At 39.4% G+C, this 144,179-nt stretch overlaps 3 protein-coding genes across 22 annotated transcripts; 2 read left to right on the top strand and 1 right to left on the bottom strand.

Moving 5' to 3' along the window:
• Window positions 1–63,264: 63,264 nt before the first annotated feature.
• Window positions 63,265–100,566, top strand: SUPT20H (SPT20 homolog, SAGA complex component). Of its 14 annotated transcripts, none has more exons than XM_037377189.1 (24): window positions 63,265–63,358; window positions 64,857–64,951; window positions 67,028–67,063; window positions 68,171–68,229; window positions 68,313–68,379; window positions 75,139–75,265; window positions 75,912–76,015; window positions 76,539–76,655; window positions 76,788–76,841; window positions 77,738–77,877; window positions 78,962–79,118; window positions 79,201–79,257; window positions 80,213–80,284; window positions 81,262–81,419; window positions 83,704–83,736; window positions 85,902–86,019; window positions 88,760–88,865; window positions 89,101–89,259; window positions 91,001–91,313; window positions 92,329–92,483; window positions 94,838–94,893; window positions 97,313–97,342; window positions 98,444–98,549; window positions 100,044–100,566. In XM_037377189.1, exons 2-24 carry the CDS (start codon window positions 64,949–64,951, stop codon window positions 100,142–100,144), a joined length of 2,328 nt encoding a protein of 775 aa, XP_037233086.1. In that variant the 5' UTR covers window positions 63,265–63,358; window positions 64,857–64,948; the 3' UTR covers window positions 100,145–100,566. The 14 variants fall into 14 exon arrangements, with proteins under 14 accessions (XP_037233086.1, XP_037233084.1, XP_037233091.1 ...); XM_037377187.1 differs by having other exon boundaries at window positions 88,757–88,865; XM_037377194.1 differs by having other exon boundaries at window positions 75,136–75,265; window positions 91,244–91,313.
• EXOSC8 (exosome component 8) lies at window positions 100,493–112,461 on the bottom strand. The gene is made up of 11 exons (XM_037377205.1): window positions 112,376–112,461; window positions 110,247–110,283; window positions 109,065–109,128; window positions 107,200–107,273; window positions 106,589–106,634; window positions 105,443–105,548; window positions 105,310–105,355; window positions 104,961–105,057; window positions 103,791–103,911; window positions 101,111–101,217; window positions 100,493–100,707 (listed from the first exon to the last, which is right to left on the bottom strand). Exons 1-11 carry the CDS (start codon window positions 112,390–112,392, stop codon window positions 100,592–100,594), a joined length of 831 nt encoding a protein of 276 aa, XP_037233102.1. The 5' UTR covers window positions 112,393–112,461; the 3' UTR covers window positions 100,493–100,591.
• Window positions 112,462–112,601: 140 nt separating this feature from the next.
• Window positions 112,602–136,996, top strand: ALG5 (ALG5 dolichyl-phosphate beta-glucosyltransferase). Of its 7 annotated transcripts, none has more exons than XR_005102616.1 (11): window positions 112,602–112,734; window positions 113,662–113,833; window positions 115,072–115,118; window positions 115,808–115,876; window positions 118,416–118,508; window positions 120,079–120,192; window positions 121,487–121,546; window positions 124,692–124,843; window positions 129,065–129,138; window positions 134,437–134,522; window positions 135,730–135,843. XR_005102616.1 is itself a non-coding variant. In XM_037377199.1 (10 exons), the coding sequence occupies exons 1-10, from the start codon at window positions 112,669–112,671 to the stop codon at window positions 135,840–135,842; spliced, it is 972 nt and encodes a 323-aa protein (XP_037233096.1). In that variant the 5' UTR covers window positions 112,602–112,668; the 3' UTR covers window positions 135,843–136,996. The 7 variants fall into 7 exon arrangements, 5 of the variants coding, with proteins under 5 accessions (XP_037233096.1, XP_037233098.1, XP_037233097.1 ...); XR_005102615.1 differs by having other exon boundaries at window positions 129,062–129,138; XM_037377199.1 differs by lacking the exon at window positions 129,065–129,138 and having other exon boundaries at window positions 135,730–136,996.
• Window positions 136,997–144,179: the final 7,183 nt, after the last annotated feature.

Here is a 144,179-nt window from a genome sequence, read left to right as displayed (position 1 = left end):
ACACAAGGAGACTAGTGAGTAAACAGATGTGGATGGTATTTTCTAGCATGGAGTTTCTGAGCAAAGACTGACAAGTTTTGCACATTAGGCACAGAGAAATGGAACATTGCAAAATTAAATTACTCGCTGTATCAGAGACTACATCCTAACATAGGAATGGTTTGTAAGAATTTATTTGTCATTATATCTTAACATAGATGTCCTTTTCCCTTTAATGGATCAGCTTATGGTACTACCCAGGTGGGTAGCAGTGAAGAGTCACCTCTGTTCCCTTGCTGCCCAAAACCTTAGACAGACCTGTGGTGTCGGTACTCTCTTTGGAGTGTCTCTTGTCTCTGTAGAGACACATTGCATAAGAGTGATGCTGAAACTGGCACTGGAAGAGTCAAAATGTCTGTGAAACACTAATAGGACATAATGGAGATGATATCCCAGATCCCAGAGCAGTACAGCAGCACTAATAGTTTTGTACACAGGCTGATGAGGGCTTTCACCAACACTTGTCATCTTAGCTGCAACATTGTGCTGACCCAGTTGACCTGCTTCTAGACTGGGAGCGAGCCCCAGCACTGTGAGCTTCAGCATCTCTGTGCAATCCTCTATTGCATGGTGTAGAGCACCCAAAGTCACATCTTTAGCACAAGGACTGAGTTCATGTTTGCCATGAGAAATTCTATTGCTGATGAATGTTGGCAAGTCAAATACTGTTAGTGAACCCAGGAAAAACTATTTCCCATAAGAAGCCAGTAACTCAATCCAGTCCAAGTATTTAGGTTATTTCCTCTGCCACACAGTGGTTAAAAGCTAAATTCATCTGCAACTCAATTTTGTCTAATTATCCATAAGGTTCACATTTGTCAGCCCTTCCAAAGAAATTCATTATTTTTATGTACAAAGTGGGTAAACAATTCCAGAGATCTAATACGCAACATCCTTCTGAGTCTCATTTGGGAGATACACTGACAGATGAGCTTGGAAATTTTATAGAGAAAAGACTTTTACTTTTTCTTTCTTGTAAAGCGATAGAAATAAAACCTTATTATAAAGCCTACCTGTTCATGAGATGGAGCAAGATTTTGTCATCTGCCACTTTACTGAGCAGGGAAGGAAGAAAAGACCCCTGAGCTGTACTCCCTTCCTCCCTCCCTCTAAAATGCATTTTGCATGAAGCATAAGAGAACTTAGAAGACCAAAACTTGAATTTGAATTACTTCCTAATTCCATTCTCCAGCCACCATACTGCAGTCCTTCCCTGTGTCATCCTCATTCCCCTCCTGCTCCAAGGAATCACAATTTTATTGCAACAGTGTTCCCATGTTGGGACATGGTAGCAACTCACCCACAAATCCATGCACTGGTATTTACCTCTGCTCACCAAGACGACTCCAGAGCTCGCTGGTCTGAATACAGTTATGGGAGGTGGAAAACACAGGTCTGAAGTGCATGAAGATGAGACCAGGTGAGCCTCTGCTTTCTGTAAGCCTCTGATCTGGCAATGCTCAGGCACTGGGATGAGCACAGAGACATGACCATGCCAGGCATGAGCAGGTGAGACATGTTAGGCAATGCCATGAGCATGACACCTTGCTCAAAGTTAGGCATGCATAGACCATCTCTAATGGGTCAGGTTTGTCATTGGGCCTCAGCAGGGAAAGATCTGAGGCAGCACTGAGCTCATCTTAGAAGCCAAGCTGAAGAGCAGCTAGGCATGGACTCTGATTCCAATGCCACAGGGACCTGATGAACAGACCTGTGATGAACAAGGCGATTAGGAAGTTTAAATATTCGCAGCGTCAGCTGGTATTCAGCAGTAACATGGTACATACATTTTGTCCAAGCTTTTTGGTACGTCCTTGCATCCACCCTGCAAACTGGGAAGGAAACTATTATCTGACAGTATTCAGTCTTAGTAAAGTGAAGAGCAAAACAAAAGTATTGGAGCCTTGGACAATACTGAAAAAACAAGTTGGTTTATTTTCAGGCTTTGTCTTTGCTCACAGTGACAATTTGCATGTCTCCAGCCCAGTTACGTCTGTGTTATCACAGCTTCCAGCAGAGCTGGCAACAGCCTTTGCCAGCCACATACAGATATGGGAGCTTCTTGACCCTGCACGTCAGAGGTCTCCCATATACTTTATTTCTAAGCTGTTCTACCTAATACTAGCCTGTACATCTCAACAAGCAGACTCAGTCAATGTATTTAGGAGGGAAAATAATTAAGAAGTTCCAGACTTCCATGACCAGAAGATCAGTAGTGAAAGAGTCAGGAGATGGATAACAAGAGAGCTTGTTTTCCCAAGCAATCAAGATCTAAATTTTTCAACAGCTGTTGTAAAAAAAAAAATAAAGTAGTAGTAGAAATAAGGATGTACAGTAAGATGGTAGGATAGATACTGTCTTCATCCACCTAGTCCTGTGGGTGGTGGTAGTGTTGGTCAACAGGACAACATGAATTTCTTACAGCATAAAAATGAACATGTCAAGGCAAGTAGGTATGATTTGGCCTCAGAGTTCAGTAGGTGTTGGAAGAAGCACCACACACTTTGATCTCTCTGGAATAGCCATGATCTGTTCTCTTCAGTGCACTATGAGATTTGCAATATGATGTCGTGGTGAGTGCACCCCTTTCTATACCTTATGGGGATTAGAGATGCTTGACCCAACACTAGAGCTCACGGATTATCACTTATCTCTCTCATTCTCTACTCCAAAATGTGTGGGATTGCTTAAACATATTTGGGTCCTAGCTCCTTCTTGGTCTGTACTCCTTGGTCATGAAACGGTGCTGTCAGCATGACCACAGTACAGTGCAAGGGACCCAGAGTTTTCTGGGATGCAAACTGAGGAAAAGGTCAGCAGGGGTGACAAAGAAATCACTCACGTAGACAAGACACTCGCCCAACCTGCTCAGCTGCAGCAACAGAAAGAATTAATACTTGTGAGAAAAGGAAACCCTCACAGGAATAAGAATAATCTCATCATCAAGACAAGTAATTAGCACTTATTCACTTCATTATGAAGGCTATACATCAAAAATCTAAGATCTCACTCCCATGAGAAGTTTTAAAGGTTGTGACATTTGTTACATGCTGGTCTTTAGACAGCTACAGCACAAGACCCACTTTTAAGGTATCTAAGATCTTTTTAAAAATGTACTACTCACAGTAATGGGTAGTTCATTCTTTGTATGGAAAGATTTGACCTACTCCATATCACAACTTTGAATAAGCTTTTCATGAAGCACCAGTCTGTGAGCCAAAAGATCCTACTCACAATTTCTCACAATTTACAGCCAGGCACACCCCTGTGTAGGCACAAAAAATTTTAACACCGTTCAAGCCAAGCAAAATTTAACACAATTCAAGACAATCAAAACCATGAAAACACCAAGCAACACACCCAACATTTTTTTTTTCCATTATTCTTATTTTCTTTCTTGGGGAAGATGTGGGAAAAGGAGTTTACATTCCACTCACAACCACCACAATACAAAAATTAGGAAGTGGATCAATACTAGCACTGTAAAGGAACAGTAATCCTTCCCAAAGGAAAAAACCACTTGTTTGTCTTACACTGGTCCTGACCACCACGTGACAATAGAAAGCTATCAAAACCCACGATAAGCAAGAATCCATGTCATCCTCAGAAATATTGCCAGGAGACAACCCCTGCCAATTAAATAATTTCAACTCAACAAAGGTCATATAAAATTGTCTCCCCAATGAAGCCATAATTTTATATATGAAATGCAGATATCAAAGATAAGTAATTGCCTGAGGAGCCCTTGCCTTGTGCAAATAAATAACACCCCTCCTAAACTGAAAATTCTGTTGACAGTTAACAAGATGACCTACCAAACACTTTTGTTGTTCTTATAACTCATATCAGGATAAAAGCCTCTTCAGGAGCTCAGCCTAGCATTCCTGGGCTTTGCTTTTTTGAAACCAGGCACTTCATTTACAGATCTGCCTTTGCTTTCATCCATTTCATATAGACCAAACCCATTAGTGATAGCACAGGTCCATATTGTTTATTTCAGCCAGCTCATCTGTAGCATCAAAGAACAAGTAAAAACTGCAACAACTCATTTTGATTAACCTGTCCAGTCTTCCATTCATACCCTGGAAGTGAAAGTCTTGCACATGGATCTAGTTCTGGGTAGTTGTTACACTCTAAAATATGACAGTGATGTCTATCAATAGAAACTCAAACAATTGCCCTTCAGTGCAGGGGAGAGATTAAAATATCTTTAATTAGCATTTCTCAAATCATTTTGACCAAAAACAAATGTGCTGAAGCCACAGCAACACTTGGCATTTCATGTCCCTAACAAACAATGCTAAATCCTTTCCTCAAATACAAGAATTTTTGCTTCTCTTCTGGCACTGACAGAACAACAAAATTCTCCCTGTGGCTTGTTCTTAGGAAAATAGCAAACCTCAAGATAATTGTTTCCTGTGTCCTCTGAAGCATCTGTTTCAAGTAAGGCTGAAAGAATAAGTGTTAATATTAAATAAAAGAATGGAGGGGAAAAAAACACACCCACAAAAACAAAAAACCAAAACACACAGAAGGTTTTCTAAGTTGGAGAAGGAACGCAATTTTTTTCTCAGAAGAAATGATCAAACCAATGACCAAAACAACTTTCTATAACATTCAGTATCTGAAAATAATGAAAATCTTGAAAATTGGAACCCACTTTAACAAAGAAGTTTTGAATAAACATTGAATTTCATTTTTCCCCCTAGTTTGTTTTCCTTTTCTGTGTCCTTTTTCCTTTTAAAATCTTAATTTTTTGACTCAAAAGTGTAGTAGATCTTATTCAAGTGTGTTTCCATAGTCAGTTTATTGAAAACTGATTTATAGTGTATTTTGTTCTGAAGTGGTACAAATCCGTTATGTGTGAAAAATAGGTGACACTTTATATAACACAATTACTAGTTGTCCATATATTCTCAAAACACTCAGAAAGGCTCGATTTACTCACGCAGCTGTGACTCAACATAGCCATAAGCTGAAGGTTCGGTTCCTTACCGGTGTTCCTGAACATTGTTTCACACTGGCAGCCAGCGGCACCCAGCCATTTGCCTTATCACTGCAACAACCAGGCAGCTTCAGTACTTCGCCTTTTCCCCCTCCTCATCCCACAGTCCAGGGAGAACAGAGTCCAGGATCAGAAAAACATTCTGCTCTGACAGGTCTTTCCTGGCTGTTCCCTGGCACTGTGAAACCTTGGTGCAGCTCCCTGTGGTTGCACAATTTGACCTTGGAATATCTGCTGGTCTTAATCAGGAGGATAACCCTGCCCCATACACCTCCAGCCCCCTGCCGTTTTCCCACAACCTGCTGAGATATCACTTGCTTTCTACATTTCATACCTGAAAAGAAGGCGGCATAAACAACATTCCCAGAAATCCCTATTCATGATTGCCAGCCCTCTTGTGAGATGCTATGGGACAAAATGCAGAGCAGTGGTAAGAGAAAGTGGGTTCACATGCTTCAGGATAGGTAAGAGATACCTCATCATCAATCCTCTCTTACGTTGTAGACATTCCTAAATATTAAAATACATTTTCTCACAACTGCTGCCTTTACTTCATCTTACATGGTAAATGCATTCTCTATTTTTTGTTTTATGCATACTAACACTAAACAAGCAGCAGTAAAGAGACATCCTCTGCTGAGTGCTCCCCATCATAAAACTTTCCAAGTTAACAGACACAATATGCTATTTCCACAGGGCTAATTATAAGGTCAAAGGAAAACATTCTCTGAGCAACTGTAGCTTCTAAGGAAATCCTTTCTTACTCCATGAAAGCAGAGATTACTCACAGATCGACAAATCTGGAAGAACTATTAAAGGTTTCACTCCCACTTATCACCCATACTTTAAACCTGACAGCCAGCTTCCAAAAATATTAATAATTTACCTAGCATTGCCTTGGAAATATTTTGCCAGAAATGAGAAATTTATTCCCATCCTTTAGGGAATAGTAGATACTAAGAATTCAGCACAATTTTCACTAGCACTCTTTTGCCCTTGTATCAAAGGAATTGTACTATTGCTACAAGGACCTTGATCTAATAAAGCACTTAAGCACATTCACAACTTCAATGGGATTAATCTCGTGCTTAAGATAAACATATCCCTGAGTACTGTTTACAAATAAAAGCACCTCTTTCAGGTCCATTTCCCAGGTTTGTTTAAATACAGCATAACACAGCAGTATAGAGCAGCAATATTCCAGTTCCAGTTACTTGGAATAAAAGAAAGAAACATCTATTCCATGTGATCAGATTTATAAAGAAAAATACTCAGAAGCTGCCCACAAAGGAATAAGTGTGACAAAGAGGAACTAGGAGAAATAAAATTAGCAGAATAAAACTAAATGAGACTTTCAAAGGAGTTACACAACTTCATTGCCTCACATAAGATGAAATCTCATACTGTCAGGAAAATTCACCAAGTCTTTCCCTCCATGGTGTACAAATGGGAGAGGAATACAGCTGATCTCTGACTGCAAAAACAATTAAGACTGATGAGGTGATAGAAAGCAGACAGGATACGAAAAGAGAGTTGGTCTGCTGCAGCTTCATTTGCTATGAATGTCTGTGAGGTTTTGAATCACAGCTGTGGAAACAAGCTGCTGAAATTCCTCCCCTAACCCTCCTGGTAATTTTGTAATTTCAGTATAAATGTTCTGGAAGTCAGGATTAACAGCACACTGCTGAGTGCTTTTTGTAAGCAAAGGATGCTATTGGGAAAGAAACTGTGACTTAAAGGTATGTTGTCATGCAGCTAAGGCGGCAAGGAAAAGAGCCAGGCAAACAATCCCCAGACTGTTTTTTCCTGAGAAGGAGATGATCCATGTTGTCTGGACATTATAGTAGAAGTGAGTCCATTGAATAAACATTCCTGATTACCATAAGGGAAGATGAAAATATGCTTATCATTTAATAAGAGTCAATCTTGAAAAAAACTGAAACAGTTCAGTGTTCTTGGTGCATTAACAAATGTCTCCTGGACAGGTTTCCTTGGACCCCAGACTACAAACAGAATGCTTATTCTCTGTAAGGAAGAAAAAAAAAAAAGTAGCACATTTATTTTCACTGCTTTGTCACCTTAGGGGTTTTACAAAGGGTTATCACCACCTCTACTACTTATTATCAAAGCATTATTATCCTGAAGTTATTGCACTATGCTCTGTGCCTATTCTTTTCCTCTAATGAAGAACAGAGAGGTACTTTGCTGTTGCAAAAGAAAAGTATTTTTAACTTGATCCTTGACTCTGTAATTGAACATGCCTGAAGAGTCCCCTGGGTCTGCCTGAAGCTTATTACAGAATTGGATTTACCTTTCTTCCTCAGACATAGCCCATTTTTTTAAGTGCCTTTTTTTTTAATTATTATTTATTCCTAAGGGACACTGGTTTGCACCAGGAGGTGCTGGTCCACTATTACCCTGATAAGAAAGGCACTCAGACTCTGCAAATATAAAGAATTAGTACAGATAAACTCATGTTCCTTTAGATGCTGGGAACCCCGAGTTATGCAGGATCGAACAGGCTCTGATCTGCACATAAGCATGCCGCGCAGACCCTGCCTGTAGAGAACTTGCCCCATTTGTGTCATTCTAGCTGTTACAGGGTTTTCTTACAAGAATATAACTGTGCTCATCATTTATCTCTCAGACAGAAGATGTCTCCAGGAGAACTTGCTGCACTTCTAGGTAAAGGCAATGCCCTCTCAGTACGGAGAGGGAGCTGCTTGGCAGGCTCCTCCATCACCATCAGCCAACTGAGTTTTGCTCGTGTCAAGGGAGACGCGCAGCACAGGCCTGCAGACAATGTGTGTGCAGCACAGCACAGCCCTGCACCTACACAGATCCACTGCTACACGGATCACTGCCTCCTCAACGTGCAATGCTCTTCCCACCAGTATCACTGCAGACACCTGATGCTCACCTACCCCGTAGGAGCCAAAAAAGTAAAGGCCTGCAGAGTCTTTAGGATACATAGAGATAGAAGTTTTTGCAGGCTTTCAGGGAGACATCAGGTTGATTGAGATATCCTTCTGGAGGTTCTCAACATGACTTACCTCTCTACATTAATAAATACTCAATGTAGGTTCTTATTTTAGGGCGACTGCTTTGTTTAGTGCTAAAGTGTAAGCAAAAATTTGTAATCCAAGTTAGGCAGAATATATCCTACTACCTTTTCTTACCATCCCCAAATTCACATTGTCTTGGATTGCCTTTATTTTTCCCATGGCCACATCTTGAAAACCTCTTACCTTCAATCCTTAACTAATAAAAATTTTTCCTAAGCCATTCCTCCTAATCCGCGTATAGAAAGCTCTCACACTACTTCAACAACACTCCTGGCTCTGGCCCTCTGTCCTACAAGGTGGGATGGGGAAAGAGGAGCAGGGAGAAACAATGCTGAAGTTCAGATGTACCCACCTCATGAGCTATGAATGCAAGAGGGAGGGAGGAGCCTCAGGGCTCAAACAGATCAGCTGAACAGGTTTAGGTTGTGTGTGGCTCCTCAGGACAATGCTGTCGCTTTCTGTCCACCTCATCATCACACCAGAAGCTGTAGCAGGTGCAGAAGGAAATAATCACTGAATGCTCAGTCCCTACCATTCAAAAATCTGATTTCACTGGCTCTGACCCACTTTCAAGTCCTAATAGTGGCTATACAGGGCACTCCAAAACAGCAGAAAGCCCTCCCCAGAAAAAGTTAGGGTAATTTTTTTGTTTTGGAGTGCCATTAGTTCCTTGTTGGTTTTATAGCCACCCCTCCCAGCAGCTTGTAAGTCCCTCTAGCAGGAGGGTCAGGAAGATGATTACAAAACCCATAAGGCTTTCTTTGGAGTGTCTGTCCCCTTCCTCTCTTGATGGTGAGCACATGGTCTAAAGAAACATTTTTTTTTTCTCTCTGCTTTGGTAATAGTTCGTTTCCATCAGCTGAAGGAAAGCTTTGAGGACTTTCTAGTCACACTTTACAGCCAACAGCATACAATCACAATTTCATTTCTGGGTACATCTGTTTTAGAGCACTGATCTCCTGAACCCACTAGGATGTGTGCAACAGACAACACGGGACTGATTTATGCAGCTTTCTAAGAAAGAGGCTTATTTCTCTACAGTTATGATAATCTGTTGCCTTAACACTGGCAAGCAACCAGGCAAGTTCTGACATACAGCAGTCTTTTATGCTGTTGCATTTGAACATAAATAAAATAACGAAGAAGAGAACAAGAAGGAAACTCCTAGAAGATGGTATGTTTGTTCTCTTTTGCAAATGTTCTCTGGCAGCAATGCAAGAAAAGCCTGTGCCTGCATCTCCACCTGCAGATTCTGACTCATTCAGCATAGCTGAAAAAGTCAGAGGGAGGTCAGAAGGGAGCAAGAGTCAAGCTGCATCAGAGCCAGCTGCAGAAAGACCTCCCAAACCCTACTGCAAGCAAATACCTGAAATAATCAAAAATCCCTACATCAGAGAATGGAAAGACTCCATGAACGGTACAACCACCAGAGACATGTCATGTTTGCTGGTTCCCTGCTGTGTCTGGCGAAACTGTACCTGTAAGGGGCTCTTGCTAAAACCAGCTGACCCACACTGACGTGGCACTTGGATATTCCTGTGTCACAGGGTCAAAAAGACAGTCGAAGGCAGACCGGAGTGCAGCCAACCTCTCTGCCAGGCTCCATGAGATCTGGAAAGGACCCAAGACTCTGGAGGTGAAACTGAAAAAATAAATTATGTCAATAGAAATTAATTCTGCACAAATATCTCATTGCCCAGCCTGGACACTTGCCAGCTATGCATACAATAATTGGGAAAGGAAACCATCCACCTGCAAACTAGGCAGCAAATTAGAGATGACAGCTAAGGGAGACACCCAATCATCCCCAATGCTTATAGAAGGTGTTTTATGTTGGACTACTGGGTACATGACAAATAATCCAGCCTACCAAAAGGAAAGAGACTTGAGAGAGAAAAGTACACAGAGCTCAAAATCAGAGCCCAGAGAAAGCAACAGTTTTACATGTTGTGGTAAATAGCACAAACCAGCCACTGCAAAAAGAGAAGGAAGAATCAGAACAGATTACACTGCTTGCAAGAATTTGCCAATGCCATCATGATGAGATTAACATGGGCAAAGAAAATTGTGGAAAGACTTCCTCAGTGCCAAAAAACCCCACAGCTGATGAGTAAGAGCCGATATAACCACTATTTTAACCTGGGCATAAATATATATATATATATATCAGTCAATGAAGCAAGCAAAATAGGAAAATGAGCAGAGAAAGGCAGGGCAAAAGCAGCAGAAGGCATAGAAGTAAAACTCTGGACTTAAAGTATTCATATTCCTTAACAAGGCAAGATGGAAGTTATATGAAGGATCAAATAGCAAATTAGAATATATACAATGTGTAACACTATTACTGAACTACTAAAAATATGTTTTGTTTTTGTTGTTGTCTAGAGGCAGTACTGGGGATGGAGCCAACATATTTAAGCAAGAGCTTGACACCTCTTCAAGATACAGAAGCTCCCAACAGAATACAAGATAGGATAACCCAGTAGCCCCAGATAATGACGAGGGGAAAAGCAAGCACTAAAAGAAGAGTTAAATAAGCTGATTGCTTCAGAAATCATGGCCAAGAAAAAAAAAAACCCACAGGGTTTGCATTCCTCCACGATGACTGTAGGAAATAAATATGACACCTATCATACAGTATAGGCCATAAGCGATTAAAAGATATATAAATGACAGTTTTCCACTGAAGCGATAAATGTTTGGATATTTGAATTTTTATATTGTTATTGATAGATTTTTTCCATGCTTGATAAATCGAGAAGGTACTAGTAGGTAACCATAAAAAACAGTGATCTTTTTGTGCAGTTAGAATACCCTTTAAGAGCATGGAATCATAGTATGGTTTGGGTTGGAAGGGACTTTAAAGATTATCTGGTTCTAACCCCCCTCCCACAGATAAGTTATACTCTTTATTTAAACCATATCCGAGTAATTAAAAAGGTTCCCTGGAAAATATGAACAATCTTCCTGAGTAGATACTAAATTATATGTAAGCTACGGGACAAGTACATAAAAGTATGACTAAGAGTCTCTGCTACTTTCGGAGAACACATGCCACTTGGAACTCACATCATGTTAAAGAAATAAAAATCTATAGAAATAAAGGTACAATGAGTAATGTTGGCTCATTGCCCACATTTTATGGACTGGAAACCATTGCTTGAGAGCAGCGTTGCTCAGGTGAGTATCTGAAGTGGTGTGTAAGGTATGAGTGTGACATGACTGGTCTGTGAAAGAAATGCAACAAAAGCATACATATTCTCACCATAAAAAAAAATGCAAAGTGGAAACCAATACATCTAATAAATCACCTTTAAAAATGCATCCCATTTTTTTATCTGGTTGTAAATTAAAGCCACTGTATCAAACAAGACAGCAGACAGAATTCTTTTAGGGAAAAGTTAGGTTGCGTCTCATTAAAAAAAAACAATCTCAGACTACTTGAATACAACGAAGCACAGAAAAATACAGAGTTGTATAAGGAACACTTCAGATTTAAAATAAAATATATGTTGTCTTGAGATTTTAATAAAGCAACATCAATAGTATCATTGTATCCGAGTCCTTGACTGAAAAGGGAACAACTTGTCAGGACCCTAAACCTTGTAAAGAATATAAATGCGAACGCAAAAGCTGTTAAAAGCTTATGTAAGCAGGCAAGAGAGGACATGCACACTTTGCTCACTTATTAGGAGTTAAAATATCAGTGTCTGTGATTATAAAATTGTTATAAAATCAGAAGCTAAATTAACCGAAGTATCATGAATCATCCCATCCTTCCCTTTGTAATGTCATGTTCAAAATCACTTGCTTAGAGCAGCAGCAAAAACAGACCTACACAATGCAGCTGCCTGACACCTCATACAAAGGCTGCTATTCATCTCATAGCTTTTTTCCCCAAATATTTGAGCTCTACATCTCACAAGACTATGATGTGCTTATCTGAGAATGATGCTGATCTCCCACACATACATATAAATGTTTTCCAACAAACACCTTGCAGAACCTGCTGTAGCATTTTAATTTATTCAGTTAGCACATTTATTATTCTTAAAATTTAAATAAAAGTGGAAGAGCTAATGTGCAATAATGTGCCTTAAAATAGCCTAGGGTTTGCCTCCAACTGGTTATCCACAGATCACAGTGCTGAGCAACATATGAAACCCCACGCTGTTGAACCATTAAGGATTTTCTAGTTTATAAAATAGTAATAAAATAATTAAAGAGTCATTTACTTAATCCTCAAACAGATGAATCTAAAAACAACATCTAAGTATATATGGAGCCATAATCCTCTGACAGCTAATCTTTGCAGCAATTCTAATTACTGAGGATTTCTATGGGTAATATATACAGCAGTTAATTGCTTTTTATGAATGCTTTGAAAACAGAAAATAGTATTGATTTCTTATTAGAGTATGTATTGTCCCAGTCCTGACTTATTTTTTCATTGATTAATTACCTGGTATTTAGTTCTCAAGTTCAGTGGTTGATTTCTTATTGCATATGCCTCATGTAATTATTTTGGATATTTGTCCATATTTGCACTTTCAACCTTCTAGGATTCAAGGAAACTATAAAGATAGAAATATTGTCTCAATAAAGGTGAGGAGGCCTACGTTAACAGGCTTTTGGGTGTGATCAGTAAATGATGACATGATGAATTTTCATTCTTGATATTACTAGGGCAATATTAAAGCTAGCAGTCTGATGACACACTAGTTGGAATAACAAGTGTCCTCAGAAGAAAATTAACTGTCTTTTCTAGATAAACCTTTCCCCTCTTCACTTGGGCCCTATTTCCCAGATTATTGCAGAGCACTTATTCAAACCTGTCTTCTCCCATAAGCAGAAAAAGAATGGGACATGCACAGTCCACTAACTATAATACATCAAAATTAAACATTTGGAAGTGTTACTCCCAAGTTCTCTAGCCATGCCTAATCCTGTAATAGGAGACAAACAGATACTTCTCTTCCTGTTCTCCCTGGAGTACTCCTTGCCCTGATAAGAAACCTGCTTACATTCTCCCAGTAAGAGCTGCAAGATCTTCCAACAGATGAGTGTGGGCATCAACCACGTATCTCTCTGCTTAAAGTCTCCAGCAACGATGTGTGCTGTTCATGCTCTAGCTGGAAGGGTGCTAGAGAACAGTTGAATCTAGCTCTAGGTTTGCTTTCAGTGAAGGGAATGTACAGAGACCACACTTGCCTTACAAGTCTGACATGTTTTTATGGACAGCAGGAATATTCTTTAACATAATGGTTGTATGTGAATATATTACAGCAAAAGAAAACCACAACTTGAGATGAACACTGGATAGACCTTTAGCTACTAAATATTTCATAATCTGTGCATTCAGCATGCCTTCATTTAATAAAATCTGCAATGTTAAAAGGAAAAGGTAATTAGAAGTGCAATAAATTTACCTCAAAAGCGTCCAAAAATCCATCTATGGCTGTATCTTCATCTACTCTCCAGGAAAGTTCAAAGCAACTAGGGAAAAATGACTATTCATGATAAAAAGAATAGAAAGTCTGACCAGTATGTATCTCACACTGTTTGGCAGGTCCTCAGCAACCTGAAAACATGATGTACCTAGTTAATACAATGTACTATTGTCACAGCACTCTCCAAACCATCTGGCTGCAACAAGGCCTTTTACCATATCATACCAGCACGCTCTTCAAGCTAGTCCCTCTGCTGCCTTCTCCTCATCCTGGGCCCACTCTCTCTTCTCTTGCTTCTTCCTCCCCCTTCTTCTTCCTCAGCTGCTCTCCCTTCCTTGGCTGCCCAACCCCTTAACAGAACCAGCCACAGCTGCACCTTATCCACATCAGCCAACCCACCGCCCCTGAAGCCAGCCCACAGCTGTATATTAATCAATGATAATTAACCCAGCTTCATTCCTCTACATACTGTTCATTGAAAACAATGAACACATCACAAAAGTCAGAACCAGCTGTCATAATCAAGGAGCAGGATAGGTCCTGTATTGTTCTAAAAATATGTTAATACTTATAAGCCCATACTATATTCACAGCAGAACAATTTCAGTGACAGCAGCATTTCTAATACAAGTAAATGTGCCCATAATCACGGGCAGATTTTTTTTTTATTTTTTAAGTAGTCTGCAACAGATCATGAAAAGAAATTTTGATCCCTTGGAAATCACTTCTTTAAATCAGAGTAGGACCAAATACCTTTTTCACCTGCCTACACCAGAGTTCATCCAGAGTAAAACAGAACTGAGCACCAAACCTCCAAGGACCTTGAAATTATTATTTCCTTTAGGATATAATGTATCCCAGAGATAGTTGCAAAACATTGCTCTTTGAACTTTTAAAAAAAGGTTGCTAAAGCCAAGTTCTTGGAAACTGATAAACCAGAGAACCCTAGAGCCTACGTCTGTTCTGTACAAAGAGTCTGTACAAATCAGGAATCACTGAATCTGAAGAGAACCTGAAGAACTGAGATCATCAGACTAGCAGAGGTGAAAGAGAGACTATATTGTACACTCTTCCTCTCTTTCATTAGATCCAACCTATATTGAGAACAAAGGCATGCATATAGAACCAACCTTGTTCATGACCTTTCAAGGAAACACAATGACTTTCCAGTGAAATGCTTTTTCACTTTTTTTTTTTCCCCACTATGTGCAGATCGATTTTTCTCTTTGGTTTGTTGTTTTTTGGTTTTTTTTTCAATTTGGCTTAGTCATAATTCCGTATTTGCCTAATAGTATGCAAGTTTGATAAACAGCATGCTAAGATACAGCCAGATGTTTTCAGAGGCAGCCTGGTTTTAAGTAATTCCAGGGGACAAAGGTGACAGAACTTGTGGTGGAAGAAAAGAGTGGTTTTGACAAGAGCTAAAGTCTAAGGAGTGAGGGACTTTCCAGAAAATACCAGGGAAAGACAATAATTATGAGGGCCCTCTATTATCAAATGGTTTTGAATTACCAAGAAAAGGTGTGAAACTAGGGAAAATATAGGAGGTCTTTCCCTGGCCTCTTCATGGCTGATCAGTTGAGCTGTGCCAGGACTCCTCACACAATCAGTTTCAGCTCATTAACTCTTCCTGAAAATACCTTCATTTACACAGGCATAATCACAATTGTGCATGTGACAGGACACACGTAGCTCCCCTTCCCACTGTTAGTCAGGCCAATCCACACATTTATTTCACATCTGGCTTATCAAGTTATTATAGTGGCTACTGCCGCTTTTCTTTCAGCTTCTTCCCTTTTTTTCCAAGATCTCCAGAACTTATTATAAAACTTGCATTTCTGCTTTGCTATATTAACTAAGGCTCTATGGCCTCATGCCAGTATCCTCTGCCTTCATCCTTACAAAATTTAGCCAAGGTTGTCTATAGGAGGCAGCCAGAAGAATATATCACAAACTGTATTTCATTTCATACAGTCAATTTAAACTATTTAAAGAATCCTTGCACTGCTACCAGGAGTATTATTATTATTATTATTATTATTTTAAACAAAGAAAGAAATGAGGATTTACAAATAGAGCCATTTAGTTTCTCTTAACATTTTTGGTATTGACATAAAGCATGTTCTTGGACAACTCATTCATTCACACCTTAAATTCAATTGCCTATAAATTCTGTCATTTTACTTGCTTCCCTGCTTCTGCATGGGAAATGCCTTTGACTTCTGTGTCCCTATGACCCATTCAAGCCGTTTGTATGACTCTTGGCTTTTTTATATTGCAGTCTTGAGTTTGTCATGGGACACTAAAAAATGCTTTTTTGTGTAACACACAGAGAGGATGTTCTTTGGCTCTGTCTGAGTGACATGTGTTGCAGGCTTACACACAGATTACAGCAGAAAAACATCCTTTTGCTTGCAACTCCTCCCTCTTCACTGGCATTGTAGCTTGCTGAATAGCTGAGATGCGGCAGTGGCATTCAGCAGTGAAGAGCGTATCATGAAGGGAAAGAATTTGGGAGGGTATTGTAATGAGTCTATATACTCATTAGAAATGATGGAAGTATACTAAAGGAAAATTGCAGAGGCAGGGCTCCTGAGGCATGCAAAGAGAAGGTTGTTGGAGGATGGAAGAAAAAAATAGCCCACTACATACAAGAACCTGTCTGTATTTGCATAGTATCAGAGCAAGCGTTATTACTCCTATATAGTATAATAGTGATAGAAGAAATAATAGATAGTATACTTCACGAAAACAAAATGTAAGTATTAGAATGATTTTAAATCATATGATTTCCATTATGGTTTCATATGAAATCATAATGGTTTGCATTAGTGAAGTATAAGATGGAAATGCACCGTATTTCCAGTCTGCCCTTCAAATCTGTCAGCAAAAACCCTGCCAGGGCTTTAGCTTAAACTTATTGAGCTGATTTCACACTTGTTCAACCGTTTGAGTTCTGACAGTATTGGTGTGCCTTTTTTGTTTTCTTGTTTTGCAGATTTCTAGCACTATCATGTCCTTCAGGCAACTGCCTCTTTGCCAGCTGACTACTGAAGCTCCTGTGAGGATGGCTCCTACCAGACAGAAGAAGGGTAGCTTTGAGGGACTCCCGAGAAATTTGAAGAATGAAATCTTCCTCAAAGAATGAGACAAACATTTGGTATGAAAAACTAGAGAAAATCCACTAATCTGATGAGAAATAGAAATTATCCTTCCATTGAATTGAGTAGGTACTTTAGTGACAGTTCCTGAAAGCTGTCCTGGTTGTGTTAACTCTCCCTCTCTCCCCCACCCCTCCAGAGGACAGAGGTGGGACCAATAACATGGAGCACCTGAGCACATGAGCAACACCCAGCAGTTACTGTAAAGAGGTGTCAGCTTCCCAACTATTTTCAAAAATTCTGACAGGCTCAAAGCTTGTAACAGCTTTGTCTCTACTGAAAATAGAAACATGTCTTAACCTAAATTGTTCAGGTAAGCAAATATAAGAGCAAACACAATGGAAACAAACCCAAAAATCTTTCCAGATCAACTGTGCACTTAAGGGACCTATTGCAAGTCCCTGTGTTTTCTCACTGTGTTGTAACAGAAATCCATCTTGTATGTTTTTGCAGAACACATGTCATTTATTCTGTAAGGTTAGTGCTCCCAAATTGCATAGTTGTAGAATGATAACCAGGACCTTTGTGTGAAAATGGGGTCTAAGAGGCAAATTCTGAAAGAAGTCTCATGCAAGGAACTTTTCTATACAAAAGGGAAAGGCACAAGTAGTGAAACTGAAAAGCAATACATTTTACAGGGGTGCCTTTTACATGACATATCATTAAGCTGTGTGGGTCATTGCTATGAGATGTATTCAAGCATTGGCCAGCAATAAAAGTAGAATTAGGTATTCATACAGATAAAAAGAACATCAAAGGCTCTTTTTGAAAAGGTAAATTTTAAAGATATATATTATTCTTACCTTAGCTCACAAACTAATGAAACAGCCGTGAGGAGGCAGAACCTTCTAAAATGCAGGTTTTGCCCTTAACTATCTGTCTGACCTTGCATATATCATTCTCAGATGCTGGCTCTGCTAGGACCTGATACTGAACTGAATGAGCAATTCTTCTTAGCTCACAGATAAATAAAGAGTTTCATATAGTATCTCTGGTGTTCTCAGGTATTTTCCAGAGATCCCTTGCACATAAATTACATACCGTTACTTGTCACTGCATCACACCATTCCCTGTGGTTCCTGAAGACATTGTACAGACAGAGATCCTTGTAAGGGTTTCTCTGTCTGTCAGCTGACCATGGAGAATCCAGGGAGGGGTCCTCAACACAGAGCTGCACCACTTGTTATAAACTCAGTCTGCAAGAACTCAGCCCATTTCTCCCCTGAGATCTCAGAGAGAAGCACTCAGTGGAGCAGTGTCTGCAGCCCTGCTCAGCATGGACAGAACTGAGCTGTGCAGCTGCTCAGAAGAGCTTCCCGGCATCTGATGGACACCAAAGCACACTGCAGAGCAGCAGTCTGCCAGAATATACAATCACAAACCAAGGTCCATGTTAAGGAAATGGGCCCAAACCAAAGCCCATTTACAAGCCAGCAGTTGTGGAAAACTAGGTTTACATGCAAATGACCATCTCTCTACCCCAGACTGAACCCAAGACTCAGCTTGTAAGCCCCTTTAATAATGGAAGCTGTTCAAGTTGGAATATGACTCAAACATTGTGGCCTGGATTTATGTTTAATATTTAGTGACAGTGTGCTGACTGTATCACAGCTTGAAGATTAATACTACCTTAAGGAGCTGGGTTTTTTTAATTGTTCAGCTTCACACTGTTGGATGGAAAATAATGTATCTACATCATGGAAATCTCTGGTTTCCAAAATATATATTTTTCTCTTCCTCTTTTTGAAAAATCAGAATGACCAAACAATAGGCAAGAGAATGCTTTCATTAAGCAAACAATGAAAATGCTAAGTTTTTATTTCTTATTTCTCTTGTATTTTATATTTGAATGAGAGTCTGGAAGCAGCAACTTAAGCTACTACAACTCCAGAGAGTACAGTTTTCCAGCAAGGGAAGCACTAGGCCTCTCTGTACAGGCATAGTCTGTATCCTCCAGAGGAGCTCAAGCTGCAAATGCCAACAAGACTTTCTCAGAAACAAACTGTGCTTCACAGCAGTGTTCCAGACTGCAGGAGGGATAGCATCAAAAAGCCAAAGGAAAATGAGCATAATGACCAAATGATTTATAGCATTCATCGAAGGCAGTGTCATTACAAAATGAGGAAAATGTCTCTTCTTTCAGCACTCCAATCACTTAGTGCAATGTAGATGCCAAAACCTCACACCTTTATAAGCAGACCTATAATTATGAGACATAAAACAGAGGAAAGAGACTAGCAACTGGGCTATAATGAACCAAAATAGTTACAACATCAAGCGAAATCTCTTACTACTTATTTTGAAAAATCAGGTTACAGAGCAAAGTAAACTCATTCTCAATCTATACAAAGCACTTTTGAAGCTTTCCACTCTGCTGTGGTATTCAGCAATACAATTTCTCTCTTCCACTGGCACAGCAAGTAGCAGTGCAATGGTATTGACAGGAGCAATGAGATCAGAAAATACTTTGATTTCTATCTCACTGCCTGCTTTTTCTCTGTTGAGCCTCTCCTGATAGCTGGAGGATGCTTATCTTTAAAAGCTGTTGATGCTGTGAGATTTTGTTGGTTTTTTGGTGTTTTTTAAATTGCTTTCAGTGACAATTCAGGAAGCCTGCAAAGATGCCTTATGAAAAAGCTTCTAGAAACACTCCCCCTATCCAAGGAACTGTGCTGCTCCCTCACATGTTCCCTCTTGCCTTCCTGAATAGAAATGTATCTACTGTCTACATGTTAATTATTTTGGGCTGAATGCACTCAAAGTAGGTCTTCTTGCCTACCTGAGACTTGGGTAAACAAGGAAGCAATTCATTGCCAGTGGTCAAAATGGGTAACAGATAAACTGAGCTCGGGTATGGAGGGCAAAGAAAAAAACTCACAACCCCAGGATCTGCGAAGCTGCAGAATCCACAGACCCACATCTGAAAAACTGGATGGACTACAAGAAAAAGGAAGATTACTGGTATATGAATTCATGCTTTCACGTTAAAAACATAAGCCACTTTATTATCTAATCACTTCCTTTGGTAGTGAAAGTCACTCTTGGCTGTGTGTGCTGCTGTTCAGAGTACTTCTGAAATTGAAAACACGGATGGGGAATATCAGAGCTCACTCTTGGAAATGCCACTTTGTGCTTCCAGGTCTGTTCTGCACTTGATGCTTAAAACATCAAACGAAAGGGGTTGCCATATCAGAACAGACTACTGATCCATCTATCCAGCAAAAACTTGTGGGATAACCTATTCAGAGAAGGAATGTCTTGCTCACTCCAGACAGACTGTTGTTGAACTGTATTCTGAAGTCCAGGTACTTATCCAAAACTAATTCAATGTTCCCACTATATAAACATGTCTAATCTCTTGATGCCTGCCAAATTTTGTTCCAACAGCTCATACTACTATCTTCTAAAGTAAGAACTTCACCACAAATTTGGATGTTTCAGATCTTGATGAGTTATCCAGACTCATCTCCTGATGAAAAAGTCTACAAATAGTTAGTTCCAAAACATGATTTAGCATGTTACCTTATGGCAACAGCATTAGTAAGCCTGGTAAAGAGTCATTAGATAAAGCATTAACTCTTAATCAAATAAATGTTTCTTAGTGAAACTGAGTGTCAATAGAGTACAGAAAGAACTACTCTCGTTTTGCGCTGTGCTTCCAACAGAGACTGGGTTACTACAATTATGAACGTGTTTTAGAGATCTGGTGTCACTGATGGAAAATTAGGTTATAAGAACTAGAGATACTCAGCTTGGATTTCAAACCCTGCAATGCTGTCAAAATTAGCTTATTAGTATATATTAATGTATATATTAACTAAGATGTGTCTATGTAAAAGAGAATAGACCCAATCCCCTCTCACTCATTAGTTCAGCTCCTGCCAAAATGAATTATGAGAAAAAGTTGGCTGTTCATTATAGGAATGGAACGGAATGAAATGGAATGGCTCAGTTGCAAGGGACCTACAATGATCATCTAGCCCAACTGCCTGACCACTTTAGAGCTGATGAAAAGCTAAAGTATGGTATTAAGAGCATTGTCCAAATGTCTCTTAAACTGACAGGCTTGGGCATCAACCACCTTTACAGGAAGCCTGTTCTAGTGTTTGACCACCCTCTTAATAAAGAAATGCTTTCTCAATAAAGAAATGTCCAGTCTTAGTGCAATGTCAAGTCAATATGATATGCCATATGTAATCAGACAGATCACAAAAGACAAATTTTCACATCACATTGAACTTGGTGCTATATATCAGTACTGTAATAACTAGAAGAGCCCATCAAATCATGCACATAGGAAGAGTGAACAGACAGCTCAGCTGGCTATGCAGAATAACAACTGCTCCCCCCAGATCCCCTAGGAATCACTGAGTCACGGAATGGTTGGGGTTGGAAGGGACCTCTGGAGACCATCCAGTCCAACCCCTTGCTAAAGCAGGTTCTCCTAGAGCAGCTTTCACAGTCACGTCCAGGTGGGGAGGCTCCAGAGCTTCTCTGGGGAGCCTGCTCCAGTGCTCTGTCAGGAAGCTCTCTCTGAGGCTGGGATTTATATGATGAGAAAGGAACAGGACACATTTCAACCTTCCATTGCTTTGCAAAAGGAAATAATGCTTCAGGCTTTCCTAGAGACCTTTTCTATCCATAAAACATGGCTTCAAGGGCAGCAGATGCCAAAGAAAGCCTCTGAGGTGCATATACAATGTCAAAGTGCTGCCAAATATCTGTGGAGTGAGATTCCTCAGAAGACAGAGTCAGCAAGTATGGTACTCTGGTTAGTTGATTCCAGCTGATCTGCTTTGTGTTTACTAGCAAAAACATGGTTTGTTTTTTTCGGAGAGACCAGTTTTGCCTTCCCCTAAAAAGAAAATAGTTTTTTTAAAGATGCCCATCCCTTCCAGTTTGCATTTCAGGAGCATTTTCACAGGAGAGGTAATCTGATGCCAAGAAAACGAATTAGCACTCCTGCTGGCAGGCAAAGCAAAGAGAACCGCAGCTGATCAAACACTGCATCTCTCCCCGCTCAGGGCAGAGCAGCAGCATGAAGAACAGAGCAGGTCTTGGGTGAAGAGGCACAAGGAGCTGCTAGTCCTAAACCTGGTCAGGCATTCAATTCCCACCATCTATGATTAGTCTTCTCCACTCATTTTGCATTTTCAACCTCTCCTTAGCAATTTGTCCAAATAAATGACAGAACCCTGTAATTTAAGCCCACAGTGCACGTGCTGTACAGATCTTCTCAGAAACAGAAACCCTAAAAAGCTGTGGAACAGAGGTGAAAAACAGCACCATCCACTCACAAATAAGTAGATAATGGCTACACTTTCCTGTAAGGAAAGCCTAACATGAAGTTATTGCATTAATCCAAAGGCTGGGGCCCACACTTCTCATAAGAGATATCTTTGACAGCCATAGCGGGCAGGTTTACTGGGGAAACTCTCCCATTCATGACAGACAAAAATAAATAAATGAAGACATTTTTCAGAAAAAATAAATTCATAGGCAGTTTAAAAAAGATTTTTTCACTGTCTTTTCCAAAAGCTCCTTTCAGGGCCGTGTACAGGAAAAAGATTAATGGTGTGTTATTTAGCACCACCTTGTGCTGACTTGTCTGTTGCAAAGGAATGCAGTCAAGGGAGAGAAACACATTCAGTCTTGGCAAACAAATGCATAAGATACTGGGTAAAACACTTTGGTGTTTGGGCTGGGTTTGTTAGATTGTTTTTTTCACACCAGGAATTTTAGAGTACATTTATTAAGGGCAGAAATTGCTGTTCATTACTATTATAGCATTTAAAAATTAAACCAAACAAACAAAAAAAACCCAAAACCTGTACAGGCAAGAGTGCATTTAGGTGCACGTCGATCAGGAATAAGGGGAATTTTAGAAGTTTATAATTAATTCTTACCTATTGAAAAAGCAAACAGATTACTATATTTACTACAGTATGGATAGTCTTGCAAAGCTGCCTCTAGCCTAAACCTTTAGAAGAAGCAACTAGTGAAATTAGAAATATTATCTGGGTAGAAAATATGAATTTACTTAAATTGACTGAAATTAAATTAGCTCAATGTTAAATTAATGTTTAACTTAATGTTAAGTTTATTTGTTAACTTCATAAATTAAATTTAATTTAATTTGGAAAAATGTGAGAAAGAAATCTGGTTTTGAAGCCTGCGCATCACAGGGTTAATCCATCAGGGCTGCAGCTGATGTCCTGTGGCCATGGGGTCATATTGTCCTTCTCCCTCTGCCTCATCCCTCCAGAGTGTTAATTATGATGCTCACAGGCTTCCTGCTCACAGACAGATACATGCATCTGTTCGCTCTCAGAGCACCTCTTTGGAGCAGGGAAGTGCTACCATCTCTCTCTGCCCCAAAGGTGGTCCTTCGCTTTACCCTGTCTACCCCAAAGTTCTGTAGCACAGGGGTTTTGGACCCAGACCTGAGGTTAGGTTTCCTTGCTGCAACTCCTCCTGCATGTGCTGTCAGTACTGAACCCACTTACAAATGTTGTGTTTAGATACTCCCAGCTCAGGGTAAAAGGCTCAGCCTGAAGCCTGACAAAACCATAGTAACATTTTCCAATTTCTTTCTGTGGTTCTTGGATTAGATGCTATGAGAACAGGTGAGATTTCATAAAGAAAAATTTTGCAGTCTGCCAAAAGCACTTTTCTCCCCTCAAAAGTCCAGAAAGAAAATATCTCGGTGATTTCCAAGACTCAACCGACACCTCAGCTTGGATTTTCTAATACTTTTAGTGTCCAACCTTTCCAAAGACCGTGAGTACTTGTGAACCACAGCAAAAAGAAGCCTTTTCCCTCATTTTGCTGCAGAAAGTTTGCCACGGCCCGCCATCCCTCCGCAGAGGGGCCTTGCCCTGCGTCGGCCCTGCCACGGTGTCCCTGCTCCTCAGCCCCAGCTGGGAAGGGCAAAGGGCTGCTTTCCTGGACAAACTGTGGCCCATTCCATAAACATGTGTATAACCAAAGTGTAGGTTAAACAAATGCTAATTAAAGGCTGACAGCTGAGGTGGCTTGCAGCTTCTCTGCTTACTGCCTGGGTGAGGTGACCAGGGATTTCACACCACAGTCTGCCTCAAAGAGAAAATGCACTCTTGGGACTGGCAGAGGTTTAGGGAAGGAAGGAAAGTGTAATTAAATATTCCCCTGATAGAAGCTGCGTTTTCCCTGTACATATGTAAAATGAGTGCTGCAATGAGAACTGCTGAAGACAGCGTGTGAGACTTCTGATAACTGCCTGTCTCCTAGGAAAGCAAATCATTTTGTGTGATATTAAAAACAACTGGCACACACTGCAGCCCTCCTCATGAAAGAATACAACACCTTTTCACAGTGGACAAAAGAAAAAGAAAAAAAAAATCACCTTCACCATGATCAAACCAAATCCCACTCAAATTTAGTAGCATTTATGTGGGTTTCCCTGCAACCTGCATGGATACAAAACACCATCTAGTCCAGAAAGCAATGGTAATCAAAAGAGATGGAGCAAATGGCACTTTACCTGTCACACTGCTGAGCCCTTGACTGTGATAAAATATACTTGTGAAACTGTAACAGATACCCCTGGGGTATTGTAAAGGGAAAACTGAATATTCAGCTTCGTTATATTCAACAGACCAGAATGGACTGGAAAGATGAAAAGGTTCACTATCACTTAATTCACAAACTGAACTATAATCACAATTCATTGATAAAAATAGCAACACAGGTCTATCACTCATTATCACACCTTGGTTGTCTTCAGTTAAATAGCTGACATTACCAAGACAGTTTGTATCTGTCCTGGTTTCAGCTGGGATAGAATTAATTTCCTCTTAGCAGCCGGTGCAGTGCTGTGCTTTGGATTTGGTGTGAGAACAATGTTGATAGCACATGGATGGTTTTGGTTCTTGCTGGATAATGTTTGTACTAAGTCAAGGACTTTTCATTTTCTCGGGCCTTGCCAGCAAGAGGGCTGGAGGGACACAAGAAACTGGGAGGGGACACAGCCAGGACAAGTGACCCAAACTGGCCAAAGGAATATCCCATGCCATAGAACATCATGCTGAGTATATAAGCTGGGGGAAGGAGGGGTGCGGGGAGGGGGACGGGAACATTCAGAGTGATGGTGTTTGTTTTCCCGAGTAACCATTACACGTGAGACGGAGCCCGGCTGTCCTGGGGATGGCTGAGCACCTGCCTGCCCATGGGAAGTGGTGAATGAATCCCTTGTTTTGCTTTGCTTGCATGCACGGCTTTTGCTTTACCTATTGAACTGTCTTTATCTCAATCCACGAGTCTTGCTCACTTTTATCCTTCCGATTCTCTCCCCCATCCCACTGTGGGGGAGCGAGCGAGCAGCTGCATGGGGCTTAGTCACCAACCGGGGTTAAACCAAGACAGTACCTGATAAACATCACAGGGAAGGAGTGAGACAGCAAGCGATCTTCTGAGAGCATAACTAAAGAAGTTTAGACACCACAACAAAGACAACGGTTTTGTGATCAAAAATTATTAAAGGAAATGTTTCCTTTGATATTTCTACCAATCAAATCCTGTCTTGCAAAATGTGCAATGATCTGATAACAGCCTGTGCAAAGTGATAACCAAGCAAAATAAAAGGAAACAGTTAAAGGAAAGGTAGATTACCCAATAATTAGTTTAAATCAATGTCTCTGCATTAGGTACCAGGCTGTAAAATGGGTTCAATGGGCCACTGCAAGTGCAAGGAGGTAACTGAAGCTGAAACATGAGGAGTTTCTCAGCCCAGATGAAACTGGAAGAATTGTGTGAATCTAATTCTGGCCTCTTGAAGACAACTTTTTGAGATGAGTTTCTTTCAAAGGCCTCTGTTAATCTCGGATGTAATTCACAATACACATCTTCATTGCCAATTTTACATACTCAGTTCACTTGATGTTCAGTGGTCTCCTCTGGGAAATGTGTCAGGGCTCCCAAAATTAGAATCATAGAATCATTTAGGTTGGAAAAGACCTTTGAGATCCTGAATTCCAGCCATTAACCCAGGACTGCCAAGTTCATCACTAAACTATGTCCCTAAGCACTGCATCTATGTGTTTTTTAAATACCTCCAGGGATGGTAATTTCACCACCTCTTTGGGCAGCCTGTTCCAATGCTTGACCACCCTTTCCGTGAAGAAATCTAAATATTCCCTGGCACAACTTAAGGCCATTTCCTCTTGTCCTGTCACTTGTTACCTGGGAGAAGAGACCAACCCCCAACTGCCTGCAACCTCCTTTCGGGTAGTTGGAGAGAGCAACAAGGCCCCCCTGAGTCTCCTTTTCTCCAGACCAAACAGCCCCAGTTCCCTCAGTCACTCCTCATCACACTTGTGCTCCAGACCCTTCATCAACTTTGTTGCCCTTCCCTGGACACGCTCCAGCACCTCAACGTCCCTCTTGAAGTGAGGGGCCCAAAACTGAACACAGTATTTGAGATGTGGCCTCACCAGTGCCGGGTATAGGGAGTGGGAAAAATTGGCACCCAGTTATGCTGGAACATCAGGGAACAGAAGCAAAATTACCTGAAGACCTCTGGAGAAGGATCCTGCTTCCCTGTTCTGTATTCATAGAAACTGATACCTAGATCCATTTTGGATCCAGCCTACCTATCTACCTGAAGGACTAAGGACTTGGTGGCCACATCTCCCACCTTCTGCAGAGTAACATACTAGGAAGAGAGCTTGCAATGAACTGGCTTCCTTCAGTCAGAAAAGGCTCAAAGCCACACCTTTCACAAGACAGTCCTGGACTTGAGGATTGCAGGTCACTCAGGAAAGGTGATCTGTTCCAGCCACATCAGGTTGCTGTGTGGTCAGGCATACAAGTCATCAGGCCAGAAGGATAGCAGATGAAGGGGAGTGTGATCAGATGCTAGCAATGAAGACACTCAGCTGGGAGGTAGTAAGTATGGAAAACTCTTCTGAGGATCAGCAACAACACTTTTGGATTAGGTTCCCCCACTTCCTTTAGATTTTAAATAACAGGTTGTCTACTTCATACTGGTGGAAAAATCTCTCATGGCACCATCTTTCTCTTGGAAGCCATCAAGTATCTTTGTTGATACAGAGGTTTTGAAATTCTTAGTATTAACAAGAGGTTTTCTGCTTGAATGTTTAATTAAAGAGCATGTACTTTTGGATGACTGATTTCCAGTAGATTTACCTTCCAGTAATTTTCCCACAGCACACCCAGACCTCGTTACCAATGTTGCTCACTTAAGAGTCACCATAGACTTCATTGAGTACAACACTTGAATGAAACAACTAAGAATTCCTAAAATTTAAGGATATACATGGCAAACTTCTCTGGTACCACAGTAAAGCAAGGCACACTGGAACTTTTCCCCTGGTTTACTGAAGAATAGTTACATCTTAGCAAAGTTACATCTATAAATGCATTCTGCAACAGCCCTGTGATTTGTATCAGTATAACTGAATGAAGAGAGCAATTCCCTCTCTGCAGGAGTCCCAGGATCTGAAAAGCATTTCTTTTGTTGCTTCTGTGTTTCCTGAACACATGGCAACCTTAGAAATTGGTGCCAGTCTACTACAAGGTGCCAAGCCAAGTACATCTGATTTGGAAATGATAATTGTTTAATTATCTTTTTATTTTTTGTGTGTGTTTAATTAAAACACAGGTGCCAGCGATTATCCTTCTTTTGTGCTTGCATGATGATTAATGTAATGGGAGCTAGATCCTAAACATAGGACCTTAGGCAGTTAAAGGAAAGGAGTGATAAATATTCATTACTGAGGAACAGCCATTATTAAATTCTATTCTATTCTATTCCATTCCATCCTATGCCATTCCATGCCACTCCATTCCATTCTAAACTACCTTATCTTAGTAGTTCTTTTTAGCTCAAATTCCTCTTAGGCTTCCCAAAAGGAAAATTGAACTCTCTCTAGTATGAAGTATGTATTGTTACATCATAAGGCTTCATCTCATTTTTTAATGACAAGGTTTATTGCAGTGGTTTGATGAACTGAAACAAAAGACACTTATCTCTTTTTCGGCCACAACCTTTGTTCACAAATAAATTCAGTTGCGTCGTCTGAAACTTGAATATAACCTGGAATTGGTGGGTTAAGGAGTATGAGGAGGAATAGTTTATTTTCATTTTGAAAAATATGTTTGTAAAGAGAAAAGTTCTTATATATGCATGAACACACTCTTTTGCTGGGTGTATAAAGCACAATTTTTTTATAGAATTGTCAGAAATACAGTTTTCTTACCAAATTCAGCAATTATATGACAAATAATAAGAACCCATTTCATGTCTACAGATCCAGCTCAAAGCCACCTACCCCCAGCAGTGGTAACACTGCCAGACCACCAGCAGAGCTGTGAAAACTACCATACTGGGGAATTTTCCATTATTAATTTACCCTGAAGCAGCTGGATGAAGGCTATTGTTTCAGCATCCTTCCTGCTCCACGTGCGTAGATTTCAAGCTTCCCCCAGCCAAAAACCTAGCACTTTTTGTTACATCATGTCTAGACATAAGCCAGACCATGCCCAGTCCCCACAGGCAGGTACACATCCCAGTTCTCAGGCCCAGATGTCCCAGCTTCTCATCTGGGTGGGTGTGTCCCTGTCTACACTGCTCATCCTCCCACGTTTATCTTGCAAAAGGAGCCCATGCACCTGCCCTGGACAGGCACCATGCAGCCTCCACCAGCTGCTGAAGATGCATGACTCAGAGACCAGGACTCAGGGGACAGATGATGTTGTCAAAGTCAAGGTTATCAAATCAGATAGATTCATGAGATGCAGGGAAAAAGCAAGCCAAGCTGATTCAGTTGTCTGAACACCGGTATCTAGTGTCATTTCCAGTTACTTTTACAGTTGTGGATGACCCATGGGCCTAAGGAAAGGCATCTGGAGCCCAGGCAGTGTACGTTAAGGCCTCTGACATGCGGCTAGACACCCCAGCTAAATCCCTCAGAGTCATATCATAAAGGGAGGAAGGTGAAATGCCATCTTATTTTTTTTTTTTTGGAAGGCTAGCTAAAGTGTTTGCAAAATAAACAGTGAGTGCAGAAGGCATATCTGAAAGTAGTTGATCCCCTCTAGCTTGAGTTCACTTCCATATCTTGTTCTCGGTTCCTCCAACAAACGTACCTCAAACTCATCAGAGTAATTTTTATCCCTTACTTTACCATAACTAATGTGCACATAATATGCCACACATACACTTTTTTTTTCATTCAGTAAGTCTATACATATCTGTTGGTGTCCCAGTGGCTCTGTGGACCAGCAAAGGCACACCAGTTCTTTACACTCAGCTATATGCACACAAAGAGCAAAGCAGCCAGCACCACATGTACTCACTTCCAGTCAAAATGGCTAAGCATCAATGCCCAGCTTAAACGTGGTGAGGTACATGTAAAGCACAGCATCTATGATGAGTAAAGTTAAAATTCTGTAACAAGACAGCCTTATCATTTTTCAGAGTTGTTTGCATAAATAGGGCTAAATTCACAGATCAACCCCAGGTGCTTTCCGCTACTCCACTATAGTAAAGAGACCAAAACTGTCTTAGCTGTCAATTACCTGCACTAGATCAGATCAATCAAATGTTACTAATCAGAGTTACTAATCAAATGTTACTAATGGCAGAGTCCGGCACAAAGTGTGCAGTGAGGTAACAGACATTTACATCAGGCTTCTTCTGCCCGAGCCAGGCATCTACTCTTCTTCTTTCATATTGTCAGAGCATGAGCGTTTCAGTTCATTCCTTGCTGTTGATCATTTATGTCTTGGGACTATGTAATGCCTTAGCAAAATATATATGCTTTTTAAGCAAAATTTGAAATGACTGAATCTCAGCCTGAGGTTACACTGCAGATATTTAGAGCAGGGTGTTGTTTATTTTAATTAACTGTATCTCAGCTTTTTTCAATATAAAACAAAAGTTCAAAATATAATAAAATACATACTGTTTTCTTTATCTTATTAATGACAATTTTTTATTAGAAATGTTTTCTACATGAAATACATACAAAGAAATAAACAGTAGAATCCTCCAGGTAAAACCAACATTTTAAAATTACATTTCGTTGACACACAACCTTAAATTTTTTATTGATTACTTAAAGATGAGAAAATCAAAGCTGAAGAGTAAACAATATGTTTCAAATCATCTGCATTATTTCGTTAGTCCCATCCAGCAGTGATGTGATGTGATGTCAATGCCCACATCTCACATCCCCACATCAGGCCACACATAGGAATTCAGTTCCTATTTGTTTCCCCAGACTGGGTCTAACATTATGGCTGTGAGCACAGGCTGAAGCTAGAGACAAGTAAACATTTTCCATCCACCCCACAGACCTATTCCTTTTTTCTAGTGTAGGAGGAGCAGGAAACACACTATGATGGCACACAGCTGTTAGGAGATTGTGTCAGCTGCCAACACAGCAGCAGGAGAGCTGGGGAAGGTTCAGACAGGGGCAAAAGACATCTTACACCTGTAGTAGACTCACATCTGTTTCCAGTACTTTTAATGAATTTACAGTTTGGTTCACTGTTTTGAGGTGAGATCTCCATCATAGAACATATGTAGCACTGTAATCCACTGTAAGGATCACAGGACTTTGAGAGATAGCAATGAAGAAGTGAAGGTACAGAGATACTGCCGTAGCACTCCAGCACAAACCCTTTCCATAGCAGTGTCCATGAGGCAGTAAGAGATAAGGTGTTAAAGGAGCTCCAGCTGACAATTCACTGTTCTAAAAAATGTGATTACCCTCTGTGAAAGTTATTGTAAAATAACATCACATGGTTCATGCTTATTGGGCCAAGTGCATTGACTGCATACTGAATGTATGTATTTTTTTCCTATCGCAAGTGCAGACAACTTGCAACTGTTAGCCAGGCTGCGTTAATTCAGGTTTATGTAGCATGGCTAGAAATGATGAGGGTAGAAGGAACTTAAGAATTCTGTGGCTAGCTCATGAGCTTCTGCAGGCTCCAGTTCTCCCTCCAAGAGATATCAGGTGTTCAGAAGGAGCCAAATCTAAGGAAAATGTCTCCTCAGAGGAAGCTGATATGATGCAGATCAATGTTTTTCTTTTCATGTTCCAGCAGTGAAGTGTATACTTACATCCTCAGAGTAGAGTCATTTGGCATCACGTTAAGTCGTTTTACTCGACTATCTGGCCAGGTAATATGAAGACCATTCTTTCTACAACCAGGACTGGAAAAGTAAAATGGATTCTGTATTTATTTCACAATACAAAATCTGGAGATATATACTCATGAACAACATTGTAAGAATGTAAAAACAGCTCATGAGTTGCCAGAAATAAAAGTAAAATGGCATAAAGAAGTATTGCATTTGCATTTTGGGTCTACAGTGGAGTTCCAAATCTCTCTGTTTAGTTTTGCTTAGAGGGGAAGGGAGGAAGGGAGGAAGGGAGGAAGGAAAAAAAGCTGTCACTTTCACTGACTGAACATGGTGTAATATGATTTGTTTTGGTGTAAACTCTGACATCTGTCCTGGTTTATATTTACTCTCCTATGTAATTATTACAGTATAATCTGAGCTACTTTCATTTGGACAGAAAGGAGAGCATAAGACTATGCACTGTGGTGTACTTTCCTCACCAGCTCTCCAGGACTAGAAAAAGAGCCCGAAACAAGGCAGCTTGTCCTGTTACAATTCAGATGTTATTTGGTTTGATGTTTGAGTTTTCTGAGGGGTTGTTTATTTTCACACTACGTTACGTTATTCTTTGAAGTACATAGTCACATGTATTCTTCTCAGAAAAAGCCAGTCTGAAAGAAAAAAAATATGTTGAGATTTATAATGATCCTTAGTTCCCCAATGACTTATTTCCAAATCCTCAGACTTTGCCAGGAAAGTCTTTAGTAAGTATTGCTTTGTGCAGGGAAGAAAATCATCAACCTAGAGATTTAGGGCAGCTTTTAGATATCCCCGGCCTGAGTCACTGAGTATTTTGATGAGCTCTTGAAACTGATGAAAAGTGCCATAGGAAGCCAGAGTTTGTCTGAAGGGCAAGTTTGATGTTGGCACCTGTGTAACTGAGAAGACATGCAATAGTGAACTGCATCATTTCAAATATCCTAAAAGCAAAAAGACTCATGCCAGCTACTTTACATTACTGTAGTGAATACAAATATTTTGAAGGCATGATTAACTACCTTAACATTCAAGTACCTTAACATTATTACACTATGTAACAAATATGTCTGATGCACAGAGATTTTTCCCCTGGCATATCTTTCCAGCTCCTGACAGACAATGGGAGTCCCTGAACGCAAAAGTCACATCTAGATTATGAAGTTTACTTGTCATCTGTGGATTTATCCTCCACAAAGTAGTTGAAGTATTTTTTGCTACTTGACTTAGGCTTCTGCTGCCACAAAGGTTTCATGATTTAGCTGTTCATTATGTAAAAGGTACTTCGTTCTGTTTAGCTTATCTTCAGTTTATCAGCACTATCTCTTTTAAAAAAAAAAATCATTAATGAAATTAACTGGAGCAAGTTGTTAATAATCATACTTTATTCGTCTCTTTTACAGTCATACTATGGATTGCTATCAAATCCTCCTAGTTATATTTTTCAACACTGCGAGTTCTAGTCTTCTATCTTTGCATGGATGCAGTTTCATATCTTTCATCTTTATTCTTCTCTGTACTTTTACCTGTTATAGTTGATAGGGTGACCTATCTTAACATGACAGAAGAACCATGGCTATGTCTAAACCACAAACTAAATTGACCAACCGAAGCTATATTCTTCAGACACATAAAAATAATTACTGTGATTCTTACCAGTGGTCTTGGCCTCCCATTCATTCCTGACTTGTTTTCCCTCAGCTTCAACCTGCAGGTGCACCAACAGGGTTCTGCAGCGTCTTCCCTCCTCCAGCGTTGGCTGTGGAGCTCAAGACCAGCTCTGGCACGGCATGGCTATAAGCTTGGGTGCAGCTGCTGGGGAAAGAGCTGTGGAAAAAAGAGGCAGAAGAAGCCTCGTTGCCTCCTGCCCACATCACCAGCTCAGGAGCTGCTTTTGGATTCAATCCTGGCCCATGGTTAGTCTGAGCTGCATCGTAGGGAGCTTGTGCCCAGACTTGTGCTATGCTCATCTGTTGACTTTGCCTTCCCAGCTTGGCTTCAGATCCAGTCCATCAGTACAACCCTGTCTAGCAACCAGGGCCATTGACTGCCTTGGTTACCCCCCAGACCTACTCTGCTCCTCTTGTTTGGGTACCATGGGACAGGGCTGTTGTCTAGGGTCTCTGCCCTTCACTCCAGGCTCTCTTTCCCTTGCAGATCAGCCCCACAACCACTGCTCCCTGACAGGCCTGAAAATGTTGAAAGATAAAAGATAACACTACAGTTCAAGATCAAATGTTGGAGCTGCAGGCCTCTTTGCTGCTCAGAAGATATATCCCTCAAGGAATTACTGTAGTATACTACCCTGGATATTACTTCTCCTTCAGGCAAGATACCTCCTCATGAATACTGTGGAAAGCTTCTGAGAGACCTGACAGATTAGCACAGGTATCTGTCCACTGGTCGTTGTTAGGAAATTGCATCCTAAATTTAATGACAAAAAAAGATGGAATAAATTCCATGAGATAAATTGATAATGAAAAAAAATATCTTAAAAATTACATGGACATGTAAATGGCATTTAGCCAGCTACTTTATAAATTTACTGAAAAACAAAGGATGTTACAGGGGTTGTCACATGGCTAGAACCTATATAAGATTGGTTTCCCCAGCATTTTTTAGAGAATTCCTAGTCTTGCAACTTTTTAATCTTTCAGCAGCGGAACCTTACTAATAGAAGAGATTCTGAAGGAGTATTTACACAAAGTTAAAGGAAATCCTCTTGCCAGAATAGCTAAATCATCACAAATTCAAGACCCTTCCTCCCGGTATGGAACCTCACCTTAGTGAATAGTCCCACAATAGTATAAAAAACAGTGTAAGACCAGGAAAATTGTCTGTCTTTTCTGGAAACCATCTATAATTCAGGTGGACTATAGTAGATGCAAAAACAACCTAAATATTCTAAGCCATTCAAGAATCAGTCTAAATGTCTACAGCGCATCATGTGTTCTAAGCCAGAAGAAAGGACTGCTTTCAAATTGAAATACAGCATATCTGTACCAAAGCTCCATACTCCCTGGTACACCATGAAAGTAAGGAGAGAGGAGAGGGGGGGTGTCTGTCTCTTCTGAAGGCAAGTTTCCATTATTATTCTTAGCAGCACAGAAGCAGAAAAAGAGCATTGTTGGGGGGGGGGGCGGGGAGGGGAACTAGAGGGAAAAATCACATAACAATGTTCCCATTCACATTACCTTGGATGTCTAGACAGAAAATGTGATAAGTTATCAGCAGCACATTAACTTAACACATGGCCTTTAAAGATTCATATGCAAGCACTGAACTTGTTTTATATTTGTCCCTGGCACTACTTACTATAATTCTAAGCCAATAACTGAAGATAGACATCAGGTTTGCAAATATCTTTAGCATTTTTATTTACTTTTATTGCTTGTCTTTTTTACCCTGCTTTTCCCTTTAGGAATTCTTTGTGCTTGTGGAAACTGAGAACTTTCTCCATGAATTCTTGCCTTAATACTGAACTAAGTATAATTTAAAAAGCTACAGACTAGACTTTTCAGGTTAGACTTAGTGGAGATTGTACAGCTCCTGGACATCTGAAATAGCAGGAAGCTTGCCTAAATTTGGATTTGGAGATTTTCTGTTGGAAAACTGTCCATTGACAGAATTTATGTATTATAGCTTCCCTGGGTCCAGAAGAGATAAATTAGTAAAAAATTACCCAGAAGGAATTTTATGTGTAAACAAGATAGAGTATGCTGAGCTGGAAATAGCTGTTATAGTGATATGGGGTGAATACTGCAATAAAGGCTCTTCCATTACATGAACACACACAACAACATTGTTATGCAAAAAAAATAGGGAAGTAGTTCCCTTATAATAAAGCTAAAACTTTACATAAAAGTACACAAATACATCAGGGATAAAGGAAATAAATTACTTGCTGTAATTGTCCCTTAAATTTATATGAAAGTAGTATTTTCTTCTGTGTAGCAGAATAAACTTAAATCTTTCAAACAGAAGCACATAATTGGAGACTGTCAGACAAAGCAGATCACCATATATATATATATATAATCTTCTGCTCACACAATGAAAGCAAACCAGAAAAGGAAAGTGCATAAATTACAGCTCCTGTTCATATTAATGACTATGCCTGAAGTGTGGGACAGGACAACAAAGCTTCTCCTTCTGACTTTCTTTGACCTCAAGACAAGATACTTAAACTCATACACAGGGACTTGCATACATGCCTTCATTTTCAAGGAAGCTGAAACATGGCTACCCATTTGAAGACTTACTTAAATTTCAGCACCCAAACAGGTTCTGCATGTCTCCTTATTTCATTTACTCACACAATAAATTGTTGTTAAAAATATACTTATGTGAGTCAGTAAAACATCAGTTTTATTTTAAATAAAAAAATATGAAGTTTTACTATTACAGATTCTGTCTGCATATTTTCTAAGCTTTTATAGTAGATTATCTTAGTGGTGTTCTAAATGTCTTAAGCAAAGTGGTAGTCCAGATGCCTTAGTAGAAGGTTAACTGCTTTTGGATTCACTGCTGTTGTCTGGCTCGGCTCCAAAGTAGCTTATGTAATACGAAAGGAGACAGCCAGTAACTTCAATAATTAGGAATCAAACTTCTTAGTCACAGCTTCATGTTTTACTGGAAAATGTGGGTTTCAGTTCATAAGAACTGGAATCTGGATTGATTCTGACATCTAACTAACAATGACCAATTCTCATGTAAGTAGTTCACTCCCACCTTCCTTCCCCACCTCACCCTCTTCTCTGATGTCTGAACTAGTCATGCAGTCAGATTGATGTCTTGCCACTGCAAGTAAGCAAAGTTTTAAGCTGTAAAAAAGAACAATTAAAATGATGGGGGCAGATTATGTTTCCCTTTTTTCCCCCCTACAGTTTACTTAGACACATGAATATTGTAAGAATGCAATGTAATATGCTGGGATTATTTTCAAGGCCATAGAACGCAAAAGAAAACATGCAAAAAAACCCACACCATAATCAGGATGACTCACATTAATTGGAAAGGTCTAGGAAGCCATCAAACCTCACTATTCCCCACTGATAAATATTGTGTAGTATACTTCCACACTCATCTGTCATATTAAGGTCAAATATTGTATTTATTAACCAAAATCCTTTCTTAGTTACAACTTATTTAAGCTGGAATTAGTCAGAACTGGAAGAAAAATTACTTGCTGCAAATGTCCCTTAAATTTATATAAAACTAACATTTTCTTCTTGAGAACAATAAACATAAATCCTTCAAACAGACACACATACTGTAGACTGTCAGAAAAAAACTGATCACAGCATATATAAGCCCTTTGCTCATGTGATGAAAACAAACTGCAAAAAGAAACATATAAATTAAAGCTTTTATTCATATCAATCCTTATACCTGGTATCTAGCTCCCACTGCATGATATACAATATGCAGCTGTATTGTCTGCTGTTTTAACACCACTTTCCCAAAATGCGAAACATCACACCCCCTCAATGGGTCTTCTGGGGATGACCAAAACAAGGTGACATTGTCTACAATGGGCTGTATCCAAAGCCACATCATTCCACTCTGTCCACAGCTGGAAGCTGAGCATTTGGAAGACATCCCACCATTAGGGCATAAACCCAGCTCAAATTTTGATGGTGAAAGTACTCAGATGTGAGTCAGCTTCACAGAGCAGGGATACTCCCAAACCCAGCACTTCTGCTTATTCTGAAAATAGGCTAATGAAATCTCTTACCGACTACCCAGTTACATATTGCCTTTTCATAACTGCGTGCAGATGTTCACTAGCTTGTTATGATTTGTATTATCATAGTGATTAGAAGTTCCAGGCAACATGAAGGGCTTCTCATGGTAGATGACACACTAAAATGCACTATGAGTCAAAATCCCTGCTCCGAAGAGCTAAATTAGGATAGAAATGCTCTGGTTCCTGAGTGGAGACATCACAAAACAGGATTGCTGATGAAACTTCCACCCCAGAAGTCCACCTTGTCTCCAGCAGAGGGAAAAAAAGTGTTTAAACCACTTACAAATCACCCTCGAACTGCTCCATTAAAGACTGTGGTATGTAAGGTAGATGAAAACTAGTGGATAGTGACAGTTTAAAATCATGACACTGCAATTTTACTGCCTCATCAGTTGATATATAGCAGGTTCAGCTGTCCTCACATGAGACACGGTGAAAGGAAAAGGAAGGCAGCCTCATTAGCCATCTTGCTTTTTTCTCCTTTCCTCATTAATTTAGGCTCAAAGCAGAACAGACTGACAAGCAATGGGAAGTAAGGTGGTTTTCCTGCAAACTCACAACGGTTAAAGACAATATTCTGAACCCAGATTTTTACAGTGACATCTCAGCTTTGTAGCAGAGAATCCTCCTAGAGCATACGGTGTACTCATAAATCTATTGATGGAAATAAAAGTTCTGCTCTGGTTAGAACTATGAATAATATGAGGAAGTGATGTGCATTGTTTCAAACTACTGAGTATACTTGTACCAGCTTTGGCTGAATAGGGTTAATTTTCATCATGTACCTGGTATGGGGTTACGTTTTGGATTTGTGCAGAAAAACCAAGCAGCGCTTACACAGCATCAAGGCATTTTCTGCTCCTCATACCACCCCACCAGCGAGTGGGGCTGGGGGTGCACAAGAAGTTGGGAGGGGACACAGCTGGACAGGAGACCTGAACTGGCCAAAGGGATATTCCATACCATATGACGTGGTGCTGAGTATATAAACAGGGGGAAAAAGCGGCAGGGGAGTGGATGTTCAGAGTGGTGGTGTTTGTCTTCCCGATTAACCGTTACGTGTGACGGAGCCCGGCTGTCCTGGGGATGGCTGAGCACCTGCCTGCCCATGGGAAGTGGTGAATGAATTCCTTGTTTTGCTTTGCTTGTGTGTGTGGCTTTTGCTTTACCTATTAAACTGTCTTTATCTCAATCCACGAGTTTTCTCACTTCTACTCTTCCGATTCTCTCCCCCATCCCACTGGGAAGGAGTGAGTGAGCAGCTGTGTGGAACTGAGCTACCTATCAGTGTATACCACAAAATACTGTTAACTACACTCCTCAGCTCAATGTTATATTGCCTTCTCCTCAGAAAACTACCAAAGACCTCAGACAAACTAAACAAGAGCAGTAGGAGAAAACATAATGGGTTACATAATTGGTTAAAGAAATCTCTGTGTCTCAGGAAGGGGTATCACTGTGGTTACAACAATATAAATTTTTTTTTCCGATAAATGTTGAAAATATTTTAATCAATTTTTTTGTTCAACAATATGAAATGCAAAGTCCTACACGGGGGAGGGAAAAACACCAGGCACCAATATATGCTGGGGGCCACCCAGCTAGAAAGCAGCTTGGCAGAAAATGACCCAGGTGTCCTGGTGGACACCAAGTTGAACATGAGCCAGCAACTTGCCCTTGCTGCAAAGAAAGTCAATGTTTTCCTGGGCTGCATTAGGCAAAGTATTGCCAGCAGGTTGAGGGAGGTGATCCTTCTCTTTTATTCAACACTGGTGAGGCCACACCTGGAGTGCTCTGTCCAGCTGTGGGCTTCCCAGTACAAGAGAGACATGGACATGCTGGAGACAGTCCAGCGAAGGGCCATAAAGATGATGAAGGGACCAAAACATCTCTCACGTGAAGAGAAGCTGAGAGGGCTGGGACAATTCAGGCTTCCGAAAAAAAAGCTCAGGGGGATCTTATCCATGTGTATAAACACCTGAAGGGAGGGTTTAAAGAGGACTGAGCCAGGCTCTTCAGTGGTGCCCATGACATGACAGGAGACAAGGGGCACAAACTGAAACACAGGAGGTGTCGTCTGATCAGGAAACACTTTTTTTTTACTGTGAGGTTGACCAAGCACTGGCACAGTTTGCCCAGGGTGGTTGTGAAGCCCCCATCCTTAAAGATATTCAAAATGCAACTGGACATGGTTCTGAGCAACCTTAACAATTCTATGCTTCAGTGAAAATAAGCAAGTATATCAATAATTACAAGTGCATGCTCATCTGTAACTATTTAATCTTTTGCTTGTCTATATTTATAAAGTGGTTGTAAAGGATGAAGTGCAGCAGAGACTTATCACACCACACTGTCATACAGCCTGTCATGTAGATACTTCAAAACTTTCACTTTTGTTAACTGTGAGTCTTTAGTACACTAAGACCAGGATTCATCGTACTTAACTCTATTTCTCTAGGTAACTAAGTAAATTAGTTTTCTGGGCTGCTGCTAAAGGCAGTAAACTCCATTCCATGCTTTGTCAATTGTGGTTAAATGGTACTTTCATGCAACAGCAACCTGAACTGCCCCCGGAATGGATTTCCCACATTCCCCATGCTCCTGCATCCCTCCATGGAGACAGGTAGTATGCTGCACCCTGACCCTGCACATTCCAGCAGCTGCTAAAAGACACAGAAGGAGCAATGGGATGAATGGAGCATGAGAGGACACCTCCTGCAGCAGCAGCCCGGAGGCATGCTAACTCGAAGTGGCTCTCTGACCATGACCTCAGTCTACTTCACTCCATTGGCTGTAGAGGAATTTTAAAAAGTAGCTCAGACTAGGCTGTCTGCTAGACAGAAATTAATCTCTTCAGCTGTAATTAAATGCATTTCATATTAAATCTGATCAACTCAGCTGTGCCCCAGCCAGTGACAAAACCCTACAGTCTTCAGTGTTCAAAATCAAGCCTTGTGTATCTGCATGCAGTTCCCAGTGATGGAAATAAATGCATCAAAAGAAAGGTAGAATTTTATTTTGTTACTTTGGTCAGACACCTTTAGGTCAGCTGTTGGTATCTTAAATTTACTGAGAGTATGAATCAAAACCCCTGTTACTGGGATCTACATCTATCTAGTGTTATATCCAAATAAAAGTGAAAGTCAATGATAAATCTTCAGAAAGTACCAGCCTAAAAGTTCCAGTTAGGCACAGAAAAATACTTTCATGCATAGCATGATAATAATGAACAATGTGCTAATTACCGATTCTACTAAAACTGAAACACACTGTCTTTTTGATATAATGTGATTCACAAAAACTCTCCCAGAAGGAATGAGATCAGATTCCAGTAATTTTTCATCTGTTCATTAATCTAATTGCTTCATCATTTACAATTACATTTACATTAAAGATCTGCACATTTAACTCATTGGACATCTGTCTGTTGCTTTCAGTCTAGCTTGTCTGACAGAGTCATATAAACGTTCCCATATGTCAATGACTTCATTCTAGTAAACACAGAAAAGGGATGAGGGTGCCAATGAATATTGCTAAGCTTCTTCCAGAACTGAATCACCGTGGCACAAAAAAATCAAAGACTATAAAAGAATTACTAGGAATCAGTCATGAGAAACAGCTGCATTGTTCCCCAGACTGGATTAAAGCAACATAGCTAATGTTGGAACCTCTGGAGCTATAACTCAAAGCAGAAACAGACTGTTTGTGAATATTCAGGCTACTTCTGTCTTTGCTTTCACTGTTACACAGCAATACCCTGCCATCCTACTGCTCCAAGAATGACCTACTACTGACTGTTGTATGTCCAGAAATCCTAGAGAAGAGCCAGCTGCACATGTGCAAATCTGTTGTACATACAGTCTGACTAATGCAGGGGACACAGGAAACTAAGCATCTCCACGTTTCTTCAGCTTTCTATCTAAAGTTCATTCCTGTTCAAAGAGCAGGCAAAAAGTGAGGTTAAAACAATCCTACCAGAAATATTAATACTTATCTGCCAGAAATATAAACATTTGCATTCATGTAAGTGAACAAAGCTGCAGAAGCTGTGCAATACCTTTTTGAATACTGAAATCGCTGATTCATTACAGTATTTGGCCATGTTCTCAACTTATGTAAGCCACCATGGATTTCAGTCTCTCCTGCTTACTCTAGTTCTTCTTATTGAATGTTGATTTTGTAATAAATATGACCATCAGAACCAGAAGATAGACATATCGCATACAGATCACATAACTTTAGACCACTATACAGAAACACTGTCATGGTTACAAAACAGATACTTCCATGTCATGGTCTATCTGCTCTGTCTTTGATGAACACTCCAAGATGAGATAAATCACTTGAACCCTTTTAGGATTGATTGTTTCATACCATCGAGCAGAGATTTATCTCATTGTCTTTCAGCTACCTGAAAATTTGGAAACCTGAACCGAACAGCAAGGCCCCCCTAAGCAGTCACTGGTGAGAGAAAGGAATCTCCAGAGGGTAATACCACCCTGATATGGACACCTAAGTTATGAACAATGGCAAGCCACGGAGGAAAGTCACATCATTTCTTATCGTCATCATTCCTCCTAAGAGCATAGCAGCCTAGTGTGGTAACATCTTTCCATAATTATATATGAAGTCAGATGAAAATCAAATTATCCCACTATTTATATCAAAGGTGAGCAGTTCTGTCTCTTTAAGGGTTTTCCTCTAAACATAAAGAGAAGATAAACATGAATACCTAATTAATTTATATAAGCAATTAAATAAAAGAAGAACCAAGTTTTACTGTTGGGAAGAGTGGTTTCTTCTGTGAGACTTTTTTTTTTTACTATATTGGACTGTAATTCCACATGCAACGTTGAGTAATCCATGGTACTAATGTTCAGAAAGCATCAACTCCACTGTTCTGCCTATCAGTCCTACCGGTGCTATCAGATTCCTCCTCTAAAACCACTCAGTCCCAGAAATGCATACTGAGCAGAAGCGCTAACTGAACAGTTCCCACAGGCAGGCCCAGGAGGCTCAGTGCTTGCTCTTCCCTTCACACAGGAATCTGAGTATGATCAGATAGTCTCTGAAATTCCAACAGGTCAAAAAATGAAAATAATATTAAATGATAAGTCTCTTGCTTAAGTTATAAAGGTTCATCCATTATCCATGTGCCTCAGTTCCTGGAGAAAATAACAAATGGATGGAAACAAGCTGCCTTGAATATAAACTAGGAAAAAGATGTCTGACAGTGATATATAAAAATAATTACCCCCAGTATCTTGTGGCCACACCAGTCTCAGCCTCAGTCAGGGACTGTAATTTCCTATAAGCAAGGCAGCAGAAAATCCAGGACTCATACAGATTCTTCACTACTACACAACCTATAGAGCGACAAAGAATGTCTTGTTTCTGTGGCTCATCAAAAGAATTAAAAAAAAAAATATATCTGTGACACAGTGACTCATTCTGCAACCTCTGCCATTATGTTTTGCTGCTTTGAATCGTTGAACCTACAGTCATGTGCGGCTACTGCATAAACAGCCCATCCAAGTTGCTGGGGTCAGCTTAATTAATGACAGAACTAAGCACTGATACACCACCTCCATGCAGACAACTTCTTCACCTTCCTGTTTGCTTCTGCCTCAAAGCCAAAGCAGTAACATTAATTTAAGGTCCTTAGAGTGCTAGGACCTGATAGATGCAGACTGTTTAGCAGCTACCTAGATAATCTGCAGAAACTGCAGAGAAATGCCTGCAGGTAGGCTGCAGGACAAAGGATTCTCAGTAATAAGCTGCCACATATTAATACAAGCCCAAATTTTCAGACGGTTTGCTAAAAATACAAAGCCCTATCATTTGCTAAAAAATCCCTCAGAATGAAAAAAAGAAGAGAGAAGAGGAACTCAGGCACTGAAGTGGAAAGCCTGGAACTAAAAGGAAGGGGGAATGATGCATCATTCTGTAAGTCTGTAACAATTCCCTTCCAACAAGAGGCCAAGCATGCTTCCACCAATAAAAAATTAGGCCTGTTTTAAACCTATTTAACTTTATTAATTATTAGCCTTTGTACCATTATTCTAGCAGTGCAAATGTATGCTGAATCATCTGCATGAACATAAAAATATATGTCCGTGTAAGTTTATATGGCCTGATTTCATTTCTCCATTTAATTTGGCTGAGTTATGCCAGCAGCCCATTTTAGACATGCAACTGTGAAGAAGGTAGAAGCAGAGAAAAAACATGAAAAGGAACATATTTTTTTTAGTACAATCCATATTTGTTATATAAAGTTCTTCATCTCAACACCTAGTTTGTCATCCAGGTTTTCAGTTGGCAGATTTGTTGCAGGTAGTCTTGGTGATACAGGAGAGTTTCAAGTACAGACCTAACGTGGCGAGCATGGGGATCTCCTCTGTTCAAACGACAACCTGCAGATTGACTTCCCTGGTCCAGCTGCTACAACATGTGCCTCATCAATGGCAGGAAGACTAGTTTACAGTTTTACCTTAATTTTTAAATAAATGATTCGTTTCATTCAAAAAAGACTTTCTTGTGATCATCCCATGGCTGTTTTTCCCAGTTTTTCCCATCAAATTTCTTCAGCATATGTAATACATGGAAATACGGAAAAGTATAGCCTGCACCCAAAATAATTTCCCACTCAAACATGAAAACACTAAAACATGAAAAGTCAGTGAGAAAGCCATACAGTGACTCAGCAGGAAGCATGTAAGACACGCATGAATGTGAGTCAGAGACAGAGAGTTTATTGACAGTGTGGACTGCTATGTATCTTTCCAGGGGAGATATGTGAAATAATGGGCTCTGAAACATCCTGCTCTCAAACTGGAAATCTAAAATGAAGAACAATGCTTCATTCATAAGGCAATCTGCATGGATTTGTAAAGAAAAGCACAATGTTAGTTCAAATGTTATTATTAAATGTTATTAATACTCTAAAAGTGATGACACTGTGCGAAACTAAGAATGAAAGAAATGCCCTTCCAGCTTCAAAAACAGGTTCGTTTGATTCCAGCAGTGGCCACTAGCACCTGATGTAAGGAAAAGAGCAGGAAAATCGAAGTATAGCGGGATCTTTTTTTAATAATGTTTTCTTCATTCCCCAGTTTGTATCTAGACCACCATTTCTAACAGTTACGCAGACCATCTTTCATCCATTTGACTAATCAGAAATGTCCATTTTTGCTCTTTTTCTATGATGAGAAATCGTGCAAAGTCATTTTTTTACTCACCTTCTCTACCAAAATGTACTCAGAAAGCATAAAGATTAATGACTGGAAATGTCCTTTCCTCTTTTTACCACTGAATAAAAATGAGTTAGTAAAGTTCAAAGTTTTCTGCCACATATGGACATATTTGTCTTTCTTCTTTCTTTTCTTTTTTTACCATTTAATCATTTTTTCCAATGAAGAGGTTCTAAAATTTACAGAGGACTAGAAAGGAAAAAAAAAAATAGAGAAAAAAAAAGCAACCAAAGAAAATAGCACAAATCTTACACGTTGCTCTGTTTCATTCTAATACAAAAAGGAACAAAGGAAAAAAGTAGTGGTGAAAAAAGAAACCTAAACCATTTAGTCCACCTCTTGCTGGGTTTTCAAGATAATTCCAGCTGGAAACCCTAGCTAGACTACATTCCAGGCTCTGTGGTTTTATCATTTATCTGTCCAAAGTATATCCACTATATCTACTATGCAAGCCACACACTATTTGCACTGTGCTTTTTTTTTTTTTTTTTTTTGGGGGGGGGGAGGGCAGCGGGTAGCAGGCAGAGGCAGGAAAGGAAAATCTATCAGCATCAAATCACGACATATAACAAAAGAGCGACATAATCTGGTTTTTTACTGAAACCTCTACCATTCTTTCATGCAATTTTGAGCTTTCCATTTAAGTGCTTGGCTAACTTGCTTCACTTTTATAAGGGCTGCTCTTTTCTTGAAGTGGGACGGATTGGAAAGAGTAGTTGTTTTTTTAAAAAATAACAACTGGAAATATGAAACAATTCTCTCTCGCTGGGTATATTTTCAACAGCTTTTTCTTTGGATAATTAGAACAACTCCGAAGCAGTGAAATGAAGAGGCAAAGCTTACTGGTCAATTCAATTTAATTATGTGTTTTATGTGTCATCAATCAGTTGCGATAATCACATTTCTTTTACCTTGTATTTCAGAACAGTCATTTCGGTACCACTCAGCTGTAAAAATAGAATACCTCAAGCTAATAAAAAAAGCTCCTCTCTATGCAATACTTTTGTTATACAGGGCTAGCTATGTCAAGACTAGGTGGACAATCTGTGTGAGGAACAGCATGTGACAATGATCAAAAAGGGGCAGAAGGAAAAATTAGCCTGAGAAACCCCAAAGAAGGGTTAGTTAAAATACTTTTTCTCAGTCACACAGGCAATTCTTCCTGACTGTAAAAATTAATACTGATAAAATTAATAGAGTACCAAATTACTGAAAGTGTGAGGAAATCTGAAAACAAAACATGCAATATTCATCAAACAATACAAAAAGTATACAAACTTTTCAAAAAACTTCTGTGGAAAACATCTGTGCAAAAAGTGCATTGGTTACACAAGAGAAATCTGGTGCATGTGTGATGCTGGTTTGCTGACATCTGGAGAGCAGGCTGGCAGCAGCCAGAACTGCCATGTTGCAGGAGCAACACTGAGATAAAAACACAATTAGTGCGGCCGTGAAGACGACCTCAGTTACAACACAATTCCTGATTACCAGATCATGCAACCATTCATTTTCTATCAAATCCTTTGTCACTCACTCCACACACACGCCACTAATGTGTCAGTGACCAGCTGTGTAACGTTTTGTTTACTCTGTGTTCACTCCCATGCATTATTCTTTGTAGGCTATTCAACACTGCTCAGAAGACAAACCTGTATGTTTCTGGGTAATTTTTCATGGTTATTTATGGTAACTGAAATAGTACCTGTCTCGTGAGTGTATTGAGTGTCACGTGATAATTCAGAGAACAGGTCCCATTGACTTCCATGCAGCTGCGAGTCCTTAGCACTTCTACAAATGTAGCCATAAGATCTCAGACTGCACAGCCATTTGTTGATGACTTATTGGCTACCAGAAATTTACTTTTCCAGTGATGTACCACAGCCACGAGAGATACACAGGATTCCCCAGGGCTGCAGTCATACATATAACTAATAAAACTAACTTTCTTCTTACAAATATTTTCTAAGAGAAACCTTCCTATTTCAGTAACAAGTTGTAGGTCCTGCAGGTTCTTGCAAATAAACCTCATTTGTGTCCAAAGTAAGTGTATTTGGTTAATGTGGCAAGGTTTTGGTACCAGGGGGCTGCGGGGGCAGCTTCTTTGAAAAAGACACTAGAAGCTGCTCCCACATCAGACAGTCACTTCTAGCCAGCTCCAAGACAGAGCAGCCCCGGCCAAAGCTGAGCCATCAGGGGTGTTGGCAGTGCCTCTGTGATAACATATTTAAGAAAGGGTAAAAAATGCTGCACAGCAGCAGCTGGGAGAGAGGAGCTGGAAAATGTGAGAGAAACAACTCTGCAGACACCTGGGTCAGTGAAGAGGGAGGGGCAGGAGATGCTCCAGGCACTGTAGCAGAGATCCCCCGGTAGCCTGTGATGAAGACCATGGTGATGCAGGTTGTTCTCCTGAAGCCTATGAAGGACAACAGTGGAACAGATATCCAACCAGAAGCCTGTCGAGGACCCCACACCAGAGCAGATGGATGTGCCCTGAAGGAAGCTGCAGCTCACGGAGAGCCCACACCACTGCAAACTCCTGGTAGAAGCTGCAGCCTGTGAAGAGGAGCCTATGCTGAAGCAGCTTTTCTGGTGGGACCTGTGACACCATGGAGGACCCACGCTGGAGCAGTCTATTCTTGAGGGACTGCACCCTGTGGAAAGGACCCATGCTGGAGCAGTTCTTGAAGAACTGCAACCCATGGGAAGGGCTCACATCAAAGAAGGTCACGAAGGACTGTGTCCCATGGGTAGAGACCCCACACTGGAATAGGGGAAGAGCATGGGAAGGAAGGAGCAGCAGAGACAAAGTGTAATGAACTGATGACAATCTCCATTCCCTGTCCTCCCGTGCTGCTTGGGGTGAGAAGGTAGAGAAGTTGGCAGTGAAGTTGAGCCCAGGGAGAAAGGAGGGGTAGGGGGAAGGTGGTTTTAGACTTGTTGTTATTTATCATTATCATACTCTGTTTAATTGGAAATAAATTAAATTAATTTCACCAAGTCCAGTCTGGTTTGCCCATGATGGTAATTGATGTGATCTTCCTGTCCTTAGCTCAACCTATGAGCTTTCTATTGTACTTTCTCTCCCTGTCCTGTTGATGGAGAGGGAGTGACAGAGTGGCTTGGTGGGCACCTTGCAGCCAGGCAAGGTTGACCCACCACAGTAAGACAGGAAAGCACTGCAGGACTGGATGTAAAGTCCCACAGCTGGTGAATAAACCTTTATTTCTTGTGACTTAGCTATGAGAGCACTGTCTCCTCAGTCTTCTTGTTTGCACTATCAAGATTCTTCCTACAACATCTTGGACTGTGAATGATACAGCACTGAGACATTGTTTGAGCGCTACCTGATATGGGTCAATTAGTACTGAACTAAATCTTCATCAAAACATTAATATAAAACCTGAATCTAAAGGTGTCTCTTCTTTATAAAGAAACCCAAACCTAGGCCCCCACATACTCTGACCACTCTTTATAAGTCTCTGAAGTCCAGGAAGGCAACCTTAATACTTGGATAAACTCAAACCAAAGCATTTCTTCTTACTCCTTACAATGCATTCTCACTCATTTATTGTCATGAAATGTGTCATTTTTTATATGATATGTGGTAAACGTTGCATTTGAAAGAGCTGTCTGAAATTGTATAAAACTCAGTTATTGTAGAAGACATTAGTTTCACGCAGAAATAGCAAAAGGCAATGCCAGAGGTTTCTCCAGCTTACAGCTGGACCAGCTTCAGAAACTGATTTCTTGTCTAGCAATTCAGAATATTCTTTGCTGAGGAGAAAAGTGAGGTTTTATAATTGAGCCTGTTCATAGCATCTGCAGAGCTGGATAGTTGCCGTCTACATCAGAAGAATGCTGGAGCGGCTTAAAAGATGAGGTTATGAAGTCAAGAGAAAGGACATCCATTATTTATTAACCCACATCATTAGATAAATTGCATTGGTGGTAGAACTCTTATTTAAAGCAAACAACTACACAAATGACACTAATTCAGAAGTCAATTGCAATCCCAAAATTGCAGTTAAGAATCACTTCACATAACTGAAATACAACACAGAGTTATACTTGGAAAATTACGTTACACTATTCGTAGGGCTTTTTGTAAAGAACATACAGTTACACAATCTGATTCAAATTTCTAATTAAAAAGTTTATCAATATGTTTAACTGTCTGAGTAGCATTGTGAAGTTAAAACAGTATTGATTACAGGACATAAAGTTTAAAACATATGTGCAAGACAAGTGCCCAACACTTTGGTCATGACAAAAAAAATCTGAGATTGATTAACAGAGAGGTGATTAGCGGGACAATGAAAGGCTGGAATCATTTTCAGTTTTCAAAGATGACATTTTGATGTTCCCTTACCAGATCTAGGGTGGGATTCAGTGGTCTTAAGAGAAATTTCCAGCAGCATGGACAATCAAAAACACCCGCACGGCTATGTCACAGGACTTGCAGGAAAAAGTGGAGCAGCAAAGTCCAGGAATGTACCACTACCACTGAAAAGGACATTAAATTCACAATGCTTAGGAAACTAAATCTTCTTCCAACCTATATAATCAATTAAGCTTATAGAGTGATCCAGTTTATCTGAAAAGAGACAGCTGAATAGTCTTCTAAGATTGTTGGGCTGAATTCAGGCAACTGAATCCCACCCTGTTCCTGGTATTCATCTCTCATTGCTGTATCAGCATCTAAGGCATCTTGTGTGGATGTGGAAATTTCTGCTGAGACACAGAACCTTAGGTGTCTATATCCTGGACATTATTCCTATCTTGGGTTCTTGAAAATACAAACATTTGAATTATACATGCAAATATGTATAAGAATTTAAAATAGAAGTAACATATCCTATCTGGAACTCCAAGAACAAGTGCACAGAAATATAGGAACAGATGGGATGTCCTCAAATATCAAGTCCACTTTTCCACAGCTATAGAATGACATGCCCTAAGTAAGAAATATCCATTCCTTGCCCTTACACACAGCAGAAGCCATGACACACTTCCCATTTCCAATACTAAATCTAATAGAATTAATGGAAAAGACCAGAAGCACCAAAAACAGCCCTTGACATATCAAGAGTTAGACAATAATTTAAAGCACCATTGAGTTGAGAATATACAAACTTGTATGATCTGCAAAGTCAAAAAGTGTGCTATTCCCCAGGCAGCAGTTTGTCCTGGACATAGTAGTTAACATTTCTAGCAAAACAAAACAAAGACAAAACAAAAGAGCCCTCACACTGTGGAGGGCCCAGTTTAGTGCAAGTTGCACTATGCTTATTTTAAGGTCACAGGCCTTGGGCTGGCCAGTCTCTTCAGTTAGCCTACTGGGCTGCACACTCTTTCAGGACTGAAATGGACTTCATAGGAAAAAGTCCTTAGAATGATGAGGAGTAGGTGTTAGTATTGATAAAACATTTTTTTTAACACATAAACAGAAATTACAAACCCATTTTTCATTACCATATGGAACAAATCGGCTTTGTTCATGTAAGAAAGGGCCAAATACTCTTGTTTTCAATATCAGTTCAAAGTTTTGGATTTATGTATCATTTACAGCATACTGTACAACAATAATAATGCATGAAAAAAAGAAAATAAAAAGCCAAAATGAAAAGGAAGCAAATTCCCATAGGAAAGCTTCCTGGATTCTCTACATAAAAAGAAGATGCATTGACTATTCTATCTGGAAAGCAACAAAAAGAAAATGGCTTTGAGTCAATGTTCTTCTTAACAGACACTCTTGAGGCTCATAAAGCTGCAAAGTAGAGGCTGCCAATAGCTGGAAAGAAGCATATATTCTCAAACAAAATTATAACCTGATATATAAGACAAAGTTACATCATAAGGATACTTGGCCTTCTCACCAGGTGATTTTTTCCATGCTGTGTCAGTTTAGCAATGTTTAATCTGACTTCTTTTCAGAACTACTGCTGCATAAAAATAATACTATCTATGTTGAATAGCATTTTAAATTGACTTCAGAGGCATATTGAAAAATTTTAAATTTTGAGGCATGCAAAGAGAAGTATAACATAATAGCTTTCTTTCTGGGCTTGAGAAAAAATGGAGGGCCTTGTTTTCAGCTATGTAATTGATCAATTATTAATTTTACTACGTTGAAATTAGTATTAAAAAACTTAATCCAGATTTCCCATAAGTGCCTGAGTCTCACTGTAGATGAGTCCCAACTGCCATTTCAGGTGTGTTAATACAAAGTCCAGCCCATCAGAGTCACCATTGGTATCTGTTCAATCTGGAGGGACAGAACTGTGCAGCTGGCCAAGTTTCTGATACCAGAGTTCACCTGTTGCCTAGAGTGCTGCACCTGGGAATTCTCAGAAGAAATGTACACCTGTCAGCTCTGAGAAGCTCAACACCTGTTTCATGCATAAACCAGATTCAGTGTTCTTCCAGTCCCAGGCCTGTTACCTTCATGAGGTATGTTCAGAGCATGTGCAGTGGGTCAGTCTCTCTGTAAAGGAGAATGACCTGTCCCTCTTTTCATCATTAGTGGTTACACAATGGTTAGTGCAATTACCAAAGATGCAGATGATGGGCATTTAAGTCCACTCCTTGCTTGGGTGATTAAAGATACAGTTCTTGTTTTCCTGGGGAATTCCCTCCCCACAGCTTTAGGATGTTCAGAAAAATGTGCATTTGTAGCACAACACAGTGTGAGGGAGGTGGAGAAAGTTGGAGCTATTTCTCATAGCTCCGTTCAAATTGGACCAGTTTTCATGTACTAGAAAATGTTCCTCAACCTAGACATGAGAAAAGAACATAGAAGAAAGTGAGGAAAAACTCCAGAGAAAGGACAATAAAATTTGGATCTAACCTCTAATCATCTTTTGAGAGAGAGGACTGATGTCTCCTCAGTTTTGTTACAATGGCTGTACCTTCAAATGAATTGCTGGGTAGTGATTCTGCTGCAGAGAAAGGTGGGAAAAGTTATGGTTAACAACATTGCTGTTTTCAACAGTTTCAACAATGTAGCATATATGATTTCGCAGTCGGCACGTTGGCATTCATGAAACATCCATAGGTACTTATCTCTGCCTAATTTGGATATTACAGTATGTTTCTACTAGTAAAATGAACACGTCAAAGCACTTGCTCTGGCCCCCTGGCAAGTTGGCATAGCATGGCATGTATCCAGGCTAGTAAACTCAACACCTTCCAAAACAGTGGCCTTTTGCCAAATGCCAGGTAGGTAGCAGAGACCTGGGCACAAAATGTACCTCTCAGAGCTTTGAAGTTACCTACACACCTGTCTAGCATGTCATATAGGCCACACACACCCTCCAGACCCACAGATGTTCTCACACGAGCAGTTACTGAGCACAGTGTCTTAACAAGCTGCCTCTGGATGATCATGTTCCAAAGCTCCTATTGCTTTGAGGTTTTGTTACTTATATGCATATCACACAGCCTTCGTGCTTTCTCAGGCTTGCTTTCTTGGTTGGGGCCAACAAAACTGTGTAGTCAGCAGAGACTCCACAATACACGCATCCCACACCTGGTTCTGGGACTCTGCAACGCACCAAGGAAAACCGCTGTTGAGGCCCAGACCTTCCTGCCAAGGCAAATAGCAACATGGAGGGTCAAATCTGCTACACACTACCTCTCAAGAAAGAGGAGGTCTAAGGCCTGAAACACTACCACCCACTGACAAGACTGCATTGTGCTACAAGTGGGTTGAAGAACTTCCCCGTACAGAGGGCCACTTCTGAAACTCTCCATTGGAGAACTGGCCCTGGATATCCAGCCTAAGACCATCACAATCTGTCAGCCCATCCCAATGGAGAAAAGGACTGCCTCTCTAGAGCCTCACTACCCCAACTCTTGCCAGATACAGGGTAACCAAATTAGTTTCAGAAAGCTTCCGACATGCAGGAAGGTGTATGAGATTGCTAAGGCTATCAGCTACGTGATCTACACATGACTATGTAGCAGCAATGCTTGGTATTCATTTACTTTGCCATTTATTTTGGCATAAGTAGTAGGACAAAGATGCACTGAACAGGTAGCTCTTCTTAAATTGGATGTCCTGAAAGACAGTATCATGGGAAAAGTGAAATGTGAGAGTCAAAAGGCTTAAAACAACTGTGGTTTCAGAATGGCAGTTTGGTCATACCGAGATACAGGGCAGGCCAGCCAGGCCTGGCAAAAAAAAAACCCGAAAGAGATGACCCTGGACTGCCAATGTGTTATAGCAGAAGTTGATTAAAGTCTACAATAAAAAATAATCAATTTTTCAGTGACTCTCTTACAAATCACCTCACTGATTTATTTGTCTTCCCTGTCTACTGGAACGGCAAAACTGTCTTCCAGAAACAATGCTGCATCATGAGGCTGTTTCACCTTTGTGGGAACTGGTAGTGAACAAGCTCCACATACAGCACACTAAACTATACATTTAAGAAAGTGAAATTCAAGCTATGAGAAATTTACAGGTCATTTTAAAGTGTTCCTCTCAAACATGTTACAGAAAAGGGTCTCTGCCTTTTCTTGTCACAATATGTATATCACCTGTCATGCTGATAGGGATAGATAAGTTTGTTCTGTACCATCTTCAAGCATTGTGAAGAATTTAGAAGAGTTCACATGCTTTTCCCAACTTCAGTTTACCAAGACAGGTTTAAAATGGAAAGCTGACAAATCCCAGCACATACTCGAAAGGATTTCCTTTGCTAGAGAGTACTGACAAATGTGTAAACCCATTACATTGCATTCTCCTGCGAATACTCGTATCAGAGATGCTCAGAAAAATAACAACTTCCGTTGTCCAAATTTAATCAAGTTCTACAAGTGTGATATTTCTAAAAGAATAATTGAGCCAAATATCATGGAAAGAATCTTAGTTCTTCTGGATAAATACACAACTGCATATGTGACATTTTAGATTTTTTACTTTTTTAAAAAATTAGGGAAGGAGTGAGATTTCACTCTATGAAAAAATGTTAAAAAAAAATACTAGCAGACCTGTCAAACCTCTCACACTCAATCTTCTGGCTCTGCCATGGTCTCTTCAGTCTGTTTTTGTGGCTTCACTGCTCCAGAGCCCCACATGTCCCATGTTACATGTCACCCTGATCTAGGATTTGTTGACTACTGGTTGGGCAAAAAGTGGCTACTGTACTGGTGGAATGGCAGGAAAGCTAGGACCACAATCCCACTGCATGGCCCAACAAAGCCAGGAGCACAGCTCCACTCTGCATTACCAGCCCATTCCTGCGCACCCCAAGCACACATACCATAGAGCACACCTACTCCAAATGCCGGCGTGCATCCCTCCTGCACAGCAAGGGGCTGGTGCTGCTGCCGTTCACCCCCACTTGCAGGCACACATCCGTCCAACAAGCAGACATCAATCTGACAAATGAATCCTGTGTGTCTGAAGTCTGGTCACTTGGGAGAAATGTTTTAGGTATTTTAGACGCTTATCTCATAGCAAACAATGCTAAAGGTCTGAGTGTCACTACTAGTGTCAGGACGAACACTAAACTCTCATCTGTTCCGGTTTCCTTTTTTTGTCACAAGGTGGAGTTAGCGATCTCAGGCTCATAGTCAAGATGGGAAAAAGAATGTCTCCTTTCATACATCAGAAGCAAGACCAAGCTCCCCTGTCTGCCTTCACTTGGCTTTGATATATACGGATTAAGTCAGTGTAAGTACCCCTTTTGTATAGGTTTGCCATGAGCTTTGTGGCTCTCTTTTCCTTTATCATGCATGCATTCAACAAAAAGGACACAATTAAAGAGCAGAATAAAATAATGTTAACAAAGTACCGATCATTTTATTCATTCATAACAAGACAAAATAAGTTCTTATAACCAGCAAGTGAAGAGCAAAAGTTCCCAACTGGGTGTCAAGCTATGAAATATTCTGTCAAAGACCTTGCCTATCCTTTGGATTACAAACAATTAATATAGCAACCTATTCCTTCAAAATGCAGCTAAGAAGGTTACATGACTAGAATTAACCCTTGTTCTACAAAACTAATGCAAAACTTATACCTGTCTCTGATCTTCTTTAAGTAGACACTTAAACAACCAGTGTATAAAATATAATTGCAAAGCTAGAAATAAAGCTTCAATAGCAATTACATAGAAATTTAGGGTTATATGGATTTTTAAATATTTGGTTAATTTTTTTTGTCATTGCTAAATCAAGCTATATGATTTTATCATAACCATGGGTCTGCCAAATAGGCCTACTTCACCAGTATAAAATACAATGGATTATTTATTAGTAACTGAATAACATATATAAAAATCATCTTTTAAATCTCTACAATTGAAAAGCCTCTGACAAAATTTTCACTTCTGGCAACATCTTAAGATTTCTTCCCAGCTGATTTTTAACCATCTACCTTAGCAGTACAGCCCTGACCTCTAGTGGGTTGAATGAAACAGTTGTTGCAGGCAGGATAACACGTTAACGTGGTTTCATAAATAATTTCATTTAAAGCTGGAAAATGTAGAAATTCCAGCAGAACCATACAATCAGCCAATGACTAGCCATTTTTTTAAAACACATGAAAATTAATTACAGGCCAACAGCAGTACTGTTTGTCTGATGCCAACATTCATCTGATAGATGAGGTGTTTATGACACTCAGCAGATCAATGCTCATTCCCATTGGGAGCTCTGTATTAAGTAAACCCCATTATTAGTCTCTTAGCTATCTGCATAGTTTGGTTCACTTATCTTTTTTTGGCTAACATACCTTTTGCCCAAGAGATATCTAACAGTGGATTCAGAAAAACAAATAAGTCGGGTTAGGAAAAGTACATTGCAATGTTTTTATAATCTAAGAATACCTGATTGATGCAAAGACTTATGAACCCCTATTACATTCAGTGAAAACTTAACACTTCCATGATGCACTCCAGGCTTCAAAAATTAAGGATCTTAGGTTTCCTGTTATTTTGGTCCCACAGTGAAAATTAAATCCAGAGCTCTGAAAAGATTGCTGCAATGATTTTCCAACAAAATATGGGAGGCTTCCATATGAAGACTGCAGAAAATGTGCAAGACACAACATTGAGTTTAGCTGTCTTCATCCAGAAGGCCAAAGAAGGACACAAAGTGATGGGAATGAGGGCTGTCTTTCAGATTCCTGACACAGGGCAAATGATATACGGACAGTCTTAATAACAGTGTAGCCATAGTTACTCTGCTGATCTCCTCCCTACATATCCTACAGTCTCCAATACAGAAGTGCTAATGAAAGCACCCATATAGCTGATTCTCTTATATTATGTAACTACATTAATGTAAATATTGTTGTTCTGATTAACCATGAACTAAGCAAAAGGGAATCAGCTCAAACTGGACAGACAGAAATAACAAGGGCATCATTATTGGAATAAAAAATAATTCAAAAATGAAACAAAGTTATCTCTTCCAAAGAGTCACAAATGTGCTGCACTGTCACATCGTCTGTGTATGTTAAAAATGCAAATATGCAGATATGTTTTCCAGACCATGAGTACTGTGAAGTGAGGCCAACAAATCTGTTGTTTGTGAAGTCTGGAAAACTCGGCCAAAGCAGGTCATCCAAAAATTAATTATGTAGAAATGGTACATTTCTTTGCTTATTTATTACAGAAGCAGCTCAGTAGAAGATGTATTTTTTAATCTTTGAAGGAGAAGAAAACATCCTTTTTTTATCATCATTATTCTAGATTAATTAACTCAATATTTGTATCAACTTTGTTCATAACAGAAGTACATATATATTTTGCCAAATGAAGAAATGAAGAAGAGAGAGAAATTTGACAAAAATTTCTCGTGATTCCTGAGGCTGTCCTAAATTTTGTTGAGATTCTTGCATTCAGACATCATTGCCTTAATTAGAGGGCACCATTTTATTGTTCCAGCATGGTTTGCCATGGTAACCTCACTGTTTAGTAAAGCAAATTGACTACTACGATCTCTCATGTTGTACCAACTGGCACTAGACAAATTCTCTCCCTTGAAATACTCAGAATGTAAGAGATTGTTTAAAGGTGATACTCTCTTTATATGCTAACATATACTACAGTGCATTACATAAGCTTGGCATCATAGACTCACACTTACATTTCCAGCTCTATCTATATTGCCCTAAGTTCTCCTCAAAGTGCCCTCAGCATCAAACTCCTCTAACCACAGGTTCCCTGGTTTGTGGAAAGAGAATTACAGCTATCCCAACTCCAAACATAAGTGACATATTGATCTAACATCATGCCAGAATCCTGCAACATTATTTATTAAAAGCATGTTTTGGCATTCTCATAACAGTTTGTATGTAAGCACAGGGCAGAAAAAAGACAAGCCAGAATGGCCTTTCTATATAAAGTATAACCTGGACTGCACAGCCTCCTCTGACCCTAGCTCACCCTGAATGCCTGCCGGCAGATCATCAGGGAGCTGACCTACTCTGACTGTTGTCCATCTCCCCAGTTCTCACTTTCTTCTCCCTCCCTTTTCAAGGAAACAGAAAAAATGCATCCAAAAATCACTCCTAGTAACCTCAGCCTCTGGGTTGCTCTCTGTGGCCCATGACATTTTAGAGTTACCATCGGTCTGCTACTAAATCTTCTTGCTTTATTTGCTATCCTGAGGACAATGTTGGTTCCTAAATTCAGTCTCGTATCTCCACATTTCTGTGTACAGAAATCCTAGCAAGTCTTCACCCACTTCATCTCCTATTGACCAGTTTGTGCTGGCCCCAGTAGGAGCTGTCAAGTTCAAGCAAGGGGGAAGCAATGAAGAAGAGATGGAAACTGAGTATTCCAGGCCAGGTTGCCCATCCTGCTCCTCCTTTGTGTCTGTGAGATGCTGGTAGGAGTGAGGCAGCCTTTTATGTAAGACTAGGAAGTAAAGTGTTAGAGGTGGAACTAAGTTCAGGGTAGAGCAAGATGGAGATGTTGAAGAAGTTGAAATGGTCTGCGAAACAGAGGTTGTCTCCAGGTGTCCCATACATCTACTATGTGAATGCCCTGTTCATCCTCCTAAGGCTTCATAATGTACTGCAATGTCGACAAGGCGGTCCAGCTTTAGGTAGCCTCAATGCAACTGCATTCAGAAGAGAAAATTCAAAATAAGGTTGGAACTGAGTAGCTCCAACTGTTGTATTTTTCTGATAGAAACCATAAATAATTTGCAATGATAAATCAATTTCTTTAGCTGTCAAACCAGAAACCCAACAAAGATGCCTAAATCACTGAGTGTAAGTCAGAACATTCTGAAAATCAAGGCTGTTTTTAAGGTGTCTCTGGGTGAGCATCCCAGAATTGAGGCACGACAGCCCTTTCAGAAAGACTGTTTGAGATGGAGACACATAATTTTAGGTGTCTACATGTGTTAATGTTCCCATAGTCAGAGGAGCTCATCAATGCAGCCAAGAAGTCCAAGAGAGTGACTCAGCTGACTGGCCACGGGCTGGCTAAAGACAGGGGTGTAGTACCATTTTAGACTCCATTAGGTAACCTCTCCAGCTGAAGAATACAGATCTCCCTCAAGTGCTGTGTCATATTTGTCAGTCTTGAAAAGTGTCTAAGAAACCCCAGGGGTATCACAAAAGGAACTAGATACTTATCTTCAAGCAACTGAAGCTTACCCAAGATACCTACTTTAGAGAGAGCTGAATTGATTTCTAGGCTTTACTGAGTATAACAAAGACCTATGCTCCTAGCTCACTTAGTTACTTCATGTGTCTTAATTATGTACTGAAACCTACCCCACGTCACTTCAAAACATTTACTCCACAGTATTTCATGTTTTCTTGACCTCTACTGCCTGAAAATAAATGAATGGGTTTCTCTGTAACTTTCTGTGTGTGCTTTCATGAAGGAAAAACAAATGTTCAGGCAACAAATTGAACATGAATAAGAATATTGTTCATGTCTATTCACCAACTGTAAAATTCTATTTAAACAGTCAAATTAGAAATATCTGCCTACAAAAGAATGGATGGTTGTACTTGAAAAGGTGTATCTGACCTTAAAAATAAGTAGAGGCTGTGCATCTTCAGCATGTGTGCAAATCATTTCAGTCCCAAATACAGATGTGCATACCCAAGGTAGGAAATGTTAGCCACAGGGATTTACAGCTGCCCACCCAGAAAGTCAATGACATAACTGAGCTAGAATTCAGGAGTTCATGGCTCTTTGCCCTAAGTTTTATTCACATGCCCACAGTCTGTCTGACTTGAACAAAGAGCTTTCTACTCATAGCATGCTGTCATTTTTTTTTTCATCTGTACTCAAACAAGAGGGACATACTTGAATCTCTGTCTCTGCCTAAGCATATAAATCTGACTCAGATTCATATGCCTGCATGCCACTTAATTTTGAAACAGCACAGGAAAATGAAAAACAGCTTTGCAATTTTGTATTGGCACAAGTGTATCACCATGGCTACAGAACTCTGGTAACTCTGTTCCCATGACTGCATCAAGCACACTAATCATGTAAATCTGTTTATAGACAGCTAGACATTACGAATGAAGGTTTGTTATTGTTAAAGAGTTAGATCCAATTTAGATAGATTAACAATGAGACTGACTTCTCACCTACACAGAAATTTATAAAGCTAGAAAACCCACATCCCGTCACAACACTTGGATCTGAAAATTCTTGCACTGTCCTTTCTGGCTTGTATTTTTATCACTAGATACAATCAGCAAAGTGAAACTTATGTGTAGCAAAAGTTGGGTCCTGTCTAAGAAATCTGGGGGAAAAAACACCCACATTTTTTAAAAATATAATAATAGATATCACAGATTCACAATCTTTGACCGATCTTATTATAGGCAACTGAGCTCACTGTTCTTTGTAATGTATTCAGTTTATAAACCAGGACATCAAAAGGCATAGCAGGTTTCACAGTGACTGCTCTTATGTAAAAGCCATTGGCTCATCAGATAATGCAGGACCTGAAGAATTCAACCTCCTGTTCATAGCAAGATCAGTTGTGCAGGCAGACCAGGTTGCTCAGGGTTTTGTCTAGTCAGGACAACAGGTAGCTAAGAAACGTAAGAAACTGAGAGAGCTTTGGCTCTTATCCCAAGAAGGTACCTGTGGCTGCATGTGCAGGAAAGTACCTTTACGAGCTAATGGATTAATTTTCTCTCAGTCTCAGAAGGGAAAAAAAGAGGTATTGCAAATACTTGTATCATAGTTTATCCTCTTATAGATCCCTCCAGCAGCAGAGCTCTTCCCTATTCCTTCTGTGGGGCTGTGAGTGTAGGATCAACTAATTTCAAAGCTTAATTCAGTGAAGAAACAATGCTGAGAGAATTAAGAAGTATTCTCAAGTGTTGTTCTGCCAGTAGTACAGAACAAAACCAACTTTGCAGACTCGAGGCAGAAGAGCCACCCCACACTACAATTGAAAGGGACTAGGAAGGGATGGACCTTAAGGGGAAGTCTGTCTAAATGTAAGAACTCAAATGCAGTTACCAACAAACCTGGGTTATCGTTCTAGATTCACCTAAAGTCAAGCGCAGATCCATCTAACTGACCGCAGAGCCCTTCATGTAATAAAGCAAATTAGCCTGTAGAAGCATGGGGTATGAAGAGCTGAATCATAGAATCATATAATTGTTTACATTGGAAAAGACCTTTAAGATCATTGAGACCAACCATTAACCTAGCACTGCTGAGTCCACCACTAAACCATGTCCCTAAGTACTAACTTAGATGTATTATTGTCATATATGTGATTTTTTGCCAGTCAGCTCCAGTGACAATCTGCAGTGAAAAGACTAATTTTCAGTAACATACATATGACTAATATATGCCAAGTAAAGCAGAAGAAGGTAGAATGACCATAACAGACTTAGGACAGACAATGGCAAGCATTCAAGATGCCATAATTACAATACTTTTTATCATTGCGTAAAATTTGGCTGTATGTTCATCATTTATTCCATCCACATACAGTAAGGAATACAAAATTAATTTGTTTCTGATAAGGGGACAAAGAGGGCATAAAGAAACAATATGTTTAGAGAATACGCAAAACCATCTGTGATTCTAAGACATCTAGTTCTTCTTTTGAGAAGAAAGCCCATTTCCAAATCCAGCACTGAGATGCCTTTGTAAACTCAGGCTCACACTGAAGTAATAGCAATAAGCTGCTTCTCACCCACCACCGTGTTGTGTTAGGCAAGCTGGAACCCCCACACAAATAGGTGGACTGTGGCCAGATTCTCCAAACCAGACATAACTTGGAGGCAGCTCTGGAGGAAGGTTGCAGGCCCTCCAGAAGGCCGAGCATAACATAGGTTACTGCCTAGGTCTGAGAAGGCTTTTCTGCCTTGGATACAAGGTATTCTGGGGAGTCCTCAGGCAGGTGATGACTGTGCATCACACAACCCTTGAGAGGTTAGATCTCCTCAGTCCAGCGTGATGGCACTCAAAGTGTAAGCCCTGGTGGTACAGGCTAAGAATATAGCTCAAGGCTCTGTCTTTCGTTTTTTATAACAAGACAGTGGATAGTTGAGAGCAAAGCAGGAATCTCTTTCACATAATAATAATATTTTTAGATGAACAGATGGGAAAATGTGATACTGGCTATATTAACTAAGCCTTTGGATAGGACGTCTTATGAAATGTGTAGCTCTCCTGCAGCTACGCAGGTCACCGTGTCTCCCTGTGGGACTTTGTGGTATTTGGCACATTGGCACAGAGCTGCTCTCAAATGCAACACCGCACGAGCCAGCCAAAGGCCTGCTCCGATGGGCACAGAGCAGTGACAGAATGTGCAGTCAGCTAAGGGTTGGCATCATGGTCACCAGGCTAGACCATGGCAACAAGAACATGTCAGTGTGTAGGTCCCTCAAAGAGGATAATGATGTTGCTGGGCAGAAAGAGGTTGCCTGCCTATCCCAAGTGAAATGTAAGGGAGTTTAGAAACACAAGAACTTTCCCCAGATTGCCAATGCTCCACAGCGTTGCTCTAGGCACCAGATTAAACTGAGATGAAATGAGATTTAATCCATGCCTGTATTTTGCCATGTTCAATTCTGGCTAATCATATTAAAATACAGAAAATTAGAGACTTAAGCAGAAATAAAAAAAAAATATAATTAATCCTTTCAAAACAAAGCCTAGATAACAATTTAGCACTCTCACACTCCCAGTGTAATTCAGTTCACAGAAAAAAGTGACGAAAATGTCTTTCATAATGACAATTGCTTTCTGATTAACTTCTGTACTTACTGGGTAATGTGAAGCAGATGGCACATAGCACAGAACTATACAAAGAATTAGGTTGAAAGGTAGTCCAACTGCCTGCTCAAAGGTGGGCCAGCTTCAAAGTTGGATCAAATGCAGCTGCAGAACTGCTGCACCAGGCATCTATTTGGTGCCTGGACAAGTCCAGGAAAAACTGTCACCTGCTCCTGGACCAGGATGGAGTCCTGGTCATCTTTTCTCTGGTGTCCAGGAACAATGTGGCCCCTAACAAACCATTAAAGTAGCTTTTCACATGCTGAAATTAAGTGCCCATCCTGTTTATCCCCACAGCTGAAGAACACTGATCCTATCAGAGGTTTTTGTTGCATGTACTGAGAACGTCTGAGAGACTGTAGGCATCATCAGCAATTTTGACTTCCAACATTCTGGCTATGCTCTGAGCATGAGACACAGAAGAGCTAAGAAGAATCCAGTGCTGAAGTCAAAACGGCGTCAACAAGAGTACCTGGGCCATCCTACAGAAAGCACTCCACTCTTCCTGGAGCTCCCCACGTCTAAATTTCCTTGAGTTTTCAAGTCACCCCTTGTCAGGACGTGTTGCAAGGTTAACAAAGGCATTGAAGGGCAGTGTTAGGTGTGGTCTTTCATATAGGACTGGTTGCTGAATCACGGAGTAGCCACATTTTCTCATTGCTACAAACAACTAAATTGTGACTCAGCCAGAAGTGCTAGAAAGGTCTGGGAACAACAGGTAACAAGTCGGGTAAGTGCTGTGCCCAGGGACAGTATGTGCCATGTATAGTGTAGATGTGCCTGTTAACGGATACAGGGAGTACAGCCCAACCAGGAACCAACCCCACAGGATGCCCATAGAAGCCGCCTAACAAGGCACTGTAGGTATCTCATGTGAACCCTGGAATAGTTAATTTTAATCACATTCTTTGACTTTCCTGTCCACGCTGGGGAATGATGAATTTAAATATTTTTTTCTCAATTCTTATTCTTCTAGGAATACAAATCCTAAATCAAACCTCTCCTAACATGATGATGTTTCAATCCTTTATCACATTTTGTCACATAACTCTGATGTTTGTTAATCTGTAACAACATATTATTTAACTTTGCTTGCAGACAGATCTGATCATTGTTAGACATCTGCCAAAAGCAATGCAGGCATCATTTAACTTCTCTGGAGGTAGAGGTGACAGTAAATTTCTTCTCAGTCTGCCTCCAATCCCTTTGTTGCTTACTATGTAATTCAAATAATTTTCTGATATGTACATGAACACACATATTCTAAATCTGCTGTGCAGTTGTGCCTTATCTATTTTGTCTGATTTTACAGAAATTTGAACATTGCAGAAAACCAAACAAACCCCAAAAAACAGGCAGTCATTTTTTCACTTTACAAACAGCAGGCTTTTAATGCAATTTTGAAATTAGCTTTTATCACTTCAAACTGATGGTTGTTTGCATAATGATCTGATGAATTACCTAGCAGCCCTAGTAAATTACCCAGAAGCAGCTGCTAAAACACTCAACAATAATCTGTTACAGATAAGAGAGGCTTAAATAGTCCCAGTATCATTCTTTAGAATAATTCCTGTGTGCCTCAAACGGGTATGTATGAAAATACAGGGCATTATGATTAAAATTTACATTCAGGTGCTGAGTTTGTACTAAGCAAAGCTCCCCAGCCATGTGACCACCACACCTTTCCCAAATAATCCTTCTCTATCTTTGAATTGCTGTCACTCGACCCACCACCCAACCTTTCCTCTCTGCCCTCAGAGAAACCAGTTTCCAAAACGTGCTGCTGCCTGGGAGTTACACATCAAAATTCTTCATATACCCTTACGGCATCCCAGACACACAAGGAAACCTATTCAGATCCTCACAAGGGCATTAAACCTCTGGCCTGCAGAGGTATCCAGGCGCCTTACTACCTCCAAACCCTAGGGCCTTGTCGGCCTCTGATCACCTCCCTCCCCAGAGACCGCCCGCCTCAGCCGCCCTCAGCGCCTCCGCGCAGGGGCGAGGCTTAGGAGCCCGCCTCTCCCGTCTCCATGGCGACGCCGCGAGTCGCTTCCCGCCCTCAACCTAACCCACCTTGTCGCCATGGCTACTGCCCCGCCCCTTCCGGGAGCGACTCGGAAGCGGCGGGGCGGAAGCGGCCGGGGGCGCTGCGGTGGGCTGAGGCGGGGGCGGATGAGCGGGCGGCGGGGGCCGCTGTGCGGGGGCAGGTCCCCGCGGGAGGCCGGCAAGGTAACGGCGTTCGGCGTCACGGGTCTCCCCCGCCCGCGCCGGGGAGGGGGCTGTGGGTCGGATGGCGGCGGTCCCCTGCGCCGGGGCGGGCCGCGGGAACCGGGGGCCTGGCCTGCGCTCTTTGGCCCGGCCGCAGCGCGGCCTCGCGGCTCGGCTCGGCCCGGCCCGTTCCGGCCGGCTGCTGCGGCCGGTGGCTCCGTGCAGTCGCTCTCCGCCCTCGCAGGTAGGCCCGTGTCCGCGGGGGCGGCGGCAGCCCCGACGGGCGCGGAGGTGCGGTTGCCCCGGCCGCCTGCCTGGCGGGGCTCGGCGGGACGGTTACGGCAGGGCCCGGGCGGAGCGGGCTGCGGGACTTGCACCTGCCGCCTCGCTGGCAGGCACACGGGGGCTCCCGGTCTCTTGTTCCTGGGAGCTGGCTCTAGCGGGAGCTGGGCGGAGAGGCTGCTCGGGGAGCAGCTGGGCTGCGGGACGGCACGCATGGACACCCCCCGGCAGTCCGTGCAGGCTCCTTTTCGCCCACCTTGCAGGGAGCTCCGAGCCATTCTCTGCGGGTTGGTTGGTTGTTTTGTTTTGTTGGGTTTTTTTCCCCTCACTGAAATTGATTTCACGCTGAAATAGTTGAGTAAGGTTTAGGGGTGTGAGGTAGCAGGCCTATGTAATCTGAAATCTACGAAGGTGTTTGCCAAAGCCAAGGCTGCTGTGGAATATAGCTGCAACAGAAATATTTCTACAAATGAAAATTATGTGCGGTGGAATTTCTGAACTGAACGTTTCAAGCGTAGTGAGGCACTGTAATATTCAAATGTAAAAGTAAAAAATTGAATTTTCACATCTTTTCATTGGGAATGGTATGACCAACAGGACTTAAAGACTGGTTTTTTTAGCTGTTTTTTTCTTCATAAAACTGTAGCTGAATTTAAGAATGAAATGGCGTGGGGACATAGTATCTGAAGGCAAGGACATCTAAGGAACGTGGTAGTGCTGTACAAACTTCATTCAGTTCATAATTGACAGACTGCTGTGAGTCAGTATTACACTAACATCTCAAAATAGTGCTAGAAGGCACCGCTGGTGGAGGTGTTGTCTATGCAATAATACCTTAAGAAAAGCAAAATGAGAAACCTAATGGGGTATGTTAAATATTCTGGTTGCTTGCCGTTAAATGTTTTAGCCTTCTTCGCATCTGTGGACATGATATTTAGGGTGTCAAGGTAGACTGCTGCAATAGAGAGAAGCACTTGGCTATATAATGTTATTTATATGCTTATTGTTAGTTTACTGTTTAATATAACTAATGTAAAATGATTGTCCAAAATGGTAGTAGTAGTCATTAGAATAGGAACCTCTGCACTTAAACTGAATGGAACTTTTTTGTTTCTGTTTTGGGAGAAAAGGTTAGTATGCAAATGAGATTCAAGTAAAATTAACCACTGAAAATGTTGTATTTACATAAAATGCTTATTTAGTTTTAGTGACGCTTTTCCTCTCTGATTTTTTTCAGTACCCCAAGTGTGACCATAAAATATGATTGTTTGCCTGCTGCACCGAACTTAAGTACTACTTTTGCCATTTCATCACCTGGCTTCAACTACAATGGTAAGTTCTGATTCAGACAATACATTTTCAGATCCTTTTGCTCCAGTCTGCTAGTTGGCTGGCTGATGAGGAGAATGCTATTCATGTTTCACATTTGCTTAAAAAAAAACTACTTTGCTTGTCACTCCTCAGTTCTGATACTTCTTTTTTCAGCAATGTCTTCCTTCATAGCTTGTGAGTATTTATAAACATTTAGTCACTGTCTGGTGCATCATAGGAATTATCGTATAAAACTAATGGCATGTTTTCAGTCAGGACTGGTGTTAGATAGTTGAGTATGTATAGATCCAGCCTCCACATAGTATTCTTCTATTCACAGGTGATAATACAGTCATGGACTTTTACCTCATGTCAAGCATTCAGTGAATTGAATGTCTGAAATCATGCAGTTATCCACTAGACTTATATAGAAACCATGAGTATTTGACATTTTCTTATAAAATCCTAGGCACCTGAAAATGTAAATGTTCTGTGGTGGCAGGTTCTAATGAGCAACAGCACATAATTAAGTGCTTTCCTTCCCCCCACCACCCCCTGAGAACAAGTAAGAAGTTTTGTATTGGAGACACTGTAGTTGAATGGTAAAAGGCCTGAGGTTTTTGGTGTGTATTTCTTTGTTGTTACTGTAATATGTTTTTCATCCCTGAATTCTATTCTAATGTATGAAATAAATGGTACTGCCACGTATTGGACATGGCTCACATGCCTTCTGTTCCTCAAGGTTTGAATAAAGGTATTTACTTTCACAGACAGCTGATAGGGACGGGTTAAACTGAGGAAACCACACAAACATATAAGTGGGAAGAAGTACCTATTACAAATGTTTCTAAGCTTTTCAGAAGGGTGGAGGATTCTCCATAACACTCCTCTGTGTCTTTTGAATAGCATAGCCCATTTAAAAGGTCTAGCTGTGTGGGTTATGTGTACATTGGTTTTTTAAGTAATTTTTTCTTACTGTTGTTAAGAGCTTGTCACCAATACAGTCTTAAGGAATTTATCCATCTGCCACTGAAGTAAATGCATTGCATCTCCTGACTTACCTGGAGCTGAATCAAGCCCTAAGCATTCTCCTACGAGCTTTGGTTCTTAGTATTGTCCTGTCTCTCCTCCCTGCTCCAAATCAGTTTCATTGTCTGGTTCATTTAGCAGCTGCACATTATTCCTGTATAAAGTAGGTGTCAGAGCTAAAGTGCCAGAGAAGGAATGTTAGGGGCCAAGGGAGACATGGTCTTTTTTTGACACTGGTGTTTGTTTATTCTGATTTGAAATACATGTCAAGTTTTAGTCTAAGAACTCATTGTTATCTATGAAGTTAGTTGTTCTTCTTGAAATAATGAAAATGTCTTCTTGAAGTGAAGGACATTCCAAAGGAGCAAAATCCGTTAAAGTAAATGTTACTGAGTATACTGTGCTATGGGATATAGATGAGCTTTTGCAGATTTTGGTATGTTGTCCTAGGTTTTGGCATACTTTTTTACCTGCATCGCAGGAAATCCGGAGTGGAGGCTGTATTTGTTTCTTAGCTGCATAAGGTGTTAGGTGTAGAAACAGTAAGAAAACCTTCTCAGGTTGTGCACAGAAGTTACATACTGAGCACAAGATGTTCAGTTCCATTTTGTAGAAAAATAAGTGTACTGATACTTAGGCACCAGTGTCTGAAAACCAAATGTTTTCTTCCTGGACAACCGTTCAGGGATACTTTGGCTAGTCTTTCTGTTGAATTAGTAGCCAGCTTAAGAAATGAGAACAGATTTTCTACTTGTTATCTCTAATTGTTTTGGTTACTATTTATTATTAATTTTATTACATGTGATTTCTATTCCTACTTTTCTAATTGCCTTTTGTTGTTCTAAGACTTCCTAATTTAGGCAAAACCTTGCAAGTGTAGACACAGTAGTGGGATTAATTACTGTTGATGCAATTAAATGAATTAAGTTTAGTATGTGCTGAAGAATGTTTGAGCCCATCTTCTAACTATAAATTCATATCAGTAGTAATAGTTGTGGTGGTTTTTATGTATGAGAATGTTACACAGTTAATAGACTTTCTGAAAGAAAACCTTTGTAATTCTTGCAGCAACAAGCTTTGGAACTGGCATTGGATCGTGCAGAGGTAAGGAGTAACTAAGTTATTTATTTGCACATAGTATATTCGTCTCACAGAGTTAAGAAAATAACTGTTTTTATTTCTTCTGAAAAGCAGTGGAGAGGCATGTTGTGTAAATGCATATACGTGTATATAAATAATCACCCATACATGTAGCACTGACTTTGCAAAATTCTCACCAAAATTGCTGTGTCATGTATTTGTCTTTTATCTGTTGTACTGAGAACATCATCAGGTGCAATGATGATAGAGTATGCAGGACTTTGGTTTTCCTTTCAAACCAGCAAATCTGTGTGCTGTGAAATAAGCAGAGCTGTACAGAGACAGCTGGCAGAAATATATGGCAAAATCCTGGGTTTTTTTTAAGAGTAGCCCAGTTAGAACGAAGAGGCAATGTCCTTCCTGTTCATGTTCTTTCATGCTGACATCTGATAACAATGGTCACCTTGAACCCTATTATGGGGAATATGTGTTTCTGAGGGAGAACCTCTCCATTGAAATTCTGAACTAAGCTGTTAATAAAAAGACATGAGAGAGTTGAAAAAAACTTGTTAGAATATAAGCTACGTTCAAGGTAGGATGGTATCTTTCTTCTTTTTTAATTGTAGCTTTAAATGTACATGAGTTTTCTTCTGTATAGAACTGTGTATTATAAATACAAGTGTAAATGCAAGAGCCAAGAGGGAAAATTAAACTTCCTGAAGCTGGTTTTATTGAGTACTTGATTTGTAAATGTTGTTGTACCAGTACACACGAATTTGATTGTATGTTACCATGTTAACTTCAGTAGCATTAACTAAGTAGTACTACTTAGATAATGCTACTACAGTAGTGTTATCTACTACTGTAATTACAAAATAAGAATGTAAAATCAAGATTTTGTGTGAAATTCATATCATAGCCATGAAATGCAGTATTTCACAGCTAAATTGAGCTGTCTTCTTGTTGATGACTGTAACATACACCAGATCATGTTAAGTAAACTTTTGAAAAGCTTTTTTTAAATAATTTTCTGTATACATAGAACACTGGTAATGATCAAAAGTTGCATGGTAGCTAGCATTAAATTTCTTTGTAATATATGTTATTTTTTGGTTTACTTTTCTCTTCTAGTATATCATTGAAAGTGCCCGTCAGAGACCTCCCAAAAGAAAGTATTTATCCGGTGGAAGGTAGTAAGAGTTTCAGTATGTAGTTTTTAAATAGCATTTCATTGGTTTAATTTTGGTTACATTTTAAGCTTTTTTCATTTCAGAAAATCTGTATTTCAAAAACTCTATGATTTATATATAGAAGAATGTGAAAAAGAGCCTGAGATAAAGGTAAGTGGAAATTGCCAAGAAGCTTTCTGAACTTGCCTGTTTAGACAACAATGAAAAATACTTTTCTCAATTTCACTTAGTTCCTTTGTGGGGGGAAAAAAAATAAACTCTAGTTACTGTAATAGTTACCTAAGGCTAAGACTACAGGAGTAATTATTATAACATTTGTGAACTAAATTGTGTTATTTAATGGCATCATTTAGTTCAGCTTGAAATAAAAACAGGGTGATGGGAGGGCCAATGACTACCTGGTAACTGTAAATCTGTTTTTAAAGGTAATGAAGTAGAATGCTGGCAGAGGGTTTTAAAGATTGTGCTCTTGAGATGCTTTTCTATGCATGAAAAGGAGAATTTCAACAGAATGAGAGGTGTATCTAACAGGATTATCGTTACTATTAAAATAGCGAGTGATAGAATATGAATAGTGAAGCCCAGACTGGCTTGAGTGACATGTCCATTTTGACTTAAGCCTATGTCACTGAACTCAGTTGTGGTCAACCTCAGGGCCAGTGTTCATGCCACATGCATTGCTGTCAGTACTACTGTTTCAGAATCAATTGCTTAGTGTGACTGCCATGTGAAAAAATGTGGAGAACTTTTTATAATTTGTACTTTATTGTAAATTTAGACTTCTTTCTTGGATAACTAATGAACTACTAAGCCGTTTTCTGACATTTTTTCATAATGTTAGCAAAGAAGCTCAGACAGACTTGGCCACAAATTAAGTTGTAAAAGGCACGAGCTACTGTGCTAAACTGTGAATATCAAATGGAATGAGAAGAGGAAGCTGTGGAATCTGCTGTATTGCTGCTTCCCAAGGAAGTAAAAACCAATGAGAAGACAAATGAGAATGAGAGAGTAGTTACTGAGCACCTGTAATTATTTTTTGTGATTCTGCTGTAGTTGGTTTTGTTTAGCATATGATGCTGATTCAAATCGCAAATGTAAGGTATGTTGTGGTTTAACCCCAGCTAGCAACTAAGTATCATGCAGCCACTTGCTCATTTCTCCCTCTCCCGGTGGAATGGGGAGAATTGGAAAAAAAAAAAAGTAAGACCTGTGGGTTGAGGTAAGAACAGTTTAATCATTGAAAAAAAGGAAAATATAGTAACAGTAATTGTAATGAAAAGGGAGACAAAAACAAGAGAGAGGAATAAAACCCTAGAAAACCAAGTGATGCACAATATAATTGCTCGCCACCCCACTGACTGATGCCCAGCCAGACCGATCCTTCAGCAGTGATCGGGGCCCACCCTGCAGCCATCCTTCCCTGGTTTATATACTGAGCATGATGTTCTATGGCATGGAATATCCCTTTGGGCAGTTTGGGTCAGCTGTCCTCTCTCTGCTCCCTCCTGACTTGTGCACCTGCTCCCTGGCAGAGCATGAGAAACTGAAAGGTCGTTGATTTAGCTTAAGCACTACTTAGCAACAACTAAAACATCAGTGTGTTACCAACATTATTCTGGTACTAAATGCAAAACGCAGCACTGTACCAGCTACTAAGAAGAAAATTTACTCTATCCCAGCTGAAACCAGGACAGGTATTAGGTAAATTACAGGCTTGAAAATGTGTAACATGAATAGTGCATGGCTAACAAAATATTTGAGCAGCAGGGAGAAGACTGGGCTTGCTAGACTGGAATCTAGAAAACCACAGGATTTTAATGTGATAATTGTTGCTAAACTAGAAGGCAGTCGGCAAACTTACCCAACTATAATAAAACTAGTAATGACAGTTGCAATACCACAGTAGATTAAGGGAGTTATTGCTATCTAAATTTGAGTAAAAGTTTAAATTATTCTTTATTGAAGGATTGGAAGCTTATTATGAGCTTATCATGAGTGATTAAGAGCCCTTAATCACTGAACTAAGATGTGGATAGTTAGTAGATCTTTTGGTCTTATGTTATGGATTGTAATTATTGGAAATAAGAGAAGCTCAAAGACTGAGGTGTAAAGGTTAACAATAATAGTATTCTGAAACTTCATCCATGAATGTAGGACTGTTTATTTGTCTCTTAATTTGCACAAAAATACCAAAGAAGGAAATAATATTCTGACTAGAATTTGGCCAATGGCTTGAATGTAGCTTAAAGGTTTTAGTGTATAGAACTGTCAAAGTTTCTATTCCAGTATTGCACTGCTTTGATAGTACAGTTTGTAATTGTTATCCATTCAGAAGCAATTTGGAAATTGACACTGAATATTATTTTTGACTCATAACTTTCACCCTTCATCTTAGCTCTTGTAATACTGTATGTTCCTGTCTGTTTTCTACCCTGCAGTTGACTTGGTCACTCATATCATTTTTCTTGGTGTTCTCACAGGGGAGACCAGATTTTCCACAGTAATTCATGAAGTACTAATTAATTATTCATCCTCTCTTAATCTAGCCTTCCCAGCTTTATTAATTCTCAGTCTCTTGTATTTTTGCATATGCACACTACAGGAAGAACTGTGTTGAGGTGATTATCTAGTGCACTTTGTTTCATTTGGGCTCTAGTGTGCAGCATTCCTGTTGAAAGAAATAAAAATCAAAACAATAATTTTGGATGCAGTGTTAAACACAAATGTGGAAATAGACCTGGTGTGTGGGCTGGAAGGATCTATGCTAGACAGGTAAATCTGAGGAGCTCCACTACAAAACAAACAAAAACCAAAAACACCGATCAGTTGCCTCTTCTTAGTTGGTGAATTCTGACAGGTGCAGAATGCAGCTAGCGTCAGTGTGCAAGCGTGAAAACATCTCAGAGTCATCAAAGTTTCAGAACACTTAACAAAAGTCACTTGAGTTTCATGTTGGACTAGTGCAACGTTAATAAAGCACAGAGGAGCACTTTTACAGCAAAGTAGCGGATGAGAGGTACACTGGCAGCTGTGGAGAATTAATAATTATGATACATGAATAAACCGAATGGTGCCAGATAACAGTGAGGGTTTTTTTTGTTTGCTTTGGTGGGGTTTTTTAGTACTTGATTAATCTTTAATGGTCATGAATGATATGCAGGGTTGGATATATTTGGGAAATTGTGTAAAACGTATTGCATGTGTCATTCTGTTCTTGGAGAAAATGGCTTGCATGTGTAAGGGGAGGAAACAACTGACTATAAGAATGCACTTTAAAGCAAAGCCCTCATAAGGGCGAAACAAGCAGACTTCCTTCAGACTACTGTATTTCTGAAGCTTGATCTGCAAAAACTTACCTTAGGTGTTACTTATGAAACTGAAATGTTTTCTTGCCTCCACTACAGCAGCTGCATGGCCCTTGTCTTTGAGCTGCATTAATGCTAGTCTCTATTGGAATGGTGGCCTAAAGATTGACACAGCCAGTTACATCCTAGTGAAAGTATACTTTGAGTTGCAGTCTTCTCAGGATCTGATTTCAGTTCAGCTAGGTCACAAGTGTCTTTAGGCTTCAGTTTATTCCTTGTACTTTTGTAACCAAAAATGATGCTTCCTGAAGTTGTTTCGTTGAGTTGGGGTTTATTTTTCCGTCTGGTTTACTTTTTCTGTTTCCTGAAAGAACAATGCTTAACGTTGCTCATGAAGTTATGTTTCAAACAGTAGTTCTGTTGAAGTTGAGACAAAATTGTACCTTCTAAGGTGTATCTTCTAGGCATTCGTGAAGTGGTGCTGGGATTAATGAAACATGCCCAAAGCCAAGGGAAAAGAACCTGAGGGGTTGGTTTAGACTTCTGTTTTACAGCGATACAGTAAATAGCTACAAGTGTTTTTTTTTATAGAGGTGATCTGTTTATTTGAAGGTTTTTTATCAACTTTTCAGTCATAAACATAAGGAGGAAAATCAATTTAAGATGCTGCAGTGAGGGACAAGAAAAGCAGTCGTGATGAAGATAAAATACAATTTTGTGTAACACTAGTACATCACTGGAGGAGTAGGTATTAAAATTAACATTTTGCTCATAGCCAAGGATGGAGGAGTCAAAACCAGCATAAAATCATTACTTCAGTCTTGTTAGGAAAGAGTGCTCACTATTCTTTATTCAGTCGTAGTCATCAGAAGTCACTGGAAGCAAAAGGCATCAGCTCTGCATTCTCTGTGCCACTTCTCAGCCATCACACGGTCATTGCAGTGTGTGTTCAGGAGGGAGGTGTACTGCTTTTCTGTGGATGAAGTCAGGGAGGGTTAAGAGTTTTATCTGAGGTAACAGGGCAGTATAACTGGCTTGGTATCTGAAGTCCTGCAGTTTACTGTGAACAGTTAAGAAATGTGATATACTTCAGGCTGCTCCTTGATATTTAAAATCTTTCCAGACAAGATCTGAGCTAATACTTAAATCAGCTCTGAGCTAGTATCTCTAATAGCCAGCTCAAAGGAGAAAGTTGATTTTTGTAGTCATAAAGAATATTCATGCTTAGTGAAATGTAACTTTGCTTATTGAAATGTTTGTACTTAAAATGCTAATTTTGCTTCAGTGTCTTGGAGAGGCTTTATATTTTAAAATGTGCTTAGAACGGGTCTTAAGAAGTTCAGGTCATATCAATGCAGTGTCAAAAATAATCTCTGTCCCTTCCTCTTTCCTTTACCTGTCTTCCCCCCTCAACATCCTAACCTCAAAAAATGTGAAATGAGCTGAGGTGGGAAAAAGCTTTTGCCAACTGGCCAAAGTTTTTACTGAACATAAACTAAAAATTAAAAAAATAATTTGTCATTCACCAAATAAATTTAAACTGGAGAGTGATGTGATTAACTCAATTTAATTACATTTAAAATTGAATTACCATTATATATTTCACTGATGAGGTGTTTAAGGAGCAGAGGCCTTTCACAAAATAAATCTCATGGCTATTTCTTGCATGCATAGACAAATTTCTGGGGAAAAAAGATTGTTTATTTAGAAATTCTATGAGTGGTTAATAGTTAATATAAATTATTCAGTGCCTGTACTTTGGATGGAATAATGCCTTTAATTGAATGATCCTTTTTCTTCAGCTCATGAAAATAGTAAAGTTGAATTAGAAATGTTAACAGTATTATTAGTACCAACTTCTAGAAGCAATGCTGATTCTGTCCCATTGATAGAGGAACAGAATTGTTTTCTTTTTTATTTTCTCTTATTTTAAAATATAATTTTAGTATGTATAATGAATTTCTTCTTAACCTCTCTTACATAATCTGATAATCCTTTTTCTAAATTAACTCTTAGAGAATTCTCGTATTTCTTTGTCCTAAATGCATTGCATATTTAAATATGAAAGTACTAATCTGTACAACACTGGGAAAAAATACAAAAATATTTACATCAAAAGATGACAGTATCTCAGTAGTAGTTGAGTGTTGGCTTTGCTGTCAGATGGGCATTTACTGTACCTCAGGCTGCATCATACTGTGTTGAAGTGAAAGCCCAATAGCTATATCCCTTACTCAGCGATGTGTCTGAAAATTGAAGCAGTGCACATGCAGTCTCGGGTTTTGGGGTAGATGTTGAGGGAGGTTAATGGGAATTTTAACTGAAGAAGGTTTTTCATAATAGACTGCATCTCAAGTCTTGTATGGGGAACTGGCTTTCCTGAGCAGTTTCAGCCTCTGTTGTTGCCATGTCATGTTTTCCCCCATTCTCCCCTGCTCCTCCAGTTCTTTCCCCATTAGTTCTTCAGGATTTATGTGCTACTTTGTCCTTTTCTTTGTGCTATTTTCCATGATTTCTAAACTGTAAAAGCCAGTAAAATGTAGTCACCATCATTCATGATGTGTGAGGAAGAGTTAACTTTAGGCAATGGTTCTAAAACTAGATAGCAGGAGATGGAATATTTTCTCCTTTTTCTCTGTGTATCTGTTAAAATGATCTGTTGGATTATATTGCTGTGGGATTTTAGGGCTTTGGTTTTGGTCCTTTTCTTTTACTTTGTTCACCTGTAAGTAATGATTCTGTGTTCTGTTGTCTTTGTATCTATGGAAAGATACATTTGTTCAAAAAGCTATAGCTGACTACTACTTAGTTGCAGGTATATGAAATGAGTAGTTGGATAGGTTTAGTAGAGCACTAGGGTTAACTTCCAGTGAATGGCTCCACCCAGACCTGGTATTCAGCTATAAAATCTAGCCTCCAACCAGAAGTTGTAAAATTATGTGAGCTCTAGAATTCATTGTTTTAAGGTCTAAGGGTTTTTTTAAAATGTTTAAATTTGTGGGACGTATATGGGGGTCTTTGAAACATACTAATTAGTAATAAAAATCTGTTATATATGGAGAAGATCATCCTTACAATTAAGGGAATAGTCTGTGCAGCTGCTGGATCAGATTTCTTAATTACATTGCCTTGTCTGTATTTGCTGAAACCTTCCAAATGCTGTAATTCAATATTTTAATTCTGGAAAGAAATATCTGCTTCTGTTAGGAATATTTGAGAGAACTAAATATTTTTATTGTTGTTATCAAACAATGTATAAATGATAGTATAAATTACGTTCATGTAAATCTACAGTGCAGTAGTTTCATTTCTAATGCTGTAGCATAGGGTCATTCTTATTAACTCTGGTGTCTGTGGACTTATAATTCAAGGTTTGTTTTAATTTAAATGAGTGGGGTTTTTTAAAAAAAATCTGTATCTAAGTATGGATAATAATACATAATGTATGTATCTGCTGAAATGCAGTCCAATTAAATTTAACTGGGCTTGTTCAGATACCTACTTCAACATTAATCTAAATAATACTGATTTCTAGAAATTGTTTTTATTTTTACTAATTAATTGATAGTATTATGTTCATGAGCAATGTTTACTTTTAAAGCAGAAGCTGAAGCGAAATGTGAATTTACTTGAGAAGCTGGTTATGCAGGAGACATTGTCATGTCTGGTAGTGAACCTCTATCCGGGAAATGAGGGTTATTCGCTTATGCTCAGGGGAAAAAATGGTTCAGGTAATATTTTTGCTCTTTATTTCTAAAAAATACTCAGAACGCTCTATGTTAAAATGTTGCTTATATTTAACTGTTTCACTTCTAACAATTCCTTGTGAAAAACCCAAAACTATATTTGAACAAAAAATTTACATAAAGCTGTGAGGTGCTTGGAAACAGTCTCTACTGGTGCAGCATAAATGAGTAGATAGAAGGTCTTTTTAATAGCCTTCCATTCTCTTATTTCCCCTTAGCTTCCCAAGTTGCTTATCTGCTTGTGTCTTGTTTCAGGTTCTGTCAAATTGTTTCTTTCACTGCTTCCTAAATCTAGGTCTGACTAAAGGCATCTGTGTTTCAGTTTGGTTTTGTCTTTATGCCACTGGTACGGTGATGTGCTATAAGAGCATACAGTATATCAGCTGGAAGCAAACATTTGGTCCCATTGAGCTATTAAAGCATGTTGCCTTTTGGGACAGTAAGAGCAAAATCTCAAGCTCTGGGAACAGAAATGGATATAAAAATCAATACTGTGAAAAAAAATTGCTGATTTGAGTAGGTTTCCACTGGCCCTGTTTTTTTCCTATGGCAAGCTTGTTTTTGATTTCACATTGTTAAAAGTTTGAACGTGAAGGGCAAAAGAAAAGCGATATGTTTTGTTTAAATGCAGATTCTGAGACCATTCGGCTGCCTTATGAGGAAGGAGAGCTGCTTGAATATTTGGATGCAGAGGAACTACCACCTATTTTGGTTGACCTTTTAGAAAAATCTCAGGTTTGGAAGTTTTGTTTTCAAAAAGAATTTATATTTTGTACCCAGATAGACCTTGATTTTTTTTTTTTTAATACTTCACATGAGTGATTCCAACCACAAGATGTAAAACACTTGTGCATCTGGAACTGTAGTATTTAATGCCCCAAATAAATATTCTGTCGATATATAGGAAAAAAAATATATTGGGAAGAAAGGGATAGAAGAGAGATTGCTATGGTTAAGGCTGCCAAAAATCTTCAACTCTGTGCTCTAGCAAGGTGTCCTTTGTTCCTTTCTCATTATGAAATATTTGGCCTAGGAATTTCTTAAAACTACATTGCTGACTTATTAAAACCCACTACATTTGAATCTTGTATTTTAGGCAAGTCTAGGTATGTAGTAAAGACCACTGGTTTGACAAAATCAGTCATTTATTCATAGTATCAGTGAATTTTATATGATACATAACAAATGTCTTTGGAGGCAGGGATGGAGGCAGCTTGGTAAATATTTGTTTACAAATTGGTTTTTTTGTTTCAACTAGGTTAATATTTTTCATTGTGGATGTGTCATAGCAGAAATACGTGACTATAGGCAGTCTGGTAACATGAAGTCTCCAACATACCAAAGCAAGCACATTCTTTTGCGTCCTACAATGCAGGTAAGAAGGGTTTCAAGTCATTCCTCAGTGTTACAGTAGTTCCTAGACTGGATATGAACTACTCCTGAACATGTGTTAAGAAATTTTATTATTTGGTTGAAAGCTAAATTACCATTGTGTCTTCTTCCTCAGACTTTAATTTGTGATGTGCATTCTATAACGAGTGACAACCACAAATGGACACAGGTGAGTTAGCAGTTATTTTAAAACTTTACCGTGAGGTAGTAAATACACAATAAAATAAAACCCATTTACATTATTTGTTTAATAAAATCTGGTAAAATGATTAATTTATTTTTAATTCAAACTGTCAGTGATGTGCATATTGGTGCATTGTACACACTCCAGAGACCTGTCAAATTAATACCATCTTCCCACAGGATGCCGTAGAAGACAATAGGATTTGCTAAAAGTTTTATAGAATCAGACCTTAACTTTTGGTAATGCAGAATGGCAGTACTGTAGTTACTCAAACTAATTTACCTTACTTCATTCATTATCAAAATACAGTCCCAGAATGATAGTTCAAGTCTAATGACACAATTGCTGCTCTAGTGTTATTTTGTTGTTGATACTGTTACAGTAAAGAGAATCCTAAGTAACTATGGCTGTACAGTTATAATTAAATGCTGAATAGTGTGGTGTACTCAGTGTGTTCATCTGTATTTCAGAGCCACAGTCATGCTCAAATCCATTTCAAATTGTAATCTAATGTCCCAGATCATCTTTATGGCAGTGATTCCCAGTCCATCAATATAAATCACTGACAAAATGGTTTTCATTGCCACTAGTATGGTGTTTAAAACAAAGAAAGAAAGAAAACACACAAAAAAACCCCCAACAGAACATGCCCCCTTCTTTTCAGAAAGATTTCTTTTCCTTTTGGAAATCCCACCCAATGCTCTGTAACTCATAACAATGGTTAGTCATACTTAACTGTTGAATATTTTCTGTTGTTGACTATCCGCACAGTTTTTTCAGTTTTCTTTAAGATGATGTGCACATATGCATAGGTATAGTCCACTTAATTAGTGTAAAAGTCTTCATATTTTCACGTTCATTAATAGCTGCGTGTATTACAGGAGGACAAACTCCTACTTGAGAGCCAACTTATTTTGGCTACAGCAGAGCCTTTGTGTCTTGATCCTTCAATAGCAGTGACCTGTACTACAAACAGACTCCTATACAACAAGCAGAAGATGAATACTCGCCCCATGAAACGGTAGGGTTTAAGTACGCAATATTGTACCATCTCAATTAACAGTAGATGCTGTAATGTGCTTGGTTTTGTATAACAAAAGAATGTGCATATATATTACTTTCTTAACATAATATGTTATATTGTGGTTTTGATTTTGTACTTTTTTTGCGTAATTCAGATGTAAGCTGAGTCAGGTGATAGCTCAGTAATGTAGAATATATAAATGGATATATTATATATTGGTCTCTGATTTGTTAAAAGCTGTGTCTTAAGTTTATCCCTGAATGAGGAAATCAAGGGAATTATTTATATGCTTGATGTTCAGGCTAAACAGAAGCGTAGGCATATTAGAGTCTTAGGAAACTTAAGTGATGTGGAATGCAATACATTAAATTCACTTTTGTGCATGATTATTCACTTTTTTCAACAAAAGCTTGAAATGCTTCGTTTTTGTTCTACTAAGAGTAGCATTCACTCTGTACTAATAGTCTTTCAGAATTACTGAAGTATATAAAACTAGGTTTACATTGAAATACTATGCTAATGTACAACCAGTGGTAATGTCTAAAAAAAAAAAAGTATAAATAGTGAGATTGATCAAGCTGTCCTTAAAATTAGAGCTGGGTGGTCAACAAACATCCTACTAGAAAAACAGACAAAAGTATTAAATGAATGTCCAGAACAGCATTAATGTACCAATGGTTTTGGCATGAGACAAGGAATGTGTTTCTACTGTATTTATAAATTTATAGTTACATAAGCAATACACAGATCTTTTGACAGAACTGAAATCTATCATAATATACAAATATTTTAAGCTTGGCAATTTTTCAGTTAGTCATTTTGACAGTTATGCATTTCAAAACTAACCCCGTTCTTAGTGATGAAATGCATGGACAGAGTACTAGTATTTTTAAAAAAATACAAAATCAAGACTTCTAGTTGTACTGTGTAATCCAGAATAGCAATTTTAAATTAATATTGCAAACCCTGTCTCTTAATCTCAATATAAGTAGCATTTCCCTGCATATTTTTGTGTTTGTGGACAGGTAGTGGGAAATTTCATTTTGATGGTTTTACAAGCTTTTCTGTTGTTTTACCATAGGTGCTTCAAAAGGTACTCAAGGTCATCTCTGAACAGACAGCAGGACGTAGCTCACTATTCAACTCCACCTCAGCTTAGACTACTTGACTACTTACAGAAAAGAAAGGAGAGGAAAGGAGCCCAGCAGTATGACCTCAAAATTTCTAAAGCTGGAAATGTAAGTCTTCTGAGACATAGATGGGAATACTTCTATTTATTTAAAAAAATTAATATATTAATACTGTTTTTTCATCTTCCAGTGCGTAGACATGTGGAAACAGAACCCTTGCTACTTGACTGCACCTTCTGAAGTGGATGTAGGTCCAATTATTACCATTAATATTTATTAGCAATTGTATTGAATGTTGGGTTGTATGAAGAAGTGACTGAAGAGTATCCAGTATCAAAGAATGACCTTTAAAATAAACCACATCGGAATACATTGCAATTGTAACATGTTAGTTTGGATGAGATAAACAGTGCAAACAGACCTTCAGTATTCAACTGTGGGTTCAATAAGCACATGTCTGTTTGAAGTTGTCAGATAATACAAAAAAATAGAAAAAGAAATGAGGTGAGGAAATTATTTAAAAATTAGTTCTCAGCTTGGTTGCTCTTTTTTGAGGTATTATGAGATGATGGGAAATAACATTTCCAATAGCTTTATTATTTTTTTAATACAGAGAATTCTAGTTACGAATTCTTATGACCATTCTGTGCATTCTTCTCTCAGGGACATTTACATTCTTGGTTTCTGGCACTGCCAAGACACATACTACTAGCATACAGAAGGAACCCAGTAGACCAGACAAGATTGTAGCTTTGGACTTTATAGGGCTGGCAGGAGTGCACATTACACGTGAAGTGATGCTGTAAGCTTGTACAAACCTCCTCTCTCTTGGCCCTTCAATACTGTTCTATCTGATGTAGTTAAGTCTTTAGGAGTTACTGGTTTTGTGAAATTTCTCCACGTTGCAGACAAGGATTTCAATCTGTACTCTTAAGCCATATTTCGCATTTTCATTGTTTAACATAGCAAATACAATGTAACAGAATAAATGTAAAGTTCTGAAGGTTCTCCAGTTTGCCTTTTCTGAATGCGTAATGCAGAGGATGCTGTACAATGTATCAAACTATCCTTATTTGTTTCTTGCACTCACTTTTAAAGGCTATCATATTAGCCACTCCTAAAAACAAGAAGCTCTGCTAGAGTGACTTTGATTCTGGCCCAATATGACTGTTGTTCTTTCTTCTATCTTCATTTTCTTTAAGGTGGAAAAATATGCCAAAGTAGAGAAGTCTATCAAGCCTGATGATTCACAACCAACTGTCTGGCCAGCCCATGTAAGTAGTTGAGAACTTTGGCCAAGCTTCTCTGTTTAGTTTAAATGCCTCTTATTTCAACAAAATCGAAGTGATGTGGGAATATGATTTTCCCTCCGCAATTTAATTAATCTTCCATGTGTTATATAGACACAGAGAGATTACCACAGATACTTGTGACTTCATACAGTGCAGCGTGCATGTGATGAGTTCTGTAGTTTCCTCAGGTTTTCCAGAAATACAAGGAAAAGCAACTTTAATCTCCCAAGCAACATGTGGTGTTGCTGTTTAGTGAAGAAAGCATAAAAATTTAGAGGGAGTAGTACTCCACTCAGAAAATTGCTTTCTTTACTCAGATGCTCAAAGACTGAAGGAGAAGAGCTGTTAAAATCAAAATGCTAAATTTGAAAAGGGATTAAGAAATATTTAATACCTCTTATGAAAAGCTCTTTCTGCAATGTTTAAGTTGAATCTTAAGATTTCTGGCACAAAATATGTGATTTGATAAGTAGTCTTTTAATATAATTAGCAGTAAATAAATTCATCAATTCTTTTTAATTTTGGAGGCAAGATACAATCTTTATTTAACAGCAATGCAATTATTATGATGTCTTTGTTTCATATTGCCAAGAAGTAATACTTTCTCATAGAATTTAATCTTAATTTCCAACATTTTACTCGGAACGTTTGTTAGCATTGTCATAATTCATAAAAACTGTTTCCACATATGTTTACCCAGTCTGCCTTTCCATATCTAACATTGTTTAGGTTCGCAATATTTTTCTGGTTTTAAGACATGATAAAATTTTTATATCCTCTCATCCCTTTAGATAACTTCTCATATCACCTTCATTTTAGATAATGCACCCCTTCTTACAAAGTGTTACTGACCTTTCTTATAGGAGTGTTTCTTACTGCGTTGTGTAAACTGTCATATTTTACTAGCTGTTTCTGTTATCACTTGTTTAAGACTTGTTTAATTTCTTCTGTCTTCTTAGGAAATAAAAGATGATTATGTGTTTGAATGTGAAGTCGGTAATCAGCTTCAAAAAACAAAACTGACCATTTTTCAGTCTCTTGGCAATCCCTTATACTATGGTAAAATTCAGACACTCAAAGGTGATGAGGAAAATGACAACCTATTAACTCCATCACAGTAAGTGACATGATTTTTTTAAACTATGCTGTGATCTGATAGGCAAAGGAAAACAAACATTACTTATCATTTTCAGTCATAATAATACTCCAGAGCTAGAAATCTGATTTAAGGGTTTTTTTAAAAAAATTAAGTTAATGGACCTAAAAATTTTAAAAAACCACAAAACAATGTGTTCAGGCAACCATCATATCATACATGTACTTTTATGTTAAATCTGCACTTTCTTTTACATGAAAGTTATATTATAAAGCAAAAAAACCCACAAACCCAAAAAACCTCCAACCCACTCATTGTGGAGACACTGCGAGATATTTTTAGCGCTCTTTTTCAGTATTACTCATAATTTTAATTGTCAAAATTTGCCTGATGCAGTGAAAACATAACACTCGATTATATTATGTTTACCCTTAGGTATAGAAATTTAGGTTAAATAAATGATGAAGAAAAACATGCGCTCCTAAGAATCTTCCTCACTTTGAATTGGTTTGCATCTGCTGTTGTTGGCTGTGGTTCTACAAAGATTCTGTATTCTTGGCTCTTTTTGTTGTGTGCGCCGTGTACTTTGTGTGGAGGAACCTGTGCAGCACAGTAGACCCTGTACATTTCATTAAGGCAAGGAGCAGTGAGCCTGAGCAAACCTTTTAGTTCTGTTAATAAAAGTTATTTTTGTCTAGTATGTAATCCCTCTTTTCTATTAAAATCTTCTTAATACTCGGGGTGTTTTATCCCTAGACTGAGCTATTTACTGTTTGTTTCCATACTGTTGTGGTTTAATCCCAGCTGCCATTTAAGCCCCACACAGGTGCTTACTCACTCCCATGTCAGAATGCGGAAGAGAATCAGAAGGATAAAAGTGAGAAAACTCATGGGTTGAGATAAATGGGTTATTAAAAACAAATGAGTTGACAGTTTAGTAAGTATAAGCAGAAGCCACACACACAAGCAAAGCAAAACAAGGAATTCATTCACCACTCCCCGTGGGCAGGCTGGCAGGTGTTCAGCCATCTCCAGGAAAGCAGGGCTCCATCATGCATGTTACTTGGGAAGACAAACATTGTAACTCTGAATGTCCTACCCTTCCTTCTTCCCCCAGCTTTATATGCTGAGCATGATGCCATATGGTATGGAATATCCCTGTGGTCAGCTGAGGCCAGCTGTCCTGGCTGTGTCCCCTCCCAGCTTCTTGTGCACCCCCAGTCCACTCGCTGATGGGGTGGGGTGAGAGGCAGAAAAGACCTTGACTCTATAAGCACTGCTTGGCAGTAAGGAAAACATCCCTGTGTTACCAACACTGTTTCCGGCTCAAATCCAAAACATAGCCCCCTACCAGCTACTGTGGAGAAAATTTACTCTGTCCCAGCCAAAACCAGCACACATGCTTCATACTGATCTGATCTTCCTAGAACAGCAGTGCTAGCTTACAGTTGTCTAAGGCTGAGAATGAAAAGGGTTTATACATGTTAGATACCTGGGGTTTTTTGGAAATCATTGCTCTAGTCCATTATGTTTCAGACATTACCAGTTGAGGTTCACCAAAATTTGGATACCTCCTCATTAGAAAAATTTGTCATATGAAGTGAAAGGTGCACAAGACATTTTTGTTGTTCTGCTGTAAAATAACGACCTTTTTTTGAGCTAGAGAAACAGAAAAGGTCTGTAGTGTTTACATAGAAAAAACCCCAACCCACTGTAGTAAGTTTGCAAGCCGTAAGTATTATGCAGAAGAGAAATGCTTATTTAGGAATTTTGTAAAATCATGAGGAGTAAGAATTTGCGTAGGTGAAATCAAACAGTGAAAACTAAATTTTTATTAAAATATTAAAGGTAGGGCTGTTTGTGACATAACCACAGGACTCTTAGGTTTATTTCAATGTGAGCATATCGGTATGTTGATTTATACATAACTTTTCCCTTGTACTTTGTAAAGTAGCAATTCTGTAGCAGTTACTTCAATTTTTTTGAAAGTATAAAATACAAAATCCATATTCTGCCTTTTGCTTTGTAGGTAACTTACTGTCAAAGGAGACCATATTAGATGATGTAGGTATATTGTATGTATAGTTATGAAGCCAAGTTTGTGTTTCAAGTACTATATAATACCCAGTCCATTAAGAGGATAGGCTAATAATACCCAGTCCATTAAGTGGATAGGCTATCTCGTATTTTCAGCAGGTATGAAGAAAGAGCAGCACTGACATTCATTTGAAGTTTTGTAATTAGAAAAACATGTCCTTTTAGTCCAGTTCATGACTGAAAACCTATTACACATTTTACATTTCAGGTTCCTTATTGGTTCGAAGACAGATGCTGAAAGGTAAATTAATATAATATGTACAACCATTTGACTTGATGCCAGATAATGAATTTTGTTCCTTCTAGCTAGTATGACTGTTAATGTTATGGTTATGGAAACAGAAGCAGAACAGAGGAAGAAAATAAGAGGCATTAATCATAACAAAAATGAGGATACAGTCTGCGGTTTCTATATTTAACAAGCAAGGAAGAACAGAGGACAGCAAATATGTGAATACAGCTTGTCACACTACCTGGATTTCAAGCATATTGTTACAGTTATTTGTACAGTTATTCTTGATTGCATAGGTAACAATAAAATTCTGAGAGCATTTAGAAGTGATTTCATCTTGATATTTTTTATGGTAAATTAGCAATTATGGAAAATGTCCATTTGAACTTTAAGTGTAATTTAGGACTTAAGATGTATACAACTTATTTTTGGTGTGTTGTGCATTACTTGATTCAGCTTTCTAAGAGAAGCAAGTAGCAAAACAGTTTTCCAGTATATTGTAGTTGTAGAATGATAGGAGTAGCAATTCTGGGGAAACTGAGGCAGCAAAATAAGTACTTCTTCAAATATTTGTTAGTGTGCATCACATTAGATACCTGTGTTTCTTTGTGCAAGTGAGCACAGAACCTTTAAAAAGCGATCTGTCAAAGTCACTTGTGGTTTTGCACCTTCATAGGACACCTTGAGGTGATGGGAATGCTATAGCTCTTAACCCACCACCATTCTTCTTCCGTGCCTGGCAGGAAAGAGAGTGCTTGGTTTGGTTAAAAATCAATAATAATGTTCTTTAATAGATAATCTTGGTCAGGGAACTCTTAGCTTGTATTCTCTCCTGCCTCCTTTGTCATGATAGAGACTTGTGCTGTTTGTATAAGCTGAATTTTGGGGGGTTGCTTGGCTGAAAACTAAAAAAAACCCACAGCAATACAGGGGTCTAGTTCTAACTGGGATTGATATCCTGATCACGTTTGTCACTGGGTTGCACAGATCTTTCTGTCAGAATAAGCAGTTGGTTTTCAGGGACTAGGACAAGAAAAAATGGTAGAGGAGGAAGGAGGGCAGGACCACCTTTTTGAGTACGTGGCATTTTATTACTCAGATTCCACTCTAATTTTAGGGCAGTCTAAAATCTCATTGCTGAAGAAAGTATATTTGCACCTCTTCCTCCGCCCTGTATCTCAGGGCTCTTGCTTATATCTGCATTAGTCATGTAACAGCATATTGAAACAGTGCTATGCCAAAATAAAGAGTAGTTCATCGCATTTAGGTGTAAGCTAATGGGAATATTCCAGCAGTTTTTCTTTGAGGTTTAGTCTGCCAGAGTGTAAGTGACAACAGGTCTTCAGCTTGATTTTTGAGTCTGCAGGGTCACTTTGTATATTTAACTCAGGTTTGTGAAATTGTATTCCCTCAACTTAGTTCTCTCAGATCAGTAGAGATGTAGTCTGTGATTTGGTAGAACAGTATTTTAAAATTGTTTGCCTGACATTATGATGCTTTAAATTCCTAGATACATCACTGCTCATTGGCCTCATAGAATAAGACCTGGCTGTCCTGGTGCTCAAAGAAGGGATCACTTTTGCTATGATAACTGGTTCTTGGATGTACATTCAGTGTGGACTTCTTGGTTCATCTCTTGTTCTCGGAGTCCATATCTGACATAGATCTCAATTTGAAGGGGGGTTGACTGTCCCACAGGGAGCATAAGCGGAAGACAGGGCACTATAAAATAATCTGGATGCCTGTGAAAGGAATGGGATCCCCATTCACTGTTATCCCAAAGAACTGCAATTGCTTTTGGGAAGGGAACTTGTTCTGTCTACTGTTTTGCATAATCCTCTAACAGAATGTTTCTTAAACTGTATTTTGCATTAGAAAAAAAAAAGACAGTGATTGGAAGAAAAGTTAAAACGGAGTAAATCTAAGAAAAGAGCCCAGGAACATAAAGTAGAATGATATGTAGATATATAGGTATATTCTATATATTAGCATCTCTATTATAGATAATAAAATTATATAAATTTTATATAATGTACACTTTACATAATGTACACTTAGTCGTGTAATACCTATTTTATGTATATGTAGCATATACAATTGTGTGTTTACATATAGGTATCTACTTTAAAAGTTCCAAGTTGTTGATCATCTTCTGTCCTCATTGTTTGTTTCAGAGTGGTGAACCAGTATCAGGAGTTAGTACAAAATGAAGCTAAATGTCCTGTGAAAATGTTTCATAATTCAGGTGGATCAGTCAATCTTAGTCATCTTTCGCCAGGGAAGGAAGTGGAAGTGAGTTTATCGAGCCATAGATTTCTTTTATTTGCACTTGATTATTGAATTAATAGAACAATTTTTGCTGTTCATGTTTAAAATAACCTAAAAATTTCATTCTGAATGAATTTGTAAATGCTTGATTGTCATAATCATTTACTGTGAATATATTGGGAAAATTAGAAAAAAGCATTTTTGTTTTCACTGTTAAAATACTGTGTCCTTTAGCCATGTCTTTTTTTTCAGTGCATGATATAGTTAGCTCCAAGGTTTTGTTGTAGCATTTTTTCCCTTTTGCCCGATGAACCTTTTGCAGAGCAGTATAGTAAATGTAGCTATGTTGAGTTTTATTTAATAGGTCAGTAAACATAGAAAGCAGAGGTAGTACTGAACTTTTTTCCTTTACCTTTAGAAATTATTAAAGCTTTTTTCTCTTTACTTTGATGAGCAAAATTTTCAAAAAAAGCCCAACCCAACACCAAAATCTTTAAAATCCATATGTTTGCATGCACACATCCAGCAGAAATTCCTGCATTCCCAAATTATCATGCCTGTTGGCATAGCCTTGTGTTCTATTTGCTTCTGCCTTCCTTGGTCAGATTGAGTACTCTAGCAGTGAGCTGATTTTAGGCTCCAACTAGTAAATGATTTTTCTATGATAGGGCTATTTCCTTTACTACATCTTTCCCTAAATACCTGCTTTTAAACGGCAACAGTGTTGCTCTGCAAGAGGTAGTTAGTTCCTGGTATCAGCCAGAAGAGCATGAAGAGGCAGAAAGGAATATGGATGTTTCGGTATGTGTGTGTATATGCATACAGACATATGCATGCACGTATGTGTAAATATATCTATGTGTGTATGTATATTAAAATCATAGAATAACTTAGGATGGGAGGGTACTTCTGTAAGTTATCTTGTCTGGCTGTCCAAGACCCCAGCAAAAGCTGGACCAAGGTTACTCGGGTTACTGTATTTAATGATCTAACCCCCCTTTTGAATGGGGGTTAGATCATTAAATATTTATTTTGAGATTGGAGAAAGCAGATTTTAATGGTACAAGAGAAAATCCTCTGAATTTTCCTCAAAAGATTCTTTTTTATAAGAAAGCAATTAGAAACATGTAGAGGGAGTGTCTCTTATTACCAAGAATCAATGGAAGCTAAGCTTTCTAAAAAGGTTCATTCTGCACAATACTGAATGCTCGGATTTGTGAGCACATGCACATCTAATTTAGACTCCAGCACTGAAATATTCCATTCACTATACAGACAGCCTCATTTTCTAGATTTAACAGTTTGTGGACCCTGTGTGTGTTTAGATACAACTTTCATTTGTGGGATTACCTGCATAGTCTGTGTTGCTTGGTGAAGAGTGGCTGGAAAGCTGCCCAAAGGAAAAGGACCTGGGTGTGCTGGCTGACAGCCGGCTGGACATGAGCCAGCAGTGTGCCCCCGTGGCCAAGAAGGCCAGTAGCATCCTGGCTTGTGTCAGGAACAGTGTGGCCAGAAGGAAAAGGGTGGTGATCATCCCCCTGTACTCAGCACTGGTGAGGCTGCACCTCGAATGCTGGTGTCAGTTTTGGGCCCCTCACTGCAAGACAGACACTGAGGTGCTGGAGCGTGTCCAGGGAAGGGCAGTGGGGCTGGGGAAGGGGCTGGAGCACAAGTCTGATGAGGAGCGGCTGAGGGAACTGGGGCTGTTTAACCTGGAGAAAAGAAGGCTCAGGGCGGGGACCTTATTGTTCTCTACAGCTGCCTGGAAGGAGGGTGTGGCAGGTGGGGGGTCGGTCTCTTCTCCCAGATATCTGCAACAGGAAAAGAGAAAATGGCCTCGAGTTGTGCCATGGGAAGTTTAGATTGGATATTAGGAAAAATTTCTTCATTGAAAAGGACTGTCAAGCATTGGAACAGGCTGTCTGGGGAGGTGGTGGACTCGCCATCCCTGAAGGTGTTTAAAAATAAACACAGAGATGCAGTGCTTAGGGACATGGTTTAGTGATGGACTTGGCAGTCTTGGGTTAATGGTTGGAATTCAGGCTCTCAAAGGTCTTTTCCAACCTAAATGATTCTGTAACAGTAAAAGTGTTTCACCGTTGAGTCTTTTGACCCTGTCAAGTATTGGAATTATGCATGTAGAGTCTGCTGTGAGTGACTCAGAAGTATGGAATTGATTAGCTAAGGTTAATTTATGTTCAAAAAACCTGATGAGTAGGTTATAAAGAACAAGCAAAACCGAAGCACCTTTCCTGTAAAAAGATTAATGAAGTTCTGATCTCACTGAAGTCAATAGGAAAGTGTGTATTGATTTCTGCATATTCAGGGTTTTCTTGCATGTTTTTAAATTCCTACTCCCAGAATCAGGAAATCTGATCCTGTTTTCTAAATCCAATGGAAATGGCAAATATATACAGGTGGTAAATGAACAAAATGATGTGATTGTTCAAGTAGGACCAAATTGTCTTCTTATTTAAAGTGCATCTATCACTTGCATTTCTGAAAATTACTAAGAAGGAAGTCCGAACTGAAAAGTGAAACTCCTTAAATTATGTTTTACCAGCACTATTGAGCTGCTTCTTGATGTAAGCGTTTATCTGAATAGAGTTGGTTATGAATTACGTTTTAAAAATAATCTGAAATGTTTGAGGGGAATGTTGTCATGGTTTGAGAAGTCTAATGCAAATTAATTGAATTTTCTGTCAAATATGTGAAAGCTCGCATTATTGCTCTGGTAGTGTTAATTTCTCTTTCCTCCTAGCAGCCAGAAAGTATATCAGGCTCTGTTCAGTCTTCAGTATTGGGGAAAGGTGTAAAACACCGACCTCCTCCCATCAAATTACCTTCAAGTTCAGGAAGTAGCTCTTCAGGTAATTGTTCGACTCTGGTGTCTCCTTTTTATGTGTTCTGCCTGTTGTAAAATGACATGATATCCCTTTAGTAAAGATTTAATAAAAAAAAAAAAAGGCAAAACAGTATCTTATCTGTGAAAAGAACATTTTTTTTTTTATTATTATTATATTGTTCACAAAACAGTATCCAAACAAATATTCAGGTTAACATGTACTCACAGGAGAGTAATATATTTTAATTATGCTTTTTCAGGTAGTATTTTTAGTCCACAACAGTCAAGTGGCCATCTAAAATCCCCAACTCCTCCTCCTCCTTCTAAGCCTCCTGGTCTTTCTCGGAAACAATCTATGGATCTTAATCAAGTTAGCATGCTCTCTCCAGCTGCCATGTCTCCTGCGAGCTCTTCACAAAGTGAGTCACGACCTAAATTCTCCATTAAATCTTAGGCTTTTGCATAAATGCTTCCTGAGATAAACTTCTTAACCTGTGGAATGATGAAACTTAAGTGTACAGTGTACCCTAAATTGTATAAGTTGTGCAGCTGTAGGCAGGTCTCTTGTTCACTGTATGTATTTTATGTTTATTGTAACTGTGTTCGTTTTTTCTGTATATATGTATGCACCCTCTGTGTATACGTTTTAATACATTTTATGCAATTAGTATGATCTCATTTATGAAAGGCTGGTAGATGATGTGATGAGATAAAATTCCAAAGTGTAGATTTTTTTTTTCCTCTAGTGTAAAAACAGTATGTTAGATCAGTTTGCCTTTACATAATTTAAGCATCTGGTTTTTTAAATGTTATAGGAGCTGGTGCAGTTGTATCTCTATGTATGTATATAATCTGATCAGTTCCAAGGTGGTGATACAATAAACGATAAGATGATTTTTTAAAAACACTCCTACACTGTTTTACAAATCATTGCTGATTGCAAGTGTGGTGGTGATGGTGGTGACGATAGCACCATATTGTCAGGTGTTAAAATGCAAATTTCAATAAGAAGTGACATCCTAGTTCAAGTATTTTCATTAACACTGACAGGATCATTGTAATCATAGCTATAGATCATAAACATTTTTTAAAATATGTATGCGTCTTGAGACATTTTGTGAACAGATTTGTACAAAGAGAAATGATAGCTGAAGCTTTTCAGGTTTTTTATGAATAATTGTATACTGCACATTCCAGTATCCTGCACAGTATTATAATATGCTTTTTGCATTAAATAATTTAAAATCTGGATAGCTCAAAAGGTGTAACTTTTTCTGCCTTCTTGTTTTGCACAAAGAAAAAAAGAAAACTTAGAGAAGTTTTCTTCTAACATTTTCTCTGGTTTTATGTTAGTGCTATGAATTGTGTAAATCTGATGCACACAGTTGTTATTTTAAGGCTCTGGTCACAACAGCTGGACATTCACATGTATTCCCTTTCTTTCTGCAGGACATGAAAGCTAAAAAACAAAAATCCACCTCAAGCTTTTTGGGGTTTTGTTTTTTATTGATAAACTGTGCTTACTGCATCCACAACAAATATAGCTATACATGCTACATCTAAATAGAAGGAATTACACAGTAACTTTTAAAGATGCAGTATTATCCTCTGGTTCTTAAATATTTAAAAAAAAATATTTTAGCTAAACTCACATTTGCCAAATTTTGATATCTGATGAAATTTAGATCAACCCCGTGATTATTGAAATAGTGTATGTTCTTTGTTGAATCTGTTGTTTTCCATAATTATGTTTTTAACATGATGCTGTTGTGCAGGTAGTGCATATAGACTGTACATTTAACATTTTAGGACAAAAACATTGATTAGGATAAATGGTCACTAAGAAATGGTTTTATTTTAAGTATTTCCAAGTGGAGTTATGACTTAACGTATGATAAATTATGGAAGGACTTAGTGGAGGATACAAATTGGCGTATGACTTAAGGAATTAAGCATGGAGAATGGGTTTTCTGTGTGATTATACTGCATCCTTAACAATGAGTGCGTGCTGCAACACTCGCGTCATGTAGAAATTAACACTTGCAGTCTAAAAACTGGAACAAATTTTCAGTGCTAAATAAGATTCCATTAACCTTATTATACAAAAAAGGACTGGCCTTTTGTAACAAACTAGCACTTTTTATTTTTCTCAATGAGCAGGGTCTGGAACTCCTAAACCATCTACTCCTACTCCAACCAACACCCCTTCATCGACCCCACACCCTTCTGATGCTCAGAGCTCAACTCCTATTACCCCTTCTGCCACCCCTACTCCCCAAGATTCAGGCTTCACCCCTCAGCCCACTTTGTTAACCCCGTTTGCTCAGCAGCAAATGTCTCTGAGCCAGGCACTGCCTGTAATGACCATTCCTCTTTCCACCATGGTAACATCCATTACTACAGGAACAACCTCCACCCAGGTCATGGCAAACCCTGCAGGACTTAACTTCATCAATGTAGTGGGCTCTGTGTGGTAAGTTTTTTTCTTATGATGGTTTCTTAATTTGTCCTGGGTGGGTTGGTGGTTGGGGTAGTGGGGTGGGAGTGGTACAGGAATGTCCAGCATCCATTAGGATAGGTACTTTTCAGGATCTGCAGCACAAAAAGATCATTCACTTTGTAATTACAAAGTGAAGAGCCTCTAGAAACTCTTTGTATCTCTCAAATATAAGACACCTACTATCAGAATATTAAAAAAAGTCTGTTAAGACAGACCTTCATTGCTTTTAGCTTTTTGGATGCATATAGTTTCCATAAGCCTTAACCTCAATTTAAGTGGTTTCTGAGGTTTTGTTCTGTAAGTGTGAAAGCTGTTTTTTTTTATTCAGAGAGGAGGTGGCATATCATGCAGACAGCTCAAAAATGGAAAGATTTTATATTAAGGTGCCTATGAATGAAAGGTTGTACCTAAAATACAAGAAAACAACAAATCTGTTTTCTAACTATTTAATCAAACATGGAGGTTAAACATCTTTGATCATTAAAACTCATTTTTTGATTTAAAAAATAAAATCAATGCTTCTGTTAAGAATAGTTTGTATGCTATAACATGAACTGCTTTTTAGACTAAATGAAATCCTGTGTCAGATGGTCAGTGTAAGACGTGTAGTTTGCTTCAATGCAAGTATTAGACACTTGAGTTGCTCATCCGAGGTGTTCAGCAGTTGATCACTGTTGATTAATTAGGGAGATCTTCTTTTATATAGTGCAAAAGGAAAACACAAACCTGTTCCTTAACTTTGTTATGATAGTACAACCATTTTGAAAACTGTTGATCTTTCAGTATTTCTAGAATAAAAGAACCACTTGTGTTTTCCATAGATAATACCAAAGAAAAAACCCTGTATATGCTGAGAATGCAGATTTACATATTTGTTATGCCCTAGGTATAACAATTTCTAAGTTGCCTTGATGCTTTATCCCTAATTTAGTTACTCAGATTTACTTGTACCACTTGGGTTTGATGTGTTGTCTTTCCTCTTCTACAGTGGAGCACAGACACTGATGAGTGGTTCAAACCCTATGTTGGGATGCAACACTGGTGCCATAGCCCCTGCAGGTATAAATTTGAGTGGCATTTTACCATCAGGAGGTCTGGTACCAAGTGCGCTGCCTGCTGCAATGCAGTCTGCCTCTCAAGCAGGTTAGTGTGAATGAGTTGAAAAGCCACCCTTCAGATAGGGACAGTGTAAAAACGTACTGTGAGAACAATGGACAAAAGTGGCCACTGCGTGAATAAATTGTGTATTTGATGGCTGGAGCTCAGCAACACGGTATGTGTTTTTGCATTCAGAGTGTAGGCTATGTTTGAGATAATTTGAAATGTATTTTTGAGGCACTAGACTGGGGAAACGTACTCTAAACCTAGATTGTTTGATATGCTCAGTAGGAAGTTTGAGAGAAACTCCAAATTCAAGTGCAACTTTGATAATGATGACTGCCAGAAAAAAGGCATGACTGCACTTGGAAATAAGATTCACTTTTTAATTGTGTGGGGTGTTTTATTGTCAGCAGTACTACTTTAAGACAATCAATTAGTTCCTTATTGCCTTCAAGTATGAGTATATAAATCTGTATACATCAATATTAATTAAAGCAGGATTTAAATTCTTAGGGTTTTTTCTTTGTATGTTCAGAAAAAATAAACCCTAACGTATGATTATGGCATCAGAATGATAGAAGAGACTTCAAGATTTCCATCCCTTACACTGAAACAGTCAAATCTGTCTAAACCATACTGAACCAATGTTTATCTATGCTGTCTTTAAATATGTTCACTAAAGAAGATTCCCATCTTCCTCAGTAGCTGTTTAGAGTAGTTAGTTATCCATACAAAATGTTTCTTTCCAATTATAATGCATCTCCTTAATTGCAAATGAAATTATTTTTTTCTCCTGTTCCTTGCAGACATGAAAAATAGTCGTTCACCCTTTCTCTTTACCTTCTAAGTATCAAACATGCTGTCATGTCCCACATTTGTCTTCTCTTTCTGATAGGTCGTATTTTTCAAACCTTTCATAATCCTGTCACTCTCTTCTAGACTGTCCAATTTGCTTACATCCTTCTTAAAATGTGATAACCAAAACTGGACACAAGCCTGAGCTTGGCTGATTTACCACTGTGGAGCACAGCAGAATAAATGCATCTCATCTCTTTCACAACATTCCTGTTAACATTTCCTCAAATGAGGTCTGCCTATTTTTTTATCTGTATTTTTTGCAACAGCATTACGTTAACGTAAGAATGGCTTTACTGGTTTAGGCCAAAAATCCATCCAATTTATATTCTGTCTCTGACAGTTGCCATTAGAGGATACCTAGGAGAGAGTTTAAGATGAGGCAAAAGTGTGAAGTGAAACATCCCTTGTATACAACTGTACCTCTTCTGGCAATCTACAGCTTTGAGACTTTCTCAGCTGAAGACTATCCACATGGATCTTGGTGCTTAATATCCTGTGTTAGACTTCTAGTCTGTGGATTTATCCTAACTGGTTTTTGAACCCATTTATATTTTTGGAATCTACGGCATCTTGTGACAGTGAGTTTTATAAATGTAAACTGCGTGAAGAGGTTCTTTTGTGCGTTCTGTAGTTTGTGATACGAACAATTTGGATATGTTTGTGCCTTACTGTAACTTCTTGTGTCCTTTCTTGCTGTATAGACACAAAACTAGTTACTCACAATTTTTGTACTTGTCCATTTGTCTTTTTTTTTTTAATTCAATGTTACTGAATTTCGGACCCTGTCTTCAATTCACTAGGATCACTTTTAATTCTAATTCTGTCCTTTCAAGCACTATCAACCTTTACCAGTTCGGTGTCACAGATTTTTACACGCTGTGCTGTCACCCACATAACAGATGGGAGTAGTGAGCTGAAATAGCCGCTGTTTTACTGGAGTGTTTGTATCTGCTCTATACCCACCTCATAGCTCACTACTACACGTACATCTGTTTTTTAGCACAGCTCTGAGGAGTGCCATGTGGAATAATGCCAAAGAAAGCAGATGTGTCTTGCCAGAAGCCCTTGAGTGGGTGGGCAGTTGCTAAGATTTTGGATGGGGTTGTTTTCTGTTAACGATTGAGAAGCTGAGAGCCTGTTACTTCATTGAGCCCTTGGACATTTCTAGATTTACTGTACAAACAGTAAATTTTTTTAAAGCCAGAAGACGAATCACTGAAGAATAACTGCCATGATATTCTCCACATTAACCTTTGTGTAAATGCACTAACAGGTTATGGTTTACAGCGTACAGCGTTTAGTAGTGGTACAGATTTATTTCTATTTAGTTAACTCTCTTTAGCTTTGAATCTGGGTAACTATGAACTTACCAACATTATGGAAAATACAGCATTGTATTAAGTTTAAAATTTACACTTGCCAGTTTTCTGACTTCCAAATGTTTAGAAATAATCCCAGTGGAAAGGTGTATTAATTGCAGTACACAAATATAATTAAGTAAAGACTTCCTACTAATAAAAAGATGTTTTCTTTAACAGGCAGCCCCTTTGGTTTGAAAAATGCATCAAATCTTCGGCCCTTAAATCTTCTACAGGTAATTGATATACTTGGACACAATAATAATGATAATTTTTATTTCTTTAGAGACATGTTAGTGCTGCTTACTGCATTGCCCCCCACAGATCTTTGAAGCCAGTTGATAAGATGAACCATTTACTGCAAATTTTAATTGTTTATTTAAAATGCTTAGAATAAGAGAAGAAGCTATATCCATAAAGATACCAGGTAGAAATGATATTCCTAGCTCACAACAAAGCAGCTAGTTCTCAGTAACAATCTGAAAATGCTGACATTTGAATTCAAAAGATGAATCCTAAAATACAGTCTTCTGTTTTCAGGATTTGCCTAGGCTTTTATTGCAAATCATTCTTTAAACTGAAGTTATGATTACTTTAAAAATACAAAACAGTACAGTAGGATCACTCAGAGGTTACACATGTAATGCCTAAAAGGTGAGCTCAACATGTACAGGTGGGTGCAGTAATAGCTTTAAAGAGCTTCCAGTAGTGGAGGTAGAATTTTGTGTAATGCAGGGAGTTTAGAAGGTCTGTAAATGTTTTCTTTCCACTAAGATATATACAAACAGGAGCAAAAATTGCTTATTATGTCAGTGTTTCATTTAGAAGCAGAACAGGGAGTGTTTGTGGAACTAGGTCGTGATCCTGGATCTTGAAGTTGGCTGTAAATTACAGGTGCAGAATTCCAGCTTCAGTGTTCCACAAATCTTGCACCTGGCTTCAAAAAGTTAACACCAGTAAAAGATCATCTGCAGCTTTGCTACTTCCTCTTCCCACTGCTGTACACACTCCAGAAACATGGAAAAGGACAGGCACAGGAGGCAGTTATGCCAGAGTAGAGCTCTACTATAAAATTAAATGGTTGTATTTCTGTGAATCCACATTGAAGTCCATCCTTTCAACCTACCTTGCCAGTTGTATAAGCCAAGAATAATTTGGCTGAAATCAATGCAGTTAAAGCTGGGGTAGGGGAGAGAAATCAAGACACTTACACATTTTCTGCACCAGAGCTTGCAGCTTGTTGATTTGGAAGCATCTATTAAAATTCAGTGGAATATTCTGAAAGTGAAAATAATACACAGTGCTTTTGAAGACAGGCCTTTAAATTTCCAGTATCAGTACAGTCTCTATAATTTTAATTAGAAATATAAAAATATGTGTTCCTGTGGAAATAACTTGCTGTAATTTAATGCAGGTTTGTTTTCTGAGGATAAGGCTTTTTCACAAATAGCAATTGTAAACAGATCCATTTAAAAAGATTTTAAAAGCCTAAACAAACCTCCACGGAGTACATCATTGTCATGTTCATCCTAGGACAGTGGGGAAGCCTAGCAGTTTGAATGAACTATGCCTTTTGGTTTTAATCTTCTACAGCTTCCAGGTGGTTCACTTATTTTTAACCCACAGCAGCAGCTGTCACAGTTTTCTCCGCAGCAGCAATCCCAGCAGCCTACAACCAGTAGTCCTCAGCAGCAGGGAGAACAGGTGTGTGCTAACAGCCCTCAGTCTGGGGTGCATGGATGAAACAGTTTCTCTTTACCCCATCTCTGCAAGTAAATGAGCCTTTACCCAACAGATCTGAAGCAGCGGGGGAGGAAAGTCCTCCTCCGAAACCTTCTCAAACTGCAAAGACTGCAGCGGCTTTGTTGCCATGACTGGAGCTGGGTTATGCTCCCTTATTTACATCCTGTATAGAGGACCTGTAGCAAGACAACTGGCTAAGCGTTGTCTAACTGTGACATGAAGAGAGCCAGCCCGCTGTAGGAGTAGTGTAAAATCAGCTTAGTGTTGTCCTCTTTATCGTAACTAGCAGACACATCAGGTGAAACGCCAAAAAAGTCAGGGTTACTACAGAGTGGCTAAAACTTACTCACAGTGCTGTGAGCTGTTTTGTGGTTCTCATTGCGGTAGTTCAACAGAATTGTTCTCTTTGCACCAGACAAAGTAACAATTGGCTTTAAAGCTGTAATTTTAAGACACTGCTGCTTGTTAGTAGTGTTAAAGGCTTCAATCATTGAAGAAGTCTTGATAGATACCAATCTGCTTGTTCTCAACACATGAAATTTTGAGTGGTTGGTTCTACTGGTGCCTAAAAATCTGTACCAGCACTAATGCCACAGTTTGGGAAAACTAGCTGCTCTGCTTTTGTGTTCTTTGTCTTTTGTCTTCCCAGACGTGCAAGACTTCCGTTTACCAAATAGTCTCTACTGGATATTCAGTTTATCAAAATTTTGCTTGTGCTACTGTTGACTGTTCATAAATAAGGTGCCTCTTTCAAGTGTTTTTATGGTGTATAGTCTCCTGTGTCTTAGGCCTTGTTCTGGAATGTGGGACAGTTTAATGGGAAACTCAGATTTGTTCACAGAATCCAAATGTCAGTTACTCCTTGAATTACTAAAAAAAAATAATCATGCAAGTTCATATTTTATTTTCTAGACATTGAACGTCAAGGGCATTTACAAAAAGGTTAGTCCTTTTTTTTGGCAGAAAGTTCTTCTGGAGGAAATCAGTCTCTCTGCATTGGCTTACTTGCCCTAAGGAACTTCTCTCTTACCACGCATTATAGAGTAAGACTAGGGTCACTAGCTAAATGAGCTATTATGAATACTAGATTCCTTAGTTTTCATGAAGGACAAGAACGTATGTGTTCGCGGTGCTGCAATCAAAATGCTTTGTGGAAAAAGACCAACAATGTTCTGTGCTGCCAACAGAATATATACGTTCTCGTCTCATACTTGGGTTTTTTTCCCAAATGGTGGTTCTGTAAGTCTTTCTTAGTCATCTTCATCGAGATGATGATGTTGTCTTAATGTGCAATCTTTTGGTCGAGTTTACCTAGATCTTAGTGGCATTGTTTCATGTGGTTATTCTAAAGAAGCATTGCGACTCTTGGAAGTGCACCAGCTCAAGTGCTTTTTATTTTTCCCCTGATCGGTAAGCCATGCAGTTTGCTTGAATTACATATGTAATACTTTATTTCCCCACCTTATGAATCAATGCACAATTTTAAGTTCAGTACCCTTTGACTTCAGGAGGCAGTAGATAAGACTCCACCAGTTCCATTTGAGTGATCACTGTGAGAGCTACTCTGTTCTGAAAATAAAATTCTAAAAGCAGAGTTTTATTTTTTATGAAATTAACACAATATGAAGATGTGAATGTAAGTTTTAGACTTCTCACATTTCGATTATGGCCTTTGCACGTGGATTGTTTCAGGTATCGCCTAAAGACTTCAGGGTTGGGAGTGGGACAGGAAATTGTTTGAAGATTACAACCATAAACTGTAGTCTCTGCTGACTGCAGAGAGGTTGACAACCACATGGGACTTCTGCTTGGTCTAGGGCATGATACCATTTCTGCCAAAAACAGCTGTTTTGGGGCATTCAACATCTGTTTGTTCTACTTCTAATACTGACTACGTTATAGCCTGTATCTACATGCACCAGAAGATGTAGAATTAAATGTTTTTAAATGGCACTTCAGAAGTTTTCCTTCACACTGGCTTTATTTACTTTTTTATTGATACCAAAGTTTGGTAATAAGGATCAAGCTTTTCATTTTTGCTAGGGGTCTGACCAAGGTCCATCCAATCAAGATCAGGCATTATCTGCCCAACAAGCTGCTGTAATTAACCTGACTGGAGTAGGGAATTTTATGCAACCTCAAGCCACAGGTATGTGCTTGCTGAGCCTCCTTTTGTACTTAACTGTGTATGTTGATAAACTCACACCGAAATGAAGTTTGGTCTTAAATCTCTCTTGTGTTAAAGCAATTTACTATTTATTATCATCACGTGAATTACACAAGAAATACTGGACTTTCAAAGCATGCACTTTTCTGCTTTGGCAGTTAAGTGTAGTAAATTGATACCACACAAAAATAAGTCACACTGGAGACAAAAAGAAAATACAGGGAACTTCCATGCCAGACTTCATTGAAGAATGTTCCTTTAACTGTGTATTTAACGTCCAGTACGAGAAACCTCTTTGTGTCTTCACAAGCACTTCATAATCTAATTGCCTTCTAACAGAGTATGTATATTGTGTGTACTTTATTCTGCACTGTTTCCAATTTGACTCTGAAACTAATTCTCTTGATCCCCCTTTTCTGTTACACTCTGTTCCTATGTCTTCCTTCCCTGACAAACTCCACCTGACCTCTCTGACCTGCTTGCTTTCCCCTTCTCCTTTCTTAGTGTTGTCTCAGCTTGGCTCTGCCGTGAACAGACCTGGGCAAAGCCTTCCTCAGCAGAGACTGCAGCTCTCTTCTGCCTTACAACAGCAACAACAACAAGCCTTGCAGCAGCAGCAGCAACAGATACAAGTAATCCAGCAACTTCACTCTGACTGTTTACAAAAAAAAAAAATATTTAAAAATACAATTCTCAGCTCCAAAACCAAAAACTGCCCCTTTGACTTTTTTTTTTTAAACTGATTTTATGGTCTTAAAAAATGAAAAAAGAAATATGAATTTGGCAAACTGTATCATGAAAGATTTTACAACTGTGGTTCTCTTAGCTTGGAGCACTGAATTTATTTTTAATTTAAGCCATCCACCTCCCTGATTTGCTAACATTCAAGGAGTGCTTGTGGCACGTATCTAAATAAGCTCTGCCAGGTGCCAATAGATTTCAAAATAGTGTTAATGTATGTGAGCACCTGTAAGTTCAAATGTAGCACTGCTACAAGTCAGTACATGGAAGCAACAGTTCTGGCAAAGCATTCCTTTAGCATTCCATCATTCAGATGCTTTTTTCAACTTCATTTTTTTTTTAGCAGTCTCCTTTTTGTGATACAGACAGAAAATACATGCAGCGCATACACTGAGAAGGTATTATATTCAATATGTACCACGTAACCCAAACATTCACTGAAGTTGCTGAGTTACTGCAGTTACTGCAATGGAGAGAAAGGGCAAAGAAACAACGCTGTCCCAACTACCTGTGTAAAATGTTAGATATGCCCTCAGCAGGCTTCTGTGCCACTGGTGCTGCTTGACTGTACTCATTGTCCCCAGTACATTGTGTATTCCTTTTGTCAACCTGGTGCTCCCTCATTTTTTTCCTTTTATTTTTTTTCCCCCACCTTTCTCTCATTCTTCCTGACATGAAACATAGCTTTGTAGTCAACACTAACAAGCTTTTTCTCCCCCTTCTCCTTCATGGCAGCAGTTGCGATTCTTGCAGCATCAAATGGCTATGGCAGCAGCAGCAGCACAAGCAGCTCACCTGCATCATCAACAGCATTCAGGCAGCCACTCAAAAAGTAAGAGAGGCACACCAGCCCCTCCAAAATCCTGAGACTTGCTCCCCCCCCAATAAAAATTTGATTCAGAGGGGACTTTTTTTTTTTTTCCAAATTAAAAAGGAGAGTTTAAAATCAAATCAGTGTTTTATATTACTGGTGGGGAAAATGAACTTTTGATGTTACACTGAACTGGTTTTGGAAGCCAACCCTACAGAACTTAGATTTCATCTATAAAGCAGCGAGGGTCTGGCTTAAGTCACGTAGTTTTTTAACAGAATGTTTTATCTTGTATTTTTTACCACTCAACAGCATTGTACATAGTATAAGGGTGAAAAACATTTTAGAAAAAATGAACTTTGAACTTTGTAAATGTAGTATTGGTATTTGTTTATTTAGTATAAAAGGTTTGTGAACACAGTAACAAATACAGTTTTTACAAATCCATTTTTGAAAAGATCTCTCCTTTTGTTCACTTGGGCTTTATACTTTTTATTACTTTGTCTATCAGCTTCTTTACTTCTTTGTGTCTTGTAATTGCTCTAGTGATGCAGTCCTGAAGCTTGTCTCCTGTAAGAGGACTTCCACCTAAAAATTAAACAGACCAATTTAATTTTCTATGTACACTTCAGTTATGTATCTCTAAATCTGTTTTCCAAAGGAAAGTAATGCAGTAATTCTTAGGACCAACAACTTTCACCTGGGGAACATGCATGTGCTCTAGTTTCAGGCAAGGAAAACCAAAACAAACTAGAGGTGTCACAGGAGATTCGCTGTCATGTACTGTATGTAAGTAAAGCTGTGACTTCTTTTTGTACTTCAGGCGCACCACCTTTTTAAAAGCTAATTTCAAGCGCAAGTCATCTAATACTCAAGCAGACAGTCTTATCGTAAAGCATCCACATTTTACTAAGAAAAGGTGGTACATAATCTTTTCCTGACCTAGATGTTATCATCTGCATAGGTTCTTGTGTAATAAACATGGAACTACCTGGTTTATGGACAGAACATAGCCTGCCTTCTTCATCAGTTACAATAGTTACTGTTCCGCTTGCTAAGTCTTCTTCTTCAGCGGTTGGATCGACAATGAGTAATGTGCTTGTAAAAGAAAAACATGTACAGAGGTGTTGGTATACATTGTTCCACTAACATTATTGCAAAATACATATTAACTTTTACTGTAGTCTTACAAAATACTTGTAGGTGGATTTAGTGCCCAGGCTTATCTGTTTTCTTATCAAAAGGCACTGATTTTAAAAAAGAAAAAACAAAAAATGTGAGGAAATTCCACATATTCAAGTGCATACATCTGTTAAAATTACAGCTCTATGCCTAAGTCCTGTGGATTTGTGACAGCCACATATTGCAGGAAAATGCCATTAAACTGCTATTTGCAGTATGCGGTCATTTATTTCATAGTTATGCAAAGATAATGGCATTGTTTTTTAGGTGTAGACCATGCTAATCTCTACCAGACCTTAAGGCAAAACTCATTTCCAATGGTAAAATCACCAAAGTAGTTCTCAGTTTCTTTTCAGAGAACCCTTAACACCGCTCAGAATTGTTCAAAGGTGGATTTACTAGGTTCCTTAAGGCAGCCAAAATAATCTGTCGTACATCACATGGTGCACATCATTAAAAGAGATTGAATATTGTTGGTTCTGAACCATTTAATAAGTTAAAAATAGAGCAAGCCAATGGAAAGGGAAGAAAAGGGATCTGAACTATAAGCCAACTTTGTACAACAAAAAACCCTCCAACTTAAAAAAAGCCAAACAGCATTCACCCTGAAGTTTCTTTAAAAAATAATCAATAACACTCCTAGTACAAACAGTTGGTTGACAGGAAAGACATTAGCTGAAGTTTTCCTGAAGCCTCAGTTTATGCTGGTAAACTAGTATTTAGTAGTATTGATGCACTCAAGACTATTTAGCTGGAGTACACCTATGCTAAGTGATGTGTATGACAAGTTGTGGCAGAGGGGAGGCAGCAGCAAGGCTATAGAGCCAGTTACACAAACAGATGGAAGGGCAAGAGTATTTCAATTTGAACTCATATGCAAGGCATGTTTAAAGGTTTTCTGGGTAATTTAAAGCTTCACCAGTAGTTTCAGATTGCCATTTAATAACAAATAGCGTAATGAAAACTTAACCCCTTAGCTACACTACTCAAAAATACTGCTATATTCTACCCACATGCACTGTGGGGTGTCACCCTTTGCATGACACAGGGGCCAGGCACACAGCATGGTGGATGGATCAGACTTATTTCTGTGGAGGCTGAGCCCACAGGAGCCAGCCAAGGAGCTGTGCAGCGCTCCACACCAGCGTTCATCGCCCATGGCCACACTACCCAGCAACCCAGAAGTTGTATTTATTCAAGCAGGCTTTTTAAGCAGAAAAAAAAGTGTCTCTGGAAGCCTGAGCATGTAAAGTGTATTATTTAGAGGGCTGTGTCAACAGATGTAGAAAAACTAATAAACCAGAATTAAAAAAACCAAAACAAAACACAAAACCCAAACCACATAACACCCAGGCACACCATCCCTCAATATTTAGTTTTAGGAGCTAAAGGGAGACTTCAGTAACTTTTTTGATGCAACAGTTGGTTTCAGTGAAGGGAGCAAAGCTCATCAGACTGTCACTGAAAGCCTTCTTCCAAATGCAACCTTTTTTGTCTACAGGTAAGTATGCGACTTGCGTGCAAATAGTATCCTACTAACAACTGTCTGCCTATATGATATCCAAGCTCTCACTTTCAGTCTACATCACAAGAACTTGTATTTAAGCAATTAACAGAAGCACTCTAAAGTACTGGTAACTTTCTGCTTTGATTCATTTTGGTAATCACTTAGCATTTGAGTTCAGTGCCCCCCCCCCCCCATCTCATGTTTGAATGAAAGGACCCACTAATGATGTCTGCAAATACAGATTAATGTGCCACAAACCCCTGACATCTCTAAATATACTCAAATCTTAGCTTAATAGCAATGTGCACATCATCTTCTCATTTTCTACTTTTCAAATGGATACCACCATAAATAACTGCATTTCTTACGAACAGCAGCAAAACACATACTTAACATACTTGGACTAACAAAGAGCCAGTACACAATTTCAGGTGAGAAGTCAAGGTACCAGATGTGATCATTTTGAATTCTTATTATCAGATTCTTTACCTACATGAACAATGACTTAAGAGTGCTGGTCATACTTTATCTTGGGTGATCGTGTTTCCAGTCATCCAGAGGGTCTGTTGTTCTACCTGGACCATTACTTCTTACTTCCTCTGTTGACTAAACCCTTAGTATAAGCTGTTCAAAAACTACCATCTTTTATATGCAATTTACGTAGGCTGCTGAAACATTAATTGCATTGGTAACACGCTTTTATCTCAAAGATACTGCAAAAACATAAGCCAGTACTTTCCCGTGCTTTCAAGTGTATCTTAGGTTGGGAACCAGTTCTGCTTTAAGGCACAGGAAGAAGCTGCAGACTTCGTTTTGTTCTGCATACTCATTCACATTGCAGAACTACAGGTCACTTCAACAAGAGGCTATAGATTTACAATGAAGTGAAACAGTGCTGCCTTACACCGCATGCTCTTCATGCACTCTTTCACTTTTTACATACACAGTGGTTTTCTGAAGTACAAAACAGTTACAAACTTACTCATCGAATATAGCGAATGACGTGGCAACCGGATGCTTTCTGATGACCAAAGGATTCTTCTGTTTTAAATTAACTTCTGATAAACCAGTTTCTTCATTGATTGTAACTGATGGCAACTGTACTGAAGAGGTGAAAACAATGACAATGGTATCATATTAAACATCGCTGATTTTAGTAGGCCTAGAGATGCCCAAGACTACTGAAATATTTAAGCTGTTCTTTTAAGCCACTGAAAATCAATCAATACAATTTTGGTTACATTACTGGTGTTCTACACAAAAAAACCTCTTCAATCTGAGGAAAGTATTTAGCTTAGAGCTATCCATTCAAGGAACTATTTAGTTTTTCTCCTAAAGACAACATTCTTCCTAACAGAAGTAATTGTGTGCCATTTTGTAATCAGAAAATGCAATACTTTATAATCATATTTAACAAAAAGTTTTTTGTTTCCTGCCAAAAGCCTACTGGACATATAAAAACCAATAATATAGTCTAATCTCATGAATTTTGTGTATTTGTAGAAACAGTACCATGTGATTTTCAGATAACTCTTGCTTTGACAGCCCATACAGTGTTGGAGATGGGGAAATCATGAGCAAAGTAGATAAAGGAATTCAAAGGCAAGCAAGCCACAGTTAGAAAAGGAGGCCTTGCTATAAGCTTCCCTTTATACTGCCTCATGTGCATCCATAATCAATCCATGTGTTGCACGCATGAAAACAGTGTTTTCAAACTATAACACATTAAGCCAGGAATATTCTGTTGTGACAGAATATTTGTGTAAGCAAAGCCCTAATGACTGCTTCTGCCTACAGAACATACATTAGCAAGGCAAGACCCCGATCTAGACATTAAAGTTGTTTATGGCCACTCCTGAAAGATTCAGATCTCTGACACAGAAGAACACGTGGCAGAATAGCTATTGGTCTTGTAAGAGAGCAGTAACAGGCATACAAAAAGATCCTGCTCCCCCAGGTGTTACACATCTATGCCATCCGTACCATCATTTCCACTTTGTATCTGCAGTTCAGTAATTTAGCATTTAAATGACAGGAAACAAGCAGTCTTAAGGAACTGTGAACCAGTTACATTAGTTTTGAACCATCATGAATAGGTATTTCTTCAAGCAACATTAATCAGAGTATGTCTCTTGCTCTAGAGAAGACTTACCATTTTTTAATGCTGCTAATAAAGCAAAGGCACTGGCATCCAAAATGTTTCCATCGTAGTCCAGACATATGATATCACAGTATAACACCCAAGCAAGCTATCAAAAAAGGTTTGCACATGTGAGATATTACAGCAGCTAAGTGAACGGTGCAATACCTAAGAAAACGCAGGCCACAGGAACAAAGACACTTATTTCTATCATACGACTTTTACACTTCAGATGTAAACCAAACTATGAAGACTAAAAAGCAAAACCAACAGAACAACCTATAACCCCAAATACCTTCTTTAACGTCTCAACACCGTGATCTTGTTAGCATGTCCCTCTTCATTTTGAGATACAACTTACCTTGCCGTTTGCAATACATAGATCTTCTTTCGCTATTATCTGTGAACTAAAATAAAATGAGAGAGTAAATCAGGAACCACAAAACCATCTTGCAGAGCTGTTCGTGTTTTAAATGCACTAAGATGGTTCTTACTTTTCGATCACATCTGCAATGAACTGGCTTGCTGCTTGAGCCTCTTCACCAGGTGGTCCAGAGCGAAACTTCGTTGAACAGAGGGATGGCAATTCTACATTTGGAACTAGGTAGCAAGAATCGTTAGTCATAAGCTAATGAAAGCAGGCAATGGAACATCAAGAATAGAAATAAGACAATACACACTCTTAATACCATTTTATGTACTTCAAATGAAAGGCAAGACCAAGAATTTTTCTATCAATCTTTCCTACTCCCCTCAAAAATAAAATTATGTGTGAGTTTGTATTAAAGAACTCTTAGTACTCTGTACTCGGAAACTACATATTCCATGGAGCAGCACACACTCCTAACTACCATTTTCTATTTGTAACCCTGCTATGAATGTCATGACCTCACACAAACTCTTCTTTAAGCATTATGCATTCTTAAGATCAAGAAACAAAATCATTTTCATCCCACTGCCTAACTTCACTGGTATGCTATCTGCTTTTCATCAACCATTAAAACCTGATGCTTTAGACTTGAAGCAAAAACATGCATAAACATTTGTGAGAAAAACCCAGGCATAACCAAGTTCACAAAGCCCAACATACTTTGGAGATGCCTTATAAAAAGGGGATTTAGTCTAAGCCCTCAGTTCCACGGAACTGTTTTATTTCAAAAGAAGCTCCAAACAGGAGTGAGGATGTACCCCTGAGACTTCTGCAGTGCTCCAAGAAATAAACATTGTTTATTTCAGTGTTTTTAAGAGTTAGATTTTTTGCATACTGCAACTTCAAGACAAATGTTAACGTGCCTTTGCACAACCGTGCATGCCACAATCTTTTACAGATTAATTACCTTCCCCCTGCAGATGAACAACTTCCCCCTGCTGCAGGTTTGGTTTCAGCCTGGCCTGAAATCAGCAATAAGAAGATAGCTTTACATGGGAAACTCCCAAGCAGAGCTGGGGGAATTCTGAAATTTCTGAAGTACCACTGCCTATATGTCCATTTGGAAACTGATTTTAAGAAAAGTAATACAATTATACCTAAATTCATTCCTTTCAGAAGTCTTCACAACACACTCAAATCTGTCCCATCATTACAGCTTTTTAACTGAAGCAACACAAGATCCGAGTAAGATCCACACTGGAAAACTTACCAATATATCCCTTATTAGCAGAATCTACTGCAGGTGCAGCAAGTTCCTGGTGGGGAAAAAAAAAAAAAAAAAAAAAAAAAAAAGACAAAAATGAAGAGCTGAATTTTGTACAAAAAGGTTTTCCAGCTTTTCTATATACAAATGGTCATATTCTTGCCCATTATCCTTCCAACAAGATTTATAAGAGCCATTTTTCATCAGTCCTGGTCTGTATTTCTCCTATGGGAAAACCCAACACAGGGATGTGGAGTGATTTGTCTCAGTTCACGTCAGGCCAACACAGCACTTAATAGTCCAGCCAACTAATTACCAATGCAGTTACTGATCAATATTCAGTAACTCTTCAACTATATAGCTTTTATCTAGAAATAACAGGCTTTATTTTTGTAACTATTTTTCCCCATACACAAAACACATCACAAAAATACATGTTCTAATATTATACAGGTAGGATTAGACAATTAATATATTAACTTTGTCATCTGAAAGTAAGTCAGGTGAAAGACTGTAATTGTGTCTGACTTACATATTACTGTAATTGCAGGAGATTCATTCTAAACATGAATGCACAAGTTCAACTAACAGCTAAATTAAATGAAAACCAACCATACCGCTTTAACTCCACAAACCACCGTAGTATTTCCTAACTTCACCAGAGCAGAACCATCCGCAGTTGTAATTGAACCTGAAGAAAGAAAGTGCTGTTCAATAAAATCTACTTTTTCACTCAAAGGGCCTTAATTAACATCCACCTTCATAAAGTGTTTACTTTCTACCATTTTATACTAAACACAGGCTAAGCAAAGTCTTGATGAATCCAGGGTGGGAACAGAATCTCTGTATTGAACAATCACACAGAACGGTTGAGGCTGGAAGGGACTGCTGGAGGTCATTGGTCCAATCCCCAGCTCAAGCAGGGCCACCTAGAGCCAACCGCCCAGGACCATGTTCAGACAATAGGATGGAGACTCGACAACCTCTCTGGGTAACCCGTGCCAGTGCTCAGTCACACCCACAGTAAAGAAGTGTTTCCTGATGTTCAGAGGGAGCCTCCCATGTTTAAGTTTCTGCTTACTGTCTCATGTCCTGTCAATGGCCTCGACCAAATAGAACCTGGCTCTGTCTTCTTTGTACCCTCCCTTGAAGTATTCATATACAATTGGCAAGAACCCCCTCAGCCTTCTCTTTTCAAGGCTAAACAGTCCCAGCTTTCTCAGCCTCTCTTCACATGAGAGATGTTTTGGTCCCTTCATCATCTTTATGGCCCTTCGCTGGACTCTCTCCAGCATGTCCATGTCTCTCTTGTACTGGGAAGCCCACAGCTGGACAGAGCACTCCAGGTGTGGCCTCACCAGTGTTGAATAAAGGAGAAGGATCACCTCCCTCAACCTGCTGACAATATGCAGCCCAGGATAACATTGACCACCTTCGCGAAGGAGAGCACATTGCTGGCTCATGTTCAATCCTACGTCCACCACAATTCCCTGGCCCTTTTCTGCCAAGCTGCTTTCCAGCTGGGTGGCCCCCGGCACATATTGGTGCCTGGGGTTGTTCCTGCCCTGGTGCAGGACTTTTTATTTCTCTTTGTTGAACTTGATGAGGTTCCTGTTGGCCCATTTCTCCAGCCTGCGGAGGTCCCTCTGGATGGCAGCATTGACCCCCTGGCACATCAGCCACTGATCCCAGTTTGGCGTCATCTGCAAACTTGCTGTGGGCACACTTTGTCCCATCATCCAGATCATTAATGAAGATGCTGAACAAGACTGGATGCAGTAACTGATCTCCAGTGTACTTTTTTACACCAGAAATCATAGATGGTTACTGTAAGCCCACCTTCTGCCTAACTTACAGCAAGACCTAAATGAAGACCGTGTTTTACAATGGAAGAGACCTGCAGTGTCAAGTCTGAGCAATAATCTGCAACTATTCCATGCTGGTATGCTAACCTGCGTTTTACTTTTAGAAATTATGAGGTGTAAGAAAGGCAGGTAAAGTGCTGATGCTCCCTGCAGAAAGGGTATCTTGCCTCTGCTTGAGACAGTTGCCCATCAAGCTTAGAACAAAGCAGAAGCCAGGAGTCACTGCCTATTTCAAGATGCTAGGGCATGAATTTTGTACTGGGTAGTATATGCCTAGACACTGCCTTCAGCACCTACAACATACACTGCTGATCTTAGAAAGAGACAAGCTTCCACAGCCACCCAAACTGTGCTGTGCATCACCAGCCCAGGAGCAGATTCAAATAATTACACTGCACACACCAGCCCAAGGGCACGACTGGATAACAGTGCTCAAATATATTACTGTACCATGAGTTCTCTTTTATGCCTGTTAAAACTATAAATAAAAATCCTTCCTCTTTCTTGTTTCAAAACACAAGAACCAAGAAAACTGATTAACAAGTCATTAAGGTCATTATTAAAATCTGAGATGAGTAATACCTCCCCCATTATTATTATTCCAAATAAGCACTTGCCTATGTTGACAGTAGTTGCCCGGAATTCGCCTAACTCCCTTCCATCAGGTCGACAGTTCTCTTTCTAAAGAAAAATTACAAATTTCAAATCAGAAAACTTATTTTACTAAATAATACACCAATATTTATGCTATAGGACTTCACATGAAATAGTATTCTCCTTTTAAGCAGAAATACGCAGCTACAAAAATGCTAGAGAAAACAGTTATATTCTAGACATTTTTTTCATCAACTGATAAGTTAGCTTGCAGTTGTATGCCTGCAAAAAAACCTGTTTATTATAATTTATTTAGAAATTAAATATAACAATAGATTGACTGTCTCAAGAGTAAGAACTACAGGCTAGATTCAGAATATCATCCAAGAATGAATATTCACTGTTACCTTGGAATGAGAGTTTCTACCTGCCTGCACTGTCTATATTTTTTAGGCAATTCCCGACCCCCATCCCCACCTAGTGGAGCTCTTAAAATTAACAGTAGAGTGAACTAAAGGGTAAAAAAACCCAACAACCCAAACACCAATACAAAATCCAGCCCCCAAAAAACACCCCAACAGTCAAATACCATCAGTCAGAAACTGAACAACATCTGAACCTTAAGTCAGAAATTGCACCAATTCACCATCACACTAGATCTGAATTACTAATCACAATTTCAACCTTCTCAAAAGCAAAGACTTTTCGTCCAATTATGAGAACCAAAACTGAATGCAAACATACAAACCCCATTTCTGAGTCAATACTATCTCAGTAATGGATAGACCAATTTAATATACAAAAAAAATCAGTGGTTTTCCTTCACAGTTATGGTGAGCGTGTTTAGCAGCAATATTCTCTATTATTTATTTTTAGTAGCATCTGAAAGGCTGGTCTGACATAATTTTGTAATAAACACAAAGCTGCATCACCATCTTGGTCAAATTTAACTCCCATCCCTTTCAAGGCCAACAGAAGCATTTACCCATCGAGTTGAACAGGGACACAACCTGCTACAGCATCAATGCCACTGACAGATGGAAAAAACATGTTCTGAAGCAAATGACCATTTTTACCCCGGCTCAGTGAGTTTTTCTTTTTCCCTTATAGTTTCAGGTTTCCATACAGATGAATTAGAAAAGCAGAAGCAAGCAAGAAAAAACTGATTACAAGTAATTTACATGTGCATATCATGCTTTACTCACCAAAAATCTTCTGTAATATTCCAATGGTTCCACCATTCTAAAACAGACAGAAAGAGAAGTTCACATGCAAGCTCCCAAGTAGGTAAGAGAGCAGAAAAGATAAGCAAGCACTGACCTACAAGAACAAATAATTTGAGAATCAAGATGACTGGCAAAGCTGCTTAGCAACACAATTACAGAAAGATGAGGAAACTACGCTGATCTAAGACGTTTTCCGGCATTCACTTCCAAAACACTTCGTCCTTACAAGGAACCTACCTGCACATACACCTACAGAAAAACTATTACCTTCACCTCAATGATATTGACTATTGGTGTCAATTCCAAAGGCGTGTTTATTGAGACAAAAGTGTAAAATGTTTTTGAAGAAATGCATAAAGGGTAATTTTATTACAGTGCCTGAAATATCTCTTCATTCAGGGACTGCATTCAGATGTATAAAATGGTCTAAAACCCTTTCACAGTTGTGAAATATTAGTTTTTCTTAGAATCTTTTAAGAAAATATAAAATTAAGAAATATATTTCATGCAGTGCTTCAGTTGAGATTAATGTTAATTATTAATTATATAATATTAACAGCATTTGTGTATTAGTATTTTAAACAGAGAATGTGAAAGTAAGAAAAACCTTGTAACAGAGTTGTTAATGTTTGAACAAAGCCTTCTCAGTTTTGTTAAAATAAACATGGGAGGGGGAGGCAGGTGCAGGGGGGAAGGGTAACTGGAGAAGGCAAGTTTCTTCAAATGCAAACTAACATATAGAGGCATCACAACTCATGTTGTGATGAAGCATGAATTAGCCTCCATTGGTTCCCCATATATCGTCCTACTGGTTTTTAACACCACATGGCCTGTTCACTTCCAATTCATCTAACAGCATTTGCTAAACCTTGTTCCACACATTTCAGCCATAAATCTGGAAGCAAGGACACTGGCACAGGCTGCCCAGAGAAGCTGTAGATGCCCCATCCCTGGCAGTGCTCAAGGCCAGGCTGGATGGGCCTTTGAGCAGCCTGGTCTAGTGGAAGGTGTCCCTGGTCATGGCAGGGGGCTTGGAACATGATGATCTTTGAAGGTCCCTTCCAACCCAAACCATTCTACAATTCTAAAAGGACCAGCTACAAATGGGAAGCCATTGAATGCTGGTTTAAGCTCCTTGTAATGCTTTACTAAACATGTTCTGCCTGTACCTCTTCTCTTCAATACAACAGGCTGCCCTCATCCACTCCCAATGCCCCAGGAACCACGGGGCAGCCCAGGCTGGCAGGGCCTCTGGAGAGTGTTGGGTCCAACCCCTCACCCAAACCAGGTCCACAGAGCAGCTGTATCACCCAGGGTCTTGCCCAAGCACGCTGACTGTCCCCAAGGGTGGCGATACCACAGCCTCCCTGGTTAACCACCCTTCACGACGACCTCCACCCCATCAATTCAAACAGGTATCTATTCAGAATCACGTTTCAACCTGTATCTACCTTCTCCACACCCCACCCTATTAAGCAGCTCAAGGCCCTACTGCTCTCTCTGCTTTACCATGCTTTTAACGGCTGAACGAACCGGGCTCACTCTGCCCCTCCGCGCACATCGCAGGGCTCCCTCCAGCCGCCTCCGCGCCCCGGCCGCGCCCCCACACGCCTTCCCGCAGCGGGACCCCCAGAGCGGAGCGGCCGCCCCAGCGCCGGGGCCGTGCGGCACCCTGCGGGCATGCCCAGCGGGGAGCTCCACGGAGCTCCCCAGCACCCACCCGCGACGCAAAGCCGCCAGGGCGCTGCCGCGGCCGGTAACGTGGGGGGTGGGGTGGGGGTGGGGGCTACCGCCGTCAGCGCCTACTGCAAACGGGCCGGCTGCGGCTCTGCCGTGCCGAGCAGGAAACGGCACCGCAAAGGAAACGGGCACGGCTGAGGAGAACGCGCCGCGGCCCGCTCCCCGCCAGGCGCACGCTGCCGGGGGCGGCGCAGGGCCGCGGCGGTAACGGGGTAAAGGCCCCACCGGCCCCCCGCGGCACCGGGGCAGCGCTGCCTCAGCCCTAAGGAGCGGACAGCGGGAGCCCGCCCGCCACAGGGGACGGAGACAGGCGGGACGCCCCAGCGCTGCGCAAGCGGGAGGCAATGGCGGCCAGGCCCGTCACTTACTTGAAAGCCGTCGCCATGGCGGCGCCGCGGCCCGCCCGGATGTGCTGCCCCTCGTGACCCGGCCGGCCGGAAGCCTTGGCTGGCGGCAGCGGCCGCTGCAGCGGTGGCGATAGGGCGGCGGCGCAGGCGGGACCCTGCCGCTGGGGGGCGCCGGCGGCTTCCACCGCCACTCGCCGCGCGGCACCGCCCCTCTCGGTGGCGGGCGGCGGGGCTCTCGCTTCCGCGTCGCTGTCGCTGCGCGATAGGGCGCCGCCCGCCGCCCCGGGCCGCTGCCCTCTGCCGGCCGCGGGGCCATGGCGCTGCCCCTGCCCGCAGCCGCCGCCGCGCTGGCGGCACTGCCCGTCCTCCTCTTTGGCCTGGTGAGAGCCGCGCCGCGGTCACGGCGGGCCCAGGGGCTTCCAGGGCGGGGGCGGAACGTGGGGCCGCCGCCCCTGCGATGCGGGGCCGGGGCGCTGCCCGCCCGGGCCTGCCGGGGGGTGGGCGGCCTGCAGCGGGCCCTGGCGCCGCCGGGCGGCTGGGCTGGCCCGGGCCGCGCCGGGCTCCGTCCGCGCAGCGGCTGGTGGGGCCGGGCCGGGCCTCGGCGCGGGCTGACGGGGGGATGTGTTCGCGCCCAGCGTGAGGTGAAGCGCCCTGTAAACGAGATAAAAATGGAGCATTTCACCCTTACGGTGCATCTTGGAAACGCCCTGGTGAGGCGCTTTGCCGGCGAGCGCTCGGGAGCCCCGTGTACCTCTGAGCGGCTGGCAGTGTACCTCTGAGCGGTTGGCACCTGGGGCGGGAAACCCCGGTGTCCCTCGGCAGTGCCGCCCGTGTGGTGCTCCCCGGTAGAAGTGCTCCAAACCCCAAGTTCTGCGCGTTTATTCCAGCTGTGCGTAAGGAAGATCAGAGCCTCAGCCGTGCAAGCACAGGGAGCTGCCCGGCCGCCAGTGGTGCCGTGGCAGCCGGCGGCCCTGTGCCGGATCAGGGGCAGCACCAGCTTGTGTGGCAGGCATCATCTGGGGACGGGGCACTGGGGTCTGGACCACAGCTTTGGAGGCATCTGCGTGCTTTGCAGTTGAAAACAGCAACAAGCCAACGATGCCAACAGTGGTCGGAGTAGCTGGCGTGGAGTAATCAAACGGCACGAGAAGGCTTTGCGCCTGTGTGATTTGGTTAGTGGATGAAGTACTGCACTGCAGACCCACCTCACTGTGAAATACAGTTGGTTGCCCCTTGTAGCACGTTCAACAGCTAGGCAAACCTTTAATAGATGCTCAACAATTTTTCTCATTTCTTTTTCATCACAGATTTGTATGATTGCTCATGTAACTGCCAGAAAAATACCAGCCTTTCACCGATATGAAGAGGAGAAATTCTTTCTAAATGCTGAAGGCAGGAAAGAATCTGTACCAAGTATAGATGATCCTGCTACAAAGGAACTCTCTGTTGTTGTGCCTTCATACAATGAGGAAGACCGGTGTAAGATTTTTCTTGTTTCGAGAAAAAGAAGAAAATCTCTCTGTTGTTACTCTAGTAATGCAGAGGTCAGTTTATGTTAGCAGTAGATTCTGGCAGGCCAGATTATATATCTGATTTTGGACACAGTTTCCAGAAAACAGTCCAAGTACATTGAATTTCAAAATTAAGACATTGTGTAACTTGATTTCTGCTGCTAAAAATAGCATGGGGCACTTCATTTTCATGAAGTCCAGCAGAATGGCTGCTCATTGCCCCTGTAAAGGCCATAAGGCAAGAAGTAGAAAAATAATTTTAAAATTTATTTCAGCGCTTCCTACTCTGTAAGCAGCAGCAGCAGCTTCAGACAAGTAGAAAAAATAATGATCTGTTTCTGTTTGGCTTGGCCATATATATGAGCACCTGATACTAAAAAGTGAGGTCTTCCAGGTACAAAAGGAGTGATCGAGCTCTAAAGTTGTTCTTGGGGTTGGCATGGTAGCACGCATTGTCATTCCTTTTTCTTGGTGACTGAAAGTTCTGAGCTGTTTGGGATTCCATTAAAAGAGATGTTGACAAATAAAGCGTATCTGGACACAAGGTAGGCCTGGCCCTTGCTGAAGTCCAGTGCATTCCTCCGTCTTGCTACTCATACACCTCTTTCCAGTAAACAAGGCATTGATATGCTTCATGTAATATTGGTTTATGTGTCTCTTTGGAGATAAAATAATCACGTGAAATGGGGTCAGGAATGAACGTATACTACGAAGACACCCTCAGGTTGAATGTCTTTCTAGCCTGCAGATAAATCAGCTGCAAAAGTAGTGCCAGTTTGTTGGCTGAAGCATCACGGCTAGCAGTTTTAGTAAGAGAAGGCATGTTACGGACTAGTGTTAGGGATTTCCCTTGTTGCCTTTTATGTCAGCTTGCTTAAATAGATAGAGTCAGTGCTGGTTTGTAGGGTCAGTCATGGAGGAGGATTTTTTTTTTTCCCCTTTGATACTGTGTAGAGGATTATGTATTTCAAAATGGAAAGTTGCTTCTTCAGAAGAAGAAATCTTACATGTGTGATTTTCTTCAGTGTTCTTTATGCATTCAGAAAGGACAGGACTTAGAGCTGCAGGTACTGAGCTTGTTTACTGAAGGTGGTGTATGAAAGAAGCAATTTGCTCAGCTTTGCTTTGTGGTTGTTTTCAGCTTGCTTGTACAGATGTTGTGCCTTTTATAATCTACTAACCTGACCTCCTCCACCTTTTCTGTAGTACCTCTTATGATGGATGAAGCTTTGGATTATCTAGAAAAAAGACAGGTATTTTCATTTTGTGTTCAAAATTCCTTCTTTTTCTACGTATTATGTATAGTAAATCAGTGATCTATTAACTTTGTTATTTTGGTGTATGTTAAAACAGTATAACTTAATCACTTAGAAGTAACACTTCTGTCTCTTATCAGTTGTTTTTAGATTGAATGCCTGGAAAGTATTTTTAACTTAAGTAAAAATTTAATATACTACTATGTGATGAAAAATCATTGTGTGCATGATACCCTCTCCAAGACAGAGATTAAGGATTAACCATACATTTAGATTTCTAAACTAAATCCTGGTTTGCTCCGACAAGTTTCTTAAGCATCTGTTCTTCATTAGGGTTTGTTTTCTGGGTAAGAAGCCCATTGTGAAGGTTTGTGGGTTTTGTTTTGTTTGTATTTTCTTAACAGTGATGTTGTTTTGAGGTTTCATCTTTTACAACTAAATTGATTTTTCAGTTCTAGATGATAGCTGAGGAGAACTATGACAAGCCGATGTAATGGAACACACATCAAATATGTAAAATTCTTTAATTATGCCATCTTAACAAATGTACTGCACCATATTGGTGTCTGTTGGCAACCATGAATGAGTTAAAAACTGCTAGAGAGGAAAGAATGCTGATGTTTGAAAGACTTACTACCTGCTTAAGAAACTGAATGAAATGCATTATTTCTGGTTTTGTTTTCAAGAAACAAGATCCGTCGTTCACTTATGAAGTAATAGTTGTTAATGATGGTAGTAAAGATCAAACTACAAAGGTAAGGAAAAGAAGCATTTTGCCAAGTAATCAGAGGTATGGGTTTTGTACTGCATTTGTGGAATATAACAATGTTTTGCATTTATGTTTTGGAAGTAGTTGACAATTAAAATTCATGTTTCTGAATACTTTCTGTAATTGTCCCATATGCGTTGTGGGTGTCGCTGTATTGGAGGGTGATTCGACTCACCTATTCAGGGACCCCCACTGACAGTGTCACTGAGTCAAATCCCTTATAACAACTATGCAAATCTCCAGAGATTAATATAAAATGCACTTCAGCTGAAGATTTTTATTATACAAAATGCAAGTTTGTGACAATAAAGTTCAAAGATTGCCCGTGATAATATACTGACTGCAAGCAAGTTTAAAATAACATAGTAACAGCTAGCATGAGTTACTCGTAGAATAAGGTTCTTACCCAACAGGCGTCCCTATGGGGGAGAAGCCCAGTAACTGATCCCAGAAGTTACAACAGAGGCTTCCCTAACTTTTTTCCTCCTTTGCTTACTTTTATACTTTGTAGCACATTGCATATTCATTATCGTAACAGGATTGGTTAAAAGTTTCTCACTTCTAATGCATGCTAATATGCATCCTCACATAGCGCTGCTGAAGTTTTTCACTAACTATGCATGCTCTCTGAGCAGGGCTTTGCTTTTTTGGGGGAATATTTGAGTTGGAGGTTGTGATCTCCCACTACCACAATTAACCTTTGTCCTACTTTCACCTTATCAGTTTGGCCAGAACTTTCTCACTTGAAGGCTTCTTTCTGCATAATTTAGGTAACTGTTCTTCTTTCAACCTGTTGTTTGTCCCCGAGGTTGACGTCCGTGGTTAGAAGTCCTTTCGTTCATCAGTTTTGAAAACTTAAGAGGGTAGTCCAACTTGACGTAAACTTTGTGCACAGAAATGTTTAACGTATAGTTAAACACTAAATCAGAGTTTAGTAATTGGGGAGTGTAGACAACAATTCTTCCCCTTTTGGACTTACTTCAGTCCAAGGCCAGTTGATTTTCTTTACATCTAGGTGGAGCTTGAGTGATTCTAGTCATACACATTTTTGTTACCGATTGGTATCGCGTGCCCAGTGAGGTGTGGTAGTACCTTGGAGGCAGGTAACTTTGGGGTGGAGGTGTGTGTTAGTATTATGATGAGATCATCTCATCTAAGGAAAGCAATTTTGCCACAATTGCTGGCTCAGGAGCGGACATCTCATCTTACCTGTGTGGTACTGCCAAGGTCCCATTCCTGCAGGGAGTACAACAGAGCCTGGCCACAGTGTCTCCACTCCGCTCCATCCTCCGTTACTCCTATCAGCATGTGCTAAGATGGCAGGGTTGTGTTGCTTAAGGAGCCATGGTAGAGTAGGTTTCATGTATGTCAACCATCCTGAAAGCAGTAACAATATTTTATCATAAAAAAGCTTTCTGTAATACTGCACTTCTGTTAGGTCCCAGTTTTCCTCCCCAAGTGATTTTCCCACACATGCATACACATGCAATGCTTCTGCAAATACTGGTATTCTTGATTGGTGGCTGTGACAGCCATTTTCCTGCAGCTGAAATTTTAAAAATTCTAATCTTATCTTCAAGGAATTTCTTATGAAGTATTCTACATGTGCATAGTGATGTGAATATGAACCTGAAGGAGCTAAAAAGCCTTTTAAAATAGCTGATTTATACTGTGATTGACAGCACAGTTGACATGTAGCTCTTTCCCGTACCCTTCATGGCATTGTTCATTTAAAAATCCCCATGCCAATAGTAATATTTTCAAAATAGTTCTGCATTCTTCTGCTTTGACTTCAATGTATGTCACTGGAAAGAAAGGCTTGCCAACTTGAGAATTTTTTTACTACTCTTTGGAAGGTGTTTGACATGGCTACTAAAATGTAGGCTGCTCTTTCATTTACTTTCTTTAGGCTTGTCCATTAGGGATTGCTCGTATATAATGCTTTGCATTCTTTTTAGCAATACTTCTAACTGAGCACGCTATGGCCATGGGCCTCTGGACTTACAAGGACTTGAGACAGCCTTTAGAAAAAATTAGAGGAGAAAACTCATGCTTTCTCTTCCCCACAACGTGGAACAAAACGTGCGCATCCCTGCAGTGTGAATGGGATTTTAGGTCACTGTGAAATTTTTGTTTAAAACCACAGATAGCAGTACAACAAGTGAGAAATAGGTAGCAGTAGCAGAAAATTATTTTTCTTTGATTAACTGTTGATGTTGGTATAAAAAGTCTGTGTAAATTACATTAGTATTGAGGTTTTTAGACTTGGGTGAATGTTGTTTAGAATTGCTTGGGGTAATATTCTGTTCTTATTGAACATGACTAGCTTCTTCAGTCTTCTTGTGTTGACTATGAACTGGTTTTTATTTTCCCAAACAGACTCCAGCAAACACTGGCAATGTGTCATCTGAAGTGCTTATAGCTCTGTGCTGTTAATTTATTTATTTATTTAAAGGGTGAGCAAATGTAAACTTCTACCTTGATTTCTGGTTTTGTTTTATGCTGGGTTTTTGTGTGTCTATCAGGTTGCAATGAAGTACTGCGAGAAATATGGAAGCGACAAAGTACGAGTGCTTTCTTTGGTAAAAAATCGAGGGAAAGGAGGAGCAGTCAGGATGGTAATTGATACTTTCATCTCCTTCTCTGTCTGAACTACCATATTGTGCCCAAATATGCAGAAGATAGAGCTGGGCTGATTGGCGTTTTGAATTTGATACATTAACAAAATGATTATCAGAAAACTGAGTACAGGTTCTATAAATTAAGAGAAAATCTCTTTTCAAAATAAGCTTATTTTAGATCTTGGAAACAGCATTTTGTTGCCGGGAAGATCAATAACAAAGAAATTTTTAATGTGAGAATTTGAAAGGAAAAAGAAGTTAGACTTGAATTTCATGTTCCTGTTAGTTCCACTTAGAAATAGGCTTGTGTTTAAAAAAGAAAACCAACCAACAAAAAAAAAAACCCCAAACCAAACCCTTACAGATTAAAGTAGAGCTTTTGTAGAGAAAATACAGGTAAATCTGCAAACATTGCTTGCCGGGTCGTAGTTGTGGTTTTAAAAATGGCTAATGAACAAACAGTTATTCAGCAAAGTTTGTGTTCACTGAAGCCCACTGCTATCACCCACACTTGATAGTAGAACCAGCGCAATTTATGCTTTCATGTATTAATTTTCACATAGATATTATCATAAAATCATGTTCTAAAAATAAAATAGCTGTTACACATTTAGAAGGAACACTTTTTCCTAAGATGAATAACACCTTACTTTTATAAAAAGGGATGATGCCATTTACAGGTTATCAGTGACTGTCTTTATCTGTATTTTAAGCTCTGTCTTTAGTATGTCAATTTCATTTTTTTTTATAAAACATGAGTAACTAGCAAATTGAGAGAACATTACATTAGAATGTATGGAGCGTTTGTAAGAGATATAATGTTGAAGTTATTCCAGGAGAAGGAGAACAATTCTCTGATATATTTTTGTACTGCAGAGTGCAGAGAGGACGTATATACTACTACTTCCTTGACAGGTTTTTCCAAAGTCAGACGTGCTTGGTTGCGACAGTCCTTTTGGCAGACCCACTGCTAACCGCTTTCCTGTCTAGACCCCTTCAAAAATTGTCTGATCAATGATATGGCAAAACAAGCTGTGAGACCTGTGCGTCACAGATGTTTTGTAGTAATACTGTGATTTAAGACTTGTTTCTCAAAACTAAGATTATCTCTTGAATTCTTTTGAAACAGTTTAGGAAAAAATAGCACTGCATCCTCCTTTCCATGGCTCAGATGACAAAGAAACGCTGTCCAGTGCAGTGGCAGCTGCTAGTCACTGCTTCTTTGTGCTCCCCTGTATAGCTGACTAGCAACTTACTGTCTCTCTGGATTTTGGTTTGTAAAGCTTTTCATTTGCAAGCTTCTCTGGAGAGGGACTGTTAACCTTTCATGTTCATGCATTGTCTGTCACTGTGGGATGCTACTCAGTGTGTGAAGTTTCTAGATGTTATTACAATATAAATTGATAAATTGATGGTAGTAGCAGAATATTAAGACTCACCCTTTGTGCTGAATCTTTTGAGATTCCACTGTTCTAGTTAGTACGTTAGGTTTTTGGAGTTTTGCAGCTAGCTTAAGACAAATACAGATTTCAAAGGCAATGATTTTTATTGACTGTTTTGATTGCAGGGTGTCTTTATTTCTCGGGGGAAAAAAATTCTTATGGCTGATGCAGATGGAGCTACAAAATTTGCAGATATTGAAAAAGTAGAAGAAGGTCTAGAAAATCTTCAGCCTTGGCCTGTGAGTATAAATTATCATGGTTTTAGTTTAATACACATGCATACAGATTGATTTTTATCATTCTCTTCAGCTTGAGTTTTTTGAGATCTGGTTGAAGACCTAGGTGTATGCTTAGAAGCTGCAAGAATGGGCTGTCAGAAGGTAGCTTCCACAGAGTTCTTACTTCCTTTGCATTCATTGTGCCTATTTCAGTGCAGTACTATGTAATGTTTTATTTATCATTCTTCCTTTGAAGTTGTTCTACTCTGTATAAATACTATGCATTGCCTTCTCAGTTAAAAAATCAATTTTTTTCTTTCTTAAATGTTTTGTATTTTCTTTTTATCTGATGTCATCCTATATACCTTTAAGGATGCATCTTAATTTCACCCTGTTTTGTAGATGTTCTCTCTTCTCAGAGTTGTTACTTTTAATGACAATATTTGGAAGAACTTTTATTGTAAATAAAAATTCAAAAAACCTGTGGAATAAGAGTGAGCTCCTCCCTGCATAGTCATTCTCTTTTGGATGGTTGACTTGAAAGAACTGAAGTTTATTTTCTGCTTAAATGCAGATGAGTGAGGTATTTGTAGTTAGTTTCCCAAAGTGCCAGAAGTGATGTGCAGCCTTTCAGCGGGAGCTGCAAGGGATGCACCTGTGTGAAGAGCGCAGGACCACAAGCACAGGAACAGCCAGGCAGTGGTGTTTCCCTGATGCTGTCTGCTACCGCGGTGGCAGCAGCTGCTGCTTCTCTGGCATCAGTCACACACTCTGAAATATAGTAGATTTGAGAGATTTCAGGTGAGAAGTAGTAGCATGAGAATAATTTTAAACCTTTTGTTTTGATCACATTTTTTGATTTAATTTGAGGTCATATTTTTGGCTGATGCCATGGCATTTTATTTGTTTGAACGTACATGAGTGCAACGAGTACTTTATTCTGTCAACCCTTCCACAATGCAGTATTTAGGGAAAACATATTTTATAACAATAAATGTCTGGGAATGCTGAATGCTTATCTGTGCTGGTTAATACATTTACTGTGTGTGTACCTCAGAGGAACAATGTAAACTAAACCAGACTTGAATAAATTGCTACAGTTTGCATGCAAAATGTAATAAACTTTAGGTGAACTCTTAATTGTAGAAAAGACTGATTTTGGCCTCAGAATCTAGCAGTAGAAAAAGTGTAGCTACAGGAAACAGAAAAATATGCTTCTTTGAAGTCTTCTATTACACAGTTCTCAACACAAGATTCCACTCATTCAGAAAATGTTAGTTTAAGTAACAACTCTTTAAATTGTATTCCTGTGCAGAACCAGATGGCTATTTCCTGTGGTTCTAGAGCTCATCTGGAGAAGGACTCAATAGCAAAGGTTTGTCTCCATTTCCTGCTGTGTACAAATACTTCCATTATTTGATTCTGCTCTACAGATTTTACAATTAAATAATCAATATTTGTAAAAGAATGGAAGCTAAAAAATAGGAAAAGCTTGTCATAAGTGTAGCATGTGCTCCATCATGTACAAAGGATGTGATCCAGATTTCAGGCACTCTGAACTGCTTTCAGTTAGTGTTCCAGTTTATGGATTTAATTTTCCTAGTTGAGAACATCTTACAAGCAGAGCTTCTAATCCCTGACAGAACTGGTAGCTAGTATCCAGTACTGGGCCTGGAGTGGAAGGCAATTGATGAGTTCACTTTTATTGATTCCATTCCAGTGCAAAAGCTTGACCTGCAGCTCTTGAAACCTGTTTAAAATGAGTTAGCAATAATTAGCAGCAAACTGTTCGAAGAGTATCTCCATTTGTTGGGAAAGTACTGTGATTTTTCTGTATTACTGGTAACACTTGAGTCTTGAACACAGTACTGTTCTGTGTGTGGCTCTTGTGGAATAAACAGTGATGCATAGGCACACAGTCTTATCTTGCATCTGGTTTTCTGATGTCTTGGCAGACAGTAGTTGACAAAGCACAGGCGTGGAACTTGTATTGCAACAGACACATTGCTGAACTAATTTTTTCAGCATCATTGGATGTGCTCATCATGTTGAATGTTCTCAAGAGTAAGCTTTGTTTATACTGATGTTTAATACTTTAAATGATTCTAAAACATACACACAACTACTCAAATAGTTACAAAAGTTCAAAAGAAGTTCCCACTGGTAATGTTCAGCCCCTGGTAGATCTTTAATTTTTTTTTCTTCCAGTTTATCAGGTAGTATTGGAATAGTTCACTGGAAAAAGTTTTTGTAAATACTGCTGCACTTATGTTAGCATCCTCAGAAAAGTAATAATAAAAAAAGAAAACAAATCCAAACCCTTCATCATTATCAGAAGTTAGGATACATCTTTGACATGGTACTTGCATGCTTGTGGCACAGAATATCACATTTGCAGTTACTTGTTAGCTGTGCAGCCAGTGTAGCCTGGAAATGTTGCTACTGCAGGGTGACCATGTAGCTGACAAATCTGTGCCGAAGTGCTTTGTAGTGTGGTCAGGTACTGAATATAGATAAGCTTTCTTCAGTGTATTCATATTTCTTGTCACCTTTGAAGGTCTTGCTACATGAGGGAGAGGAATTGGAACAGGACTTTATCTTTAAATGCACACTACACTTTTTAGGATGTGTCCTGTTTCTTCCCATATTTCCAATAGAGCAGTACTACCAAACCAGCTGGTGATTCCTTTACCAAGAAGTTACAGGTGTCCCAAAGCTAGAAACTGAAGAGTGCCTTTACCACATTGGAAAGAGACTCTTGTATAGTGCAGTATATATAAAAAATTGTTCAGAACAGTCTTTTAGAAGTTGGGATTTCTTTCTGGGCTTAGTGGCATCTAAAACAGTAGAATGGATCTGTGATAAACAGCCTTGTGGGATTTATTAAGACGAGAATTTCACCCTTAAATGCAGTCTCACAACATAAGTAATTCTGTTCTGCCTCCAGAATTGTTAATGTACTTCATTTATGCATCTCATACTACAGATTCATTAGTCTTGGGAGTGATGAGTGTAACCCATGAACTCCTCTTCGGGAAGTAAGTGCAGTTTCACTGGCTGGCAATCATGCAGCCTCTTAGAACTTCCCTTTTGGGGCTAGTAGCCTTGTATTCTTGGTCATACAGTGGTTCACCTTCATCAAAAGAGCCAAAGAACCCACAACTAGGTCCACCATTAATCTAGGGCTAGAGCACTTTGCTGAGGGACAAGCTATGAATTTGAATTTCCTTAAGTCAAAGCCTATACACATAATAAAGTTGAGCATCTTCTCATTTTTCAAGTGAGTTTGAAATTATTAGCTTTAAAGGCATCTATTATCACCCAGAGATGCTTAGCAGTTAAATTGTTGGCTCCTAAACATTTTGTGTGGTATTTGGCTTGTAATTGTGGATACAATCACTCAAATTGAGCTTAAGACCAGCAGTGAGTTCAGAAGCGATGTAGATCAGAGGTCTAGTTGTTTAGGAGCTATCTTGAATACTAGACTAGAGGGGACCTCTGCAAGCCCAGAGTCCAGCCTCTGGATTCCATGGACAAACTTATCTGTATGATTATTATGTCAGGAACATAAGTGTAACCAAAGAGTAGGCTGGGAGAACATTTACCAGGAGAATGAAATATATTTGTGAAAGCAAAAGAACAAAAGAGGAGACTATGTTACATTGCTGGAAATACAAAATGTAACATTATCTTGCACAGCAGATGTTACTTTAGTCCTGATTTTTCTTTTGGTCCAGCATTTACTGCAAAAAAAAAGCGCATTCTCTAATTGCATTCCCTTAAGTGCCTTAACATGGTGTGTGCAAACTCAGTCTTGAATGAAACAAGTGGGTGGCAGACAAGAGATGCTGCCATTTGGGTTTTTTTTTTGTAATATAAAACATTTTCATTTTTTTTATTATCGTGTTAGAGTAGAGCTGGAACTGGTTTAATTTTTAGTGTGCATTCTTAGAAGTAGCAGTCTTTATACAGTCCTGCTGGCTTATTCTCCATTGTTTGTCCTGGGAGCTATTGAATTTGTGGGACCTGTTCAACCAAGTTTTAGGAAAATGAGGACTAGACAGAGGGGAAAAAAATATCTTGTAAATGCCCGGTGGAGTAGAGCATGTAGAATGCAACACTTCTTCTTTGTTCACTCTTCCTGGGAGAATTCCCTGAGAATCATGCAGAGATACTACGGCTGTCACTCATTAATTGAAGTCCAGGTGCAGGTTCCTGCTCCACTTAATAAGGTATCATCAGGAATGAAAAGCTGCTCTGAATTAAGGAAATCTGGAAGAACTTGGACTTCTCATATCTTAGACCGGTGCCTGACGGGCAAGTCTTTCTTCTTCAGCTGAAATTTTGTTTCAGTGTAAAAACTGAAAAGTTCTGGTCTCATTCCAGTGCAAAACAAAAACAGGTTACAAACTTAGAAAAGCTGTCATGGAGCAGGATTTATTGTCCTGTAAGCCAGCTTTTTTCAGCACTTTGCTCATCACTTAAATAAAACCATCTAACTTCTTGCCTTTCGTCCACAGCGCTCTTACTTTCGAACTCTTCTTATGTATGGGTTCCATTTCCTTGTATGGTTTCTCTGTGTCAAAGAGATCAGGGACACGCAGTGTGGATTTAAACTTTTGACCAGAAAAGCTGCCTCGGAGACTTTCTCAGCTCTTCATATAGAACGCTGGTAATTTCTTTCATTTTTTGTTGTTGTTTATTTCCTAATTGAACATGGTTTTGACAAAGTAATTTCAGTATTGCAGCTACTATGAAGCACATGATGTCTGTAAAAATCCTAGCTGCTCAGTTTAACCAATTACAGTACTACTTGCATGGCAATTTAGATTTCTTGTTATGCTAAAATATCCTGGTAATTGGTAGGAATTCTATTTTATTAATGCTTTAGGAAATAGTGGGGTATTTAATTTTATTCTTTCTTCTCATGGTGACAGGGAGAAGGGGAACAGATGGTCTTACTAGGTTTTGATTTTAAAATAGCATTCAATGTAAACTGCAAGAAGGATTTTAAGACTATATTGCTGAGATTTTGGGTGGCAACAGTGGTCTCCTTCCAAGTCCATTTTCCTTTGGCGTGTGGTATATAACGAGCCATGTAATACCAAGTGGGACATTTTGGTTTTGCCTTGTCAGAGCAACTGGTAACTGATTAGGAGAGGGGAGAAAAAAAAAATCCCAATAACTCTTTTCTTTACTGCTCTAAAAAAAATTCCAAACAAACAATTTTTGATTGTGTTGTAATCCACAAACTGATTCTGAGGGTCCTCTCTCCTTTTACAGATACGAGCCATGCAGGCAGAGTAAGAAATCAAGAGAAGCTCATATTATGATAAGGACAGTTAAGAGTTATTAATCCTATTGAAAAAAAATTATGCATTACAATTCAGTGCTGCTTAGCCAAAACATTTTACCTAAAATCCTTATCTGATAAGATGTTTGTATTTGCTGATGGCTAAAAGTGGAAAGAAGTGCATACTCTTTGCTTATTTTCTTGCTAGAATATTTCATGAGGACTACTGATATATGTCATTAATTTAAGACAGTAGAAAATAATGCATAGTTTTTGAATTACTTTAGAGCTGTCTTTCGTTGTAATTTAGCTAGAACAGTTCCCTTATGAGAGTAATACAGTCATGACTACAGTTACGGAACTGAAACACTTTTTCCACACACATACCGTGATCTTTTTAAATTTCTTACACTACAAGTACTGCTAAAAAGGATGACTTAATCAAGTATAATAAAATATTTTCTAACTATTGTCTTCATCCAAGAAAATCTCTCATGGGCTACTGCTTGCTGACAGGGGACGGAATTACTGAACAATGTTCCTGTACAAAAATGTGTGTAACGCTACAGTCCTAGTCAATTCCAATACATCTAGTTTTAGGTTGAGCTTTGGCAGTGATAGTTGAGCTGTATTTGCTCCTCCAAAATGGGGTGGCAAAAGTAGTGTTTGGGCACACAGAACTGGTGAGGAACATAGAGCTTCTGTTGAACTGAATCTGGAATTATGAGCAGTCAGCATTTGGAAAATCACTTTCCTAGCTGAGTGGTTTACTTATTGCCCTAAAAAAACCTGTGGCTGAGCCAGAAGTATGATTTGTGCTGCTACCTCCAAAACCAAACTTGATCTATAAAATTCTGTAAATTTCATATACAAGGGTTTTCTAAATACATGGTTAAACACATATGTGAGGCCCAGAAGTACGCACCTCAAAATTACCTTATTTAACTTCACTTTATAAATTACTTCATTAAGAAATACTGGAAGAAATTAATGAGGATAATCACTTTAATCTGTAAAAATGCAGTGTTCAATCTTATTCTGGTTTAAACTGAAGATTTTGGTTATAATTGTACTTACTGGTTAGACATATCAAGTGTTCATTTTTTTATGAAAAAAGTCTTAACAAGCTTTCTTCTGCCACTCAGATTCTCTAGCAACAAAGAAGTAAAAATAATTGTGCTGTACCCCATTACCCAGGAAGAGAGGCAGCAAAAAAGGGATATTGCTAACTTATTTTATAGTAATTATATTGCTGGTGCGGAACACACCAGATCTTCATGTCTTGGTGTGTTAATTCATTGTGTTTGTATGTGCTGCTATAAAATTGCATATATAAAAATATAAATTCTATTCTTGCTCTTTTACTTACATTAATTCACAAACTAATCCCCTGAATGTTTTCTTATTTATCTGAAATGTACTGGTTAGTGATGAAGAACATCTATTTTGTTTGCCAAGAAAATTCATTTCAAATTCTTCCAATAAACAGCTCTTCAGATACTTCCAAGTCACAGATGTGCCTAACAGAACAATACGGGTTTTTTAGTTTGGTTTAATTTTCTGCCAAAACAGGCAATATATGGCCTATTTTTATCCTCATCTGTCCTTCAGCAGTCTCTGTGCTTTCCTGCCTTTATTTTCATACTTATTGGCTAATTTAAACAAATTTGACAGAAGAGTAGAGACTTCAAGACTGAAAGCTTTGGCAAGTTTTGTAGGAACTGAAGCCCCCATAGAGGAGAGAAACTCAGATTATTGTCACTGCTGAAGAAAAAACTACAGTAAGGACTCAAAAGTTACTTATCAACTTCACAGCTAGCTATTCAGCATATGTAACTGGAAGATAACATGTCAGTGCACAAAACAAAGTACTGTCCCCTTCCCAGTGAATATTTACAAGATCTGGAAATAAATTGGGAGATGGGGAGGTATAAGTGTGCAGGGAAGGCGGGTGTATTAACGGAAACAGTAGTTATAAGTGAAATATCTGCCTTGTACAGACAGCTGCAGTTGGAAATTATATAGGGATATCAAACATCATAGAACCTTACATTGGCTTCCATTGTATGTAATAATTTAAGAATCTGAAATAGCCCACTAATGGAAACGTCTTATTTTAAACAGAACTGGCCCCTGATGTCTTTCCATTGCATAATGTAAATGTGTGTAAAAAGGAAAATAAAAACTGATAAGACATTGGTCATGGATGTTCTGTACAAATCATTACTATGAAGAAATAAGAGGAGGAAATAGTAGTCAGTATCATATTTCTGTTGACTTGGAACAATGGGGAGTCCCTAATCGGGTAACAGAACTCATTCATATGGACACCATAAGCAAGGGGTTGCAGAGAAACCACTATCTTGGTATTGGACAAAAGGCTGTGAAATCTGGGTTTATTACCACCTCTGCATCACTACACTGGGGGTATTTGACATCTGAAGAAATTATTTGTTATTTTCTGAATCTTAAGATCCCATTGAAGAAGTGCAGGTCTGTTAGGTATTGAAAGAAGAATTCAGTTCAGTTCAGTATGGTCAGTGCTCAGATATTCAGGTAATAATGGAGGAGAATGCTGGAGAATATTCAACAAACAAGCAGGATTTATTAGGATAAAAGCTGTCTGAGAGCCAGCACCCTAGCCATTGAACCTTCTAGGGCTCCCCAGCTGCTGAACTGGGAGCATGTGGTGAGCTGTTGAAGAGAATGAACGTGATTTGGTTTTTGCAGGAGCCTCATCTGTCCTGTCTGCGCAAGTTCTGTCAGGCTCAGATTTTTTGAGGTATTTCTGTGTTAAGTGAATTCTTAGGTGAAGGCATAATAAATATTTAGACTAAACATTAATACACAAGCTCTTTCCTCATGATACTAATATAAAACTACTACAAAATGGGCTATCTAATAATTCCTGCCCTGAAATATTAAGCTTACTGCTTGGTTAGAATATAAGTACACATGCACGATGGACAGGATTTGCTCCATTGCTTCTATAGAGTGCGTCTACTTGTCACCTAGCATCCCTTCTTAGACCAATAGAAGGGACGATTTTAGAGTATAATTAACTTCATCCTAATATAAGTCTCTAAAAAACGCCAGATGAAGTGCAGCCAACAAATGCCTGTTTCCTGCCCTTGACTATAAAGGGACTCCAGGCGATTTGTACAGAAGGTGTTATCTCTGCTGTAGATGACTGAAGTTCAGCAGGGTAAATTTGACTCATAGTATAGTAATTTGTAGGAAAAACAATGTGTTAGGTTGCTGGTGCCGCAGCTGCGTAAAAAGAATAAACTATGCAGTAAATCCTGAAAGTGGTGAGTTAGAATAAAAACTATTGAAGCAATTTTGCATCAAAGGCAGATGGGTTTCTGGGCTGTGTAGGCAACGCCAGTTGTTTCTGTAGACAAAACAGACCAGAGAGTTCTTCGCTTTGGATAAAGGAATCCAGTAGTTCCTTTGCATTCAAGAGAACACCAGTGCTGAGTTAGCACTGTGCAGCAGGAGACTGCCCTGAAGTGCTGGATGTTATCAATACTGCTCTAAAAGGTAGAGCCGTATACACTCAAGAAATAATACAGATTTTATTTCTGTGTCTCTCAGCAGGCTGATAACATACCTCAGTAAAGGAGCACTAGGAACAGAGTCTCTTTCTTGGAAGCTGAACAGCTTACACTCTGGTAATCAATATGTCAATGTAAACAACATAGCTCTCCTGCTGCTAGGCTGGACAGGCTCAAAGATTTTTAAGTTTCTGTACTTAAATAGCCGTCAGAGACACCAAAAATTAATGCATATGGTGTTTTCAGTGTTTCACCACCACTACCAATAAAAGGGAGTCTTGTGTTTCCATATTCACCTTTCATGGGAAGAAGAAGGGGAGAGCATCAAGATCTTCCTTTATACAATCTTATGTGCGTTTTTTACAGTTCCAGTATTAGTTTAATCATAAGGAAGTAACCCAGCGTCAGCTGCATTAAGAACTAAAAACTGATCGCTTAGACCTCCTTCGCTTTTTGCTGCTTTCTTCTATTCCAGTGGACATTGAATTGAGTATCACCTCTTCAATGTTAAAAATACCAGAAAATAGACAACAGTTTTTCTTCTTGCTGTGCTGAGTTTGATTTATACATGCTTATATTTAAGAAATCTTAAAAGCAAACTGAATATACAAGTAAAACAGTGTTTTATCATTGTGGTGATAAGGATCGTGTAACACTTTAAAGAGAGACCAAGATATTTCCTAGAATATTTTGTTAAACTACCCCTAAAGTTTAGAAAGCATTTTGAAAATTAATGGATACTGGAAACTGTTTATACATTTTTAATATTAAGAAATAATGCTTACTTCCTAAACTAGGTTGGTTTTTTTTGTGAGTGTTCTCATTGTCTTTTTTATTTAACTGTCCTTTGGAGAGCTGGCTGCGTATATATGAATACAAACCAAACATTCTTGAAATTTACTTTCTAAATACTGAAGTTTTGACATTAGTTTGAAATGAGAGCAACCTTTTGAACAGGGAGCATATGCTTTGCATTTTAGGTTCTGAATCTGATTACACCACTAATCTATTTTTCTGAAATGGATGGAGCACATTTTTTAAATTAAAACTTGAAAGAAAATTAAAAGGGATATTTTAAAAACATAATAGAGACAGTTGGAATTACTCACTTTCAGGCTCCAAAAGAAGCTCTAGTTCTGCATCTACAGTCTTGACCTGAGAAATGTAACTGTTTGTGTTAAATTTTAATGCATAGGAGGAAAACTGGAAAATTAAATGCTTTCCCTGGCAGAATTTTCCTATCCTAAATTTGGCCATTGATCTCTTCTGACTACAAAAAACCCCATAAATTTTCCTTCAACCAGAAAATGTCTTAGTCTCCTTACCTAGGAGAACTAGACATAGCAGCTGTTACTGTCCTACCTGGAATAGTGATAAAATGAGAGAAAATTCAGAACATAGTTGTAGTCCTGGTTTGATTGACATACTTTTGTAAAGTGGCAATTTATGATACTATGCAACTCAGCAGATCACTGATTAGATCAAATTGTTGCTGTTACTGTTGTCTATAAAAATTGCCTTGTGCACTGAAGAAGCCATGCTATTTCACATTTAAAATTCAAAGGCTTAATATAAAAAAAAAAGGTTGTTTCTCCAGTTTGCCACTGAACTGTAGATCTGAGTCTCTATATAAAAATAACAGAAAAATAAGCGTTCATATTACTATAGGGATTTTCTTCCACTTCTTTTGCATTGTAGACCAACACAAGCAGTGGAATGAATTGGTTTTTCCTGGTTATGTGCATGACAAGTAGAATTGTTTATGAAAGTCTAATCAACGCAAAAATATTTTGCTGTTATAACTATGTCTGGTTTAGTTTGTGAAAAGTCCCACTCCTGGCAGATGTGTGTGGACTTTCAAAAGCCACAGTACAGCTAGAGCAGCAGTGGCAGTCCAACCCTCTTGGCATCATTCTTAGACCTCTTTGACCATTGAAAGTTTTCTCTGCCCATTAAGAGTTTGCTGGAACAATGTATCTTGGGTAGAAAAGTCATAAATTCCAGTTAAAACAGAAGGCCTGATTTTGAGATTTGAAACATGATACTGGATGAGAATAAAACTCAAAGAGTCCCAGTGCAATTTGAAAATACAGAATAATTGTGCGGGATATGTATTTCACAAGCTGAAGCATTTTAAGAGTTCAGTTTAAAACAGTTGAATTCAATTAAATACCTACCAACTAGGTGTTCAACTGAATTTTAGCCAGCATCATCTTAAATTGTAACTTAACCAAAAGTACTCTTTAGCGTAAACACAATCACATGGCGATGTTCTTTTCTTTCTTTCTTTCATATAACATTGTTTGTGTTATATAATATGTAATGGAGCCACTATTAGAAATAGGTGGGGAAGTTGCTGATGTATTTTTGGGTGTCTAACTGTGGGTACTTAGATTGGAGCCTGAATTCATTCAGGCTGGAGCCAAACTATAGGTATTCTGAGCTGCTTCTCACCACCCGAAAGCATCTACTTTCACTCTCTGCAGCAGGATCCGGTGAAGTACACAGTGTGAATAATACCCAGCTATTTCTAAGAACAGTTCTGTCACATGTTAACTAGTCACAAATGGCTTCATGTCAAAACACGTGTATTGCACTTACCAATTCATCCACCAGTGTTGCTTTGATCTCCTCTAGGGCAGCCTGCACCTAACATACCCACGTTTAAATCCTGACTATGGAAACTTCTGTACGGTTCTTCTGTACCATCTGGATCTGGTGTTCTGCAGAATGAGTGTAATACTGTCAGTGTATTGAACACACTGCGGTCTGTATTCCCCAGTTAACTACTCTAGTATGCCTGCGAGGTGTACTGAAAGGTGGTGGGGAACTGGGGAAGAAAAAAGCTATCCCAGTGGTATACTAAGGAAGTCACTCTCCTTTCAGCTTCAAATAGTGTTTTTTTAATTTCAGGATTCTTTCACTGTTATCCAAAAGGCAACCACATGTAACAGTGTTCAACCCGATTAATTCCTGTGTTTTTAATCCTTAGAGCACTGTAGTTCACCAAACTATTTAACATTATTATACTGCGTGATGCATATACTGACATTCCAATAATCGGTTGTCCATAGGAATTGTTGCAAATGATAGTTCACTAAGCTAATACTTTATGTAGTAATAGTTTTAGAGCAGTTTATATAGTATAATTCATCAATCTGTCTCTTAAGATTTTTAGCCAGTTAAGGAATAAGTATTACAAAATTAGATTTAATCTTAATACACATGACTCATAAACATTCAAAGGTGAATACATGGGGGTTTTGGCATACAAATGTAAAATGTCAGCAAAAAATTTAATAATACAACTTCAAGAGAAGACACCATGGCATAATTAATAAAATAATATTCAACTCTCATTTAAAGAAAACTGGAAATGGCAAGGCTGCTTGGAGCAGATTCAGTTCACTGAGGTAAAAGAAACCCATTTATTCCTGTAACTTTTTTTTGTGACAATTAAAAGGCCTTTGTCCTAATCAAAATCAAATTTACAAAGCGGTTCTAAATTCTCTATACACAATAACTGTAGTCTCTGCAGATAACCTCTGTTTATGCTGCCCTTGCATGTTTTAATGCTGTCCAGGGTGATATCAGTAGCTCTCCCGTAACATACACGTACAGTGTGAGTTCAGGTTGATGCATGTTTGGTAACGATTTTGCCAGCGAGCCAGTGTGCTGTTGTTTGTACTTCAGTGGGAACCTACATGTATGTCATACCTAAGCGTGCATTTCAAAGTGCCTTCTGTTGTTCCATGCATTAATAGTTTTGCAGAACTGCACTGCGCTGCTTAAAAGGAGTGGGTGGCCTGAACCAGAAGGAAATAACATCTAAAATTGCCAAGCTACCTGTTAAAGTGTCTTTTTGCCTGCTCTTGCTCACCTGTCTGTCCCTTTCTACCCTTTCCGTAGTGTTAAATGGGATTACCAATGACTTGAATTCAAGCAACCCTTGAAGCGTGAACGAATAATGTTATTTTTTTATTGCATACATTTTCTGCAGTGGCAAAAGATTATATTTTTTTAAAAATTTTCAAAAGAAAATTGTCTTGGACTTAGCAATGAGAATTTAAGGAGATTTTAAACTTAGGAAGTTATTGAGAGAAAATGCAGACTAGTGTTGAATTGTACTTGACTGCCTTGCAGCTGCATTTTCAAGACCGATGTAAGCAGGTTTGGAACATCTGTTCCAGTGACTTCACACTGGAAACCTTACCAACAGCTTGGCTAAAACGTTTCTGGTTCCTTAACCGTCAAGGTTTAGTTCCCTGGGGAAAAGAAAAGTAATCTGTGTTTGAATATGTATTGAGTCTAGTAGAAATCAGATGTGGATGGCCATTGACATTTTTCTCCAATACAGGCTAGTATTTTAAAAAAAGCTTTTTATTGGGGGGTGAGGGGAGGGCTCTTTAATTTAAATTCCAATTACTAGAACTCGTTTAAGGAACAAGAACACCCCTACTGGCATTTGAAGACTACAAAGGTGGGAGGGAAGACCCAACAATCAATAAATCTAAGAAATCTAACCAAAATCACCAGAATCTTCATAACTGTGATTTACATTCACCCTTGTCAATAGCAGCTACTGGTAGTTTCATATACCAATTTTTACATGAGCATTACAAGCTGTAGTTGCCAAAACACTTTTCTAGTATCAGAAGCCTCAATATCTCAGATCCAGAAGGACCACCTGAGCATGCATTTGCAAGAATGAAACACGCAAACAATTCTCTGTGCGGACAACCGAGAGTATTAAAATGTATTTTAGACAAACTGGGCAGGGAGGAGCAGCTGACGTAGAGCAGGATCACTTACCCGATTCATTTCGCTGCACAACCTCCAAACAATTGTGCCAGCAAAAAAGACAGGTCTCTTAAGAGGGTTTTTGTATTGTACATTAAATGGTCACTGGGTAAAGTACGACTGCTGTTCAGGTTCTGTTATGCACAGTAACATAAATTATTTCTCACTTTTGTGCTGCTGCCTTTATTCTTGACTTGGAAAGTACAAGGAGAAACCATGAGATCAGTGTAAAGCCACAGCAGGGAGTTGTCCCCTTTGGTGAAACTACTAGAGATGTAGACTGACACTGCATGTTTGACTGCTTGGTTTATAAAAATATTTAAATCATGATTGTGGCAGAATGAAAAGTGAGCAGTGGTCAGAACACAGCATGACCTATACCTTCAAAAACAGGCGCAGTGAAGTATTGTCGTCTGTTTATTGGCTATGTCCTAAGCCAGTCAGTCAGGGAAATTGATTTCCCTTTCATGTGCATCTGACCTGTAGACCATTGGTATCAACTTCGTAACTGAACACCGACCTCCTTAAATCAGGCCAGGGATTTAATTGACAGTGCCACCATCTTTCTTCTGGAAGTAAGTGTGACTGTATTTGCTCTTTCCTGTTCTTCTTCAGGGCCTTTGATGTGGAACTTCTTTATATAGCTCAGCACTTGAGAATACCTATAGCAGAAGTTGCTGTCAACTGGACCGAAATTGAAGGTGGGGAAATTGTTTATATTCTTGCAAGATTCCTTATGTGTCAATCCAGAATAAAATATGGGAAGACCCTTGGATATTTTACCCAATTTTGATAACACACAGCCTTCTTTCCATACAAATTTTGAATTTCATATCCTTGCCAGCCTTCTGCCATGGCATAGTACAGGAAGAGTAAGTGAAGGGTTAGCAAGCGAGGGAAACTCTGCACCCCCACTGGAAACAAAAGTAGGTAGTTATAGGGCAAAGCACTACTTTGGCATGCCCTCTTGCTGTAACGTGTTAATAAAAATCTTGCAATTGTAAAATACTGTGAAATAAGTCTGACCGTTGTTTATTGATTCAACTCCATTTCACTGTGTCTCGCCTTCAAAAATTCTCAGCCCACCTATTAAGGCCTCCTCTAAGACAGCCTCTCATCTTCAGATGTGATGTTCCTTCAGACCTGTAGGGAGGTCTCTGTTACTGGGTTACTGGGAAGTATAGCTCCTTACATATTTCTTCATGGTAAAGCCAGCTTAAGTGGTACTGCTTGCTTCTGCTCATTTCCTTCCTCTCGCATCAAATGCAGCTCCTTCTTTTTTTCCCTTTCATGTTTTTTTCTTTTTTTTAAATCTGAATCTCTTCTCCTCAAAACAATCCCTGGACAAGAGAAAGTATAGTGAACTGCAATGGTGATGAAGGGTGCAAGTAGAGAACATCGTAAGCCAGCTTTACTAGAAAATAAATGTGGGGTTTTTTTCAAAGCAGTTCCACACGTACATTGTACCTAACACAAATGTTAGCAGAGGTGGAAGGGGACTTGGTTTCATAGTGTGAGTTCCTTACCTTGTCTGAAGATTGGCACATCCATATCGGTGCTGTAAGATGAATGCGGTGGTCTTCTCCAAAGTCTTAAGAAATCATTTGCTTAAGTATTGGTGTTCAGGTTCCAATTTACCTGATCAGAACCTTGTCACAGAGAAGACATCATCTTCATCTGCATCTTGTGACATACGTGGAAGTACTGTGCTGTTTGCACACCTATGCTATAATGTAATTACTATAAAGCAGTAACTTTCACCATATAGATTTTTATTAATGTTAAGCTCTAGGTTGTGGGGCTGAATGTGCTGAGAATGCAGAGGTTCATGACTGCTTAAATGTGTGTCTCGCCAATGCTCATTTTTTCTAACAATGTCCTTCTGATTTTCTTCTTCATTAATCACAGGTTCTAAGTTAGTTCCTTTTTGGAGCTGGCTGCAGATGGGCAGGGATCTTCTTTTTATACGACTGCGATATATGACTGGTGCCTGGCAGATTGAAACAAGAAAATGTAATTAGGTTATTTACATTTTCCAAATATATTATTGTACTTAATGGAACACGAGAACAGTTTCTATCAAGTGAAGTGATGAAAGCTGAGGTAATTCTTCATTGCTCCTGTTGTATGTTTCATTTTTGCAGTATGTATGTTTTATAAGATTGTCAGCAGGGTATTTGTACAATGCTTTGAAAAGAGAAAGCATTTCCAAAAAGGTTTTCTTACCTGGTGATCAGGTTTTTATTTCATTAAATAGTAGCTTTAACACGTCTTACAAATACACTCAAATAAATTTATCTGCTTTTGTCTCATCATACCTTTGGAATTTCCTTAGACATATTAAAAGGAGGCACTCTGTTCTGCATTGTGCAATATTGTGTTGTGAATGATCACAACCATTTGTGTATGCTGTGTCTGGAATATGTGGCCATATTGCAGCTTGGAATTATCCATCGTGGTTCACGCTAATGCATGTTTAGATTTAGTGTTATGGGAAACAGTAATGGGTTTTGCTGAGTTACAACAGTAATGTTCATAAGGGTGTTCTAAGAACTTTCAGTAGTCTCTTGACATTCCAAATGTTTTTGTCTGAAGCTGAAATAGTTGTCTGAGATCAAACTGCAAATCATCTCCAGACTGTAGAAGGTCCAAAAGAAAGAACATTTCATTTTAAAATGTGGTTTATAAATACGTTTGCTTCATACATGCTAATTAATACTGCATGCTCAAGGCTGGAAATTACCGATCTGTAGTGAAAAAGGTATGGAAAGCTAATTCAGAGCATATAAAAATGAGACCCAATGTATATTGGGGGCCTGTGCATTAGCAATGCCAATCTGACATTGTCATGCTTCAAATGACACCAGGGAGAGAGAGAGGAGTCTTCAGTCTTTCTTAGTAATGGCATACTCTGTTACAGTACACAAGTTTCAACAGCGCTTTCAAAACAGTTGTGGGTTGCCAACAAACTAAGCCAATCTTTCTTTTGGAAACATGTACAAATTTGAACAGATATAAAGAATGAATGGTACATGGTTGTACTTTCACATATGATTTCACTGTAATTTTTCTTATTCCTTCTGCAATATTGAGTCGCGTTTTTCTCCTGTTAGGGTTACCTCAGTTTTCTATCAATTGAAGTGTTGAAATAAATTCTCAAAAAGTTTCTCAAAAAGTATCTTCAGTTTTATTTTGCAGGCTTTATTCTCTTGCCTAGTCCACATACATCTCTATCACTTCTGCAGAATCAGTCACATGACTTCTCATTACCATTGCTAGCATAAAATACCAGCTTCTCAGTTTTTGTAAAGTGAATTTCCCTGATTAAACCTGGACAATGATAGCTCTGCCTATAAGTAAAGTTGCCAACCAGTTTTCAAAAGCAGATTCCTAAACTTTTCCTTATGTCTTACCTTAAAATTGAGCTTATTTGAAATTTTAACCAAAATAGTTCATCTTTTTCAAATGATGAGGCTTAGGTCATGCATTATTTTCTGCATGATAAGTGAACATTCGGTGACATCTTTAAAAAACTTCTGCTTTTGAATTGGATGCTAGAGCTTGCAAGGGGTGGTGGTGGTAAATATATGATTTTGTTTTAATTAATCTGTGCATTTTCTATAAAGTTTTTTCAAAACTTTGCAGATGAACTGTCCACTAATCTCTCCTTATTGAGCAGTCTCCTTTAGCAGCTGTACATATGTCAGTCCAACAAAATACTTGATATCTTCTACCTCAGAGATGCAGAAGTAAGGCTACATTTACCATCTTCGAGCTTTGTGGGGTTGAATCCTAGAACTTGTTGGCAGGGATTCTCATGTTTTCAGTGGATTTGAGCCACGGGTAAAGGTCACTACATGTCTTCATAGTCCAGAGCCTGCTCTCTGGCTCTGAGGTTGATAGACATGGCACTGGTCACATCTGTATGCCTACATCTCCCTTCTCAGCTGCCTTTCAGGCCAGGCTTACTACATCTAAACTGTCTGTTGGAGATAGTCCTTGACCTGCACTGACTGCCACACTGTGCCCAAAAATATTTTGACAGCAGGAAGACAGCAGCGGGTCACCTGGCATAGTGTAGTTTACTTGTATAGGTGTAGCCTGACGTGTTCCGTTGCAGTGGGGATAAAAGCTGAACTGGGATGAAAAAAAAAAAAAAGGGAGTAAACTGGGACAGAAGGGGAAGGGAGAAACTGAAAAGACAACTGATCTGGAGCTGAGATTGAAAGCCAGAGAGTGAAATGGAAGATGGGAAGTACTGAGACTGCATGAGGAATGGGGGTGGAACAGCAATGGAGTCAGCAGACACTGGGACAAGGGAGGGAGACAGTTCAGTTAAGGATGGAGAAAAGGGAATATTGCTAATGGAGGAAAGGGAAGCTGAAGGGGCTTGCTAAACCGAGTCCTCCACAAGAATAAGGTTAGGACAGAAATTATCTAAAACAAATTGGGACTGAGGATATAGTGATATTCAGAGGCTGGGCTGGAACCCAGGACTCCTTTTTCAGTGAATTCCCAAACTTCTGCAAATCACTTAAAGGGACATTTGGACAGTTCAGTGATGCAGACATGGCACTATCCCTATCTTTCAGCAGTTCAGAGTTAAAAAAATTGAGTTCCAAGTCTACCATAGCGTGTTCTGGGGTTGAAGCATTATTGGTTGCTTTTCAGGGAACTGTTTTTCTTTGTGTGGAGTGATCTTGGATCTGGAACAGATACCTGCACTTGCTGAACCCACTGCTTCAAGCTTTCTTTGAAGCAGAGGCAGCAAAGGAGGCTTACTGTAGCTGAGAAAGATGCTTATCTTTGCTTTCTGTCACTCATGTAGTGATCAGAAATCTTCTGGGTGGCATATTCAACTCCTAGTATTTTCAGGTTATGAAATACAAGACACACAGGCTGTCACAGGAGACCAGGACTCCACCAGGCACATGCTGTAACAGGTTAGACACATGCTTGGTTTAAGGATTTTGCTCACAGAGAGTTACCAGCATCCCTCTAAATGTGTGTGGGGCAGGTGCATGTAAACATCACACACTTGAAGCAAACGTGCACCTTCTTTGTGGACCCCAACAAGGAGGAAATAAAAGATTAGCAAAGAGTGGCTTTTCACTGTCAGGGCTAAAGTGCATAAGAACCTGTCCCTAGTGGAATTTAGTACACCTGAGAAACTTCAAAGCTGTGGCTTTTACATATCTTCATGTCAGGTCACAGAAGACGGAAGGTTTTGAACACCAACAGATTTCAGTTTTGGGTCAGAGGTCTTAAATCCACTTGTGTCTTGAGCCCTATATCAGTATGTAGGTCAGCATTTATTTAATCCAAACTTTTACTCAATGCAGAGAAAAGGAAGCACAATGACAAGAATGCCCTGAAAACTATTAAGTGAATGTGAAGGATAAAAAGCAGCTATGCTATGGCTATGAATTACTTTAATAAGAGATGACCACATGGCAAAGACCCCAAATTATAGTATTAATTACATAAACAGCAGCCTCTGGGTTTTTTTATAGTTGGTTTTATAGAAATGTCAGAGGCAGTGATGGGAAACATAACTCATTTAGAATTGCCAGAAATCAGATCCTTTAAAAGTCAAGAACACAACTAACAGAAGTCTTTAGCTGTTAGAGATCGGAGATGTCCTGTCTTTGTATGAAATATATATCCTAACAGTCATTCACATCCTGATCTTCCCCAAGATTTTACCTTATAAGGAAGAGTTAGCTGTTCTTGTTAAATACATAAATTTGTAGATACTTTTTAGTTACTCAGTTTAGTTGATTTCCAGGTTTATTTAATTTATTACCATTATTTTTCTGTATAGCTATCCAAACTAATGGGAAGTTTGGAATCACGTATCTTGATTTTCCCATGAAGATCACATCAGGTGACAGAGGTTTTGGACCAGACCCAGTATGTGACTTCAGAAGTTAAGCATCAGGTTCCCAAGTGCTTACGTTTAAGGCTATTGGACTTCAGAATCCTGAACGAGGCACCTTTTACCTGCATGAAATTCTACACGTCCCAGGCCAACCTGCTGGCTTTAGTCAGAGTTGCCTAATGTCAGCCTGTTCAGCATGCGGGGAGATCTCTGTCTGCTCATTGCACAACCCAGAACCAGGAGTAGAAGCCTTCCAGAAAACAGATCTAAGCTTCCCCTTAGCAGAACAGGAGCGTGCTTACTAGCCTACCAATTCAAATCTCCCCAGAATGGGGGACCAAGAGCAGATTCCCACACTGGAGGGAGATCAAACCCGTATGTGCCATGGGGTGTTCTCTAACTGCTTCCTATTAAGCTGTTCCACTGTGCACTGATGTGCATAAAGCCCAATAGTGAAAGACAACTGCCTTATTTATCATGGCACTTACCTGAGGGTGAGGAAGACCTGGGTTCCAGCCCTTCTCTTCTGGATATTTACTGTCTGTTATTTACTGTACTTAGCATATCCAGTGATAGGTTTCTTGAGAGCACTACTTTCCTCTGTGTTCCTTCAGGCCCAGCATATCTCAACTGTTGCACGGCAATCCCAGAATCAGTGGAAGATTCTCCTAGGTACCATTTCAGAAGCAGCTGTGCCAGTTTAATTGCATGAAGCCATAAGCAGTGTTCCTGCTCCCTCTACACCTGTTCTGGAGCTGCTTGGGGTCTCCCTCAGGCCAGTTCAGCTCACCAGAATGACAGGATGCCATCTTCCACTTGTTTGGGTTTTTTCCTTTCTTCTGAGATAGTTTCCTGCCATTTCAATGATGTGAAATGACTCACTGCGTGGTTCAGCAGGCACAGGGTGCAGCAGCAAAAGGACTTCCCCTTTTGACAGCTGTGCACTCACCACAAGCTTAAAGAATGACTTGTCATCTGGAGGCTAAGACAATTCTGTAAGGTAGGAAATGTGAATTTAAATTCTTCCTTTTTTAAGCCTAGACAAGACCTGAGGTCTTGTTTGTCTCCCAAAATGAGGCCTTTAATTACAGAGCTCCAGCAAGAAAGTCTGGCTCCATCTCTTGGATGTATTCCAGAGCCCCTGCTTGATTTTATGGAGTGCCACAAGACAGAATGGAAAGCTTGGATGGAACATTTCCTGGGCATTCCTACCAGAAGAAAGGCTGATTGAGTCACATTTGATTCAGTCCTACTAATTGCAGAGCATGTGTAGAGAACCAGCTTCCTCTGAGCGTATGTAGGCAAGTTCCCCGATCACAAAGCCTGTCATTCAAACCAAAGCTCTGCCTAACTTGTCTTGACTCTTCTCTTTATACACTTGCAAAGCTACAGAAGGTCTCCTCATTTGTATTTCAGTGGAATCTCAACCTTTACTATTGCAGAGGTGACCCATGGAGATGTGTAAGTCTTCTAGATTACTCACTGTCCTCCATGACCGAGCCCTCCAAAGACACATCAAAACAAAGTAATCTCACAGACTTTGCAAAGGAAATAAAAACAAATAGAGAAAATCTACACGGTAATTCTGCAACATCCTTAGCACCATCAATGCCTGTGTAGTTAGTGCTTTCATAAATATAGATTTCCATTTAAAAAAAAAAAAAAAGATATTTCTGCATATAAAATTACTTTTCTGCACCACTTTACTAACACTTCGTAAGATACTTTTTCAATAGGCTACTTAATATCAAAGAGTTTTCTTTGAAAAACACATGCAAAAACCCAAGTAACTGGAAAAGGTTCAGTAGGTTACACAAATTTTCTTCATTGTTACCATTTTTATCACAACCCAAAGCAATAACAAAGCAAAATCCCCTGATACACACTTAGCTTTTATCTTTACAAGCCATTTTTTTACTCACATTTTAAATATGGATTGGAAAAAAACAGTTAAAAATTCTCTCTTTTTACTTTCAGGCCTGTCCTACTGATGTGCAGTATGTTTTCTGTGATGACTCTAGCAGTTAATATCCTGAACTGATTTCAGTGACACTGCAGCATTATCACAAAGCAGGGTAACTCTTAAATGAGTAACAACACAGCTTTAATCAGTTTCGATCTATGTAAAGTACTCAGAGATCACTCCTGTGAAGTATAAGCAGCCAAACACAGAAGACAGCTCTAGTTCATTCTGCAGAATAGTGTTCAGTGCATCAATTTACAACTCTCAAAGCTTCTGTGCAAAGCCTTCCACCACCAACACCAAAGAGGAGTGCAAGCTAGTTTTTCACCATGGGAAATTAAATTGTTTTCATATGTATAAGCACAGCAAATCTCCCAAGCCATTGAATAGTCCCAGCCAGTATTTAACTTGAGTCCGCTGCTAATGTTTTAAGGCTCTGGAGACCTATACATAATTATTTACGCACCTATTGTCCAAGTGTTCCTTGAGTTCACAGTCATAATGCTGACTGCAAACTAAAAATAGTCGAAATGAAGAGACAGGCAAGGACAAAAGGCTGCAATGAAGTTTCTGTATCTCAGTGTTTATTACTTAAAATAACATCTAACCTTATTTACGATCCGTGTATGTTTCTTAGGGATGCAGTGGCATGTCTGTTAGAGCTCAAGGGGCACAAATTAAAGTAGTGTTGCAGCATTGCTGAAGGCTGCACCCTGCCAGCTGAACCGTAAGTTATCTACCTCTTTGGGATAGGGATTCAGAGGTTAAGAATTGGATGCTACTATGTCGTGCCTATTGCGTTAGCCAACAGCACATAAGGGAGTCTTGAGCACACTAGCCCAAGGGGTCATCTAGGCTCAGGGGAGAAGCTACAGACAAACCTTTGTTTCTTACTGGGAAAAGAGATGGTATTTTTATATGACCAAGCTTAAGTAATAGTTGTGAGATCATAGCCGAGAGGCATGTACTAGAATATTATTTCATTTAATAGATCCATCAGAAAAGAAAGACCTAACTAGCCTCCCTTTTTCTGGATATCTTTAAATCCATTTTTCTTTATATTGTTCATCAGTCTGTTTAGCTGCTCTAACTGCATAGTTATATATTTTTCTGGTGTAGAAAAAAACCCAAACCTCTCCAGTCCTTGTTGTTGGGCACAGTCTTCCAACTACCAGTACACTTTGGCAGGTAACAGTGAATCAGTCTATCTGCCCGATTCTTATACTACACGCATACACACACAGAGCCTTAGTATGTGCATGTTAGTGTAAGGGGTAGATCTTTTTTTCCTAAAGCAATGTTCTCCATGTCTCCCTTTCCACAGGAGATTAACTCTTGCTGGATATGGAATGCACTGGTAATAGCACTTCATACCTGACAAATGTAGAACACACATTTTAAAAGACAGACGATAAACTGTCGAGCCCATTTCAGGCCAGCAGCCAGGTCAGCAGTAGCTCTTTCATGACTGCAGTTACTGGAAATAATCTGACTTACTTGAGGCAAACAGCAGCAAGCAGGCTGCAGCAGCACAGGGTGTGGGTCACCTGGCCGTGTTGGCCAACTGCAAAGTAAGATTTATTACAACAGTTCACCAGGCCCAGGGGAAATGCTTCCAGGTTCTCTTGAGGAAAGCCCCACTAGCAGGGAGCACTCCCCTTTGGACTTCCTGCAGCTCCCAGGTATTGCATCAAGGCCTCCTAATTCTCATACCTTTTGTAAGGACACAGCCTGCCATCAGTGAACAGTATTGTCGTAAGCACTCTTAACAGGCTGTTATCCTTTGTCTACATTTACTTTACCACACTTCCCAGCACTCTCATGCAAGCAGCAAATTATATAAATAACTTACTCATACTCACAGTCTCTTTCTACATGTACACTTAGTATTCAAGGAACAGCTGCAGACCAGATAAACGTCCTCCCCAAGTGGCTTAGCCACAGGTGACCCTTCTTACCGACATGACCTTAACTCCCTCTCAGGTGCATGCCTTTGCATCAGTCAGGCTCTGCCTTCCTTGGGTCTTGGTATTCTGCTGCCAAGATCACTTTCCTCCTTTGAACTTTAAGCAATTTGTTGTTTTAGTAGAGTGAACTTCAGTATCTAGACTGAATCCAAGCCTTTGTCACTGGCATGTTCTATACAATATTCTTTAAGAATAAGGTGACATTAACTCTGGAATTCCCATGGTTTTTGCCATGTTTTAATGTTTCATTTAGGGTTATTCTGAAGCTGTACAAAGATCCCGTTACAAAACAAAGGGAAATATTGAGTGTCAGCTTTTGGACTGGAGATCAGAAGAGCTGTTTGAACCACAGGATGATGAAGAATCATAGAGTTCTGCAAACAGTTTTGGCAAATTCACTTTGCATGGTCTCTGGAAAGCAGCCTTCCACATGTGGGACAAATCTTTATCTTCCTATGTTTGTAGAGTAGAGAAAGGTTTAGCTAATTATGTCAAGGACAGGCTTCATCCTGTAGCCACATTACAACCTCAGTTGCACAGGCTGTCA

Source organism: Falco rusticolus, chromosome 2, assembly GCF_015220075.1.
Source record: "Falco rusticolus isolate bFalRus1 chromosome 2, bFalRus1.pri, whole genome shotgun sequence".
In the NCBI taxonomy this organism is placed as follows: Eukaryota; Metazoa; Chordata; class Aves; order Falconiformes; family Falconidae; genus Falco; species Falco rusticolus.
The sequence above is the reverse complement of the archived record's forward strand: the minus strand, read 5'-3'. Positions and strand labels throughout refer to the sequence as shown.

Excerpts from the sequence above, each read along its gene's own strand:
- SUPT20H (XM_037377184.1), top strand. Across the intron at positions 68,230-68,312 it reads AAGTATTTATCCGGTGGAAG|AAAATCTGTATTTCAAAAAC; the intron begins GTAGTAAGAGTT and ends TTTTCATTTCAG. Across the intron at positions 98,550-100,043 it reads TATGCAACCTCAAGCCACAG|CAGTTGCGATTCTTGCAGCA; the intron begins GTATGTGCTTGC and ends CCTTCATGGCAG.
- EXOSC8 (XM_037377205.1), bottom strand. Across the intron at positions 103,912-104,960 it reads ATTAGCAGCATTAAAAAATG|TACAGTTGCCATCAGTTACA; the intron begins GTAAGTCTTCTC and ends TCACCTCTTCAG. Across the intron at positions 100,708-101,110 it reads ATGTTCTGTCCATAAACCAG|GTGGAAGTCCTCTTACAGGA; the intron begins GTAGTTCCATGT and ends TTTAATTTTTAG.
- ALG5 (XM_037377199.1), top strand. The coding sequence starts at position 112,669 with ATGGCGCTGCCCCTGCCCGCAGCCGCCGCCGCGCTGGCGGCACTGCCC. Across the intron at positions 112,735-113,661 it reads CCGTCCTCCTCTTTGGCCTG|ATTTGTATGATTGCTCATGT; the intron begins GTGAGAGCCGCG and ends TTTTCATCACAG. Across the intron at positions 115,877-118,415 it reads GTAAAGATCAAACTACAAAG|GTTGCAATGAAGTACTGCGA; the intron begins GTAAGGAAAAGA and ends TGTGTCTATCAG.